This window comes from Medicago sativa, chromosome 1 (genome assembly GCF_051527215.1).
Source record: "Medicago sativa cultivar Bolivia chromosome 1, Bolivia_mono, whole genome shotgun sequence".
Lineage (NCBI taxonomy): Eukaryota > Viridiplantae > Streptophyta > Magnoliopsida > Fabales > Fabaceae > Medicago > Medicago sativa.
This window is the reverse complement of record NC_140749.1, coordinates 34,598,190-34,742,368: the sequence shown is the minus strand read 5'-3', so window position 1 is coordinate 34,742,368 and position 144,179 is coordinate 34,598,190. Positions and strand designations below refer to the sequence as shown.

At 36.4% G+C, this 144,179-nt stretch overlaps 5 protein-coding genes, 2 long non-coding RNA genes and 2 pseudogenes across 10 annotated transcripts; 5 read left to right on the top strand and 4 right to left on the bottom strand.

The window, feature by feature from the left end:
• The first annotated feature begins 24,296 nt into the window (after positions 1–24,296).
• LOC146954562 (uncharacterized) lies at positions 24,297–25,423 on the top strand (annotated as a pseudogene).
• Positions 25,424–28,015: 2,592 nt separating this feature from the next.
• LOC146954561 (uncharacterized) lies at positions 28,016–30,693 on the top strand. Its single transcript, XM_085745040.1, is given in 6 exon segments — positions 28,016–28,164; positions 28,270–28,543; positions 28,650–28,774; positions 28,864–29,155; positions 29,228–29,531; positions 30,641–30,693. Coding segments are annotated over 6 exon segments (1,197 nt in total).
• Positions 30,694–46,779: 16,086 nt separating this feature from the next.
• Positions 46,780–51,090, top strand: LOC146954560 (uncharacterized; annotated as a pseudogene).
• A 9,078-nt stretch (positions 51,091–60,168) lies between these two features.
• On the bottom strand, positions 60,169–90,891 carry LOC146954557 (calcium-dependent protein kinase 17-like). 2 transcript variants are annotated; one of them, XM_085717128.1, is made up of 3 exons: positions 90,765–90,891; positions 90,423–90,647; positions 60,169–60,471 (listed from the first exon to the last, which is right to left on the bottom strand). In XM_085717128.1, the coding sequence occupies exons 1-3, from the start codon at positions 90,771–90,773 to the stop codon at positions 60,349–60,351; spliced, it is 357 nt and encodes a 118-aa protein (XP_085573254.1). In that variant the 5' UTR covers positions 90,774–90,891; the 3' UTR covers positions 60,169–60,348. The 2 variants fall into 2 exon arrangements, with proteins under 2 accessions (XP_085573254.1, XP_085573259.1); XM_085717133.1 differs by lacking the exon at positions 60,169–60,471 and adding an exon at positions 68,121–68,423.
• Positions 76,014–79,433, bottom strand: LOC146954559 (uncharacterized). The gene has a single exon (XM_085717117.1). The coding sequence runs from the start codon at positions 77,591–77,593 to the stop codon at positions 76,181–76,183; it is 1,413 nt and encodes a 470-aa protein (XP_085573243.1). The 5' UTR covers positions 77,594–79,433; the 3' UTR covers positions 76,014–76,180.
• LOC146954558 (uncharacterized) lies at positions 85,165–88,361 on the bottom strand. Its single transcript, XM_085717126.1, has one exon. The coding sequence runs from the start codon at positions 86,742–86,744 to the stop codon at positions 85,332–85,334; it is 1,413 nt and encodes a 470-aa protein (XP_085573252.1). The 5' UTR covers positions 86,745–88,361; the 3' UTR covers positions 85,165–85,331.
• Positions 90,892–108,224: 17,333 nt separating the features above from the next.
• LOC146954556 (uncharacterized) lies at positions 108,225–109,909 on the top strand. Its single transcript, XR_015014041.1, has 2 exons — positions 108,225–108,296; positions 109,613–109,909. It is a non-coding gene; the product is annotated as an uncharacterized LOC146954556 (long non-coding RNA).
• A 15,020-nt stretch (positions 109,910–124,929) lies between these two features.
• On the bottom strand, positions 124,930–126,568 carry LOC146954555 (uncharacterized). The gene has a single exon (XM_085717105.1). It carries the CDS (start codon positions 126,472–126,474, stop codon positions 124,930–124,932), a length of 1,545 nt encoding a protein of 514 aa, XP_085573231.1. The 5' UTR covers positions 126,475–126,568.
• A 6,991-nt stretch (positions 126,569–133,559) lies between these two features.
• On the top strand, positions 133,560–141,361 carry LOC146954554 (uncharacterized). 3 transcript variants are annotated; one of them, XR_015014029.1, is made up of 5 exons: positions 133,565–133,754; positions 133,924–133,994; positions 135,310–135,373; positions 139,678–139,748; positions 141,065–141,361. It is a non-coding gene; the product is annotated as an uncharacterized LOC146954554 (long non-coding RNA). The 3 variants fall into 3 exon arrangements; XR_015014027.1 differs by lacking the exons at positions 139,678–139,748; positions 141,065–141,361 and having other exon boundaries at positions 133,560–133,754; positions 135,310–135,606; XR_015014032.1 differs by lacking the exons at positions 133,565–133,754; positions 133,924–133,994; positions 135,310–135,373 and adding an exon at positions 139,189–139,508.
• Positions 141,362–144,179: the final 2,818 nt, after the last annotated feature.

The window sequence follows — 144,179 nt, the reverse complement described above, 5'->3', positions numbered from 1 at the left end:
TACCGCTAACCCAAATAGCGTACCTGACTATGTATACCCCCACCCATACCGAATTCTTCAAGAGTTGTGAACCACATATCGAAACGAAATACGAACTATGTAACTAAATATATATGAAAATTTACAAATTTTAATCAATGAATTGAGCGAAACTACAAGAACTCCATAATTTTACCTAGTTGTATCCAAAATGATTGTGAAAATAGTCAATGTTGCCTGAGAGTAATTTTTATGTTACAACTTTATGTTTCCTCTCCTTTTCACTAAAAGATACTTGTATGAGATGTGAAGTATATATTAAAGTAAGGTGCTGATAATTGGGTCACATAAGGAGAATAATAGTGTGAGCCACACTTCAATCGTTACACAGACCATTGGCATTCATTCAAGGGAATCGTAAGATCTCAAATAATTTGGGACCAAAACTAGAGGCAGGACGACGAGGCACATGGCCTAATGGCTGGCTCATTGCCATAGGAGGAGTGGTGGGTATGCAAGTCCTGCAGTAGCCAAAGAACATCCAATTTATGTGTTAAAGATTCAGAAAAGGCATAACACAAGCCATGCACTATAAAGAATTTGCTAAAAGATTCAGCAAGACATAGCATAAACTACCTCAATTGAGTGCCCTGTTATGGTCCAAGATCCTCCAATCTAGTCAAAAAAGTAATGTTTTTGTCAGGAATGGATGGCACAAACCAGGGTCGGCGCAATGCATTTGTAGGCCTAAAGTCAATTTTATGTAGAGGCCTTCTAAGTGCGTTGACAAAAAAAAAACATAAAAATTATGAACACTAAATGTGTAACTTTAATCGTGGCATGTCGAACACTAGATATGAACATTGCTCTCAGTTAGAGTTGGAACATTGATTCGTCAGGTTGTGAGTTTAACTCCTTCCGTTATGCTCAACCCCATTAGTGCCAGAACTTATTTAAAGAAAAATTTAGTTTAATCAATACTATGTGTTGAAAATAATATTTAATATAGACATTGTCTACCGTTAAAGCTTGAAATATCAAAGTAATATTGAATTCCAATATAAATTTAAATTTCTTACATTTGCACATTTGGTTGCACACAACCTGTTTTAATATATTACCATCAACTAGCATCATGTTAATTGAAATATGAAATAAAATGATTCAAATATGTGTGAATCTATCTGACTCTGCATCATCTAGTCTAGGATATGGCAGCACACCAGTTTTCTTTTCTAGAAGACAATCTGAAGACAAGAAAAAACCAAAAAAAGAAGGTTATTCTACTTAAGAATAAAATCAGATGACACTATCAAACCGTTTCTTTGTTCTAAATAAAAAATACAAACTGAGGTAGGAGAAGATTTGCACATCTTAGTAAGGTAGTTTAGCAGTCCCACATCAAAAGTGTGGAAACAACACATACAAGTATCTACTTATAAAACTACAATGTAGACCACTTGATTTCATACATAATGGAATCATTAGTTATTATTCGGTTTTGTAGACTTAGAAAATTTTAACTTGATTTAAGTGGATGCATTTTTTATGCCTCTTATTTTCTAGTCATTTAAAATGTTCTGGGTCTGCAATAGCCGACTAATAACATGGATGAATTTTTGAAAGTATAATTTTTGTTTGTTAAGTAGTTTAGTGCATAGAATTCACTAATTTTTAAGGTGAATAAGTAGAGTGTTTGGGTTTGAATGCATTGTCTCTACGAGCTATGCTCATGATTTTTAATTCGGTATAATATTTTGTTCTTACAATTGTTTTTTTATTAATCTGGTTTGATGTATTATTTTAAAGAAATTTAGTGGATATTAGATTATTTTTAAAGAAAATTAGCGGATTGTTTTTTATCCATCCATATTATTCATTTTGGCGTCTTGTTAATTTCACCTCAAAACCACAACTTCTCTTTCATCCACTACTTCTCTCTCGTATCTCTAAGGGTGGTACCAAGATGGTATGTCACCTAAGGATGTCAACCTATCACCACTATTTACATTATATTATAGGAACTCATTTTCAACATCCATAAAGCTCAAATTGAGGTGTTTCTACTGTAACTATAATAGATTGGTGGGTAAAGATGTAAACGCTTAAGTGCAAGAAAAAAAAAATTATACTTTCAATTTAAGTGAATGCGGTATTGTATGACAATTTAAATGTCACTGCAGTCATTATATATAAAATTATTTAAAATAAAGGATATCCCAACCTAAGGATTTGACAACATCACACCTGAAATAATGGTTTGAAACAATTAACATGGTTAAAACCAACGGCCAAATATTAGAATCAAGTGTTCATGTATTCATAAACTTCTTTATTAAGAATTATACAAAAAATGCACATATTCTAGAGTAATTACAATTATTTACCTTATAAACAAAAAAAAAAAAAAATATGTTGGAACAAAATGTGTTTAACAATAAACCTTAAAGAGTTTTGATGATAACAAGGTATTAAAAATTGTAAATTGGATTAGCTAATATTTGTTCAAGTGTACAGGACCATAATTATAAAGTTACATCATCATTGGTTCTGAATGAGCAAATAAAGAGCTATGGAAACAACAAAAATTTGAAGCTTGGACGCTCCTGAAGGCAACTTGCTCCTAAAGAAAAAGCGCTCCTGAAGTCAAGCTGCTCCTGAAGAAATAGCGCTCCTGAAGTAAGCTGCTCCTGAAGAATAGTGCTCCTGAAGACAAGAGGTCCAGAAGTCACATCATCAGAAGCTGCATCATCAGAAGCTGCAGAAGTCATCTCATCAGAAGCTGCATCATCAGAAGCTGCCTCATCAGAAGCCATTTCACCAGAAGCTGAATATCAACTGGATTTGCAAAGAATCAAGAATTGAAGAATCATCAATGCAAAAGCTGTCTATTGGATTCGAAAACACAAACAAAGGATTAGTGGAGTTTGCAACGGTCATTTCAAAGGTGTTTGAAGGCATGTGTTTGCAATTTGGACGAAAGCGTTGACATTGTACTTTGTACGAATTGTACAACCACGTTCTCCACTACTCTGTTTTGTGTCTGCACTTCAAGACAAGAAAACAGCTCCAGAATACGGTCTCGCCTGCATAGATGTTCCTTTGGATAAGGAATGGATTTCAAATTGGTTCTTCATAGGACAACAACCAAATCAGGCAAAAGATCATTGGTGAAAGATCAAGCTTCAACAACGACTCTTTGGTGTGCTGGCAATTTCACAACGTCTCTTTCACACCTCTATATAAAGGAGTGAAGACCTAGAGAATTGGTAATGCAAGAACGCTGAACGAAAGACTCACAAAGATTTTCACAAGTACCAAACCTCTGCTGAAATTGTTCTGCATTCGCTTAGAATTTCTGTGTCTCAAAGTCATATCTTAGAAATTCTTAAGTCCATTGAGTCTGTATCTGATTTGTATTGTGAGCACCTCTGATTGTATATCAAGTGTTCAACCTTAAACAATTTTCTGTGTAATTTTGTTTAGTTAGGAAGTCTCTTGCAGTTGTGCTTGAGCAGGAAGTCTCTTGATTGTGTTCTTGAGCAAAGGAAGTCTCTTGCTTGTGTGCTTGAGCATTGGAAGTCTCTTGCTTGTGTGCTTGAGCATTTGTAATCAGATATTACTCATAGTGAAATCTCCTTGGAAGTGCAAGGGGGACTGGACTACTTCCGGATTGTGGAAGGAACCAGTATAATTGCTTTGTGTCGTTCTTCTTCTCTCTCTCTGATTTATTCCGCTGCATTTAGATTCTGATTATCACTTCAGAAGCTGTCTCACTTAGCTTCTGATCAGTGTGTTCAGTTTTTAGGAGAAACGAAGAATTTTCCAAAAACACAATTCAACCCCCCTTCTTGTGTTTTTTCTCACCTTCAATTGGTATCTAGAGCCTTGGTCTGTTGTGTATCACTTAACCGTGCAACAGTCAAAGATCTGAGAAAAACATGACTACTCCTCCTCCTGATGGTGATACTAGCTATAAAAATGTCTCACATGATTATAGTGATAGTAAGAAAACCAGTGTTGGAAAAATTCCAAAGTTCAATGGAGATGCTGAAGAGTTCTCTTGGTGGAAGACCAATTTTTACAGTTACATCATGAGCCTAGATGAAGAATTGTGGGATATTCTGGAAGACGGCGTTGGTAGTTTAGTCCTTGATGAAGAAGGAGCTGCTGTGGATAGAAAGAAACATACTCCAGAACTGAGGAAACTTTACAAGAAGCATCATATTATCAGAGGAGCTCTTGTCACTGCCATACCCAAAGCAGAATACATGAAGATGAGTGACAAATCCACTGCTAAAGCTATGTTTGCTTCTCTCTGTTCAAATTATGAAGGGAGCAAGAAGGTCAAAGAAGCAAAGGCTCTCCTGCTTGTACATCAGTATGAGTTATTCAAAATGAAGGATGATGAAACTATTGAGGAGATGTACTCAAGGTTTCAAACCTTAGTTTCTGGTCTACAGATTCTAAAGAAGAGCTATGTTGCTTCTGATCATGTAAGCAAGATACTCAGAAGCTTACCTGCCAGATGGAGACCAAAAGTGACTGCCATTGAGGAAGCTAAAGATTTAAACACTTTAAGTGTCGAAGATCTTGTTAGTTCTCTCAAAGTTCATGAGTTAAGTCTTAATGAACATGAGTCTACTAAGAAGAGTAAATCAATAGCTCTTCCATCCAAAGGCAAGTCATCAAAAGCTCTCAAAGTGGTTGAATCTGAAGAGGAAGAACAGTCAAGTTCAGATTCTGAACCAGATGCTGCAGAAATGGCCATGCTCTCAAACAGACTTCAATATCTGGCCAAGAAGAACAGAAAGTTTCTCTCCAGAAGGGGTAACTCCAGAAGCTCAAGGAAAGAAGATCAGAAGGGATGCTTCAACTGTAAGAAGCCAGGTCACTTCATTGCTGAATGCCCTGATCTTCAAAGAGAAAAGTCAAAGGACAAGTCAAAGAGGTCTACCTTCAAACCAAGCAAACTCAAGAAGCAGATTAAGCAGAGTTTAATGGCAACCTGGGATGATTTGGGTAGTGAATCTGGATCTGATAAAGAGGAAGCTGATGAAGATGCAAAGGTAGCTGTTGGGTTGGTAGCAACAGCAACTTCAGAAGCTGGATCAGATTCAGACTCAGAAGATGAAAATGAGGTATATTCCAAAATTCCTAGAGATGAACTTGTTGAGTCACTTAAAGAACTTCTTACACATTTTGAAGTAAGAACCAATGAGTTGAAGGATTTAAAAGAAAAATATGCTGATTTGGTACAACAGCAAAAATCAACTCTATTGGATCTGAAAGCTTCTGAACAGGGACTTAGGGGCTTTGACTTCATGTGTAAAACATATGAAGACCAGCTCAGGTTCTTATGTCAGAAGCTACAAGAAAAGTGTAATGAAAAACCTTTAAGTAATCATGAAATTGCTCTTGAAGACTTCATTATATCTGGCATTGACAGAAGCAGAGTGGCTTCTATGATTTATAGCATTTACAAGAACAATGGCAGAGGAATTGGTTTTCCAGAAGTGAAACTGGAGAAAACCAATCTAAAGTCTTGTTGTGAATGCATCAAGGAAGGTCTGAAAACATTCTTTGTACCAGAAGGGGCTGAGTTGGAAACTGTTGTTCAATCAGAACCTGAAGCTTCCAGTTTTAAGGCTAAGATTACTTCAAAGCCAAAGAACTCTAAGTCAAAGGCTATGATCAAATCTGATTCCAAAACTTCAAAGGTTAGGATCCTGAAAAGATCAGAACCTATTCCTCAGAGTCTGGTGAAACCAAAATCTGGGGTTCTGAAGTCTAAGTTTCAGAAGAAGACAGTTGCTGCTTCTGAAGTACCAAAACCTAAGGTGATGGTTAATCAGAAGCAACCCAACTCACAGCACAAGGTACAAGAAGTGAAGAGTAAAGCCTTAAGTACTAACCTTCCAGGACCCATAGAACAATGGGTACCTAAATCTAAAAATGTCAATGATGCAGGTATGTCTAAGAGCAGTGCCAAAGCAAAGATCATGGTACCTAGACAGCGGTTGCTCAAGACACATGACAGGAGACAAGTCCATGTTCCTCAGCCTAACAATGAAAGAGGGAGGAAATGTGAAATTTGGAGGCAACCAGTCAGGCAGGATCATAGGTACAGGAACTATTGGTAATTCCTCTACCTCAATTAATAATGTATGGTTGGTAGATGGTCTTGAACATAACCTTTTGAGCATAAGTCAATTTTGTGATAATGGTTATGATGTGCTTTTTGAAAAACCCAACTGTACAGTAATCAACAAGAAAGACAAATCCATTGTGTTCAAGGGAAAGAGAGTTGACAATGTCTATAAAATCAATTTTTCTGAACTGGCTGATCAGAAGGTGATCTGCCTACTATCAGTGAATGATAAGAAATGGATGTGGCACAGAAGGTTGGGACATGCTAACTGGAGGTTAATCTCTAAGCTTAGTAAGTTACAACTTGTGAAAGGGCTACCAGACATTGACTATCATTCAGATGCACTTTGTGGTGCATGTCAGAGAGGGAAAATTGTGAAATCATCTTTTAAAACCAAAGACATTGTCTCAACCTCAAGACCTTTAGAATTACTCCATATTGATTTATTTGGACCAGTAAGTACTGCATCCTTATATGGAAGTAGATATGGATTAGTCATTGTTGATGATTACAGCAGATGGACTTGGGTGAAATTCATAAAGAGTAAAGATGTTGCGTGTGATGTATTCAGTAGCTTCTGCACTCAAATTCAATCTGAAAAAGAATCAAAAATTTTGAAAGTCAGAAGTGATCATGGTGGAGAATTTGAAAATGAGCCATTTGAAGCTTTTTGTGAAAAACATGGAATTTTCCATGAATTCTCTTCTCCTAGAACACCACAACAAAACGGAGTTGTAGAGAGAAAGAATAGAACTTTACAAGAAATGGCCAGAACCATGATTCATGAAAACCATTTACCAAAACATTTTTGGGCAGAAGCAGTGAATACAGCATGCTATGTTCAAAACAGGATCTATATTAGACCTATTTTGGAGAAAACAGCATATGAACTCTTTAAAGGAAGAAAACCCAATATCTCTTACTTTCATCAATTTGGATGTACTTGTTACATTCTGAACAACAAGCTCTACCTAAAGAAATTTGATGCCAAGGCCCAAAGAGGAATCTTTTTAGGTTACTCTGAAAGGTCAAAGGCATACAGAGTGTATAATTCAGAAACACTCTGTGTTGAAGAATCTATGCACGTTAAATTTGATGACAAGGAGCTTGAAGATAAAACTTCAAAGCAGGGTGAAAGTTTTGCAGAGATACAGGTTCCTGAAGCTACTCCAGAACCTGATCAGATAGCTGAGTCTGAAGATAGTCCAGAAGCTGAACCCACATCAGAAGCGCAAGATGAAACTGCTTCTGATAAAGCACAAGATGGCTCACATCAAGAAGATCCTCCCAGAAACACATTCAAACACAAGTCTTCACATCCTGAGGAGCTAATCATTGGAAACAAAGATAGTCCAAGAAGAACAAGATCACATTTCAGACAAGAAGAGTCAATGATTGGACTAATCTCAATGATTGAACCTACAACAGTTGATGAAGCACTCTCAGATGATGGATGGATCCTAGCTATGCAAGAAGAGTTGAATCAATTTCAAAGAAATGATGTGTGGGATCTGGTACCCAAACCTCAGCACAAGAACATTATTGGAACAAAATGGGTATTCAGAAACAAGCTGAATGAGCAAGGTGAAGTAACAAGAAACAAAGCCAGACTTGTTGCACAAGGGTATAGTCAACAAGAAGGCATTGATTACACTGAAACGTTTGCTCCAGTTGCAAGATTGGAAGCAATCAGGTTACTTCTTTCCTATGCAGTTTATCATGGCATAATATTATATCAGATGGATGTCAAGAGTGCATTTCTCAATGGTGTCATAGAAGAAGAAGTGTATGTTAAGCAACCTCCTGGATTTGAGGATATTAAATATCCTGACCATGTTTTTAAATTGAAGAAATCACTATATGGCTTGAAACAAGCTCCCAGAGCTTGGTATGATAGACTAAGTAATTTCTTAATCAAAAATGATTTTAAGAGAGGACAGGTTGACACTACACTCTTCAGAAGGACCCTTGGGAAAGATATTCTTGTTGTGCAAATATATGTTGATGATATAATATTTGGTTCTACTAATGCATCTCTTTGCAAGGAATTTTCTGAGTTAATGCAGGATGAATTTGAAATGAGCATGATGGGAGAGCTGAAGTTCTTCCTTGGCATTCAAATCAATCAATGCAAAGATGGAGTCTATGTTCATCAATCAAAGTACACAAAGGAGCTTCTGAAGAAGTTCAAACTTGAAGATTGTAAAGTGATGAACACTCCAATGCATCCTACGTGCAACCTGAGCAAAGAAGATGAAGGAGCTAAAGTAGATCAGAAGCTGTATAGAGGTATGATTGGTTCTTTGTTATACCTCACTGCATCTAGGCCAGATATTTTATTCAGTGTATGCTTGTGTGCAAGATTCCAATCAGATCCTAGAGAATCTCATATGACTGCTGTCAAGAGAATCTTCAGGTATTTGAAGGGAACAACTAATCTTGGACTCCTTTATAGGAAATCCTTAGATTATAAGCTAATTGGATTCTGTGATGCTGATTATGCTGGTGATAGGATTGAAAGAAAATCAACCAGTGGCAATTGTCAATTTCTGGGTGATAATCTTATATCCTGGGCTAGCAAAAGACAAACAACTATTGCTATGTCTACAGCAGAAGCAGAATACATTTCAGCTGCAAGTTGTTGTACACAACTACTTTGGATGAAACATCAGTTGGAAGATTATCAGATAACTGCTAACAGTATTCCCATTTATTGTGATAATACTGCTGCTATTTGTTTGTCTAAAAATCCAATTTTGCATTCAAGAGCTAAGCACATTGAAATCAAACACCATTTTATCAGAGATTATGTTCAAAAAGGAATTTTAGATATACAATTCATTGATACTGAAAATCAATGGGCTGATATATTTACTAAGCCTTTAACTGTTGAAAGATTTGATTTTATTAAGAAAAATTTGAACATGCACTTCGTGTCTGATTAAATGTTTGCTTGCTCCTGAATAGGATTTTAGGTTCTGAAGTTAGTTCAGAAGCAGTAGTCCATCAGAAGCTCTTTATTGAGGTTCTGAGGAAAACTCGCTTCTGATGATGACATCAGCATCTGAAGTCCAGAAGCTGGATTTGTTGCTTCTGAATAGTTGGATTAGTGGAAACGTTAGGAGTTACTTTTTAAAGTAACTTCTGGCCCACTAACTTGGTAGTTACTCTGTGAACTTCTTACGTGGCCTGTATGTGTTGGTGTATAACTAAAAGGGCAATGATGATTTAAAAGCTTTGAAAGTACTTTTCACGCGCCCCCAATTTTGTCATTAATGTTATGTTTGTTTGTCTCTTTTGAATTGCAATCGTTTTACTTTTAACACTTTGTCAATTCACACACTACTCACTCACAACAAACACATTTGCTCTCAAACCGTTTGCGAAGTAAGCGCATTCTCTCAACCTTAGAACCCTAAAAATCTTCATCTTCTTCAAATCTTCGTCAATCATCAAATGGCATCATCAAGCTCGCAACGAAAAGATTCAGTATCTACTTCAAGAATGGTCCCTGAATATGACTACAGAGGAAGAAGCATGAAATTGGAAGAATGGGATTTGCAAGTTCAGATAGAGAATCCAGTGGACTTTGATTCTCTGAATTTTCATGGGTGTTCTATCAGAAGCTACTATGAAGAGCAAGGACTCATGGATTATTTCAGAATGTTGAATGGACCAACATATGAAGCTCTGGTTAGACACTTCTGGGTAAGAGCAAAATTTTACAACAAAGCGGCATCTTTATCTGAGGAAAGTCAAATGGTGCTAATGTATCCTGAATTAGAAGGGAAAACAAGAGAAGAAATGGGTCTTGCGCCATTTGTTGAAGATGAAATCAGGTCGAGCATCTGTGGTATTCCAATAAGAATTGCACAATGGCACATAGAGTATGTTCTCAAGGCTGCAGCCTCTGGATACTACTCTGGAATTGATCTTTCAGATGCTGCTGAAAAACGCATTTGGAAAAAGCAAGCCAACTTGGTGATTTACAATTCTGAGAAGGAGAAGAAGTATGCTGAATTGAGTATGGAAACCAAGATGCTTCTGAAGATTCAGAATGAGACCCTGTTTCCAAGTGGTGACTGTGTGAAACCAAATCTAGCTCAGAAGGTCCTTCTCCGGCACTTCATCAAGAAGGAAAAGGTGAATGTGCCCAAATACGTGTTCAAGTACTTGGTAGAATGTTTGAAGCAGAGTCAGCTACTGGATAAACCCTGGGTTCCTTATGGAAGACTCCTCTCAGAGATATTCTATCAAGGAAGTATCTTGAACAGTCTCAGTCAATCTCAAGGCTTCACAGATCAGCTACTTGACACAAAAACTGGAAAATTCATTAATGCTCATACTCTATTGAATATGAAGCTAATCAGTGAAGTCACCAAACTTCAAACTGATTTAAGTGAATCACTTGTTATGTCTGATCTTATGAAGGACTTTCCACCCATCTGCAAGAAGGATCCCATTGAAGTGCAATTGTACTATATCAAGGAACATTTTGAGGCAACCAATGAGAGAATCAGATTGGAAGATATTCCAGAGGAAATGTATGGTGGTGCTCTGCCACGAGCCAAAGGCAGAAAGTCAAAAAGGAAGATGACTGCAGAGCAATATCTAGAGGTTGAACAACCTACTAAAAAAGTTGCTGCTGACAAGCTCAATATTGGAAGTTCATCAGTACCTTCTATTGAAGAAGCCATTGAAGACATGGACTCCAGGATGATCATGGGTGTTGACATTTCTCTTGATCAACCTGCTATACCAAAGAGGAAGAGAAAGCCAGCCTTGAGGAGAACCAAGGATTTTCCTCATATCACCTTAAGAGCTCAAGCTGCTTCTGATTTGAAGTTAAAAGAGTTACAAGAGAAGAAAGCAGCCGCTGAAAAAGTTCTGGAAATTGCTGCTGAGCTACGAGAGTCTGTAGTTTCAGAAGCCAAGCAACTGTTGCAGGTGTCCAGTGAATCTGCTAAAGAGGATTCTGATCCTGAACCAGAAAAGGTAATTAATATATCTTCAGATTCCGCATCCGCATCATTATCAGATTCTGATGATTCTGATGATGATGTACCCTTAGCTCAACTTTTTCAAAAACCAGTAAAAAGCCAATCAACATCAACCAAAACCAACGATAAGCCCTCTTCGTCAACTTCTTATGAACCAGTTGGCCACATAGTTAATGAGAAGTTAGCTGAACTGGCTGTGCAAAGAGAAAGAGTCATTGATTCTATCTTTCGCCTTAACCCTCAACCCCTTTGCATTCAACCTCTCAACATGATTCCTCCTGAAAATGTTGAGTCCACCTCAGAAAAAGCCTCTGAAACAACTCCAGAAGCAGCTGCTTCTGAAAATGTTGTTTCAGAAAACCCTCATCAACAAACACCTGAACCACATAAACCCACAACACCCCCACAATCACCAACAGCTACCATTGACCCCCAACTCAACACTCAAACATCAACTTCACCACAACAACCACCATCTGAAACTGAATTTCAACCTTTACCTGAACACTCTCCTGAACCAACTCCCATGGATGTTGACATCTCTCTAGTCAATGTTCAAGCCTCAACCTCCACCACACACATTGATTCTGACCAGCCCTCATCTTCTAACACACAAACACACCTTACCATTCCAGTTCCTAACCCTATTCAAGACTTAGAAATCAGTGATTCTGATCTTGAAATCCTTGAACATCCACCCACAAACATCCTGGAATCTGGATATATCAATTCTGAGCTTCAGACAATCCTTAGTCAATTGCTTAATCTTGTGGATCAACGAAGGACAATTGATCTCACAAGTGCATATGAAGACTCCTGGGCATCACTTCAGAACCGGGCAACTGAGCTAATTGAAAGCTTAAGGGCTAAGTGCATCAGAAGCAAGGAAGCTTCTGTCAGGAAGTTAATGGAGCATCTGAATCAGAGTCTCAGAATAAGAAGTTCTACACTGCTCCTGGCAAACCAGCCTTTCTTTTTAGAAACGGATTACTTGACCAGAGAAGCAAGGTTGTGTAAGCTTCTGAAGAAACAGATGGCACAGCAGCAGCAAGAAGCTAAGAAAAGGGAACAGGCTCTTCTCCAGAGGCAACAACAGCTTGAAGAACTGTTGCAGAAGAAGATTGAAGAAATGGAGGAGATGAAGAAACAACATCAAACCAACACTTAGTTGCACACCCTTGTGTTTTTCTTTTTGTTTGTTGTTTGTTTTGAATTCCTAGTCCTTGCTTCTGAAACCATTCTGTTTTAATTCTCTTTGCTTCTGAATGCTTACTGATTCTGACTGTTTAGCTGCTTCTGACAATTGAATATACATGATTTTTGCTCTGATTTATTTAGTTCATTACTTAGTATACTCTCTCACGTTTGAGTTTTTCTCATATCTTTTTGTATTTTGTGCTTAGATTTTTTTTTTTAATTTTTTTTGATAATGACAAAAGGGGGAGTATATGTGACAAGTATTTAAAGGCTCTGAGCCCCATTAATGGCATTTGAAATTTTTGAAAAACTTCTATCTTTTTACCTTATTGGTATAAGCTATGAATGAACGAAGGAGTATCAAAATTCAAGTAAAGTTAATTGAACCATTCTTCTTATCTATAAGTAAATTCTTTCATTGATTCAGTTTCGCTTTTAAGCTCTGATAATAATTATTGCGCGCAAAATGAATTTAATTAACCTGGATAGAACTTAGGGGGAGCTTACAAACCTCACCTTAAAGACTATCAGACTCAGGGGGAGTTTGAGCTTACAAACCTCAGATTCTGAGCTTACAAACCTCAGAACCCCAAAGTCAACTTGTTAATTAGATTAACAACAATTGATCAATTTTAAATACTTTTGTTTGTCATCATCAAAAAGGGGGAGATTGTTGGAACAAAATGTGTTTAACAATAAACCTTAAAGAGTTTTGATGATAACAAGGTATTAAAAATTGTAAATTGGATTAGCTAATATTTGTTCAAGTGTACAGGACCATAATTATAAAGTTACATCATCATTGGTTCTGAATGAGCAAATAAAGAGCTATGGAAACAACAAAAATTTGAAGCTTGGACGCTCCTGAAGGCAACTTGCTCCTAAAGAAAAAGCGCTCCTGAAGTCAAGCTGCTCCTGAAGAAATAGCGCTCCTGAAGTAAGCTGCTCCTGAAGAATAGTGCTCCTGAAGACAAGAGGTCCAGAAGTCACATCATCAGAAGCTGCATCATCAGAAGCTGCAGAAGTCATCTCATCAGAAGCTGCATCATCAGAAGCTGCCTCATCATAAGCCATTTCACCAGAAGCTGAATATCAACTGGATTTGCAAAGAATCAAGAATTGAAGAATCATCAATGCAAAAGCTGTCTATTGGATTCGAAAACACAAACAAAGGATTAGTGGAGTTTGCAACGGTCATTTCAAAGGTGTTTGAAGGCATGTGTTTGCAATTTGGACGAAAGCGTTGACATTGTACTTTGTACGAATTGTACAACCACGTTCTCCACTACTCTGTTTTGTGTCTGCACTTCAAGACAAGAAAACAGCTCCAGAATACGGTCTCGCCTGCATAGATGTTCCTTTGGATAAGGAATGGATTTCAAATTGGTTCTTCATAGGACAACAACCAAATCAGGCAAAAGATCATTGGTGAAAGATCAAGCTTCAACAACGACTCTTTGGTGTGCTGGCAATTTCACAACGTCTCTTTCACACCTCTATATAAAGGAGTGAAGACCTAGAGAATTGGTAATGCAAGAACGCTGAACGAAAGACTCACAAAGATTTTCACAAGTACCAAACCTCTGCTGAAATTGTTCTGCATTCGCTTAGAATTTCTGTTTCTTAAAGTCATATCTTAGAAATTCTTAAGTCCATTGAGTCTGTATCTGATTTGTATTGTGAGCACCTCTGATTGTATATCAAGTGTTCAACCTTAAACAATTTTCTGTGTAATTTTGTTTAGTTAGGAAGTCTCTTGCAGTTGTGCTTGAGCAGGAAGTCTCTTGATTGTGTTCTTGAGCAAAGGAAGTCTCTTGCTTGTGTGCTTGAGCATTGGAAGTCTCTTGCTTGTGTGCTTGAGCATTTGTAATCAGATATTACTCATAGTGAAATCTCCTTGGAAGTGCAAGGGGGACTGGACTACTTCCGGATTGTGGAAGGAACCAGTATAATTGCTTTGTGTCGTTCTTCTTCTCTCTCTCTGATTTATTCCGCTGCATTTAGATTCTGATTATCACTTCAGAAGCTGTCTCACTTAGCTTCTGATCAGTGTGTTCAGTTTTTAGGAGAAACGAAGAATTTTCCAAAAACACAATTCAACCCCCCTTCTTGTGTTTTTTCTCACCTTCAAAATATACGCGCGATCTGAGTCTAGTTCCAATGTAGATTTGGGAAGATCTGGCTATGGACGTCATCACAAGCATGCCACTTTCACATGGCTTTATTGTCAATTTTGTAGTTATTGACCGTTTGTTGAAATATGCACATTTCACGGATTTGAAGTCTTATTATACTAGCTCTCAAGTTGCGGTTGCTAAATCCTTCATGCATTCTGCGGAGAAATTTCATGGTATTCCTCAAAGCATCATTGTCGATCTTGACAAGGTGTTTGCAAATCGTTTTATGTAACAACTTTTTTAGTTAAGCGGCAGAACTTTGGCCATCGGCACCTCTTATCATCCTCAAACGGATGGTTAGTCAAAAGCGCTTGAAAAATATTTAGAATTATACTTATGTTGCTTCACATGGTTGGACACCAAGTCCTTGTCTCGGCTGTTGTCATGGGCCTAATATTGGTATAATACGTCGTTCTAGAGTAGTACTTCTATGACACCGTTCAACGATGCCTACGGAAGGGACCCCACGAGTCTTACCCGTTATGTACCAATGCCTTGAGCATCCCCAAACCTGCAGCTGTTGTTGACTAAGAGAGACAAAATCCTGCAGCAACTCAAGTTGAACCTGTCTAAAGCTCAAGCCTTCATGAAGAAATTTGCTGATAAGAGAAGGTGGCTGTTGGAGCTGAAAAGAGAAGGTGGCTGTTGGAATTTTAGATTGGTGAATGGTCCTTGTTAAGCTCCAACCTTATCGCCAACATTCGGTCTCACTCTGAAAGAATCACAAATTGGGTCTTAAGTAATTTGAGCATTTTCCTGTTGTGGTTAGGATTGAATGTGTGGCTTATTAGCTTCAATTGCGTTCGGGTGCTAAGATAAACCTTGTTTCTCAAGTGTCTCTTATCAAACCTTGTAAGGGTGATCATTCTATTCCCTACTATCTATCATTACCACTGCTGCAGCAGAATGAACATGGACCACTGTCCATGCCTTTACGGATTTTGCAGCATCGCACAGTCCCTAGCATTAATGGTGGTTGATCAAGCAAGTCCTTGTGAAGTATGATGGACTCACGATGGCCAAGGGAAAACTGGTGGACATTGCAAGCTGATTATCAATCTCGTAATTGGAAGGTTATGTGACGTATGCAAACGGTAATGTACACAAAAAGCCGAATATTGTTATGTTGCAAGGACAGATGGCAGAAAATCTGAATGATCCGGAAAGGAGAGCAAATAGAAGGCCAAGAGAGTAGATGCATATGAGATAGTTAGGCAATGATTGGTTTATCTCACTTTCTCTCCCTCTGCAACTCCAGCCATATAATCGTGGCATCGCCACTAATATCTTGTTACTTTTAATATTTTAGAAAATTCAATTGTAAGGACTGATATTAATAATTATTAATACTAACAAGGTATGTGTTTTTGGATAACAAACTTGTCTTTGTAAGAGTCGTAAACTTATATCTTTATTATATATTATATATGTTGAATTCTTCAAAATAAAATAACATAAGTTGAACTAAGTTTGTGTATGTTGGTTGCAAATGCCATAGTTTACTGTTATATGAAAACATAAGTTGAATTCTTGTATGCAATTGCAGCCATAGTTTGTTTTAAAAAAAAAAAAATGCAGAAGTCAAAATGCATGTGGAGAAGATAGTGTCCAAAATTATTTGAGAAAATAGTGTCAGCTACATTAAAGTAAGGTCAGGATATTTGGGTCACATAAGGAGAAGAATAGTGCCAGCTACACACTTTATTCAAAGTTAAAGATTAATTAGCACTTGGCAGCAATACAGGAATCTAAAGAAATCATTACCTCAACTTGATTTCCAATTGTTGTTTGGAGCGATTAAAGAGGAAGGAAAAGGCATGTATGTAGCATTCCATTATGTTAGTTGAGAAGTCTCACATTGAAAGTTTATAAACAATATGCAGAAACATGTACCTATAAATGAGGACCGTGTATCCCGTTGATTGCACACATTGTTTATCACATATTAGTGGACCCATGTTTTACATTGGAGTTGTCCCGTGAATTCTAGTAGCATATCGCTAGTAATTGTTGGGCGACATTGTTGGAGATTCTATGTGGATGCAATTTTTTATTGTCATTTGTTTCACGTTGAACTGCCGTCAATCTTGCCCAATAATGACATAATATATCAAACAATTTTAAATTATTACAATTTTAAATCATTACAATTTACCATTTTTCAAATGATTAATATTTGTCGTGACAGATTGGAAGAATTAGTAACTTCAGGGACGAATATTCAAATGACCTATATTTGCTGGGACGAAAGACATATTTAAATCTAATTTTAATGTCTTGATTTACTTCACATAGAATCACCCTTCATAAAAAATGTTAACTTATTTTTATGAGAATGTTTTAGTACTCCTCTGTCATAGGGTCTTATTATGTGTAGTTTTTATTTACAATCGTTAGTTTAAAATATTTATCCATCCATATAATTATTGTTCCAACAATATTTCTTAATTGAGAAGATTTACGTTTTAAAATTAAATATGGGTGTTTTTGTAAATAAATCATTAATGTATATAGAATTTTTGTAAACGATATATTTCGGGACAAAAAATTGATTGTAAATAGTCTTATAGTGAGTCATGAATGAAGTAATATCTTTCAAACCCAATTAGAGTTAAGGCATTTAACTAATATAATTCTTTACTTTGTTTAGAAAAAAATGACATGATTTAAATGGAGATAAGTTGCACGTAAAGTTACATTATCTCCATCTTTAAATATAAGACTCCCTTGAGTAAATCATAAAAATTAAGCAAGTTGATTGTGATATTAAATTGTTAGCTAACATTATACAAATTAAACTCACAATCTGTGATTATACAAATGCATATAATATCAACAATTAATTTTTTTTCATAAATAGTTGATATTCCTCACTTTACTCTCTCTTACTCTTTAAGATGATGAGTCAAACAGTTTAGAAAAACCAGATACCAGCTACACAACTCTCTAGTGTAACACTACATGCCTCAACATGTATTTCAATTAATTTGGACCAATCACATTTCTAAGATTTTTTTTATTCATTTGCCCTTATATTTGAAAAATAGCGATCTATTAATAAAATAAGAATTTATATCATGGTTGTCTTTTACATTGATTTCATTTTTATAATTAATTATTGTCATCTATTGATTACATAAGATGAGGTTATGAGCAAAACAAGGTTTTGAATTATATAATCCAAAAATCCATATAAAGTGGTTCGTATTATATAATCCGAGCAAAAGGGTATTTTGCAAGGAAAAAAACAGGGCGTGCAAAAAGTAAGTTTTCAATAAAACAGACTTTTTGGATATGACCATTTGGTGATCAATCAATACACTATCATTTGTTCACAACAAGACCTCTATTTAATCTTTAAAACATTCTCATAATTACAAAAATCCATTTAAACAAAAACACAAACAAAATAGCTGAACGGCCAAATTGGCCTCCACTGACTTGTGCTAATGCACAACATGAACTTTCAAAGGAAAAAAAAAATCTAAATGCTGACGATGAATACTACAATTTTAATGCCTCCTTGAAACGAATGCTGAAGTTATTTTCTAGACCTTTCTTACCAACCATGGGAAGATTTCCTTTCTGCATCATAGCTGCAAACTCGTTATAATCTATGCGCCCGTCCTGCATAAGATAAAGCACGGTTGATATTAATCATGTATGTAATTAAGAAAGCATCAGATTTTGAGTATAAGGTGTTCAATATTTTAGCAGAAACATTGAATATTAAACATTACTTTCTTTTACTGTTCTTGTTCATTACAATGGAAACATTTATATCACTTACTTTATCTGATGGGCGATATGGCTAAAGTAGGGGGGACAACCCACAACACAAAAGCTAGCTAGCTTTTGGGGTTGAGTTAAGCCTTATTTGGATAAACCCTTAACTAACTGTGTTGAAATTTGAGGCCTAACTCATCCTTACAAAACCGGCTTGTAAGCGAGTGCCTCCTTTTTATAAACTATTATCAAGAGTCATATCTAACCGATGTTGGACTAAATCCACCCCCACAAAGCCAACACAAGGCAAGCCAACACGAGGCAACTAGGAGCATATCGGAATTTAGGCGGAATTACCAACACACCCCCTTACGCTCGGGGTGGGATTTCCAACAAATTGTTTATAGCATAAGCGCTTGTCGTATAAGTGCTTTTTGTGTGTTACCTATTTCTAAAACAAAAGATAAATTAAGTCAAACTGTTCTCATATAAGTTGTATGCTATTTTCATAAGCTATCCTGGAGAGCTTACAAAAATAAGTTGAGAACAGTTTATAAACATGTCATAAATTGTTTCCATAAGTTCTACCAAACAGTTTATTTTAGTAGATAAGCTCAAATAAGTCAATCCGTACACACTCCTAGTTTTAAGCCCAAATTCTAAGACTTGCCATGATAGCAGAAACATTTCTTCAAAATAAGTTGGAGCAATGATGAGTTGATGCCTCACTCGGTAAATATTTTAACTCAAACCATATATTTGAATGAATATGGGAACCACTGTCAACCACAATGAATTTCTTTGGTTTTAGTCCCTGCAAATATGTCTCGTTTTGGTTTTAGTCCCTGTAAAAAAAATTGTTTTTGGTCCCTGCAAAATTTGTTTTTGGTCCCTGCAAAATTTTTAAAACTACAAAATGGGTTCAGTCATCATGTGTCACGTATGCAAATCATCACAAAAATGGGGTCAGGGACTATTTTAAAAAACAAAAAAATTTGCAGGGACCAAAAACAAATTTTTTTTTACAAGGACTAAAACCAAAACGAGACATATTTGCAGGGAGTAAAACCATATTTTAGCCTATGTCTGTAGTAGTTATGATTTGTTATTCAATTACTAATTGGAGCGATTAAAGAGGAAGGAAGAGATAAGTATTCCATTTCGGTAGTTCAGAAGTCTAACATCGAAAGTTTGTGCAAACATAAACAAACATGTACCTATAAAAAGAAGGGTGTGTGCCAAACTTTAAAACACATTCGGTGACCCATGTTTTATACTTGAGTTGTCCCATGAGTTCTAGTATTATATCACTTGTCAATGTTGGACGACATTGTTGGAGATTCTATGTTGATACATTTTCCATTATTTTGATTTCTTGGTCATATAGAATCTACTTCAATGTCATTGCCTAACAATGACAGGAATATATTAAAACCAATTTAAATCTTTACAAAAAAAAACTATGTGCATAATGTAATATCTTCATGAACAATGCCAACTCATTTTTATGAATTTATCCAACAAAAGAGTGAATGTTGAATTTAAAAAAAAAAAAAAAAGTGTTCCAAAATCATAGGGTCTTATTATGTGTATTTTTTGTTTTGATATAAGAATGTCCTTGGATTGAAGATAAATTTTCGTTAGTTTAAAATATTTATCCATCTATATAATTATTTCTCCAACAATTTTTCTTAAGAGAGAAGATTCATTTAGTTTATAAATAAATTAATGTATATGAAATTTTGTAAAGGATCTATTTAGGAACAAAGAATTGATTGTAAAATATTATTCAAAATCAATTTTGCCATACTTTAAATTAATGGCACTCGAGAATGGATGGAGCAAACTCCTCCAAGATCAATCAATGCATTGGTATTTGCTCAACAAGAAATGATACATTGTGTAAAAAAAGTGTAAATATTATTCATAAAGTGTGATTCTATTCATGAATGAAGCATATAATATTATAAATTCTTCAAATTTGAACAGAAACGGATTAAAGTTCTAATCATAAATAAAAAAACCACATTAGTAAAAATATCAAATAAATCAAAACTCGGATCAGTGGCAGTAAATTTTTCTGGTTCATTTATACTCATCGATTGATTGTATTAAGAGAATGTTGGGATGCATTTGATTTGTAAATAATGAAGACAGTTCAAGAGACCGAACGAAACAAGAGGATGCAACACATGAAGAAAAAAAAAAATTAAAATGATATTCAATTATTCAAAGACAAGTTTTTATCTCACACACGCAATAGGTATCTATTTTTTGGGTACTTGGTATGATTCCAAATCCAAATCCAATATGTGTGAATTTATCTGACTCTGCATCATCTAGTCTAGGATATGGCAACACACCAGTTATCTTTTTTAGAAGACAACTGAAAGCTATTCTACTTACGAATAGCATCATATGACACTTTCAAATTGTCCCTTTTTTCTAGATTGAAAATATAAACTGAAGTTAGAAAAATTGCACATCCTAGTAAGGAGAACTGAGAAGTCATGTACACCATTTCAGTAGTTTAGCAGTCCCACATCGAAAGTGTGGAAACAACACATAGGAGTATCTACCTATAAAACTACCATGTTGAGCAATCAATTCAGACATGCTGGAATCGTTAGTTATTGTTCGGTTTTGTAAACTTGGAAATTTTAACTTGATTAGTTATTGTTCGGTTTTGTAAACTTGGAAATTTTAACTTGATTTAAGTTGATGCATTTTGTTATGCCTCTAGTCATTTAAAATTTTCCGATTTGCATAATCCGACTAATAACATGGATGATTTTCTAGTTTAGCCTGATTTGGTCGGTCTAATATTAGACATGCCCATTTAATTTATTTTATACTTTTATTGTTAATTATTTCATTTTTTGGTTCAGTATAATATTTTATTTTTACAGTTTTTTTATTAGTTTGATTGGATTGGATTATTTAAAAAAAATTAGTAGATATTTGAGTATTTTAAAGTAATTTAGTGGATTGTAATGGATAAATGAACTTTTTTTTATCTATGCAAACTATCCATTTTGTCACCCCTAATTGATATAGACTTCGGTCATGTTGATGACTTTTTCTCAAATGGCTAGTTACTTGGGGGATCTTTATTTCTCTTGAATTTAATTACCTAAATGGTGAAATCATTTACCAAATTAAGCTCACAGATCAACTGCACATTATGTCATCAAGCAATTTGACTAATACTCCCTCCGGTCACTACAAAGTCAAATTGAGTGAACCTAAAAAGTCAACTTTTGCTTATAATAGTGACAGGGAGTAAGCTTCAACCATGCAAACATGAAATCCAAATTGTTAGTTGATACTTGATACTCCTAAAATTCAATTCAAGCAAAGAATTAATTGGCCAAACCAATTAACTCAAGCCAAATGTTTCATTGCCTCTTCAATTTATTTACAATTGACATTTTGGTTATGATGCCTGATGTAAATCAGTTTTGCTCATCTTCTGAGTGCAATGATTCAAGTATTTTCTAAATATCAAAATGCAAATAAGTGATAGCTTTTGCGAAAAAAAGAACTTGCTGCTTAGACACAACCATTCATTGTATAATTACAAAGTTACTTCAATGATCTTCTAATAAATTCTCTCAAAAATAGTAATCAGGCAATTTTACAATTTGAAATAGTAGTCAGACAATTGTGTGCAGTATGCAATCAAATTCAAGTAATCAAAGTATTTCTTGAAGATTATCATAAGGACCATAACTCAACCAAAACCATGATGAAGATTATCGACATAATTTGTGTTTTAAGCTGGTATTTTGTGTCTAATTGATGTATGTTTATCTTGAACCATTAATGTATTTCTAAATCATGTAATCAAAGTATTTCAATCTTGTCTTGAACTATTAATGTAATGTACTTCTGTTTCTGTATTGACCATTTGAACATATCACAATTGAACATGTTAGTTTGTTTGAATTGGTTTCAACATACAACCAATTCAACAAAATTCAACAGGTTTTTTTATACGGAGTTCTTCAATTATATAATAGAACTTCATTCATTGATATGTCATAATATGGAGTTCTTTCATTACATAATATGCCAGAAAAGTCATTACATAAAACTAGATTATAAACCATAAAATATGGAACATAGCCATGACAGGTAACAACCTAATTATGAAACTTAGCAAATACATGATTTAAGAACAATAGTCTTAATGTTCCAAATAATGTTCTGTTCCTCTAGCTAATAGCCTTATGTCAACATGTTCCTGCGAGTACGTTTTAAGACAATGTCAAGATGTAAAAATGATGAATTATCAAATGCAACATGATGTATAAAATTAGTCTCCTTGTTTTAATCTATTTAGAGTCAGTGAAGCTTATTAGAGCAGTCTCTGCACACCCCGGAACAACGAGTTTAATACAACTATGCAGATCCGATTTAATACAACTTGCATGTCAAAATTATTTTTTCCTCATGCCATTCATCAATCCATTTTTTAGTTTGTTGCACAATACACTTATGTCTCCTCATGTTGGACTTTGGTGAGGCTAAGAATGCAAATAAACTGAGATCAAATCTACGAGGGTGCATTATTAGAATCAATATGTAATATCAAACTTCTAAAAGTAGTTTTCGTATTCTCTGTTGCAAGTGTGCTGACTCCATTTGTGATATCTATCCAAACCCCATAGTGCTATAAATTTAACCAAAAACATGATATAGGAGAATGATATATGACTAACTTCATTAGATTAGAACGAAGTTAAATAAAAATGGATTTAAACGAGTTTTTAGTCGTATAAAAATTTTAAATTTTGTTTTTAACAAAAGAATTGTATAAATGTTGTATCAGCGAGATAAGTGATTAAATGCTTATGAAATATGATGAAGCAAGGTTGACCATCATCTATACAAAATCATGATACCTTTCAAATATGTTTGAAGCATCAACATCACAATAATCATACTTGACAAAAATAAAAATGAAGATATCTTGAGCCTGGTCTAAAATTTAATAACTAGTTAAAATAAACCTGGAAAATTAATGGTCATTGTTGAAAAGGGGATAAGTTCAAAATCAGTTTTATTTTTTATAGAAAAAACTATATTAAAAAATTCCAATATGATTTCTCAATGAAACTCTTTCTTCTATCATTTAATATAAACTTTAATATCATATGGCTGGCTGCAATGGCTGTTTGGAGTGATCAAAGAGGACGGAAGAGACATGTATGTATTCCATTATTATGGTAGTTAAGAAGTTGTCCCACATCGAAAGTGTGTAAAAAAACATATACAAACATGTACCTATAAAACAGAAACTGCGTATACCTTTGTTAAACACACATTCAGGAACCCATGTTTGATAGTTGAGTTGTCCCATGAGTTCTAATGATATATTACTGGTCAATGTTGGGCGACATTGTTGGAGATTCTATGTGGATACATTTTTTAATGTCTTGATTTCTTTGTCATATTGTATCTCCTTCAATGTTGTAGTCTAACAATGACAAAATATATTATAAAATAAATTATGTGCATAATGTAATATCTTCATGAACAATGCTAACTCTTTTTTATGAGTTTATCCAATAAAAGAGTGAATGTTAAATTAAAATATATATATTTTGTTGCTTTAAGTGCTTCTTCTTCCTACTTCCCAACATGCGATTTGCGGTTGCGACGGCTTCGATTGAAAAGAAATTGAATTAACAAACACAGCTACTTTTGCGATTATTTGCAATTGCTTCTGCAATTTGTTGCTGAGTTTTCATTACCGAAAGTCACCGCTTACATTCTGCGTTTTGCTTCTCGACCTGCGACTCCCTTACATGAAATCGTTTTGCGATTAAAGTAAGCACCGCTGCGATTTGCTATTCAATTGCTTTTTCTGCCATACTGCTTCTGTGATTTGCGATATCAATAAAATTAACAATCCACTCTTCTGTGATGTGCGATTAACAAACGTAAGTGACTGAGCGTTACTGGTTTTCTGCAATTGGTTCCAATTGCTGAAGGTTTTCTCTCCTTTGTTGTGAGAGCTTTTGTGTTTCTCTTCTTGTAAGAGTTTGTGGTGCGGGTAAAATGACAGAAGTGAGTTTGGAAGACTTATCATTAAGTGACGATGAAGGACTGAGTTTTGACATTGAGGAGGAAGAGAGTTCTAAACATGATCCTCGCCTATGTTTGGTCGGTCGTTTTCTTGTCAATCGTCCTATTCGACTTAAGGAGATGAAGATACAGATGTCTGAGGTGTGGCGACCGGTGAAGGGGGTGGCGATGAAGGAAGCCCAACCAGGACTATTCTTGTTCCAAATCTTTCACAAACTGGATATGGAGGAGGTACTGAAAGGCGGTCCGTGGACATATGACAACCATTCTTTGGTTTTGGAAAAGTTGCGAATAGGGGTGCCGTTGAAGGATATACAGTTGAATTACATGAATCTTTGGGTTAGGGTTTTCAATTTGCCAACTGGTATGATGAAGGAGAAAGTCGGAATGGGGCTAGGAAACTATATTGGAGAGTTTTTGGAGTATGATGGAAATAACAATTCTAGCTTCTGGCGTGAGTACATGAGGTTGAAGGTGAGGTTTGATATAAGACAGCCATTGAAGATAGGGAAGAAGATCAAGGCAAATGGGGGAGAATGGTGTGTGGTGAATTTCAAGTATGAGAAGTTAGGAACCTTCTACTTTGTGTGTGGGGTGCTAGGACATAGTGAGAATAAGTGTGAGGTTAGGTTCTCTCAGCCAGATGTTACGATTCCAAAACGGTGGTCAAACACTATTAGGGCAAATCCATGGAAGCCAAGGGGAAGCCGTCATCACAGTGGTTGTGGGAAGATGGGGGTTCTAAGGCTGATGTGGTAAAGGAGGGAGGGAGAAGAGCCGAAACAGATGGACAGTCTGAGTCCAGTAGGCAGCAAGCATCTCCGACTTCTGTGGAGAGAGTGACCATGTGTCAGGTTCTAGCGGGTAAGCAAAATGGTTCTACGCTTATGTCAGGTGGGGCCATCATTGGTGTGAAGGAGTTAAGGAATGCAAATGCTCCTTTATTGACTTTTACTAAAAATATAAGCTCGGGTACATCTTGTTCAGTCATTTCCTCAACTACTGATAACCAAAATCAGGTGCACAGTACTAGTGAGAAGGAAAATAATGCAGACATGGAATATCAGTTTCAGAGAAAACGTATGCAAGAGGAAAAATAACCTGTCGAGGATTCCACAAATCAGACAAACCAGCATTTTTTATCGGCACGTCCTGGCAGCCAGGACTGCCGGGACCAATGATTATTTTGAGTTGGAACTGTCGGGGATTGGGCAGCCTGAGTGCAGTTCCAAATCTATGAAACCTGGCCCGGGGACACAAACCAGACATTCTTTTCCACTCTGAAACGTTGGCTAATACACGAAGCATGGAAAATATCCGTGTCATGTTGGGATATGACTCATGCTTAGCAGTTGATGTGGAAGGCAGGAGTGGTGGGCTTGCAGTGTTTTGGAAAGATGATTCTAATTGTCGTGTTTTAAATTACTCTCGAAATTTCATTAATATGATTGTGGAGGATAAAGAAGCTGGTGATTGGAGATTAACTTGTTATTATGGCTTTCCTGAACGTGCTCGTCGTTGTGATGCTTGGGATTTACTTCGGGAGTTGTGGGATATGGCATCTCTTCCGTGGTGTATCATTGGGGACTTTAATGACTTGTTGTCTCAACAAGATAAGGTTGGTATTCATCCTCATCCTAATTGGTTGTGTATGGGTTTCCGTGAAGCAGTTGATGATTGTGCCTTATCCGATATTAAATTTCATGGTCACCCATTTACGTGGATCAAGAGTCCGGGTACTAATCGAGTGCTAGAAGAAAGATTGGATATGGCTATGGGAAACTCTGAATGGCTGCAACGTTTTCCAGAAGTCAAACTTACAAACTTGCATACTTCTCACTCAGATCACACTCCAATACTTCTTGATACTTTTCCTACGGTTCGTCAGAGGTATAATTATTCTTTTAAATTTGAAAACAGTTGGCTCTTAGAGAAAGATATTGAGGAGGTGGTGGTGGATGGTTGGGGTGGGACTATGGGGTTGGAGCTCAGTGATAGAGTTGTGAATTGTTCTACAAAGTTGCAGAGCTGGGGTAGGAGGAAGAGAGTTCGGTTTAAAGATGAAATAAACCTATGTGTTCGTATTTTAAAGGATCTTCATGCCCAACCAAATAGTATGATGCATACGCAATACGTTGCAACGCGCGAGAAGCATGCTCGACTACTTGTACAGGAGGAGGCCTTTTGGAAGCAAAGAGCGAAAATGCACTGGTTGAAGGAAGGGGATATGAATACTAAGTTCTTCCATACATCAGCGATAGTGCGCGGCAAAGTGAAGAAGGTCAGTAAGCTTTGCACGGATGATGGGAGGATGGCTACGTCACAAGAAGATATGTGTAACGTGGCTCAAGGTTATTTTGAGCAATTATTTTCTGCGAATGCAGGAGTCCATGAACCGGTGCTGGATTTGATGAGCCAGTGTGTTTCGATGGATGACAATATAATGCTTACATCACCTATTACAAAGGAAGAATTGCGTCATGCCCTTTTTCAGATGCAACCGAACAAGTCCCCGGGTCCAGATGGCTTTAACCCGACATTTTATCAGAGATTCTGGCATGTGTGTGGTGATGATATTTTTCAGGCAGTGGTTACTTGGTTGGATCGTGGTTACTTTCCCTCAAACCTTACAGAAACAAATATTTGTTTGATCCCGAAGTGCGACGACCCGGATAATATGAAGGATCTCAGACCTATATCTCTTTGTAATGTGTTGTATAAGATGGTGTCAAAGTTGCTCGCCAATCGACTGAAACGATGTTTGGATAAATGTGTGTCAGAGGAGCAGTCAACGTTTGTCGAGGGCCACTCTTTATTGGACAACGCGTTAATAGCTACTGAGATAATTCACTCAATGAAGAGGAAGACGAAGGGATGGAGAGGGGAATTGGCTCTCAAGATTGATATTAGCAAGGCTTATGATAAGGTGGATTGGGGGTTTCTTCGTGGTGTGCTTATGCGAATGGGGTTCAGTGAGAAATATATCCAGTGGATGATGATGTGTGTTAGTTCTATTACTTATTCGGTGCTTATGAACTTTGACAAGGTGGGGCCTATTGTACCCGGCCGAGGGTTGCGCCAAGGTGACCCATTATCTCCATATTTATTCATATTGGTTGCCGAGGGCCTCTCGACTCTAATACATAAGGCAGTTAACAGAGGTGATATTCATGGGGTACAAGTATGTCGCGGCGCACCAGTGGTGTCCCATCTATTGTTTGCGGACGATTGTTCCTTGTTTTGCAGGGCCAATGTGGTGGAAGCACAACCTTTACTCGATATTCTTAAAACTTATGAGACAGCGTCTGGACAAGAAATTAACTTATCAATGTCTAAAGTGTTTTTCAGTCGCAATATGAATGGGGCGGCGCAGGAGGATTTGTCACGCATTATTGGTGTCCGACATGTGATGGGTACCGGAAAGTATTTGGGTTTACCTTCGACGATTGGTCGAGATAAGAGGTCCGTTTTTTCTTTTATTAAGGATCGTATTTGGAAATGAATAAATGCATGGAGGGGATGAGCATTATCGAAGGCGGACAAGGAAGTTATGATCAAATCTGTGTTACAATCTATTCCTTCTTACATAATGAGTATTTATCTTCTGCCGAATTAAAATTCTAGATGATATTGAGAAGATGATCAATGCATTTTGGTGGGGAGGAAGGAGTAACAACCGAGGGATTAAATGGATGGCATGGGAACGCATGGCATGCCCCAAAGAATTTGGTGGAATGGGGTTTCGGAATTTCAAAGCTTTTAATCTCGCTATGGTTGCTAAGCAAGGATGGAGCTTTCTGTCTAAACCTGAATCACTGGTTGCTAGAGTCTTTAAATCGAGGTACTTTCCCCATTCTTCTTTTTCAGGTGCTAAACTCGGATATAACCCGAGCTTTACTTGGAGGAGTATTTGGAATTCGCGTCAGTTACTTTTATATGGATGTAGATGGACAATTGGAACTGGGCAGCAGGTCAGCGTGATGAATGATCCATGGGTTCGAGGTACTCATGGAAACTGGATTCAATCCCCACAAGGTTGTGGTGTCCATAGTTTGCGTGTGTCTGATTTGATAATTGACGAGGAACGGGTTTGGGATATTGATAAGCTTGAATCTTTGTTTCCAGATAGTATGGTGCAAGCTATTCTCGACACACCACTATTTGCGGAAGTTCATAATGATAGAATAGCGTGGATGATGGAAAGTAGTGGGAGGTATACTGTTAAGACTAGTTATAAACTGGCTATGATGGAGTTGTTACATACTGAACGATTTCATGTTGAAGGAGAATGGCATAGAATCTGGAAGGTGAACTCCCCTCATAAAGCACGTAATTTGTTATGAAGGATCTGCAGGGGGTGTGTTCCGACGCGTCTCCGACTACAATCACGACATGTACAATCTGAGGTGTTATGTCCGTGGTGTGATACGACTGTTGAGGATGATTGGCATGCTTTTGTGGGTTGTACAGTGGCGCGTGAGAGTTGGTATTGGGCAGGGCTTTCGACTGTGCTGCAATCACGAGTTGGCACTGCAAGTAGTTTGGCAGATTTTATTTTTGACATATGTTGTTCCGAAAATCGAGACGCTGCTGGTCGGGTGGCTTTACTTCTTTGGCAAATTTGGGCTGCACGTAATGACGTCATTTGGAATGATGCTCATCACACTTCAACAAGCATTGGGAGGACAGCACTAGATGCGTGGTAGCAATGGCAGGAGGTTCATAAATAACCCTCATCATCGGTTGTGCAACACGGGCAGAATATAGTGCAAGCTAACAACTCAGTTTGGGAGAAACCGCGTGAGACGTGGTTAAAGTGCAATGTGGATGCCGTGTTTCATGACCGTCAACATATTACATCATTCGCGTGTTGTGTTAGAGACTCCCGTGGGCAATTCATTCAGGCTCAAACGAAATGGCAACGAGCAAATATGACAGTTTTGGAGGGGGAGGCGGTAGCCTTACTCGATGCCATTCACTTTGCTGTTGGGAACAGATGGGACCGGGTTGTCTTCGAGTCCGACTCAGCTACTCTAGTGCAAGCACTATCGTCTCCGGGCCATGGTGATTCGGAATTTTATGCTATTGTTTCTAGTATTATTTTTCAGTTATCTTTACATTCCAACTTCGAGGTGAAGTTTGTTAGGAGACGAGCGAACATGGTTGCTCATAGCTTAGCTAGGGCGGCCTGTTCATGGGCTAGTCACCGTATCTTTGATTATTATCCTTCTTGTATTGAACATTGGTTGATTAATGATAATAGTTAACTTTGTTTTGGTCAAAATATATATATATATATATATATATATATATATATATATATATATATATATGTTCCAATATCATAGGATCTTATTATGTGTAATTTTTTTGTTTTGTTAGCAAAGTGTCCTTGGATTGAAGATAAATTTTTATTAGTTTAAAATATTGATCCATCTATATAATTATTTCTCCAACAATTTTTTAAGGGAGAAGATTCATTTAATTTATAAATAAATTAATGTATATGAAATTTTGTAAAGGATCTATTTTGGGAAAAAGAATTGATTCTAAAGAGATAGTTAGTCACCTATGAAGTAATAACTTTCCAATCTAATTAGAGTTAAGGCTTTTTTTATATAAGGTTAATTATGTTTTAGGTCCCTATAAATAGGCGTGTTTCCAACATTAATCCCTACTTAAATTTTATTAAATTTTTAGTCCCCAACGTTTTTTTCGTTAGGAAAATAGGTCTTCGCTGTTAATTGCTGCTGATTGAGCAAACGGTGAATCATACATGAATGCCACATCTGACTTTTTTTTGTTGGGTTAACTATGTTTTTAGTCCCTATAAAATTGAGGCATTTTTTTTGTTTAGTCCTTACTTAATTTTAATAGTTATTTTAGTCCTTACAGAAATACTATGCACTCAGTATTAGATGCTTTTATATATTCATTTGCCCTTATGTTAATTTGTTGGATATGTGTTTGAACTTTGAAGCTCTACTTTAGTGAAGTCATATTTCATTTGTCTTAGATGCTTCTTTTGTCTTGTGTCCTTGACTTTTGGGTGGATTACTTTTTCCTTGCAATTTTAATTTATTCTTCTTTGTCCTTTTTGCCCAATCAATTTGATGACAAGTATTTTTCCAGTACATGTTTAAGTTGTGGGAATAAGAAAATAACAAATATTATTATGATAAGAATAGGACAGAGGTTAATGAGATCCATCTTCAAGTGTTCATTTCAATAAGGAGGTGAAAACTCATATGAGGATTGTCCTTCATGGTAAAGAGAAGCTTCTGTTTTGACAGTTATTAATTTTATTGTATCATTAGGTATGACAATGCCATATATTGGAAATTTCGTCTTCACTAAGGTCCGTCCTTAGTCACCTAATTGCAACAATTGGATTATCTTCATTGCAACCTCCAACACGTTCATTGTGTTGGGGTTGAAGGGGTGAATTTAGTCTCACATTGCTTAGAGATATGGCTTTTGTAGTGTTTATAAAGCATGGGAATCTCTCACTTTGCAATTTGATTTTATAGGGATAAATTTGGTCCAGTTTTAAATCGAAGACTTTTATTTTTATGTCCCAATCGAAAGTTTAGAAAAGGTCTATTTCCTCTAACTCTTTATTCACTTTAATTAATACTTTTTTTATTTTATTTCATTCTTAGATATATTTATGTGCAGGCTGAAAATTAGAGTACAAGAGTTCATTTTATCATTATAGTTGTTTAAAGCCCTTAAGGTTGGGACTTGGAGTAATGTCGATAACACCATTTCGGTTGATTCATTTTGTCACAAACCATTCAGTAAAACAGACTTATGTTGTGACGGAGGCAAAAGGATATAACAATTGCTAAGAAAGTTTGATTGTCCAGTTTCAAGGTAATGAAGAGTTGAAACTTGACACATTCAGAGAGGCATATCTTTCAAGTCCAAGAAAATATTGTCTAGGATGATTGAAGAATCGGCATTTCATTGATATTTATTTAGTGACATATAGTTTACGGCCATATGAAAAATATAAGTTGAATTCTTGTATGCAAATATGCAATTGCAGCCATAGCTAGTTTTGAGAAAATAAGAGTCACACAATTCGGTGGAAGCGCAAATAGGTTCGCAAGTACCAGTTCATGAAAATTCGTCATGAAAATCACTTAAGAAAGAACTGACGAACCAATCACTAAACTAAAATTAAAACAATTGAAACTATATTATATGGCTGGCACATTTTTGATCATCAAATGCACAAGATCAAATATGAACTAAAATTAAAACAATTGAAACTATATTTAATCTTGTTCATTTGATAACTAAAAATGTGTCATCAATATAATTGCAGCCATATGTGTGACTCTGTTGAATATGCTCCTCCTTTATTTATAACATAGTTTCCATTCCATTTTTCTTAAATATCTGATGTGGGACTATTAGTATATCTCAATGTTTTCAATACCTCTGTATTATGGTTTAAATCCCTCTCATAGTGCTTATAATCTACATGGGCAGGTTCTGCAAATTCATAACTCCATTTCTGTCGTGTACAAAAGGCAAATGGCATCATTCATTCTTCTTGCAAGCATGATTTGTTGACCCTTGAAGAACTGGCAGCATCAGAGTTCTGGTTAAAGAGATCATAATATGTTGACCCTTGGGCAATAGAGTTATGAATTAAACCAACCTTAAACTAACCCTCACAACCCGAGTTTTGGTTAAAGAGAAGCTTTCAAAGAGTGCCGATCACCGCAAACCAAAATAGCATACCCGACTATGTATAAACCCACACATGCCGAATTCTTCAAGAGTTGCAAACCGCGTCCCCAAATTTGTACCACGTACCGAAGCGAAATACGAACCGTTGCTTAAATGTATATGAAAATTTACAAATTTTAATCAATTAATTGAAAGAAACTACAAGAACTCCAGAACTTTATCCAAAACTACTGTATCCAAAATTGGGTCAAATAAGGAGAAGAATAGTGGCAGCTACCCACTTTATTCAAAGTGAAAGATTAATTAGCATTTAACAGCAAATGTATTGATTTCTGCTCGACACACTTCAATCTTTACACAAACCATTAATGGCATTCATTCACAAGAATCATAAGATATATACATAGATGTGTAAAGTTGCTGATTCTATTCAAAATCATGATACCTTCCAAATATATTTGAAGCATCAACATCAAAATAATCATACTTGACTAAAATAAAAATTGAGATTTTTTAAGCCTGGTCTAAAATTTGATAACTAAATAATGACATGGTATTGTAAAGCTGGAAAATGACCATTGTTGAAAAGGTGTAAGTTCAAAATCAGTTTTCTTTTTTTATAAAATAAATAAATCCGATATGAATCTTATGACTTCTCATTCAAACTATTTCTTCTATCATCATTTAATAAAAACTTAACGTTAATATCATATGGCTGGAATAGTCATGATTTATTATCCAATGGATGTTTGGAGCGATTAAAGAGGAAGGAAGAGGTATAAGTGTATTCCATTACTGTAGTTCAACAAAAGTCCCACATCGAAAGTGTGTAGACAATATAGACATAGATGTACCTTATAAAAGAGTATTGTGCATTACCATTGTTAACAGCACATTCGGGGACCCAAGCTTTATAGTTGAGTTGTCCCATGAATATTTGTAGTATATACTCGTCATTGTTTAGGGGAGTTACTTTTCCCACCCTATGCCTTTCCTTGTGTGCCCTATTTTTTTCCCAAAATACCCTTCGTCCGGATTATCTATTCCGAACCAGTTCCGGAATACATATTCCGGATTTATTCGTGTAGTTTGACACCATTCACCCTGATGGTTGATGATACCAGTTATAAAAATAGTGGTCCGGATTATATAATCCGAAACGTTAGAGATATTTCGGATTATATAATCCGAAACATGTAAATCACCCCGTTGAAAGTCAACAAAAGGGGGGGGGGTGAACGACAGTTCCGGATTATATAATCCGGAAAGCGTTAAATATGTCCGGGGTTTATAATCCGGAGTGCATCAGTTCAGAGGCAGAAGTCATCTGTTTTGGCTGAGCCTCTGTTTTAGAGCAAATTCAGTCAATGTTTTTGGCCTTTGACCATACGCAAACCAGAAAATCAAATTATAACATCAAAATTAACAACATAATATAATTTTTAAACTTTAATAAAATATCAAAATTATCCAAATGGTACATAACATAATTATCCAAAATATTCAAACAATAAAATTACATAAAATTATCAGTCCCTAATAACTACACCTCTGCTACCACCGTTGCCACCACCTCTGCCACCACCTCTGCCACCACCCCTGCCACCCTCAGTAGCTTTCCGACGACGGTAAACTTTGGCATCATGCACCTCTCTCAAGGCATCCTCCAAATGCTGCCATTCCTCACTCCCTTTCGGCACCAGACCGCTTCTCATCACAGCATAGATGTGGTCTCTGATGCGGCTCATCCTACCGCTAAGCTGTAAGTACGCAAGGTCTCCATCATCTTGAGCAGCTCGGGCATCAAGGACCTCACGCTCTGGTGGCTGTGGCACCGGTACCGGCATGTCTGTAAGAATCATGCGTGGATGAGACACCTGGTAAAACCAGTCGATGTATCCATCTGCTACCTCCACACCATGAACTACAACCTGTCCCAACTCCTGAGGTGTCAGCGCATAATCAAGTGCACGCTGAAATCGGTTTGTGATCTCCGCCAAGTTAACATCAACAGGTGCACTCTGAACAGGATGTCTCGGTATGGTCTGAACCCACCCAAACTGGCGAAGCACCCTCTCCGGCAGGTATCTCACCATGCGCTCTCCGCATCTCAGCCATCCAGAGTAAAGGCTGACCCGCTCAAATGGACGTGTCTGACGGTGCTCTCCATATGGAGCCATGACAACCCTCGTCAAATCCAGCGCATCTAGATAGCTCTTGTACTGGTCCACTGTGCCTAAACCATGCAGTGGCACAAAAAGCATCGCGCGTGGATACAAATTCTCCACATATCCCTCCTAGACATCCATGCTGGCCATACCTATGAAGTGATGAAACACCCAAGCCTGCACCAAAGACATCCACATATAAATATACAAACCATATACACTTAAATTAAAAAAAAAATAAAACATAGTTCTTAATTTATACCTGCAGCAAACTCAGGTATCCTGCCACCTGACTGGTGTTCCAACGTGCAGCATTGTTGAGCTCCTTATACAACTGAGTTAGTGCCGCAGCTCCGCACGAAAAACCAGCACAAATATCAAGGTCTCTGAAGTACTTCAGGTAGACAACATGGACATTCCACTGGCTTTTGTCACTGAAGATCGTGATGCTCACAGAGTACAGCAAATATATGCGGACAGCCTGGTCCCGCAACCTCTCCACCTCCTCAGTCACACCATACTCCTCCACCAAATCCCTCTGCTCCTTCAACCGCTCCTTGAATATCCTCTCCAAGTAGTTAAATCTGCAATGTGCACCTTTGGTCTTCTCGATCTCTTTGAGTGCATCACCCATATCAGACCCCAAGTACTCCACCATCCATTCCACTGCCTCGTCCCGTGTTATGGACCCGTGGGATAGGAGCATGCCGTCAATGGGGATATGCAGCAAAGCGGCCACATCATCAAGTGTGACCGTCATCTCCCCAAACGGAAGGTGGAAGCTGGAAGTCTCCTCGTGCCACCTCTCCACGAAAGCACATATCAGCCCATGATCAATAATCGTGTAGCTCGTATCCTGGAGCCAACCAAGGCCTGTGCGACGCAATCTGCTCTCCCACCACCGTGCAGCCATGATAGGTCTGGTATCATCATCATGCATCGCCTCCATCTTCTTTCCGTTGTTGATGCATTTTAATTTTCCACGCCACTGCATATATTTAAAATTAATAAAGTGAGTTTAAACAGTACATAAACAGGCAGTTCCAAATATAAATCTTATATAAGGTGAGTTTAACAGTGCATACCACGCCATCAGCCACCTTCCTGGCCACGTGCACATGATACCCCCACATCAGGTCAGTCTGGTGTGGGCCACCGGGATAGTCCTGTAGTGGCTCAGGGTCCACCACCTTCTCCTTCTTCTTTCGCCTTTGTTGTGGCTCGGCATCTTCCATCTCCTGGTCCATACCCTGTAGCTCCTCCTCAAGCTCCTGCTCCTCCATATGCTGCAATTCCACATCAGCATCAGCCTGCTCCTGCTCCTACTCCATATACTGTTGATGCTCGACATCAGGCTCGACGTCAGCATGGCGTCCTCTACCACCCCGACGCCTCGGACGAAGACCACCTTCCTCCTGCATCCGTCGAGAACGCTCTCTCCTATGGGAAGCATGCCCTGCCTCTCTTACGCGTCGGGTATTTGATGTTGAATCTTCTGTAACATTCAAATTAGGGTAATCAACAATAACAATCAAACAGCACAAAACAGAAACAAAACAACGTTCTGGGTTACTCCGGATTTCGTAATCCGGAGAAGCAACAACCTAGTCCGGAAAACGAAATCGGGATTTCATTCGAACGAAATTCAAAAAAAAAAAATACGAACTAATTGAACTTGCTTGTGTAGAGAAATCGAACTTACCTTCCATGATGCTTGACAAGGGTTGAAATGCGGTGTTTTTGAGCAAGAAAACTCCAAATTTGGTCAAGATTTTTGGTGTCCGGATTTTGGGATAATGTAGAGAGAGAGAGAGAGAGAGAGAGAGAGAGAGAGAGAGAGAGAGAGAGAGAAGTGAAACTGTAAAACTGTAAAAATGGGGGGTGAAGTTCCTTTTATACCTCGCAACTGTCCGGATTATATAATCCGGAGGTTTTACCTATATTTCGGATTACATAATCCAGAGGGTATGTTTGTAGTTTGCGTAGGGCGCGCGAGGAGGCCATAGGGTGGGAAAAGTAATACTCATTGTTTAGACGATAGTATTGGAGATTTTAAGTGGATTCATTTTTTGAATGCCTTAATTGCATCATCACATAAAATCTTCTTCAACTATTGTTGCCGAGTAATGATGGTGTATAATAAAATCATTTATAAATCATTATAAATAAAAACTTTATACTGTCTCTGCGAGTTTAGCTCAGTTGGTAGAGACATTGCATAACTTATGCAGGGTCTGGACCCCACTTTTTTACATTTAATTGTGTGAGTTTTAGTCACTATGCTACTAGACAAAAAAAAACTTTATAGCAAAGAAAATGTTAAACATACTCTCTTTCACACAATTAATTAATTTTCAATTTTGTGAGAAGTGAGGTATTAAAAAGAGAGTGTTCTATTATTCCTCCATATTCAGAGACACAAATGGATAAGACCTAAACAATTGTAACAATTGAAGATAATTTTTTGTTAGTTTTACATATTTATCCATCTATTTAAGTATTTTTTAGTTTTACATATTTATCCATCTATTTAAGTATTTTTTTTTCAACAATTTTTTTCTGTTGAAAGAAAATGCATTTGTGTTTTAAATTTAAAGGGTCTTGCTAACAAGTGTCCTGTTACGGATTCAAAAATATAAATAATTGATAAGTTTTATGTAGAAAAAATTACTTTTTAAAGTTTTAATACATTGAATGTATCATTCTTAAGACAAAGTTTCTTTTTAAACTTCTAAACAAGTGTCTTGAGGCACTTTTTAGCATATCCCAAATTTAAATATGGGTGTTTTTGTAAACAAATAGTTAGTGTTTTTGAAATTATATTGAGGGGTATTTATTTAGGGACAAAGTATTGATTCTAAAGAATCTTATAGTAAATCGCGGATGAAGTAGTATCTTTACAACCCAATTAGAGGTAACGCTTTTATTTAATATAATTCTTTGTTTTGTTAAAAAAAATGACATGATTTAAATGAAGACGGTTGCACAAAAAGTGCTACACTACCTCCGTTTTTAAACATAAAACCCCCTTAAATAAATCACAAAAATTAAACTAACTGGCTGTCGTATTAAATCGTTAACAAACATCATACAAATTACAGTCACGACCTGTGATTTATTATACACATACATATAATATCAATGATTGGTTTATATGTTAATAAGTGGCGGAGCTACTGCTACATATGCTCTTCCTGTGTCGGCATGTGCCTCCACTAATAATTTAATTCTAGTATATAATTAATGGTGTTAAGCCTACTTCATGCCCCTATTAGTTAGTAAAAAAAAACTAATATTATCAAAGTAAAATTAGTCAAATTACTTAATATCTCAATTATTGATAAATTGATCAATTAATCATAATAGGGTTAAATACGTTTTTGGTCCTTATAAAATTGAAAACTTATAAGTTTAATCCTTACTTAATTTTAATAGCTTTTTTAGTCCTAACAAAAAAAATTACTTATAATTTTAGTCCCTGTTAAAAATTATCCTTAAGCTCTTAAATTTTTCAACGATTTTTTTGAGACAAGTTTAGAACACTATGAAAGGTTTATTTACTAAAATTTAGAATTTTCTAACATGAAACGAATTAAATATGAATTTTTTAAAACGACAAAAGTTAAAGATAAAAGGTAACAAAATCTGGATGTAGAAATCAAATTTTGCGATAATTTTTTGCGGAGGAACTTTTAGAAATGTTCTAAACACGTCTGCAAATAATTGTTCAAAAAATTAAGAGTTTAAGCATAAATTAAATAAATTTGATTTGAGTAGGGACTAATACTCAGTGCAGGAAAAAAATAGGGACTAAAAGAACTATTAAAATTAAGTAAGGACTAAACTTAAAAGGTCTCAATTTTATAAGGACTAAAAACATATTTAACCCATCATAATATATATTCTCCGCGAATTTAACTCAATTGGTAGGGATGTTGCATAATATTTGTTGGGGGCGGTGTTCAAACCTCAGACAACCCACTTTTCCACATTTAAAATTCATAATATATATTTCTTGTGTTACGAGTGATTCATTTGTAATAAAATTTTGTTTCAAATTAAATGATCATTTCAATTTTTAATGCAATCTTATTTACTTTTTCTAATTGTACACTAATAATTGCACTATTCTCAAGTATGGGTGGAAATATGTCAGACCGGCCTACAACCTAACCTACATCATGTCAGGCCGGACTTTTTTGTTTAATAGAGAAGGCCAAAACTTTTTTAGAACCCTTTTACCTAAAAAAGGTCAAGCTACAACCAGAGAAAATGTCTCTTAGGCCTACATGACCAACCTATTAAGTACATACAAATAACATGTAATGTCGAGCTCATACTCGCCTATTCCACTTTGTATTTATATAACCGTAAATATGTTAATATTTGATAAGAGTAATTTTGTAAAAATATTATTATTTCTCTTTTATTTATATATTATTGTAAGGTGCTTATTTTACTTTCATCTTAAACAATCTCAAATAATATGTATTTATTTTTCTTTTTGGTAAAATAACATTTTTAGTATTATAGTATATGAATATTGCCACCACAATCTAAATTTTGTTACTAGTTAATATTTATGATCACTTTACTCTCTTACCCTATGTGATGACTTAAAAACTTTAGAAGAACCAGATAACTGGTCCAGAGTATTACCTTACATGTCCCGACATGTATTTCAATTAATTTGGACCAATCACATTTTAAGATTTTTTTGTTCACTTGTCTTAATTTTAAGGGTTGTGTTAACCAGTGCCCCCGGGGCACTAGTTAAGAAAGTTAAAAATAGATTTTTTTTTATTAAAGACAACAACTTTTTGACTTTTCTAAAGTGAAACATTCCACTTTTCATCATTTCCCAATGCAAAGTTTCCATATTAATCTCCTTATCTAGTGTCGCGACACTAGTTAACATTTCCCTTATATCTAGTGTCGCGACACTAGTTAACATTTCCCTTATTTTAGTTAATTTTCTCGACATATGTGTGTTTGAACCTCTACTTTAGTGGAGTCATATTTCATCTGTCTTAAAGCATCCATATTAAGAGGGTCTTAAACATTTACGACTCAGTACCTATTATGTACCCCTATTGAGGAGAATTTTTTTTGGGATTCTATAAGACCCAGGATCTCAAGAAAGCATCTCATTCTTAAGTGAGACCTACAATATTTTCCATTAAATTAATCATTCTTGCACACATTTTTTTAGTAATAAGTGAGACACATACTTTTTTAATATTAAAAATGCTTAGATATATAACTTGTTCATGTAAGTTCACGCATGTTTTGTTTTCGTCCATGTATGTTTTTTTGCTCTAAAACAAACCCTAATGTTTTGATTTTCGTCCCTCATGTCAGCATCTATTACAAAAACACTGATGTGTTAAAAGGCGGCGACATGGGTTGTTTGACGTGGCAAAACAGGCTTATGTGTCCTTCCAAACAAGATTACATAGACCAAAACCAAAAACGAAAAGTTAAAGAGAGACGAAATTAAAAATCACAAATTTACAATATATGAATTACAAACCCTTGTTGTTTCCATCTTCTTCTTCTCTTTGTTTGTCCTCTTCCTCTCTCTGTCATATTCTTCTTGCATGAACTTGTACATTATTTCTTTGCATTCGATTGTTGTAACTCATTATGTTTCATTTGCGGACAGCAACAATACAAAATTGGAACCAAAGTGACACTTCCAACATTGTTACAACAACAACAACAACGCCTTATCCCACTAAGTGGGGTCGGCTACATGGATCAAATGCCGCCATAATGTTCTATCAAAGACCATATTTGGATCCAACTCATTGACCTCTAAATCTTTTCTAATGGTTTCTCTAATAGTTTTCTTAGGTCTTCCTCTACCTCTTTTAACCTGACTCTCCTCCATTTGATCTACTCTTCTTACCACGGCGTCTACGGGTCTTCTCTCTACATGTCCAAACCATCTAAGCCTATTTTCTACCAACTTTTCTACTATAGGTGCTACCCCCACTCTCTCTCTAATGATGTCATTCCTAATCCTATCATGTCTAGTCTTACCACTCATCCAACGCAACATCCTCATCTCCGCTACGCTTACTTTACTCTCGTGTTGGCTCTTAACCGCCCAACACTCCGTACCATACAACATTGCCGGTCTGACTGCTGTCCGATAGAACTTTCCTTTCAGCTTAAGTGGTACTTTCTTATCGCACAAAACACCTGAGGCTCTTCTCCATTTCAACCACCCAGCTTGAATACGATGATGTACATCAGCTTCTATTTCTCCGTCATTTTGTACTATGGACCCAAGATATCTAAACCGTGTAACTTGGGGTATGATATGATCTCCAACTTTCACCTCTAAGGTAGACCCACTTCTCCTTTTACTGAAGTTACATTCCATATATTCCGTCTTGTTTCTACTCAGGCGGAAACCGTACGCTTCTAAGGCTTGCCTCCAAGTCTCTAGCCTCCCGTTTAACTCCTCCCTCGACTCACCAAGCAAGACTACATCATCTGCAAAAAGCATACATCTCGGTGCTAACTCTTGGATGTGTTCCGTCAGTACATCCAAAACTAAAGTAAAAAGATAAGGACTTAGGGTTGACCCTTGGTGCAGTCCTATTGTTATGGGAAAATCTCCGGTATCCCCATCCTGCGTCCTCACACTAGTCGAAGCCCCCTCATACATATCCTGGATAGCTCTAATATAGGCAATCCTCACCCCTTTCTTCTCCAGGGCTTTCCACAAAATCTCTCTAGGTACTCTATCATACGCCTTCTCCAAATCAATGAAAACTAAGTGCAAGTCTTTTTTATCCGTCCGATATCGCTCCATCACGCGTCGAAGTAAGTAGATCGCTTCCATAGTCGACCTCCCAGGCATAAAACCAAATTGGTTATCCGTAACGTGAGTCTCTTTTCTTAGTCTTCGCTCAATTACCCTTTCCCATAACTTCATGGTATGACTCATTAGCTTAATTCCCCTATAATTCGCGCAATCTTGTATATCCCCCTTGTTCTTATAGATTGGAATTAAGGTGCTTCTTCTCCACTCGTCCGGCATTTTCTTCGTCCTCATAATCTCGTTGAAAAGTTTTGTGAGCCACCCAATTCCTCTATCGCCAAGACTTTTCCACACTTCGATAGGTATGTTGTCCGGCCCAACTGCCTTGCCATTAGTCATCCTTTTCAACGCTTCTTTCACCTCGTGCTCCTGAATCCGACGATAATAGTTATAGTTTCGGTCCTCCTCTCTGATGTCTAACCTGTTAGAGTCTGGTAAGATCTCATATCCTTCGTTAAATAAGTTGTGGAAATACTTCTTCCATCTATCCTTAATATCTCTCTCTTGCACCAAAACTATACCCTCTTCATCCTTAATACACTTCACTTGGTCCAGGTCTCTTGTCTTTCGTTCTCGTCCCTTCGCAAGCTTGTATATAGATTTCTCCCCCTCCTTGGTACCTAAAGATTGGTATAATCCTTCAAATGCTTGAGTTCTCGCTTCGCTCACCGCCTTCTTAGCCTCTTTCCTAGCTATCTTATATTTATCCCAAGTTTCGGCATTTTTACACTTAGACCAATCTCTAAAACAATCTCTCTTGATCCGAACTTTACTCTGAACACTGTCATTCCACCACCAAGATTCTTTACCCCTAGGTCCAAAACCTCTAGATTCTCCCAATGTCTCTTTTGCCACCTTCTTAATCTCATGAGCCATCCTCTCCCACATATCATTAGCGCTTCCATGTGGTTGCCTCAAACCTCCCTCTAATATCTTGTGTTGGAATATCCTTTGTTTGTCACCCTTTAAATGCCACCACTTGATTCGCGGAGCCCCGCTACGGTCTCTTCTCTTTGCCCTCCTCTTAACCCTTACATCCATCACCATTACTCTATGTTGGGTAGTTAAGCCCTCTCCCGGTATGACTTTACAGTCTAAACAGATCTTCCTGTCTGTTTTCCTAATGAGAAAGAAATCGATCTGAGAACAAGAGGCCCCACTCTTGTAAGTGATGAGATGCTCCTCTCTTTTCCTAAAACACGTATTTGCTATTGTAAGATCAAAAGCCGATGAAAAATCTAAGATGGAATTTCCCTCCGCATTTACCTCCCCGAGACCATACCCCCCATGCACGCCCTCGAAACCTCTCGAAACCCTCCCTACATGCCCATTCAAATCCCCTCCTAGAAAAATCTTTTCTCCTAATGGAATATCCTGAATTAATCCTTCTAGCTCCTCCCAAAACTTTACTTTAAGGTGTTCTTCTAGTCCTACCTGAGGTGCATAAGCGCTAATTACGTTAAAGGTGTCTTGTTCCACTACACACTTTAAGGCTATAATCCGATCTCCTATCCTTTTAACATCCACAATATCTTTCTTCCACTCCTTATCCACAATGATGCCTACCCCATTTCTCGATCTAACTTCGCCCGTGTACCAAAGCTTAAATCCTGAACTATCTAATTCTCTCGCCTTTTTCCCCACCCACTTAGTTTCTTGTAGGCACATAAAGTTAATCCTCCTCCTAGTCATAGTGTCTACTACTTCCATAGATTTACCCGTAAGAGTACCTATATTCCAAGTTCCAAAACGAATCCTACTCTCATGAACTAGCTTCTTTACCCGCACCCGTTCACGAAGATGTGGGAACCCTTGCTTATTTTTCACTACATCCAGGCGGCGATGCAGCGGCCCTTGCTCATTTGACACTGTACTCGAGCCATACAGCGCGTTGCTTCCGGGCAACGACCTAGCATTCACACTATTTCGTATTTGGTCCATGTCATAGAGATTCGACAAAGTTTTACGTTGGCTGTCGAGGCCTAACACAACCCTCTCCATTTCACCAAAAAAATTAGTTGAATACCAAAACCATAAATTGTGCATTGAAAACTAGCTATGTTTTCAAACACTATGCAGAGGAAGAATAAGAGAATGGAAAACCTCAAAGGCTAATGGCAAGAAAACATAACTTAAACCACCATAAGATTAAAACAAACCAGTTACATGATGCATCTGAGATTAGAAATTTGTGCAAGATTTGTACACGTGGGACCCATTTAAGTATCTTAAAACGGGTTCTCCATTGTGGTTGCTCTAATGCTTCTTTTGTTTTGCGTCCTTGAATTTTTGGTAAATTAATTTCTCCTTGCAATTTTATTCTTTTGTCCTTTTTTTTCCAATCAATTTGATGACAAGTATTTTCCTAATACACGTTTTTGTTGCCAGCCTAAGGATTTGACAACATTACTTCTGAAAAAAGTGTTTGAAACAACTAACATGGTTAAAACCAATGGCCAAAAATTGGAATCAAGTGCTCAAGTATTCATAAACTTCTTTATTAATAAGTTACAAACATAAAATTCACATATTCTAGGGTAATTACAATTATTTACCTTTAAAAAAGAAAAAATTATACACCCGCACATCGCGCCGGTCCAAGACTAGTTCCAATGTAGATTTGGGAAGATGTGGCTATGGACGTCATCACAAGCATGCCACTTTCACATGGCTTTATTGTCAATTTTTGTTATTGATCGTTTGTTGAAATATGCACATTTCACGGATTTGAAGTCTTATTATACTAGCTCTCAGGTTGCGGTTGTTGAACCCTTCATGCATTCTGCGGTGAAATTTCATGGTATTCCTCAAAGCATCATTGTCGATTGTGACAAGATGTTTGCAAGTCGTTTTTTGTAACAACTTTTTTAGTTAAGCGGCACAACTCTGACCATAGGCACCTCTTATCATCCTCAAATGGATGGTTAGTCAAAAGCGCGTGAAAAATATTTAGAATTATACTTATGTTGCTTCACATGGTCGGACACCAAGTCCTTGTCTCGGCTGTTGTCTTGGGCCTAATATTGGTATAATACGTCGTTATAGAGTAGTATTTCTATGACACCGTTCGACGATGCCTACGGAAGGGACCCCACTGGTCTTACCCGTTATGTACCAATGCCTTGAACCCCCCAAACCTGCAATTGTTGTTGACTTAGAGAGATACAATTCTGCAGCAACTCAAGCTGAACCTGTCCAAAGTTCACGTCTTCATGAATAAATTTACTGATAAGAATTTTACATTGGAGAATGAATCATAGTTTGGGTCTTAAGTAATTTGGGCCTTATCCTGTTGTGGTCAGGATTGGATGTGTGGCTTACTAACTTCAATTGCGTTCGAGTGCTAAGATAAAACCTGTTTTTCATGTGTCTCTTCTTAAACCTTGTAAGCATGATCTTTCTATTGGCTATCTATCATTACCCCGGCTGCAGCAAAATGAACATGGACCACTGTCCGTGCCTTTACGGATTTTGCAACATCGCACAGTCCCTAGAACCGGTCGATTGATCAAGCCAGTCCTTTTGCAGTGTGATGGACTCACGAAGGCAGAGGCTACATGGGACAACAGATTGACATTACAATTTACAAGCTGATTATCCATCTCTTAATGGGAAAGGTAATGTTATGTTGCAAAGAAGATGGCAGCAGATCCGAATGATCCGGAAAGGAGAGCAAGTAGAAGGCCAAGAGATAGCTTGTCAATGATTGGTATCTCACTTGCTCTCCAGCCGTCTAATAATGGCTTCGCCTTTGATTGTGATCCTTCAGTTCCACTATTACTCATTGTTTTCCACTAACTTCTCATTGTCACTAGTGAGTTCTTCAAATCCGGCTCTGCTGATGCTAACCTCTGCAACATTACAGACAAGAACAATTTAAAGGACTGATATTAATAATTATTAATACTAACAAGGACTGATATTAATAATTATTTAAAGGAGTTATATCTTTATCATAAGTTGAATTCTTCAAAAAAAAAAAATAACATAAGATGAACTAAGTTTGTGTATTTCAGTTGCAAGAAGGAATTGAAGCAAATGTGATAGTTTACTATTATATGAAAAACATAAGTTGAATTCTTGTATGCAATTTTGCAGCCATAGTTTGTTTTGAGAAAATAAAAGAGTCACAAAATTCGGTGGAAGCGCAAATAGGTTCCCATGAAATTTGTCTTGAAATTCACTTAAGTAAGAACTGACGAACTAATCACTTGGTGACAGAAAAATTGTGCCATCAATACAAATGCAAAGGTGACTCTTTCACTGTGAGTATATGAAATAATATGCTCCTCCATAGTTTCCTTTCCATTTTTCTTAAATATGTGATGTGAGACTATTTGTATATCTCAATATTTTCAATACCTCTGTATTCCAATTATATTTCCTCGAGTCCCTCTCATAGTGCTTATAATCTACATGGGCAGGTTCTGCAAATTCATACCTCATTTTCTCTCGTCTACAAAAGGCAAATGGCATCATTCATGCTTCTTGCAACCATAATTTGTTGACCCTTGGGCTTGAGGGAGATAGAGTTATGAATTAAACCAACCTTAAATTAACCCTCACAACCCGAGTTTTTGTTAAAGAGGAGCTCTCATAGCGTATCCACCTAACGTAAACCCAAATAGCGTACCCGACTATATATACCCCCACACATACTGAATTCTTCGAGAGTTACGAACCACACGTACCCAAATTCGTTCCACGTACCGAAGCGAAATACAAACCGTGTGACTAAATGTATATGAAAATTTACGAATTTTAATCAATGAATTGAAATAAACTACAAGAAGTCTGAATATTATCTAGTTGTATCCAAAATTAAGGAGAAGAATAGTGAAAGATTAATTAGCACTTAACAACAAATGTATTGATTTGTGCAGGCCTCCACCATATGAATTCTCTGATGTGTAGACTACAATAAAACGTTGACCATTGTCTATACAAAATCATGATACCTTTCAACTATATTTGAACATCAACATCACAATAATAATACTTGACAAAAATAAAAAATTGAGATTTTTTAAGCCTGGTCTAAAATTTGATAACTAGTTAATGAATTGGTATTGTAAAGCTGGAAAATGACCATTGTTGAAAAGGGTTTAAGTTCAAAATCAATTTTCAATTCTGATATGAAACTTATGATTTCTCATTCAAACTATTTCTTCTATCATCATTTAATAAAAACTTAACATTAATATCATATGGCGGCAATAGTAATGATTTGCTATCAAATGTAGTTCGCAAGTCCCACATCGAAAGTGGGTAGACAACATGGACATACATGTACCTATAAAATAGGAATGTATACTATTGTTTAAACTCATATTCTAGGACCCATGTTTAACGCTGGAGTTGTCCTGTGAATTTTAGTGGTATATGGTCATTGTTCGGTGATATGGTTTGGAGCTATTCTAAATCAATGCATATTTTAATGCCTTTTGGGGTTTAGAATTGCTTCCACTGATATCAGCTGAATAATGACAACATATATTTAAACAGTTTAAATAAATAGAAATATTTGCATGTTGTATGTCTTTATTATAAATGTGAAATGTTAAGCATACTTACTTTATAACCCTATGAACTTGGGTTATTTCTACAAATTATTTATTTCTAATTTTTTTTAAGGGAAATGTTAACCAATGCCCTCGGGGCACTGGTTAAAGAAATATAAATATAAAAGGAAATATTGTATTGGAAATTGTGCGTTCTACACAAGGGGTACACCTCCATCCTCTTCCTCATGAATTTACTTTATTGGAATATCCGAGGTATTGGCAATTTTGACTCTAAAATTGCTTTACGTAATTTATCTTTGTCTCATTCTCCTGGTATTATTTTTATTGCGGAGCCTATGATTCTTTTTGATGATGTTCCTTTGTGGTACTGGCATAGTATTGGTGTTTCAAATTATTGTTTGAATGTTAGAGGAAATTTGCAGCCGAATTTATGGGCACTTTGGGGCAAGGTCACTCTCCCTACGGTTTTGTTTGTGTCGGATCAATGCATAGTCTTACAAGTGTCTTGTCAAAATTCTCTTGTATATATTGCTGCGGTTTATGCTAGTAATTTTTATTTGAAGCGTCGGCAACTTTGGGCAGACTTGTCTCATCTCCAAGGGCGCTTTCCCGGTCCTTGGTTATTTATTGGTGACTTTAATGCGGTGTTGGGTGCTCATGAGAAGCGTGGTCGTCGGCCTCCTCCATCTTTATCTTGTCTGGATTTTCTGAATTGGTCTAATGCAAATTTATTAAATCATCTCAGCACGTTGGGTACTTTTTATACTTGGTCCAATGGCAGGCTTGGTTCGGAAAATGTGGCACTTCGCCTTGATAGGGCTATCTGTAATGTGGAATGGATTAATTTTTGGCGCAGAACGTCTTGTTCGGCCTTAGTGAGGCATCAATCGGATCATCATCCTCTCTTATTGACGGCTGAGTTGTCTACAGCACATAGTGGCGGCACTTTTAAATTTTTTAAAACTTGGACTTCCCATGCTGATTGTCGTAGGCTTCTTGTTGAGAATTGGACAATGAGGTTCCGGGGGCATGGTATGTCTCGGCTACAGGCCAAGCTCAAGCACATGAAAAATATTTATTCTCATTGGAACCGTACGGTCTTCGGTGACGTTGACAGACAAGTTCGTTTGGCAGTGGATGAAGTGAATAGAATTCAACAAATTATTGACACTGATGGTTTTTCGCACCAGCTTTATATGCAAGATATTGAGGCTCAATTTATTCTAACCAAAGCTTTGCATTATCAAGAGGAGCTTTGGAAGGAAAAAGCTAGAAACCAGCGGTTTATACATGGGGATAGAAATACAGCTTATTTTCACAGAGTAGCAAGAATCCGGGCTTCAAAGAATTCTATTTCTTTTTTGCAAGATGGTGACAGAATGCTTACTGACCCTGAGGACATTGAGGTACACGTGGTTAATTATTTCAAGTCCATTTTTACTGTTCCTAATAACTGTACGCAGAATAATTTGATTGAGGAGACTATCCCATCGATGGTATCGGATGATGATAACCAGCAGCTGATGCGTGTTCCTCAATTTGAGGAGATTAGGAATGCGGTGTTTTCCCTTAACGGGGATGGTGCCCCGGGTCCTGATGGGTTTGGAGGACTTTTCTATCAGACCTATTGGGACATTGTTGGTACGGATTTAATCCAGTCGGTTCAGGAGTTTTTTATTACTGATGCTCTTCCTGCAAATATTAATAACAATTTGATTGTGCTTATTCCAAAGGTGCCAGGGCCGAGAGTGATCGGAGACTATCGCCCTATTGCTCTAGCCAATTTTCAGTTTAAAGTTATCACTAAAATCCTTGCAGACAGATTGGCACCCATTGCTATGCGGATTGTTTCAACTGAGCAACGTGGGTTTATTCGGGATCGTAATATTTATGAATGTGTGATTATTGCATAGGAAGCTATTAATTTACTTGACAAGCATCAATATGGAGGTAATGTAGCTTTAAAGGTCGATATTGCGAAGGCTTTTGACACTTTAGACTGGAATTTTTTGCTTAATGTTCTTAGGGCCTTCGGTTTTGCTGAGACTTTTGTGAATTGGATTCTAGCTATATTGAATTCAGCTCGGCTGTCTGTGTTGGTTAATGGTAAGGCTGTGGGTTTCTTCTCTTGCACTAGAGGGGTTCGACAAGGGGATCCATTATCTCCTCTCTTATTCTGCTTGGCCGAAGATGTCTTGAGTAGGTCCATCTCTTTGGCGGTAGCATCAAGGAGGCTGCATCCTATGGCTTATTGCCGTGGGGTTTCTCTTCCTACGCACATATTATATGCTGATGATGTTATGATTTTTTGTACAGGAACTAAGCGTAATATTCGTGTGCTTCTAAATATTTTCCATAGATATTCTGAGGTGTCCGGACAAATTATTAATAATGCTAAAAGCCGATTGTACACTGGTGCTATGAATTCAACGCGTGCTCAGATGATTTCAGACATGTTAGGTTTCACTGTGGGACACGTTCCTTTCCTGTATTTGGGGTGTCCAATTTTTCAAGGCAAGCCAAAAGTTGTTCCCTTTCAAATGATTGCCGACAGGATAAAGACTAAGCTTTCTTCATGGAAGGGTTCCCTTCTTTCTATCATGGGACGAGTTCAGCTGGTTAAATCTATTATCCATGGAATGTTACTCTACTCTTTTCATGTTTATATGTGGCCACGTCGTCTGCTTCGATTCTTGGACACCTGGATTAAAAATTTTATCTGGAGCGGAGATGTTCTTTCTAGGAAGTTATGCACGGTTTCTTGGAAGTGTATCAGTCGACCATGGGCGGAAGGTGGGTTAGATTTGAAGCCGACAAGTTTAATTAATGAAGCGGCAATGTTAGAATTAGCATGGAAGCTTATCTCCACAGACTCGCAATGGGCATACATCATGAAGCGTAGATTTTTTTCCAATGGTAAACCTCTTAACCACTATTTTAAATCTTCTGTTTGGTCTGGTATTAAAACTCACATAGGTACGGTGCTTGATAACTCTTTGTGGATTGTGGGCACGGGTGAGAATATTTCTCTATGGAATGACAATTGGCTTGGTACCTCTCTTGTTGGTTTATTTAATGTTGATCCTTTCTTTCATGCTGGTTTCACTAGTAAAGTGTCGGATATTATTGTTGATGGAGGGTGGAATTTGCCACCATCTCTTATGACTGCGGTTGTGACTGACAAGCTTCCTTCAATTTCTTTACCTTGTGATCCTCTACCGGACACTTTTGTTTGGTCACACTCCGCTGATGGTAAATTGTCTTTGAAATTGGCGATTGATTTTCTGAAGCCGACAGCTCCAAAGTTGCCTTGGGCGGATCTGATTTGGAAGGGGTGCATTCCCCCTTCTCACTCCTTTACTTTTTGGCGATTATTGCATGGTAAAATGCCTACGGATGAAAATCTTAGAGCGCGGGGCTGTGTAATTGTTTCAGCTTGTTGCTTTTGCTTGCAAATGGATGAAATGTCTGAACATCTATTTCTTCAGTGCCCTTTTGCAACTGATCTCTGGTCTTGGCTTGGTGGTAAACTTAATTGTTCCATAGACTGTACTTCAGCTCTCTCTCTTCTGTCTTGCCTTCCTGCTCATTGTTCTTCGCAGACAGCTGATATTTTCCTAGCATCAGTTATACATACGGTGCATACTATTTGGCTTGCTAGAAATAGCATGCGGTTCTCTTCGCAAGTTACAACCTTTTATTCTGCCAAGGTTCGCATTCATTCCTGGGTGGCTTTATCTGGTAATACCTCAACTGGAAAATGTTTGCCATCTGACTCTCAGCTTTTGGATGTTTTTTCGGTTGATGCTCATTGTCGTACCGTAAAAGAAATCATCCCGGTGTTGTGGAAAGCTCCCTCTTCTCCATGGCTGAAGGTTAACACTGATGGTTCCGTCATTGCTGGGCATGCAGCTTGTGGAGGTCTTTTTCGGGACTCTAGGGGCTCTTTTCTTGGCGCCTTCTGTTGTAACATTGGGGAGGCATCGGTTTATTATTCCGAAGTTCTTGCTATCATTTTAGCCATGGAGCATGCTTCTGCTCATGGGTGGCGACAGTTATGGTTGGAGAGTGATTCCACTAGTGCTTTGCTAATTTTTTCTAATCCTTCATTAGTGCCAGTTATGCTTCGAAACAGATGGCATAATGCCCGTAGTTTGGGTATTCAGGTTATTTCTTCTCACATTTTTCGTGAAGGTAATTGTTGTGCGGATAGGTTAGCAAATATGGGTCATTTTTTGCAGGGATCTGTTTGGTTAGATGTATTACCTGCTGCGTTGTATCTTGATTTCTTTCGGGAAAGGGTAGGCTTACCTAATTACAGATTTCCTTAGGGATTTGTAGTCTGCTGTTTGTATTGTTTCTTTATTTTCTGAGGGTTTTGGCCTAGTCCCCCCTCTTCTTGTACAGTTTTTACTTTTTTTTAATAAAATGTTAGAGTTTGGCGGCATAGGATGGAGGTTTCCCGGGGTGCCAACCTAGTTGGGATGTCGGTGTTTCCTCTTGATGCTTGTCCAATCTCCTCGCTTAGCAAAAAAAAAAAAATTGTGCGTTCTACTTTTTCAAAGTTAAAAAAATGTTTTTTTCAAACTTTTTTTTCTACTTTTAGTTCCTTAACTAGTGCTCTGGGGGCACCGGTTAACAAGATCCTTTTTTTAATGAAAGTATATTTATTAAAGATAGAGATGTCAAATCAAATTGGTCACTCCGGCCACCTCGCTCTGGTAGGCCAGCTCGTATAAATTGATCAAAATGGGTCAACTCACTTGATTTGTGGGCCATCAAAATTGAGCTCAACCTAATTCGTAGTGGGCTACACGGTCCAAAAATTTGTTCATTAATATTCTCACTTGATTGGTTCATTGAATTATTATAAGTTGATATATATCCATAAATTTCCATAACATATGTTCATAAAAGGAATTTGTTTACCGTTCACCATAGTGTTATACCCTAATTTTGGACCTAAAAATATTTGTCCAATTCTTCTTTTCTTGCATTATAAGTCATTTGATATGTCTTTGATCAATTGCATCTTTCTCTGCATTTTATTTCAATATTATTTGCAAAATTCACGTAAAAGGGTATTTTAGTCATTTCCTGCATTCAATTCATTTTAATCTTTGAAAATTGTTTGAGTCTTTTAAATTGGTTTGTATAAGCCCTTGTTTCAATCTCATGTCAGAATTCATTCCAAAAAATATCAGTTGAATCATTTTTTTTAGTCAGTTTAGCCCCTAGGGGCATTTTAGTCATTTATCATGTTAAAATTTCTTTCAATCTTTAAAAATTTGTTTGGGTCTTGTCAAATAGTATGAATAAGTTTTCATTTCAATTCTATGTCAAAATCCATTTTAAAATTGCATTTGAAGTCGTTTTGAGTCAGTTTTGCCCCTAGGGGCATTTTAGTCTTTTCATGTGTTAAAACCCTGTTTAAATTCTAAAATTTGTCTCTGAGTCTTTTAATTTGTTTGAATAAGCTCTTGCTTTAATCCCCTGTTAAAAATCATTTTAAAATTGCATTTGAGTCGTTTTTAGTCGTTTTAAGCCCTAGGGGCGTTTTGGTCATTTCACATAATATCTCTGATTCGTTTTAATCTGCTTTGTTGTTTTTAATCGTCTCGCTTTACGTTAATTTTCAATTTACTTTTTCCATTCAATTTTAGTTTAATTTTCATTTTTAGTCCGCGCACTTTTGTTATTTACGTTTTAATCCCTTTTAAGTGTGTTAGAGTCCAAGTGCCATGTGTCCAAATGTTATTGGTTCTTAAAAGTTTGTTACAAGTCAAGTGCCACATGTCTCTATCCTATTGGTCCAAGGTCAATGACTTAGCCTATATAAGTCAAAGTCTTAGTCAAAATTAGATAATTCAATGATTATTTCACAAAATACCAAAAAATCACAAAAATCTTTTTTCTCTCTTTTCCCTCTTTTCTTCCATCACGTAACCGTTTTCCACCACGACCATAACCTCTCACCACCACATCAACCACCCTAACAACCTTTTCCTCCACCACTCCTCCTCCCTAACAAACCATTCCACCACCACAACAACCTCTTTCTTCCCATTTCACCACCAATCCTCACGTATTCATCATCATTCCATCAATATCCATCATCATCAACCTCCAATCCATTGATTCACTCACAACAAATCTTCATGGAAACGGAGTCAAGTTCGTAGAAAAGAAGAAACCGAATTCGAAACCGTCACCGGAAGATCACAGTAGCATCGGATCCATTCAACAACGGCGAATTCGAACAAGATCGAAGCGGAGCAACACAGAATCGCAGCAAGGCGTGTGAATCAAAGGGAATTGAAGCAGATCAGAACGCAACCGCACGGTACCGAAACGGATTAGCAAAGATTGAACCACGGCGAGGAATTCCAACACTGAGACGTTGAACGAGGTAAACGCATCATCTTCACCTTCCTATACGTTCTTGATTTCGTCCTTGCAACGAAAAATTCCGAATCAAAAGCTGGACCTGTGCTTCTCCTTTCCTCATCTTCGCATCCAGTTTCTAAATTAGGATGGAGAGGATTTCGAATTTGTTGTTTTCCTTTCAAAAGAGGCTTTGTTTTTTCCGGCCACCACACCGGAAGCGCTGGTTGGCCGGAAGTATCACTGGATTTTGAGGATTGGGAAATCAGAGAAGCAAGGGTGTCGCAAGGAAGAAGAAGGAGATGGAACCATTTCTTTTCTTTGTCTGTGCTCACGTGTTTGTATTTTAATCTCATACAAGCCATTGGATCTATCCATAACCCGTTTCATGCTCCATGACCCTACCCGTTTTTGTACTTTAGACTGGGCCTGGGCTTGCTTTATCTATTTACTTTGTTTCTTGCAATGTTTTTTACTCTTTTAACACCACTTAATGCTGTTTACACCCGTGTTCTTACTAAAAATCCCTTGAAAAAATTCCTAAAAAATTCTATGTGTTCTTGATTGTTTTCTTGACAATTTTTTGTGTGTTTTATGTGTTAAGTCTTGGTTAAAAAATAGGTAGTATTTTCTTGTTAAGAGTTTACCATTGTTTGTTAAAAATTGTGAAATTTACATGTTTTTTTTGTGGTTAAAAATTCTCTAAAAACTCCAAAAATTTTCATACATATTTCTTAATAGTTTTGTGGTATTTTTGGGATAATTGTTGCATGTTAAAATTGATAAAAATATATGTGGAGTTTTCTTGTGATTTTATGTTACTTTTTGATAGTTTCTTGTGAAAATTTTGCATGATCTTGGCCCTTAATCTTGAGTGTTTGATGTGGAACCTTGTTATATGAATTTTATGAAAATTGTGACTTTGAATCCATGAAATTGGTGCTGTTTGTGAATATGTCATTAATGCCTTGTGTTCCAAGTTTTGTTTGTGAATAAATAATGTGAAATTTGCCTAATTTTTGTCTTAAATGCTTGGTAGTGTATATTCCTTTAATCCTCTTTGTGAAATTTGAATTGAAATTCTTTGGAAACCCTTTGAAGTATGAGGATTATAGGTCATATTCAAGCCTCGCATTGGTGATGATTTTTAGGCCTATTTCACATTTGTCTTTGCTTGTTTTTCTTATGTTAATTTTCTTACTTTTGTTATGATAGCTTTGACTTGCTTTATATCTTGTGCTACTAACCATTTGTTCATTGTTTCATATTCATCATAAGCATCTTCATTTCATCTCATATTCATCTCTATTTTCTTTCTTGCACCTTAATTTGTACCGAAGTTAGAATGTAACACTTAGGAATTCTTGTAATATTTTACTTTTATGCACTTTTAGCTTTCTTGGCAAAGAGGCCATAGAATGTATCTAGGGTATGATGTAAAGGACAATGGACTCTAATGATGTACACCGACACAAGCACCGACACATGCACACACATCACTAAGTAGCTAGAATATGCATGTTTAGATGTATGTTTAGGATTGTATGTTTAGATGAATGCCTAGGACTTATACTTAGAGAAAAACCAATTTTCCAAACAAATGTGAACAACTTCACTCAAATCTTTCACAATAAACCTTGGGGTCCAAAACCCCATTGAATTTTCCTTTTGTTTTCTTAATCAAAAATCCAATGAAAGGAATCCTACTTTGACCATATTTTGCAATTCACTAATTCAACCTCACTATTTTCCAATCTCATGCCCTTGAGGCCTCTTTCTATTCTTCAAACTCCATTTTCAAACTTAAAATCAACCAACAAAAACAAAAACATTTTTTGAAAGAGAACTACGGTGGATTTGATCCCTTAAACGGGTACGTAGGCAAGGAACAAAATTCCTTCAATTCAAATAAAATAAAAATTCAAACACATTCTTCTCCCTCCAATTCTTCACTTAGAACATTCTTATGTTTAAATAACATTTCAAAATAGCATTTAAAAATAAAGCGCGCGCGTAGAAATTAAAGACGGTTCCTATAGGTTACTATAGTCGTTATGGGTGCCTAACACCTTCCCGTAGCGAAAACAACTCCCGGACCTCGATTCTCAAGGGTTTTGCTTACTTTTTCCCTTCCCAAGAAAAAATAAGATATCACCGGTTTAAAAAGGTTCAAACGTAATCAATGTTTGACACCCGAAAACCAAGATAAAACACATAGTCATGGATGAAAATGTAAGCTTTCATCTCTCCCAAAATTACATCCATTAATCACAAGTAAATCATAAATCGAACCTAAAGATTGTTGGAACTTGTGTTGAGGGTCTGCTGCAATAACTTGATCAAGAAGATGATGAAGATGAATACGATGAAGTGTGCACATAAATTCCAAAGATTGTTGTATATCTTGATTGTTTGGGAAGAGGCTGCTGCACTTGAAACCTGAAAAGTTTAATTGTTATGCATGTAAACTCAAAGCGTATGGGGTTGCCATACTAACCTTTAGGTTCGATTCGCCCCCACCAATAACTGTATATTGGATGCAATAAGGAATGACCGGCGAATCCCCTTCAGGATACTATGAGTTCCTTGACGTGTATTGCACAACCACACCAAACGTATCTCCTAACAATATTTTACAGATTTATGGTTCCAGCAATTCACTCATGCATTAGAGAATTGATGGATGATTTAGAGTAAGAGAATGAGGGAGAATTATGTTGTTAATGCAACAAAATTCTGTCCAAAATTGTGTGTTGTTTTTCTTATGTATCCAACTAATGCCCAAATGTCAAGCATTTATAGTGCATTATATGACTCTTAACATGAGAGAAGACACCCTTTTGACTTGAATCAATGCTATGATTCATTAAGCACCCATTTGCCAAAGGTTACGATCATATACACTTGAATCAATGTTATGGTTCATTAAGCACCCTTTTGCCAAATGTTATAACCATATACATTTGAATCAATGTCATGGTTCATTATCTATCAATAAATAATAATGTTCCAATGTATATGAATGATTCCCATGAAGAGTTACAACTTTTGGTTCTAAAGTGATTCCATTATTTTGGAAATCACCAACAATCCCCCACCATTTTCAAAATACTAAATCACATAAATCCGGAAATTCCATGCCTTCAGATAATGGTATCTCGCGATTTGAACCATTACTTAGTAAGTTAAGTTTTCGCTCATTCCCAAATAGTATGGTAGGCAAGCTTTGAACCAACTATTCATTAGAACAAGTGTGCATAACTTACACATAGAATCTCAGTACCATTGATAAAGAGACTTGTAAGATGACACATTAAGAAGGCCTTGTGTCATATATCCCTTTTCATGAGAATTTAAGAGTCAAACCCTTGAACTCCATGAAGCGGCCAAACTTCATTCTCACATAGGTAGACTATATCGGGAATGCCCCATAAGTATGCATTCCAGCAAATGTATGCTATATGTCCATTAAGAGGAAAACCTCATCCTACCCTTTTTCTTCTTATGGTCCAAGTACTTTTACCCCTTGGGATGTATCTATTGTCAAGTACTTCAATCACTCTAATAGTGTACTTTCACCATTGAACCCAAGACTTGATGCTACTCAAGTGTGGGTTGAGTTTCCACCATTGGTGATCAATTAGATTTGGGTTTGTACCAAATCCCTAATAATGTCTTCAATTTATTCAACATCATTTCCAAAGACATCATTCCTTGTCAATCATTTCGTCAAATAATTGCAAGATTTTCTTTTAACTTTTATAAACTTTGAATATTCAATTCTTCACATAGATTTTGTATTCTCATAGCTATGTCTATGGATCAACTTATATACTTTTGATAGTATTCATCAACTATCATCAAACCATGACACTTTTGTCAATTGAGTATATTGTAATAATAGACAAACTTTTATATCATTACACCTTTGCTATTAATTTATTTAACATGCATTTCAATTCAAACTTCAACTTTTATTTTATATCTGGCCAAGATATATCATACATTGAATGCATTAAACATACATAGCAAAATAAAACTTGATCATAAAAGAATGTCTTAACCAAATTTTACTTCATAAGATGGGTTTAAACATGTAAGTCATATACTCCACATAAATTAAATATAACACACATTTTGATTTTAGTTATCATATAACTAATACACATAAATTCATTGTGTTAAATTCAAGTTTATGTTTAAATATATTCAATGCTAAATTTCAATAAACAATCACATAGAAAAATAAACAATGAACCAAAATCATTAATATTCTCTATGACTTTCTTCCATGAACATATATCAACTTATAATAATTCAAAACATACCCAAATTATTTTAATATCATGATAAACAAGAAATTAACCATTACTTTTCATATTATCATGTACATATAATATCAACACAATATTAATGATAATAATTTCTTACACAAAGTAAATAATATCATTAAAGCAACCACTTGATATTTTGACAATTTATCTACACTACTTTCATAAATAAAATAGTGTTTAAACAGTCTTAACATATTACTATACTCATCAAAATTCATATACTTGAACAATTTCTAAATCATGTATATATATGTCACCACATGTTAAATCTAACATATTCATATTTGCTTAGATACTATACACATGCATTTAGAACACCAAATATTTCATAATAGGTAATCACTTAAATGCACATTATCTCATGTTCAAATTAACATCAAACAAATTTCAAACAATAAATTTCATACATATCAAAATTTATCATGCATATATTATCTATTATCACATGTAAATTTAACATAAACACATCACATATGAAATATTTATCCATAAATTTCCATAACATATGTTCATAAAAGGAATTTGTTTACCGTTCACCGTAGTCATGGATGAAAATGTAAGCTTTCATCTCTCCCAAAATTACATCCATTAATCACAAGTAAATCATAAATCGAACCTAAAGATTGTTGGAACTTGTGTTGAGGGTCTGCTGCAATAACTTGATCAAGAAGATGATGAAGATGAATACGATGAAGTGTGCACATAAATTCCAAAGATTGTTGTATATCTTGATTGTTTGGGAAGAGGTTGCTGCACTTGAAACCTGAAAAGTTTAATTGTTATGCATGTAAACTCAAAGCGTATGGGGTTGCCATACTAACCTTTAGGTTCGATTCGCCCCCACCAATAACTGTATATTGGATGCAATAAGGAATGACCGGCGAATCCCCTTCAGGATACTATGAGTTCCTTGACGTGTATTGCACAACCACACCAAACGAATCTCCTAACAATATTTTACAGATTTATGGTTCCAGCAATTCACTCATGCATTAGAGAATTGATGGATGATTTAGAGTAAGAGAATGAGGGAGAATTATGTTGTTAATGCAACAAAATTCTGTCCAAAATTGTGTGTTGTTTTTCTTATGTATCCAACTAATGCCCAAATGCCAAGCATTTATAGTGCATTATATGACTCTTAACATGAGAGAAGACACCCTTTTGACTTGAATCAATGCTATGATTCATTAAGCACCCATTTGCCAAAGGTTACGATCATATACACTTGAATCAATGTTATGGTTCATTAAGCACCCTTTTGCCAAATGTTATAACCATATACATTTGAATCAATGTCATGGTTCATTATCTATCAATAAATAATAATGTTCCAATGTATATGAATGATTCCCATGAAGAGTTACAACTTTTGGTTCTAAAGTGATTCCATTATTTTGGAAATCACCAACACAATATACACAAACATGCACCTATAAAAGAGGACCGTGTATACCGTTGTTTGCACACATTGTTTATCACATATTAGCGGACCCATGTTTTACATTGGAGTTGTCCCATGAATTCTAGTAGTATGTTGCTAGTCATTGTTGGGCGACATTGTTGGAGATTTTATGTGGATGCAATTTTTTATTGTCATTTGTTTCACGTTGAACTTCCATAAATCTTGTCCAATAATGGCGGAATATATCAAACAATTTTAAAGCTTTACAATTTTAATGTCTTGATTTGCTTCACATAGAATCACCCTTCATGTGTGATTTTAATTTTGTAATCGTTAGTTTAAAATATTTATCCATCCATATGATTATTGTTCCAACAATATTTCTTAATTGAGAAGATTTACGTTTTAAAATTAAATATGGGTGTTTTTGTAAATAAATCATTAATGTATATGGAATTTTTGTAAACATTTAGGGACAAAAAATTTATTGTAAATAGTCTTATAGTGAGTCATGAGTGAAGTAATATCTTTCAAACCCAATTAGAGTTAAGGCATTTAACTAATATAATTCTTTACTTTGTTTAAAAAATATGACATGATTTAATAATTCTTTACTTTGTTTAAAAAAATGACATGATTTAAATGGAGATAAGTTGCACCTAAAATGTTACATTATCTCCGTCTTTAAATATAAGACCCCCTTGAGTAAATCATAAAAATTAAGGAAGTTGGTTGTGGTATTAAATTGTTAACAACATTATACAAATTAAAGTCACAATCTGTGATTATACACATGCATATAATATCAACAATTGATTTTTTTCATAAATAGTTGATATTTCTCACTTTACTCTTACTCTTTAAGATGAGGAAATCACTTTAGAAGAACAAAATATCATCTTTAAGATGAGTCAAACACTTTAGAAGAACCGGATACCAGATACCAGCTACACAGGTGACTAGTATAACCCTACATGTCCCAACATGTCTTTCAATTAATTTGAACCAATCACATTTCTACGAATTTTTTATTCATTTGCCCTAATCTGAAAATCCATATAAAGGGGTTCGTATTATATAATCCGAGCAAATGGTATTTTGGAAGAGAAAAAAATAGGACGTGCAAAAAACATACAAGACGAAAAAAGTAAGTCTTCAATAAAACAGACTTATGATGTGATGGAGGCAAAAGGATATGACCATTTGGGACTATTTGGCTACCTATATGTCTATCACCATTTTGTCTACCGCTACGACTACCATCAATCACTACTTTGATCACCGCCGATCATCACTTCAACAACCATCTATAGCCACATCTGATGACTACACTTTCTGATGTAACTTTTGAATTAAAAAAAAAACTTAAATTTATACTATGTTTCTTCAGAGGTAGTGTGATTCACAGGTCAGAGAAACCATGAGTATTGTCCAAAGTCTTCTTAATAGTTAATTTGTTCCTTTCTCGAATAAAGCTCAATCCACTATCATTTGTCCACAACAACATCTCTATTTAATCTTTAAAACATTCTCATAATTACAAAAATCCATTTAATCTAAGCACAAACAAAATAGCTGAAAGGCCAAACTGGCCTCCACTGACTTGTGCTAATGCACAAAATCTTGAACTTTCAAAAGAAAGAAAAAAATCTGAATGGTGAGAATGAATACTACAATTTTAAAGCCTCCTTGAAACGAATGCTGAAGTTATTTTCTAGACCTTTCTTACCAACCATGGGAAGATTTCCTTTCTGCATCATAGCTGCAAACTCGTTATAATCTATGCGCCCGTCCTGCACAAAATAATGTGTGGTTGATATTAATCATAAATGTGAAGAAAAGTATCCAATTTTTGCTTTATGGTGTTCAATTTTTTAGCAGAAACATTGAATATAAGACACCAAATTCTTTTACGGTTCTTGTTTATTACAATGGAAACATCTATATCACTTATTGTTAAAGATCTCGCTTTATCTGATGGGTGATATAGTTACAAGTGGGGGACAACCCATAACGCTAAGTGATTGTCATATAAGTACTTATAACACCTGCTTATAACTTCAAGTCATTGTCATATACGTGCTTATGTATTATCTACTTCTAAAACAAAAGATAGAATAAAGTCAAGCTACATACTATTTTCATAAGCTATCCTGAAGAGCTTACAAAAATAAGCTGAAAACAGTTCATAAGCATGTCATAAATTGTTTCCATAAGCTCTCCCAAACAATGTCACGAGTGTTTATGTCAGTAGATAGACTCAAATAATTAATCCAAGACTTGTCATGGTGGAGGAATCATACCTGCCTATTCCACTTATAACCGTAAATATGTTAATATTTGATAAGAGTAATTTTGTAAAAGTATTATTATTTCTCTTTTATTTATATATTATTGTAAGGTGTTTATTTTACTTTCATCTTAAACAATCTCAAATAATATGTATTTATTTTTCTTATTGGTAAAATAACATTTTTAGTATTATAGTATATGAATATTGCCTCCACAATCTAAAATTTCTAGCTCCTCCACTAATGTTAATAGGTAATATTTCTGATCACTTTACTCTCTTATTCTATGAGATGATTTAAACACTTTAGAAGATCCAGATAACTGATCCATAGTATTACCTTACATGTCCCGACATGTATTTCAATTAATTTGGACCAATCACATTTTAAGATTTTTTTTTCGTTCACTTGCCTTTATTTTAATTAATTTGCTCGACATATGTGTGTTTGAACCTCTACTTTAGTGGAGTCATATTTCATTCTTTAAGCATTCATATTAGGAGGGTCTTAAACATTAATGAACCCCTATTGGGGAGAATTTTTTTTGGGATCCTATAAGACCGAGGATCTCAAGAAAGCATCTCATTTTTAAGTGAGACCTACAATATTTTCCATTAAATTAACCATTCTTGCACACACTTTTTTACTGACATGTGAGACACATACTCTTTTAATATTAAAAAGGCTTAGATAGGTATCTTGTTCCCGAAAGTTCGCGCATTTTTTGTTTTCGTCCCTTTATTATTTTTGTTCTAAAACAAACTCTAATGTTTTGATTTTCGTCCCTCATGTCTACATCTGTTACAAAAGCACTTATGTGTCTAACGGCGGTGACATGGTGTTGTTTGAAGTTGCAAAACTGGATATGTGTCCTTCCAGACAAGATTACAGGGACCAAAAAAAATTACATAGAGACGAAATTAAAACAAACGAGTTACATTATGCATCTGAGATTAGAAATTTGTGTAAGATTTGTACACGTGGGACCCATTTAAGTATCTTAAAACGGGTTCTCCATTGTGATTGCTCTAATGCTTCTTTTGTATTGCGTCATTGAATTTTGGGTACGTTAATTTCTCCTTGCAATTTTATTCTTCTGTCCTTTTTTTGACAATCAAATTGATGACAAGTATTTTCCTAATACACGTTTTTGTTGCCAGCCTAAGGATTTGACAACATTACTTCTGAAAAAATGGTTTGAAACAACTAACATGGTTAAAACCAATGGCCAAAAATTGGAATAAGTGTTCAAGTATTCATAAACTTAACCCACTTGGGTTGGCCTAGTGGTATTGGCTTGAGACCTGGGAGTGAGCATACTCCCAGGTAAGACCTCGAGGAGGAGCCTCCTCGAGGTCTTAGGCTCGATTCTCTCTGGTGATAATTTGGGTGGGCTAATTTAGCCTCTTCAAAAAAAAAAGTATTCATAAACTTCTTTATTAACAAGTCACAGACATAAAATGCACATATTCTATAGTAATTACAATTATTTACCTTTTAAACAAAAAAAAAAAAGAATTATACACCCGCGCATCGCGCGGGTCCGAAACTAGTTCGAATGTAGAATTGGGAAGACGTGGCTATGGACGTCATCACAAGCATGCCACTTTCACATGACTTTATTGTCAATTTTTTTGTTATTGACAGTTTGTTGAAATATGCACATTTCACGGATTTGAAGTCTTATTATACTAGCTCTCAGGTTGCGGTTGTTGAATCCTTCATGCATTTTGCGGTGAACTTTCATGGTATTCCTCAAAGCATCATTGTCGATCGTGACAAGGTGTTTGCAAGTCGTTTTTTGTAACAAGCTTTTTAGTTAAGCGGCCCAACTTTGGCCATGGGTACCTCTTATCGTCCTCAAACGGATGGTTAGTCAAAAGCGCTTGAAAAATATTTAGAATTATACTTATGTTGCTTCACATGGTTGGACACCAAGTCCTTGTCTCGGCTGTTGTCTTGGGCCTGATATTGGTATAATACGTTGTTCTAGAGTAGTATTTCTATGACACCACTCAACGATGCCTATGGAAGGGACCCCACTGGTCTTACCCGTTATGTACCAATGCCTTGAACGCCCGCAAACCTGCATCTGTTGTTGACTAAGAGAGACAAAATCCTGCAGCAACTCAAGTTGATCCTGTCTAAAGCTCAAGCCTTCATGAAGAAATTTACAGATAAGAGAATGCGGCTGTTGGAATTTTAGATCGGTGAATGTTCCTTGTTACGCTCCAACCTTATCGTCAACATTCGGTCATATCAGTTGCAAGAAGGAATTGAGCAAATGCGATAGTTTACTGTTATATGACAGTTGCAAGAAGGAATTGAGCAAATGCGATAGTTTACTGTTATATGAAGAACATAAGTTGAATTCTTGTATGCAATTGCAGCCATATTTTGTTTTACGAAAAAATGCACTAAGTTAAAATGTATATGAAGATTTACAAATTTCAATATATGAATTGAAAGAAACTACGAGAACTCCAGAATTTTATCATCCAGTTGCCTAAGAGTAATTTATACTTTGCACATCGAAAGTGTGCAAAAAACATAGACAAACATGTACTTATAAAACAGAACTGTGTATTCCTTTGTTAAACACACATTCAGGGACCCATGTTTAATAGTTGAGTTGTCCCATAAGTTTTAGTAGTATATCAATTGTCAATGTTGGGTGACATTGTTGGAGATTTTATGTGGATGCATGTCTTGATTTCTTGATCATGTAGAATCGCCTCCAAGGTCGCAACCAACAATGACAAAATATGATATAACTAATTTAAATTATTACAAAAAAAACCTTGTGCATGATGTAATATCTTTATGAACAACGCTAACTCATTTTTATGAGTTTATTAGAGTGAATGTTGAATTAAAAAAAAAGTGTTCCAATATCATAGGGTCTTATTATGTGTATGTTTTTGTTTTGTTAGCAAATGCCCTTGGATTGAAGATAAATTTCCATTAGTTTAAAATATTTATCCATCTATATAATATTTCTCCAACAATTTTTCTTACAGAGAAGATTCATTTAGTTTATAAATAAATTAATGTATATGAAATTTTGTAAAGGATCTATTTAGGGACAAAGAATTGTTTGTAAAGAGATAGTTAGTCACGAATAAAGTAATATCTTTCCAATCCAATTAGAGTTATAGAGCATGAGCAACCCTAACATAACATCCTTCAAGGAAGAAAAAAAACTACACCTTTACAATCCGGTTTTGTAAGGAAAAGTTGGGTCTAATATAAAATCTAAGACCTTATCCATATATTATGAGCAATGTAATATGCATCTTGTTGTAGTTAACGTGATTATGGATCTAAATTACCTTTCTTTCAAAATATATGATCCAAAATATATCCCAAACAAAAGTTTAGAGAAAGTCTATTTCCTCTAACTTATTCTCTTTCATTAAAGTTTTTTATTTTATTTCATAGGACCCTCCAAACCTACAACTGTGAGAGAGACACAATCCTGCAGCTGCATGAAGAAATTTTCTGATAACAAAAGGCGGTTGTTGGAATTTTAGATTGTCTAATGGTCCACATTCGGTCTCAGTCCGAAAGAATCATAAATTGGTTCTGAAGTAATTTTGGCCTTTTCCTGTTGTGGTCAAGATTGGATGGGTGGCTTACCAGCTTCAATTCCGTTCGAGTGCTAAGATAAAACCTGTTTTTCGGCAGCAGAATGAGAAGGTGATCATTTATTCCCTATTTGTCATCACCCCTACTGCAGCAAAATGAACATGGACAACTGTTCGTGCCTTTACGCATTTTGCAGCATCGCACAGTCGGTTGATCAAGAAAGTCCTTGTGAAGTATGATGGACTCATGATGGCCAAGGCTACATGGGAAGACTGGCTGACATTACAAGTTCATGCGCAAATAGGTTCTCAAGTACTTTTGAGAACCAGTTCATGAAAATTCGTCATGAAATTCACTTAAGCAAGAACTGACGAACCAGTCACTGAAATAAAATTAAAACAATTAAAACTGTAATTGAACTTATTCACTTGGTGACAAAAAAATGTGCCATCAATCACTTGATGCCTACGGAAGGGACCCCACTGGTCTTACTCGATATGTACCAATGCCTTGAACGCCCCCAAACATGCAACTGTTGTTGACTAAGAGAGAAATTCCTGCAGCAACTCAAGTTGAACATGTCTAAAGCTCAAGCCTTCGTGGAGAAATTTGCTGATAAGAGAAGGCGGCTGTTGGAATTTTAGATTGGTGAATGGTCCTTGTTAAGCTCCAACCTATTGTCAACATTTGGTCATAAATGCACTAAATTAAAATGTATATGAAAATTTACAAATTTCAATCTATGAATTGAAAGAAACTATGAGAACTCCAGAATTTTATCATCTAGTTGCCTAAGAGTAATTTATACTTTACAACTTTATGTTTCCTCTTCTCACTATAAGATACTTGGATGGCATGTGAAGGCTACATTAAAATAAGGTGAGGATAATTTGGTCACATAAGGAGAAGAATAGTGTCAGCTACACTCTTTATTCAAAGTGAAAGATTAATTAGCATATGGAGATTTCTTAAGCCTGGTCTAATACTTAGAAAACTAGTTAATGAAAATGGCCATCGTAAAAATGGGGGAAAATTCAAAATCAGTTTTCTGTTTTATAAAAAAACTAAATTAAAATTAAAATTTCCCGATATGAAACTTATGATTTCTAAATGAAAACTGTTTCTTTTATCATTTAATAAAAACTAGAACGTTAATATCATATGACTGGCTGCAATAGTTACGATTTGTTATCCAATGACTGTTTGGAGCGATTAAAGAGGAAGGAAGTGGTAGTTCAGAAGTTGTCCCACATCGAAAGTGTGTAAACAACATAGACACACATGTATCTATAAAAGAGGGGGTGTACCATGTTTCATAACACATTCAGGGACCCATGTTTTATAGTTGAGTTGTCCCATGAATTCTAGTGGTATATCACACTGGCCATTGTTGGGCGATATTGTTGGAGATTCTATGTGAATACATTCATTAATCATTAATGTCTTGATAATTTTGTCACATAGATTCTTGATCAGAATCGTCGTCAATAATGACAGAATATATTAAAACCATTTTAAATCATTGCAAAAAAAAAAGTGTTCCAATACTCCTTTTACTCTATCATATGGTCTTATTATTTGTAATTTTTTGTAGGCTTAATTGCACTTTTGCCCCCTATATTTTTCCAATTGTGCGATTTTGCACCCCATTGTTTCAAACGAGTGATTTTGCACCTTATATTTTGCCAATTGTGCGATTTTGTACCCCATTGTTTCAAACGAGCGATTTTGCACCCCATAGTTTTCCCCCTTTCTGATTTTGCACCCCAAAAAATCATAAAAATATTCATTTTTTTCCAAAACATTTAAAAAATCGAAAAAAATTTAAAAAATCAAAAAATATAATCAAATTTTTTTAAAAAATTCTGGAATTTAATTTTCAAAATACAAAAAAAGTAAATTTTCAAAATTTTAAAAAAAGGTCAGATTTTTTTTAAAAAATTCTGGAAAAAAATTTAATTTTTAAAAATCTGGATACAAATTTTAAAAAAAGGTCAGATTTTTTTTAAATTTACTTTTTTGTATCCAGATTTTTAAAAGGTCATATTTTTTTTCCAAATTTACAAATATACAAAATTTACTTTTTGAAAATTTACAAATTTTAAATTTAATTTTTAAAAATCCATATTTTTTTGTATTTTGAAAATTAAATTTTAAAAAAATCTGACCTTTTTTTAAAATTTGTATCCTGATTTTTAAAAATTAATTTTTTTTCCAGAATTTTTTTAAAAAAATCTGTCCTTTTTTTAAAATTTGTATCCAGATTTTTAAAGATAAAATTTTTTTCCAGAATTTTTTTAAAAAAAATCTGACTTTTTTTTAAAATCTAGAAATATGATTTTTTTTCTGATTTTAAAAACAATTACTATATTTTCTGATTTTTTTCTAATTTTTTAAATTTTTTGGAAAAAAATTGAATATTTTTATGATTTTTTGGGGTGCAAAATCAGAAAGGGGGGAAAACTATGGGGTGCAAAATCGCTCGTTTGAAACAATGGGGTGCAAAATCGCACAATTGGCAAAATATAGGGTGCAAAATCGCTCGTTTGAAACAATGGGGTGCAAAATCGCACAATTGACAAAATATAGGGGACAAAAGTGCAATTAAGCCTTTTTTGTATTGTTAGCAAAGTGCCATTGAATTGAGAGTAAAATGAGGAATATCAACTAAAAGGTTTATTTGTTTTTAACTTGCTTAATTTTTTTTTTATTTACTCAAGGGGTCTTATTTGTATTTTTCCTCTATCATATGGTCTTTTTATTCACTCATATAATATTAACTCAATTAATATGGACAAATCACATTTCAAGGTTTTTTTAATTCATATGCCTTTATTTTCAATCAATTTGATGACAAATATTTTCCTAATACATGTTTTAGTTGAGAATAAGAAAATAACAAATACTTATGATAAGAATATGACAGAGGTTAACGAGATCCCTCTTCAAATATCCATTTCAATAAGGAGGTGAAAACTCATATGAGGGTGTCCTTCATGGTCAAGAAATGTTTCTGTTTCGTCTTCAATATGAGGTTGGGACTTGGAGTAATGTTGGGACTTGGAGTAATGTCGATAACCGAACTTCTGAGCCCACATCCGCATACAAACTCTGCCTTGCATATTGAGCAAATCTTTGTCCCAAACCATTCAATAAAACAGACTTATGATGTGAAAAAGATGTGACCATCTGGGACGATATGGCCACCTATCTGCCTTTCACCATTTTGTCCACCACTACAACCACCGTCAATCACTACTTTGATCTCCATTCTCCACTTAGACAGCCGTCTATAGCCACATCCGACCATAGCTTTCAACCACTACCATTAATATTTAAATATTTTTTATAATATAACTTCTGAATAAAAAAAATAAAATAAAAACTTAAATTTCTTTGGATATTGTGTTTCATCAGAGGTAGTGTGATTCACAGGTCAGAGAAACCATGAGTATTGTCAAAATAGCCTTCTTAATAGTTGCCCGACTATAGTTCACGCGACGTGCTTGCAAGTTTATGGTGTCAATTTGTTCCTTTCTCGAATAAACATCACTCCACTATCATTTGTCCACAACAACACCTCTATTTAATCTTTAAAACATTCTCATAATTACAAAAATCCATTTAAACTAAACACAAACAAAATAGCAGAAAGGCCAAACTGGCCTCCACTGACTTGTGCTAATGCACAAAATCTTGAACTTTCAAAAGAAAAAAAAAAATCTGAATGGTGAGAATGAATACTACAATTTTAAAGCCTCCTTGAAACGAATGCTGAAGTTATTTTCTAGACCTTTCTTACCAACCATGGGAAGATTTCCTTTCTGCATCATTGCTGCAAACTCGTTATAATCTATGCGCCCGTCCTGCATAAGATAAAGCACGGTTGATACTAATCATACATGTAATTAAGAAAGCATCCGATTTTGACTATAAGGTGTTCAATATTTTAGTAGAAACATTGAATATTAAACATTACGTTCTTTTACTGTTCATTACAATGGAAACATCTATATCACTTACTTTATCTGATAGGCGATACGGCTAAAGTAGTGGTTATAAGTGCTTTTGGGGTTGAGTTAACCCTTATTTGGATAAACCCTTAATCAATTGTTTATAGCATAAGCACTTGTCATATAAGTGCTTGTGTATAGTATTTCTAAAACAAAAGATAAAATAAAGTTAAACTGTTCTCATATAAATTATATGCTATTTTCAAAAGTTATCCTAGAGAGCTTACAAAAATAAGTTGAGAACAGTTTATAAACATGTCAGAAATTGTTTTCATAAGTTCCCCCAAACAGTTTATGTTAGTAAATAAGCTCAAATAAGTCAATCCGTACACACTCCTAGTTCTAAGCCCACTTGATGCCTCACTTGGTAATTATTTTAACTCAAACCATATATTTGAATGAATATCAGAACCACTGTCAACCACGATGAATTTCTATTAATGAAGAACTTAGATGTAAGGAGAAAAAATTTGTATCAAGAAATTTAAATACAATTCTATTGAACTATATAGTCCTAACACTTCAATTTGAAAGTGTGGCCGGCGTCCGACAAATGTCTTTGTCTGACACAAACACAACACCGATACATGTGGTTAGGTTCAATCACTTCCACTTTCTCAAATAATTATGGTGTCTATGTGTCGCGTCATTTTTCGGAGATCAAGGCTATTTGATTAGCTTTTTTGACTCACTAAATTTATTTCACGACTGAACATTTAATTTTTAAGAAAAGGGGAAAAAAGTTCAAACACCCCACATTTGAAAAGATTTAGGGTTCGGGGGTTAGTTACATAAAGGGAAGGTGTTAGCACCCTTTATGTCCGTAGTACTCTACGGGAACCTTTTAGTTTTATTTAAATAATGTGCTATAACTTGCTTATTTTTGAAAAAAGAATTTTAAGTGATTAAAAAAAGGAGGACCTAATTATCTACATTTTATTGATTTGGAAGGACGAGTGTCCTCTGCCTACGTACCCGTGAGGGATCAAAACCTCGTAGTTCGGGGTAGAAACTGACGTTTGATTGGTTGTGTATTTTTTATTAGTTTGAAAAAAGGTTTTAAAAATGGAAAAGCCAAATGGCAAAATGAATTTGTTTGTGTTTTTTATATTAGGGAAAAATGGACTCAAAATAAATTAGATTGTTTGATATTTGATTAAGAAAAGAAAATAAAAAAAGACGGTCACTTGATTTAGGATCAAGGTTTATTTAAGAAAATATTTTTGTGTGATTTTTGAATATTTGCATGTTTTTGTTGTTTTTGAATAATAGCTATACTGAAAATAACGCTAACGGAGCAGAAAAGTAAAGCGTATGTACTTTATGGTGGCGTGGGACCACCACGAGGACCTTTAACCTAATCTACCAAGCATAAAAGTAAACATACACCCACTCACACACACATGCACCTAAGCTATTACAAAAAAACCTATTAATACATTCTACGGTCTGTGATAAAAATAAATAAATTACATTAAGGCCTATTTACATTCTAAATTATGTGTAAGAAACGAAAATAAATATGCATGAATTATTTACATCAAACCTATGTGTACATTCTAAATTCCATATGATAATAAATGACACAAAATAAATATGTATGCAATAGATAAATGAATGGTTTTTACATATGCAGCCTAATCTAATAAATATAAGAATAGTAAAATGCAAAAGAAATTAAAAATGCGAGAGAAATTAAAATGCATGAATAAAATAAAAAATGATGCAGAAAGGGGTGCAGACAGTAAGCATGGGAGTGTGAAAATGAAACAAATGAAGCTGGGCTTAGGAAACAGGCTGGGGCGGGTTACACCGGTTCGATCAGAGCCGTCAGATCAGGATCCGACAGCCTAAGGGAATGAGGGTGCATGGCAGCACCTACACTAACGTGCACGCAATCAAAAGGACCTATAAACATGTGATAACACACGTTTCTGCTCACTTCCCTTGGTCTTTCTCCCACTTCCCTTTACAAATCAAAGAAACACTCTCTTCTCTCTCCTCATGTATTCAAGAACACGAAGGTGTTCTTCCTTATTTTTTATATTTTTTTTGTGTTTCCAATCTATCCCCCTACCCTTTTCTAAACCGATTTCTTCTTCTCTTTCTTTTGATTTCGTCTTCTACTCTCTCACCTCTATTTAATTTCTAGCCTTAAAGTTCCCTAAATCCCTACACAAACCTAAATCTAAAAAAAACAAATAGATACAAAAAAGAAAATTATACCTTTCCCTTCACTGTTTCTTCTTGAATCGGTGGTTTGCGCTGCTGTTGACGTTGGTTCTCGATTTGTGCTTCTGGGTTCTTCGAGATCACCTTGAGTCTGTCGAGTCTTGTCTGCGTGACTGTGTTGATGACGTCTTTGCGTACTTTGATTCGTCCTTGCCGTCCTTGATCCGACAATGTTTGGTTTGGTCGTGTTCAAGTGTTGTCGTGTTCGTGATACTGATGTCGTGATGTAAGAGGTTGATTGCGTGAATGGTTAGTCCACTGACTGGTGTTGCGACAAGCTTGGTTTGGTTACGGCGGTTTGAATCTGCGTCTGCTGTGTATATGTGTTGTCTGTATGCAGGTGCAATGTCCGGATTGGAAGTTGAGGGTTTGGAATCGGTTATGGCTTTGAGAATGAATTTGTTTTGAGTTGTTGTTGGTTAGCCGATTGGGTTTACGGATTAAAAATTGCTATGATGAGTGCGATGGGATTGTTAGGTGTTCTGTGAATTGTTTTTTTTGCGTTGTTGATGAGTAAATTGCAGGTTTTGGTAAATTTGTGTTGGCTGCAGGTTTATGTCGAAATCGGCCGATGATTTGTGCGTTGAAATTTTTGGCCTCCCTTTCTGTGTGTTTGCAACTTCAGTTTTATAGTGCAGGAATTGATTTCAGGGTTTGTTGAAAAGATGCAGAAAACTTGCTTAGGATTAGGAGGAGATGAGGAACGCGTATGCTGGAGTTGGATGGATGAACGTGACAGGCTGTTGCTTGCATCAGGACCTTTTTTGGACTTTTGGACAAAAACAAATAAATAATAATAATAATAAAAGGATAATGACTAGAAATGACGTGGTGAGATTAAAAGTGAATGATAAGAATAAAAAAAGAAAGATGAAGATTAGAAAACAAAAATTAGAATTAACTTAAAATTTTAAATAACGATAGAAATTAAAATAAAAATTAAAGAAATAGAAAAATGAGAGAAAAAAAGAATTGAATAAAATAAAAAAAAAAAGAGTTAGAGTTTAATTAATTAAAAAAAGGAATTAAAATAAAAGATGGAAACGAAAATTAAATTAGATAAATGAGTGAAGAGGGCCCGACTCGAAACAAAAAATGAGGTATTTTAAAATACCTCTCTGCCGAATTTTTGATTGAAAAATCAGAGATTGATCAGTGTCAAAAGACACATGTCGGTGTATGAATGTACGCTCCTTAGGTCAAAAATTGGGGTATGACAGATGCCCCTATTTAAGTTTCTTCGTCCGGAGATTTGAAGATGAAATCTTCGATTCGATCGGACTGAAGGGACTTAAATACAAAGTACACCAATTTTGGACCTAAGATGCTATGAATGATTGTGAAATGCTTGTATGAATGCAGGACGACAAAGTTGACTTAACTGAGACGAGAAACAACGACGGGATACCCAAATTCATTGAAGAAAAAGGGATCCGACTCCGCTAGGGGGAATGTAGTTTCACTGGGGAAAGATTGTCTACTACCGTATTGGTTTGGTATGATAGCTTAATGAAGACGAGACTCTTAGCGACATCTCTAGAACAGCTAACGCTGTGGAGGACACTGCTAGAATTGAAATTGATATTGAAATTGATTAGTGACATTACTGGAACAGCTCACGCTGGGGATGACACCATTGAAATTGAAATTGAAATTGATTGAAATTGAAATTGAAATGGAAATTGATTAGTGACATCACTAGAACAGCTAACGCTGGGGATGACACTTTTGAACTTGAAATCGAAATTAATTGAAATTGAAATTGAAATGGAAATTGATTAGTGACATCACTAGAACAGCCAACGCTGGGGATGACACTATTGAACTTGAAATTGAAATTTGAAATTGATTAGTGACATCACTGGAACAGCTAACGCTGAGGATGACACTATTGAAATTGAAATTGAAATTGATTGAAATTGAAATTGAAATTGAAATAGAAATTGATTAGCGACATCACTAAAACAGCTAACGCTGGGGATGACACTTTTGAACTTGAAATTGAAATTGATTGAAATTGAAATTGAAATGGAAATTGATTAGTGACATCACTAGAACAGCCAACGTTGGGGATGACACTATTGAACTTGAAATTGAAATTTGAAATTGATTAGTGACATCACTGGAACAGCTAACGCTGAGGATGACACTTTTGGACTTGAAATTGAAATTGAAATTGAAATTGAAATTGAAATTGATTAGTGACATCACTGGAACAGCTAACGCTGGGGATGACACTATTGAAATTGAAATTGAAATTGAAATTGAAATTGAAATGGAAATTGATTAGTGACATCACTAGAACAGCCAACGCTGGGGATGACACTATTGAAATTGAAATTGAAATTGATTGGCGACGTTGTGATAAATGCGACCATGTATGAACGATGTTGTGTATGAATGAAGGTAATAATGTGTGAATGTGTGAATGGATATAATGAGTGTATAGACTGGATTGTGCTAGATGAATTTGATGAAACGAGACAAGGCAGGTAAGATGGGAAGCGGATTGACATCACAGTACATACACTCGGCAAACTTCATTGGAGATGATATTATTGCGAACAAAATCGAGCCATTGACGGGGTGGAGTCTGGCACAAGGTAGCAATTGATGCCCCTGGGGATAAAGCTCATTGTTGACCAAAAATCTGGGAGAAGTCGCCATTTGTAAACCAACACAGAATGCTCTTCCAATGACCTACCTTAGTCGTCGTGCCTTTTCTTGATTTGTTCGTTTCTTTTATTTTTTTTTTGAATCCCTAACTTTTGCCTGGATCGCCCTTTCGGGTTTTCAATCCACCGGGAATATATTCCTTTTTTGTGCCCCTAATTTTTGCCTGGACCGCCCTTTCGGGTTTTCAGTCCACCGGGACGCTCTCTATTGCCTAAGTCGCCTTTTCAGGTTTTCGACTTGGCGAGCTCGTTTTTTTTTTTTTTTGAAAGCTTCCCACAGTGTTTAGCCATGCTTGTTCAATAGGGCTTAACCGCCTTTGAGGAGAATGTTGATGCGCCCTTCCTTTACTTTCGAGTCCTACAATGCACTTATTTGTTTATGCTTTCAAGAGACGTGAAAAAGTTTTATGAATTTTGCTTCAGAATATTATCATCAAAGAAATAGAAAGAAGTTTTGGAAAAAATGAAATAAATGAGAATTCCAAGTAAAGGGCACAGGCTCAAATTTTGATGAATTGAGTGGTGACCTGCCAATGGCATGGCTCCACGGATCTTTGAAGAATTTGGAAAATGGTAAATATATGGGAAGGTACATTGAACACAATAACAGTTATACTCCCTGACAACTTTGAATGTCCCAGTTCCGAGTCTTTGATCTGCAGATGCTTCGAATCAGAGGTCTTTTGATAGCTGGATGCCCCAAGTGGATGGTGCTTGACTGGATGCGACCTTGAATTGCCCCCGTTCTGAGTCTTAGATTTGTAGATACTTAAATTGGAGGTTCTTTGATAGCAGATATGCCCCAAGTGGATGGTGCTGACTGATGCAGTTACTTTGTCTTTTTATCCTTAACTTTTGCATAGATCGCCCTTTTGGGGTTTTCAATCTATCAGGATAATCATTTTTGTTCATGTCTCTAATTTTTGCCTGGACCGCCCTTTCGGGTTTTCAGTCCACCGAGACGCTCATTTTTGCCTAAGCCGCTTTTTCTGGTTTGCGACTTATCGAGCTTCTATTTTTTGACAGAGTATTTCTTGACTGCACCGGTATTCATAGGACGTGCGAGTTTGTCATCACCCATAGTTGTAAAAGTTTTTGCACATGAACCTTCATAATTAGGCATCCACTTGCCCCTGGAGTCTGGTTGGAAAGTAGTACAAAGTTCCGTTCTTGAAATTCATGGGGACGAACCTTTTTGTTAGAAGTTTGTTTTAAACCTCTTTTGATATATTTGTACAAGGCCGTCATGCGTTTAAACTCGATCAAGCTTGGACTTTAGCAGAACTCCTATTGACGGGACTTCAACCTCCACGGGAAGCACGACCTCCATGTTGCATATCGGGGAAGGAGGGGGGTTGCCCCTGTTGAAATGTGTACTGAAGTACGATATCTGAGCAGAGCGAATGGTAGCACCTCGGGCCAGTCTTTGTCAATGAATGCCATCTTCTGGACAATCTTCTTGATATTTTGTTTGCAGCTTTGACGGCTAAGATGCCCCAGTATGTGAGAGATCTCGTCGGGAATCTCTTAATCCTTCCCTTCTTCAGCTTCGGACACAGGGAACTCAAAGTCGGAAGAGAGTACATGGTTAATGTGTTCAACGGGTTTATTAATGCATGATTTGATTATTGATTTTGACAAGTGTAAATTATGATTATGCAGATATTTGAGAATGATTATATTTTTTGGTTTTTTGTATTACCATTTTTCCAGAACAAAGCACAAAATAAAAACAAAGTCGGGATCAAAACGACCTTTTTATTAATGATGAAAATGCTTAAAGCAAAAGCCCTACACCAGTTCACTTTCGTCTCGGGCAGAACGAAAGGGTTTTTTTTGAAAAGCAGCAAACAACAAACCAACGCATTATTTGAACAGATAAGTAGTAGAAGGAACATCAAAAACGACCCAAATGTGGCTTGCAAGTCCGAATTCAATCTTCGAAGAGCAATATATTGGCTTCAATCAGCTTCTGGACTTCAATCTTCAAAGATAAACAATGCTCAATGTCATGGCCGGGTGCTCCTTGATGAAAGGCACAGGAGAGGTCAGGTTGATACCCAACCGGCAACTCGTTGGGCACTCGAGGAGGCTTTTTAGTTTTGACAAGGTTCTTCATTAGCAAGATGGGAAGCAGCTCCGCATACGTCATTGGGATTGGGTCAAACTGCATCTTTGGAGCCTGTTGTCGAGGCTGTTGTTGATGTTGGCGTTCGGGCCTTTGCTGGAACTGCGGCTGATTTTGCGAAGCTACCAGTGAAACCACCAGCGTGCTCAGTCTCTCTGAATCGGCCTGGAGTGTTGTGATCTCTTGTTCAGACTGATATGTTCACTCTTTTTGTGTGCACGAGTGTTGTAGGTGCGAGTTGGCTTTGGACGAGGACAGTCGGACCACTTTGTGAAACGGGTTGACCCTTTTATGGAAAAGAAATCTTGTGAGACTCGGAAACGAGACTATGATATGCAAAATGATGCATGATGCTTATGCAAAAATAGACACCCTTTTTTTTTTTATCGAAGGACTTATAAAAGCAAATTTGTAAACATCATAGTTGAAAAATTCATTGAGCAATTAAAGTATTATAAGATAATTCCCTTCTAACAAAACTGAGCCAAGGGATAGACTCCAAAGTTCATCACAAAAGCTAGAAAATAACATAAAGTGGTGAAACATCTGGGAAACTCTTGAGTTCTTGTAGTAGACTACTCCTCGAAATCTTGGTGCGTCCCTGCGAAGAAATCCATGCACTCCTTCTTGCTGATAAATTGTGCAAGTCTCGCACTTTGAGCTTGGATCTGAGCGTTTTTCTCGATCAATTGTCGCTCTTTGTTGAGGAGCTCATGCTTGAGTTGCAGTATTTCCACATCTTTATCCCCTACTTCAGACATAGCTTCCTCGTACTTCCTTTTCCAAGTGGTACACACACGGTTTAAGTCAGCCATTTTCTCTTGGTACTTTTCTTGGGTACTAAGGGGTAGGGGTAAAGGTATTGTTGGAGTGGTTGAGGACAAGTACCTCGGTATAGAGTACGGCATCATATACTCAGCAGCTCTATCGATTACCCATTGGGTATAGGTTTCATAAGTGAGGTCTGACTTGTCCCCTAATTGATTGCTGTTTTTCCTGCGGATGGTACGCCAAGCTTTCACGAACTGGTCTCTCATACCTTTGCTATCGGTGAGGTTAAGATAGAATGTGCCCTCTAGTGCAATGTTGCAAGGCTTTTCTTTCAGAGGATACCCGAACTGTCGTCTAGCTAGGATAGGGTTGTAGCTGATTCCCCCATGAATACCGAGGAGAGGCACATTACCGAAGTCTCCACACGAGTCAATGATGGTTCCGGTATCGTAAGCTGGGTTGTACCAAACTACGTCGGATGGATGGAGGGACATGATTTTCTCTGAGTATATAGCTTTGTCTTTGGAGAGGTAGAATTGAGGTAGGTGTGAGATGTACCACCTATAGAGTAAAGGTGCACAACAAAGGATGGTTCCACCCTGCTTATCGGTTCTATGGTGGATGGAGTGGTAAGTATCAGCAAGGAGAGTAGGGACAGGGTTTTTGGTGAGGAAAATTTGGATGGCATTAGCATCGACAAAACCATTAACGTTGGGGAAAAGCACAAGGCCATAGATGAGCAAGGCCAGGATGGACTCGAAAGCAAGAGTATTCTTTGATGCAGCAAAAATGTTGGCTTTACTGATTAGAAATTTGGAAGTTAGCCCCTGGATTTTCTCTTTCCCTTTGGTAGTGAGGTTATCAGTTATGTCGGATATCTTGAGGTGAAGGGCTTTTGCAATATCTGATGCCTTAGGGGCCCCCTCGAGACCACTGAAAGGTACTATATCAAGTATGGGTAGACCGACCAAACAGGAATATTCTTCAAGGGTGGGGACAAGCTGGTAGTCCGGGAAGGTGAAGCAGTGGAGGAGAGGATCATAGAATTGGACCAAAGTTTTGAGGATCCCTTCGTCGAACTTTGTGTTGAGAATCTTGAGCAACTTCCCATGGTGAGACTGAAAACCTGCTGGATTAGTGATGACATCTCCTAAACTCCTCAAGCTTTCCAGATCTTGACTTTGGAAGCTATACTTCTTAATACTCCTAGTAGTCATATCTACAACGTTTACAACAAAAACTTGTTTAAGTCCTTCGATATTTTTTTAATGAGAAAAAGTTTTCATGAATGCATGTATGCATGATTTATGCTAACACAAACGGTGAAAACATGGTGAGGTTAAGTCCACATGTTGGAGTCAAGGGTAACAACGCCATTTGGTAAGGACTATGGTTTCATTTGCACTTGTAACAAAGGTTCTACCAAGTTCCCAAATTACAACTACCCTTATGAATATATCGGTGTATAGGAATGCTCCTAGTCCAATATAATCCACAAGGAAGTCTAGTTTGAGTGTAGTATCGCGTGACAACTAAAGTCAAGAATGCTCTTGGTTTAGCCACCGCACTACGTCCTAAAAAGGCCAAGATGGGTTAAGGGTTACTAAGGTCCACGGCTTCGACGGACACTCACATTGAAAGTAATAACGTCGACATGAATGCTCATGACAACAAGAGTACTACCTTCCGCGAGGCCTCCACCGAGTAGGGTTATCACATGTGCACATGGTCCAAGAGTGCTCTTGGTATGACACTATGATTATACCCCGTCCTATCTTATATTTCTCTCAAGTCCGGGTTAGGACTTATCTCACCACTCACGTTAAAAGAAGGGAGAAAGAAGGAGAAGGGAGAACATATATATACAGGTATTTCCATCTTTTATTTTTTTGATTTTTTTAAGCAAGTTATAGCACAAAAATTTAAATAAGACCAAGTTAGGCTCAACCCTCTTAGGGGGGTCCCCAGTGAAGTCGCCATTTCTGTCGCGTCATTTTTCGGAGATCAAGGCTATTTGATTAGCTTTTTTGACTCACTAAATTTATTTCACGACTGAACATTTAATTTTTAAGAAAAGGGGAAAAAAGTTCAAACACCCCACATTTGAAAAGATTTAGGGTTCGGGGGTTAGTTACATAAAGGGAAGGTGTTAGCACCCTTTATGTCCGTAGTACTCTACGGGAACCTTTTAGTTTTATTTAAATAATGTGCTATAACTTGCTTATTTTTGAAAAAAGAATTTTAAGTGATTAAAAAAAGGAGGACCTAATTATCTACATTTTATTGATTTGGAAGGACGAGTGTCCTCTGCCTACGTACCCGTGAGGGATCAAAACCTCGTAGTTCGGGGTAGAAACTGACGTTTGATTGGTTGTGTATTTTTTATTAGTTTGAAAAAAGGTTTTAAAAATGGAAAAGCCAAATGGCAAAATGAATTTGTTTGTGTTTTTTATATTAGGGAAAAATGGACTCAAAATAAATTAGATTGTTTGATATTTGATTAAGAAAAGAAAATAAAAAAAGACGGTCACTTGATTTAGGATCAAGGTTTATTTAAGAAAATATTTTTGTGTGATTTTTGAATATTTGCATGTTTTTGTTGTTTTTGAATAATAGCTATACTGAAAATAACGCTAACGGAGCAGAAAAGTAAAGCGTATGTACTTTATGGTGGCGTGGGACCACCACGAGGACCTTTAACCTAATCTACCAAGCATAAAAGTAAACATACACCCACTCACACACACATGCACCTAAGCTATTACAAAAAAACCTATTAATACATTCTACGGTCTGTGATAAAAATAAATAAATTACATTAAGGCCTATTTACATTCTAAATTATGTGTAAGAAACGAAAATAAATATGCATGAATTATTTACATCAAACCTATGTGTACATTCTAAATTCCATATGATAATAAATGACACAAAATAAATATGTATGCAATAGATAAATGAATGGTTTTTACATATGCAGCCTAATCTAATAAATATAAGAATAGTAAAATGCAAAAGAAATTAAAAATGCGAGAGAAATTAAAATGCATGAATAAAATAAAAAATGATGCAGAAAGGGGTGCAGACAGTAAGCATGGGAGTGTGAAAATGAAACAAATGAAGCTGGGCTTAGGAAACAGGCTGGGGCGGGTTACACCGGTTCGATCAGAGCCGTCAGATCAGGATCCGACAGCCTAAGGGAATGAGGGTGCATGGCAGCACCTACACTAACGTGCACGCAATCAAAAGGACCTATAAACATGTGATAACACACGTTTCTGCTCACTTCCCTTGGTCTTTCTCCCACTTCCCTTTACAAATCAAAGAAACACTCTCTTCTCTCTCCTCATGTATTCAAGAACACGAAGGTGTTCTTCCTTATTTTTTATATTTTTTTTGTGTTTCCAATCTATCCCCCTACCCTTTTCTAAACCGATTTCTTCTTCTCTTTCTTTTGATTTCGTCTTCTACTCTCTCACCTCTATTTAATTTCTAGCCTTAAAGTTCCCTAAATCCCTACACAAACCTAAATCTAAAAAAAACAAATAGATACAAAAAAGAAAATTATACCTTTCCCTTCACTGTTTCTTCTTGAATCGGTGGTTTGCGCTGCTGTTGACGTTGGTTCTCGATTTGTGCTTCTGGGTTCTTCGAGATCACCTTGAGTCTGTCGAGTCTTGTCTGCGTGACTGTGTTGATGACGTCTTTGCGTACTTTGATTCGTCCTTGCCGTCCTTGATCCGACAATGTTTGGTTTGGTCGTGTTCAAGTGTTGTCGTGTTCGTGATACTGATGTCGTGATGTAAGAGGTTGATTGCGTGAATGGTTAGTCCACTGACTGGTGTTGCGACAAGCTTGGTTTGGTTACGGCGGTTTGAATCTGCGTCTGCTGTGTATATGTGTTGTCTGTATGCAGGTGCAATGTCCGGATTGGAAGTTGAGGGTTTGGAATCGGTTATGGCTTTGAGAATGAATTTGTTTTGAGTTGTTGTTGGTTAGCCGATTGGGTTTACGGATTAAAAATTGCTATGATGAGTGCGATGGGATTGTTAGGTGTTCTGTGAATTGTTTTTTTTGCGTTGTTGATGAGTAAATTGCAGGTTTTGGTAAATTTGTGTTGGCTGCAGGTTTATGTCGAAATCGGCCGATGATTTGTGCGTTGAAATTTTTGGCCTCCCTTTCTGTGTGTTTGCAACTTCAGTTTTATAGTGCAGGAATTGATTTCAGGGTTTGTTGAAAAGATGCAGAAAACTTGCTTAGGATTAGGAGGAGATGAGGAACGCGTATGCTGGAGTTGGATGGATGAACGTGACAGGCTGTTGCTTGCATCAGGACCTTTTTTGGACTTTTGGACAAAAACAAATAAATAATAATAATAATAAAAGGATAATGACTAGAAATGACGTGGTGAGATTAAAAGTGAATGATAAGAATAAAAAAAGAAAGATGAAGATTAGAAAACAAAAATTAGAATTAACTTAAAATTTTAAATAACGATAGAAATTAAAATAAAAATTAAAGAAATAGAAAAATGAGAGAAAAAAAGAATTGAATAAAATAAAAAAAAAAAGAGTTAGAGTTTAATTAATTAAAAAAAGGAATTAAAATAAAAGATGGAAACGAAAATTAAATTAGATAAATGAGTGAAGAGGGCCCGACTCGAAACAAAAAATGAGGTATTTTAAAATACCTCTCTGCCGAATTTTTGATTGAAAAATCAGAGATTGATCAGTGTCAAAAGACACATGTCGGTGTATGAATGTACGCTCCTTAGGTCAAAAATTGGGGTATGACAGATGCCCCTATTTAAGTTTCTTCGTCCGGAGATTTGAAGATGAAATCTTCGATTCGATCGGACTGAAGGGACTTAAATACAAAGTACACCAATTTTGGACCTAAGATGCTATGAATGATTGTGAAATGCTTGTATGAATGCAGGACGACAAAGTTGACTTAACTGAGACGAGAAACAACAACGGGATACCCAAATTCATTGAAGAAAAAGGGATCCGACTCCGCTAGGGGGAATGTAGTTTCACTGGGGAAAGATTGTCTACTACCGTATTGGTTTGGTATGATAGCTTAATGAAGACGAGACTCTTAGCGACATCTCTAGAACAGCTAACGCTGTGGAGGACACTGCTAGAATTGAAATTGATATTGAAATTGATTAGTGACATTACTGGAACAGCTCACGCTGGGGATGACACCATTGAAATTGAAATTGAAATTGATTGAAATTGAAATTGAAATGGAAATTGATTAGTGACATCACTAGAACAGCTAACGCTGGGGATGACACTTTTGAACTTGAAATCGAAATTAATTGAAATTGAAATTGAAATGGAAATTGATTAGTGACATCACTAGAACAGCCAACGCTGGGGATGACACTATTGAACTTGAAATTGAAATTTGAAATTGATTAGTGACATCACTGGAACAGCTAACGCTGAGGATGACACTATTGAAATTGAAATTGAAATTGATTGAAATTGAAATTGAAATTGAAATAGAAATTGATTAGCGACATCACTAAAACAGCTAACGCTGGGGATGACACTTTTGAACTTGAAATTGAAATTGATTGAAATTGAAATTGAAATGGAAATTGATTAGTGACATCACTAGAACAGCCAACGTTGGGGATGACACTATTGAACTTGAAATTGAAATTTGAAATTGATTAGTGACATCACTGGAACAGCTAACGCTGAGGATGACACTTTTGGACTTGAAATTGAAATTGAAATTGAAATTGAAATAGAAATTGATTAGTGACATCACTGGAACAGCTAACGCTGGGGATGACACTATTGAAATTGAAATTGAAATTGAAATTGAAATTGAAATGGAAATTGATTAGTGACATCACTAGAACAGCCAACGCTGGGGATGACACTATTGAAATTGAAATTGAAATTGATTGGCGACGTTGTGATAAATGCGACCATGTATGAACGATGTTGTGTATGAATGAAGGTAATAATGTGTGAATGTGTGAATGGATATAATGAGTGTATAGACTGGATTGTGCTAGATGAATTTGATGAAACGAGACAAGGCAGGTAAGATGGGAAGCGGATTGACATCACAGTACATACACTCGGCAAACTTCATTGGAGATGATATTATTGCGAACAAAATCGAGCCATTGACGGGGTGGAGTCTGGCACAAGGTAGCAATTGATGCCCCTGGGGATAAAGCTCATTGTTGACCAAAAATCTGGGAGAAGTCGCCATTTGTAAACCAACACAGAATGCTCTTCCAATGACCTACCTTAGTCGTCGTGCCTTTTCTTGATTTGTTCGTTTCTTTTATTTTTTTTTTGAATCCCTAACTTTTGCCTGGATCGCCCTTTCGGGTTTTCAATCCACCGGGAATATATTCCTTTTTTGTGCCCCTAATTTTTGCCTGGACCGCCCTTTCGGGTTTTCAGTCCACCGGGACGCTCTCTATTGCCTAAGTCGCCTTTTCAGGTTTTCGACTTGGCGAGCTCGTTTTTTTTTTTTTTTTGAAAGCTTCCCACAGTGTTTAGCCATGCTTGTTCAATAGGGCTTAACCGCCTTTGAGGAGAATGTTGATGCGCCCTTCCTTTACTTTCGAGTCCTACAATGCACTTATTTGTTTATGCTTTCAAGAGACGTGAAAAAGTTTTATGAATTTTGCTTCAGAATATTATCATCAAAGAAATAGAAAGAAGTTTTGGAAAAAATGAAATAAATGAGAATTCCAAGTAAAGGGCACAGGCTCAAATTTTGATGAATTGAGTGGTGACCTGCCAATGGCATGGCTCCACGGATCTTTGAAGAATTTGGAAAATGGTAAATATATGGGAAGGTACATTGAACACAATAACAGTTATACTCCCTGACAACTTTGAATGTCCCAGTTCCGAGTCTTTGATCTGCAGATGCTTCGAATCAGAGGTCTTTTGATAGCTGGATGCCCCAAGTGGATGGTGCTTGACTGGATGCGACCTTGAATTGCCCCCGTTCTGAGTCTTAGATTTGTAGATACTTAAATTGGAGGTTCTTTGATAGCAGATATGCCCCAAGTGGATGGTGCTGACTGATGCAGTTACTTTGTCTTTTTATCCTTAACTTTTGCATAGATCGCCCTTTTGGGGTTTTCAATCTATCAGGATAATCATTTTTGTTCATGTCTCTAATTTTTGCCTGGACCGCCCTTTCGGGTTTTCAGTCCACCGAGACGCTCATTTTTGCCTAAGCCGCTTTTTCTGGTTTGCGACTTATCGAGCTTCTATTTTTTGACAGAGTATTTCTTGACTGCACCGGTATTCATAGGACGTGCGAGTTTGTCATCACCCATAGTTGTAAAAGTTTTTGCACATGAACCTTCATAATTAGGCATCCACTTGCCCCTGGAGTCTGGTTGGAAAGTAGTACAAAGTTCCGTTCTTGAAATTCATGGGGACGAACCTTTTTGTTAGAAGTTTGTTTTAAACCTCTTTTGATATATTTGTACAAGGCCGTCATGCGTTTAAACTCGATCAAGCTTGGACTTTAGCAGAACTCCTATTGACGGGACTTCAACCTCCACGGGAAGCACGACCTCCATGTTGCATATCGGGGAAGGAGGGGGGTTGCCCCTGTTGAAATGTGTACTGAAGTACGATATCTGAGCAGAGCGAATGGTAGCACCTCGGGCCAGTCTTTGTCAATGAATGCCATCTTCTGGACAATCTTCTTGATATTTTGTTTGCAGCTTTGACGGCTAAGATGCCCCAGTATGTGAGAGATCTCGTCGGGAATCTCTTAATCCTTCCCTTCTTCAGCTTCGGACACAGGGAACTCAAAGTCGGAAGAGAGTACATGGTTAATGTGTTCAACGGGTTTATTAATGCATGATTTGATTATTGATTTTGACAAGTGTAAATTATGATTATGCAGATATTTGAGAATGATTATATTTTTTGGTTTTTTGTATTACCATTTTTCCAGAACAAAGCACAAAATAAAAACAAAGTCGGGATCAAAACGACCTTTTTATTAATGATGAAAATGCTTAAAGCAAAAGCCCTACACCAGTTCACTTTCGTCTCGGGCAGAACGAAAGGGTTTTTTTTGAAAAGCAGCAAACAACAAACCAACGCATTATTTGAACAGATAAGTAGTAGAAGGAACATCAAAAACGACCCAAATGTGGCTTGCAAGTCCGAATTCAATCTTCGAAGAGCAATATATTGGCTTCAATCAGCTTCTGGACTTCAATCTTCAAAGATAAACAATGCTCAATGTCATGGCCGGGTGCTCCTTGATGAAAGGCACAGGAGAGGTCAGGTTGATACCCAACCGGCAACTCGTTGGGCACTCGAGGAGGCTTTTTAGTTTTGACAAGGTTCTTCATTAGCAAGATGGGAAGCAGCTCCGCATACGTCATTGGGATTGGGTCAAACTGCATCTTTGGAGCCTGTTGTCGAGGCTGTTGTTGATGTTGGCGTTCGGGCCTTTGCTGGAACTGCGGCTGATTTTGCGAAGCTACCAGTGAAACCACCAGCGTGCTCAGTCTCTCTGAATCGGCCTGGAGTGTTGTGATCTCTTGTTCAGACTGATATGTTCACTCTTTTTGTGTGCACGAGTGTTGTAGGTGCGAGTTGGCTTTGGACGAGGACAGTCGGACCACTTTGTGAAACGGGTTGACCCTTTTATGGAAAAGAAATCTTGTGAGACTCGGAAACGAGACTATGATATGCAAAATGATGCATGATGCTTATGCAAAAATAGACACCCTTTTTTTTTTTATCGAAGGACTTATAAAAGCAAATTTGTAAACATCATAGTTGAAAAATTCATTGAGCAATTAAAGTATTATAAGATAATTCCCTTCTAACAAAACTGAGCCAAGGGATAGACTCCAAAGTTCATCACAAAAGCTAGAAAATAACATAAAGTGGTGAAACATCTGGGAAACTCTTGAGTTCTTGTAGTAGACTACTCCTCGAAATCTTGGTGCGTCCCTGCGAAGAAATCCATGCACTCCTTCTTGCTGATAAATTGTGCAAGTCTCGCACTTTGAGCTTGGATCTGAGCGTTTTTCTCGATCAATTGTCGCTCTTTGTTGAGGAGCTCATGCTTGAGTTGCAGTATTTCCACATCTTTATCCCCTACTTCAGACATAGCTTCCTCGTACTTCCTTTTCCAAGTGGTACACACACGGTTTAAGTCAGCCATTTTCTCTTGGTACTTTTCTTGGGTACTAAGGGGTAGGGGTAAAGGTATTGTTGGAGTGGTTGAGGACAAGTACCTCGGTATAGAGTACGGCATCATATACTCAGCAGCTCTATCGATTACCCATTGGGTATAGGTTTCATAAGTGAGGTCTGACTTGTCCCCTAATTGATTGCTGTTTTTCCTGCGGATGGTACGCCAAGCTTTCACGAACTGGTCTCTCATACCTTTGCTATCGGTGAGGTTAAGATAGAATGTGCCCTCTAGTGCAATGTTGCAAGGCTTTTCTTTCAGAGGATACCCGAACTGTCGTCTAGCTAGGATAGGGTTGTAGCTGATTCCCCCATGAATACCGAGGAGAGGCACATTACCGAAGTCTCCACACGAGTCAATGATGGTTCCGGTATCGTAAGCTGGGTTGTACCAAACTACGTCGGATGGATGGAGGGACATGATTTTCTCTGAGTATATAGCTTTGTCTTTGGAGAGGTAGAATTGAGGTAGGTGTGAGATGTACCACCTATAGAGTAAAGGTGCACAACAAAGGATGGTTCCACCCTGCTTATCGGTTCTATGGTGGATGGAGTGGTAAGTATCAGCAAGGAGAGTAGGGACAGGGTTTTTGGTGAGGAAAATTTGGATGGCATTAGCATCGACAAAACCATTAACGTTGGGGAAAAGCACAAGGCCATAGATGAGCAAGGCCAGGATGGACTCGAAAGCAAGAGTATTCTTTGATGCAGCAAAAATGTTGGCTTTACTGATTAGAAATTTGGAAGTTAGCCCCTGGATTTTCTCTTTCCCTTTGGTAGTGAGGTTATCAGTTATGTCGGATATCTTGAGGTGAAGGGCTTTTGCAATATCTGATGCCTTAGGGGCCCCCTCGAGACCACTGAAAGGTACTATATCAAGTATGGGTAGACCGACCAAACAGGAATATTCTTCAAGGGTGGGGACAAGCTGGTAGTCCGGGAAGGTGAAGCAGTGGAGGAGAGGATCATAGAATTGGACCAAAGTTTTGAGGATCCCTTCGTCGAACTTTGTGTTGAGAATCTTGAGCAACTTCCCATGGTGAGACTGAAAACCTGCTGGATTAGTGATGACATCTCCTAAACTCCTCAAGCTTTCCAGATCTTGACTTTGGAAGCTATACTTCTTAATACTCCTAGTAGTCATATCTACAACGTTTACAACAAAAACTTGTTTAAGTCCTTCGATATTTTTTTAATGAGAAAAAGTTTTCATGAATGCATGTATGCATGATTTATGCTAACACAAACGGTGAAAACATGGTGAGGTTAAGTCCACATGTTGGAGTCAAGGGTAACAACGCCATTTGGTAAGGACTATGGTTTCATTTGCACTTGTAACAAAGGTTCTACCAAGTTCCCAAATTACAACTACCCTTATGAATATATCGGTGTATAGGAATGCTCCTAGTCCAATATAATCCACAAGGAAGTCTAGTTTGAGTGTAGTATCGCGTGACAACTAAAGTCAAGAATGCTCTTGGTTTAGCCACCGCACTACGTCCTAAAAAGGCCAAGATGGGTTAAGGGTTACTAAGGTCCACGGCTTCGACGGACACTCACATTGAAAGTAATAACGTCGACATGAATGCTCATGACAACAAGAGTACTACCTTCCGCGAGGCCTCCACCGAGTAGGGTTATCACATGTGCACATGGTCCAAGAGTGCTCTTGGTATGACACTATGATTATACCCCGTCCTATCTTATATTTCTCTCAAGTCCGGGTTAGGACTTATCTCACCACTCACGTTAAAAGAAGGGAGAAAGAAGGAGAAGGGAGAACATATATATACAGGTATTTCCATCTTTTATTTTTTTGATTTTTTTAAGCAAGTTATAGCACAAAAATTTAAATAAGACCAAGTTAGGCTCAACCCTCTTAGGGGGGTCCCCAGTGAAGTCGCCATTTCTGTCGCGTCATTTTTCGGAGATCAAGGCTATTTGATTAGCTTTTTTGACTCACTAAATTTATTTCACGACTGAACATTTAATTTTTAAGAAAAGGGGAAAAAAGTTCAAACACCCCACATTTGAAAAGATTTAGGGTTCGGGGGTTAGTTACATAAAGGGAAGGTGTTAGCACCCTTTATGTCCGTAGTACTCTACGGGAACCTTTTAGTTTTATTTAAATAATGTGCTATAACTTGCTTATTTTTGAAAAAAGAATTTTAAGTGATTAAAAAAAGGAGGACCTAATTATCTACATTTTATTGATTTGGAAGGACGAGTGTCCTCTGCCTACGTACCCGTGAGGGATCAAAACCTCGTAGTTCGGGGTAGAAACTGACGTTTGATTGGTTGTGTATTTTTTATTAGTTTGAAAAAAGGTTTTAAAAATGGAAAAGCCAAATGGCAAAATGAATTTGTTTGTGTTTTTTATATTAGGGAAAAATGGACTCAAAATAAATTAGATTGTTTGATATTTGATTAAGAAAAGAAAATAAAAAAAGACGGTCACTTGATTTAGGATCAAGGTTTATTTAAGAAAATATTTTTGTGTGATTTTTGAATATTTGCATGTTTTTGTTGTTTTTGAATAATAGCTATACTGAAAATAACGCTAACGGAGCAGAAAAGTAAAGCGTATGTACTTTATGGTGGCGTGGGACCACCACGAGGACCTTTAACCTAATCTACCAAGCATAAAAGTAAACATACACCCACTCACACACACATGCACCTAAGCTATTACAAAAAAACCTATTAATACATTCTACGGTCTGTGATAAAAATAAATAAATTACATTAAGGCCTATTTACATTCTAAATTATGTGTAAGAAACGAAAATAAATATGCATGAATTATTTACATCAAACCTATGTGTACATTCTAAATTCCATATGATAATAAATGACACAAAATAAATATGTATGCAATAGATAAATGAATGGTTTTTACATATGCAGCCTAATCTAATAAATATAAGAATAGTAAAATGCAAAAGAAATTAAAAATGCGAGAGAAATTAAAATGCATGAATAAAATAAAAAATGATGCAGAAAGGGGTGCAGACAGTAAGCATGGGAGTGTGAAAATGAAACAAATGAAGCTGGGCTTAGGAAACAGGCTGGGGCGGGTTACACCGGTTCGATCAGAGCCGTCAGATCAGGATCCGACAGCCTAAGGGAATGAGGGTGCATGGCAGCACCTACACTAACGTGCACGCAATCAAAAGGACCTATAAACATGTGATAACACACGTTTCTGCTCACTTCCCTTGGTCTTTCTCCCACTTCCCTTTACAAATCAAAGAAACACTCTCTTCTCTCTCCTCATGTATTCAAGAACACGAAGGTGTTCTTCCTTATTTTTTATATTTTTTTTGTGTTTCCAATCTATCCCCCTACCCTTTTCTAAACCGATTTCTTCTTCTCTTTCTTTTGATTTCGTCTTCTACTCTCTCACCTCTATTTAATTTCTAGCCTTAAAGTTCCCTAAATCCCTACACAAACCTAAATCTAAAAAAAACAAATAGATACAAAAAAGAAAATTATACCTTTCCCTTCACTGTTTCTTCTTGAATCGGTGGTTTGCGCTGCTGTTGACGTTGGTTCTCGATTTGTGCTTCTGGGTTCTTCGAGATCACCTTGAGTCTGTCGAGTCTTGTCTGCGTGACTGTGTTGATGACGTCTTTGCGTACTTTGATTCGTCCTTGCCGTCCTTGATCCGACAATGTTTGGTTTGGTCGTGTTCAAGTGTTGTCGTGTTCGTGATACTGATGTCGTGATGTAAGAGGTTGATTGCGTGAATGGTTAGTCCACTGACTGGTGTTGCGACAAGCTTGGTTTGGTTACGGCGGTTTGAATCTGCGTCTGCTGTGTATATGTGTTGTCTGTATGCAGGTGCAATGTCCGGATTGGAAGTTGAGGGTTTGGAATCGGTTATGGCTTTGAGAATGAATTTGTTTTGAGTTGTTGTTGGTTAGCCGATTGGGTTTACGGATTAAAAATTGCTATGATGAGTGCGATGGGATTGTTAGGTGTTCTGTGAATTGTTTTTTTTGCGTTGTTGATGAGTAAATTGCAGGTTTTGGTAAATTTGTGTTGGCTGCAGGTTTATGTCGAAATCGGCCGATGATTTGTGCGTTGAAATTTTTGGCCTCCCTTTCTGTGTGTTTGCAACTTCAGTTTTATAGTGCAGGAATTGATTTCAGGGTTTGTTGAAAAGATGCAGAAAACTTGCTTAGGATTAGGAGGAGATGAGGAACGCGTATGCTGGAGTTGGATGGATGAACGTGACAGGCTGTTGCTTGCATCAGGACCTTTTTTGGACTTTTGGACAAAAACAAATAAATAATAATAATAATAAAAGGATAATGACTAGAAATGACGTGGTGAGATTAAAAGTGAATGATAAGAATAAAAAAAGAAAGATGAAGATTAGAAAACAAAAATTAGAATTAACTTAAAATTTTAAATAACGATAGAAATTAAAATAAAAATTAAAGAAATAGAAAAATGAGAGAAAAAAAGAATTGAATAAAATAAAAAAAAAAAGAGTTAGAGTTTAATTAATTAAAAAAAGGAATTAAAATAAAAGATGGAAACGAAAATTAAATTAGATAAATGAGTGAAGAGGGCCCGACTCGAAACAAAAAATGAGGTATTTTAAAATACCTCTCTGCCGAAATTTTGATTGAAAAATCAGAGATTGATCAGTGTCAAAAGACACATGTCGGTGTATGAATGTACGCTCCTTAGGTCAAAAATTGGGGTATGACACTATGTGTCAGTGTTAGTGTTGTAATGTGTCAGTGTTAGTGTCGTAAACTACAGATATCGAAGAGAAGGATGACAAAGTCAACAAGTTAAGACCACTTACATTATCTTCATCGATTTCTTTGATTATCTCTTCCAAACGAACATCTTTACTTCCAAACTCATCGCAAGCTTGTTGAAGTTCTTCTTGAGTAATATAGCCACTTCCATCTTTATCAAAATAAGAAAAGGCTGCAAATAAATGATCTTCTCTTTCAATCTTGTTAAGATGCAATGTTGCCGCAATAAACTCACCATAATCAATCGTCCCACTGTTATCTACATCAGCCTACAATTTCCAGGTATAGTGATATGTTAGAGATTTGGGTTAGCATGTTAAATAGAACACATTAACTTATCATTTGTTTCTTTCTACTTTATAACGAGTTCTTTAAAAGATACTTACCGCTTGCATTAAATCATAAATTCCAGACTCCTTAAGATTAGCACCAACTTTTTTCAAACAAACTTAAGTTCTTCAAAAGTGATTTGGCCACTGTTATCTGTGTCTATCATCTTGAACATTTCTTTTAATCTTGGCCAACGTTGATATCCTATGGCGGCAATAGTTATGATTTGTTATCCAATGACTATTTGGAGTGATTAAAGAGGAAGGAAGGCATGTATGTATTCCATTACAGTAGTTCAGAAGTCCCACATCGAAAGTTTGTAAACAACATAAACAAACATGTACCTATAAAAGAGGGGTGTGTGCCATACTTCAAAACACATTCGGTGACCCATGTTTTATACTTGAGTTGTCCCATGAGTTCTATTAGTATATAATTTGTCAATGGTTGACGACGTTGTTGGAGATTCTATATAGATGCATCTTTTAATGTCTTGATTTCTTGGTCATATAGAATCTCCTTCAACGTCGTTATCTAACAATGACAAAATATATTAAAATCAATTTAAATCCTTACAAAAAAAGTAATTTAATCTGTTATTCAATAACTCTAGGACAAGTTTTTGTCTCACACATGCAGTATATATCTATTTTTTGGGTACTCGGTATCCAACCAAATGAACAATTAATCTGGAGAACCGATCCCACCGTCTATCAATGGAGGGTTCAATTGAAGTAATAGCAAAGTCATATATGAACTAGCAGAGAAATTGTTGACGGGTTCAATTGAAGTAATAGCAAAGTCATATATGAACTAGCAGAGAAATTGTTGACAGGTTCAATTGAAGTAATAGCAAAGTCATATATGAACTAGCAGAGAAATTGTTGACATTTGAAGAGGATTCAAATCTAAGACTTAGAGACACCTTATCATAAACAATTTAAAGTAAAAATGATTCCAATACGTGTAAATCTATCTGACTCTGGCATCATCTAGTATAGGATATGGCAGCACACTAGTTTTCTATTTTAGAAGCGTGTGTACAATTTCTGTAATTATTGCCATCCCTAATTGAAATAGGCTTCAGTCATGTTGATAATTTGTTCTCATACTTGGAGATCTTTATTTCTCTTGAATTTAATTTCCGAAATTGTGAAATCATTTACCAAATCAAGTTCACATGATCAACTGAACTTTATGTATCTGTTCTATCTTGGTTTTTCGGGTGTCAAACATTGATTAAGTTTGAACCTTTTTAACCTTTGATATCTCATTTTTTCTTGGGAAGGGAAAAATAAAAAACCCTTGAGAATCGAGGTCCGGGAGTTGTTTTCGTCATGGGAAGGTGTTAGGCACCCATGACGACTATAGTATCCTATAGGAACCGTCTTTACTTTCTATGCGTGCGCTTTATTTTTAAATGCTATTTGAAAGTGTTATCTACACCTAAGGGTTTGCTAGGTTAAGAATTGGAGGGAGAAGAATGTGTTTGAATTTTTGCTTTATTGGAATTGGAGAAGTTTTGACTTCTTGCCTACATACCCTTTTAAGGGATCAAAATCCATGTAGTTCTCTTCCAAAAAATGTTTTTGTTTTTGTTGGTTGATTTCAATTTTGAAAATGGAATTTTGAAGAATAAGAGAGAGGGGCCTCAAGGGCGTAAGATTTGGAAAATGTGAGGTGGAATTAATTATTTTGCAAAAAGGTCTAAGTATGATTAAAGTTCATTAAGGTTTTTTGTTTAAGAAAATAAAGGGGAAATTCAATGGGATTTTGATCCCAAGGTTTCTTCGGAAAATTATTTGAGTGAAGTTGTTCATGTTTTTTGGAAAAGAGAATTTTTCTAAGTATCGTGATTCCTAAGCATACATCTAAAGCATACATTCCCTAAACATTCATCTAAAGTATCCATGTGATGTGTGTGCATGTGTCGGTGCTTGTGTCGGTGTACATCATTAGAGTCCATTGTCCATTACATAGGCCCTAGTTTACATGCTATGGTCTTGCAAGAATTTAAATTGCATAAAATAAAGTACAAAAAAAAAACCCTAGGTTATACATGCTAAGTCTTGGCAAAATTTAAAGTGCAAGAAACAAAAGCTAAGAATATAAGATGGAGGATGATATGCTTATGGATGAATGAAACATGAAATGAAAGGGTTAGTAGCATAAGGCATAATAGGAATTGAAATAGAAGCAAGTAAAATAGCATAGTAAAGTAATGAAACTTGGCAAAAAAGTAACAGGTTCTTAGCACACAAAAGTGGTAAAATGTGCCTAAACTTTGTCATAAAATTCACATAAACATAAGGCCTATAATTTTCATGCCATGACAATTTTCAAAGTGTTTTATTTCAACTATGACATGAAAGTTATAAGACAATATCAAACCAAGAATTATGACACATTTCAAGCACATTTCACACTTTATTTTCACATAGAAATATTCACATAACTTGTAAAACAAGAAACTAACAAATCAAACCTCAAAACAGTAAAGAATAGCACCAAATCAGAGGCATACACATTGTAAATTCCCATATCAAGGATCAATAGATCATAGTGAGATTTTAGGATCAAGAACATGCAAAAATTTCACAAAAAATTAACAAAAAGTAACACAAATCACAAGAAAATTACACATATATTTTTATCAATTTTTAACATGCCAAAATATCATAAGAAACAAGTTTCAAGTGTCCAGAAATAATTGCAAGGAAGTTCACAAAATTTTTTAGGAGTTTTTACCAAGATTTTTAACAAAAATGAAAAAGAATTGAATTAACAAAGGACACATTATTTCCTCATATCTTTGATCAAGGCTTAACATGTAAACATATCAAGATCCATCAAAAATATCAAGAAAATAATTGATCAATTTTTAGGAGCTTTTTATCAAAGTTTTTGAACACGTAGGGGTGCAATTATCAAAAGATAATGTGAAAATAGCAAGAAATCAAAGAAAGAACGCAGGGAACACAAACCAAAGCCCAAGCCCAAACCAGAAGGTCCAGGATCCAACTCAGGATGCTCAGGGACCGTTGGATTGATCCAAATGGATCAAACCTAAATCCAACGATGGAGAATGCACAGGGATGGACCGGTGTTAGACCGGTCCGGTTTAGTTGTCTATAAAAGCCTATGTGTACCGGTTCATTTCATTTCACACTTCTCTTTCTCTCTCTAAGCCTAAACCTAGAGAGAGAGGCTCTCCCTTCTCTCTTCTTCTCCGTTCACCTTCCCTGCCGGTTTCTGGAATGAAACGGCCGGAGAAGATGAAGATTCATCGGAATCTTCATCAACTCCGCCGTGAATTCCAGATTCCGGCGAGTCCTAAGCTCCGATCTACATGGATCTAAACCCTAAACTACCCTATTTTTCACACTGATTACGAATATGAACTCTGATTTGGAAAATAAACGGTGAAACGTTGTAGATCTACATGTTAAGATTCGGTTTTAACATTTTCTAATCTTTTTCAAAGTCTTTTGAAGGAACAAGTTCTGAGACTTGTTTATCCACTTCGATTCACCGTTTATTTGTTCTTACGAACCTTCGTTGAGCTTTTGCGATGAAAAAGAGAAGGTTCTTTGTGATTACCTGAGTTTAAACGGAGATTTGAGCGAGAAGATGAAGGAAAACTTCGTGAATCTCCTCTGAGCCTTTGGTAAGTGATTTGTTGTTGTTGAAAACCGAAAATAAATCGGTGAAGTTCTTCTTCTTCTTCTCTGGTTTGGTTCTTCGTCTTCGATTCCTCTTCTTCTCAATTTCGATCCCTTCGTGATCGTGCTTGAGTCTGTTACTTTCAGTGATGGATTCGCACTAGAATTGCGAAGGAAAAGGTTCGATGATGAAGATTCAATGGTGAATTTCTGAGAACTTCATGAAATTTGCATCAATTTGATTCAATTTGTGGTTCTGGAAAAGTTAGGGTTTGGATTTGGGGATGAATGTTCTTGGTGTTCTTGAAAACGGTTAGGATTTTTGATCTGTTTTTCTGGAAAAATGGAAAATGGAAATGTGTTTGTAATGATTTGGCTCGTAATGAGTGGTGATTGGTACTGTGCATTGATGAGTTGGCTTGTATTTATAGGCCAAGTGTGACATCTGAACCAATGAGCTTGTGACATGTGTACTTGGACTAAAATGGCTCGGCCTTGGACCTGAAATTCTGACTTGGGACCTTTCTGCAATTATTGAAACTAAAGGACTGGACTGCAAAATAAAAAACTAAAGGACTAAAATGCAATTAACAGAAATTGAAGGACTTAAAAAAAGAAAAAATAACAAAAAGGACTAAAATGAAAATAAAAGAAAAATAGGGACTAAAATGAAAATAATAATAAAATTAGAATAAAATTGGTAAAATGAAAAAAAACGTAAAGTGAAACAATTAAAAAACAAAAAAGGGACTAAAATGAACCAACTACAAAATGAGGTACTCTAAAGTAACCTCTCTCTGTCAAAATTTCAAGTGAAATGACCAAAATGCCCTTGGAGACTAAACTGACTCAAAATGACTCAAATGCAATTTTTGAAATGGATTTTAACATGGAATTGAAACAAGGATTTATACAAACCAATTGAAAAGACTCAGAGACAATTTTGAAGGATTAAAATGAGTTTGAATGCAGGAAATGACTAAAATACTCTTTTTCATGATTTTTGCAAATGAAGTTGAAATAAAATGCAGAGAAATGTGCAATTGACCAGAGAAAATCTCAAATGACTTGATATGCAAGAAAAACCTTTTGAATGGCTTTAGATGCAAGAAAACATAGACAAATACACAGTTGAAAAGATTTTTAAAGTAAAATTGAAAGATAAAGCAGGGTAAAATATCAGTGTAAAACAATAGCAAGATGACAATCTTATAAAAGGTCAAAGACCATATCAGAGATGAAAAACATTTTGAGCAAGTATTTTTAGGTCCAAAATTAGGGTATAACAGTATCAAAGGGTGAAATCTTTACCAAATTAAGCTCTCATGTCATCAAGCAGTTTGACTAAAAAGACTGAATCTTGATACTTCATTAACATACAATATACAGCTTGATACTTGACACAACCCTTCATTGTAAAATTACAAAGTTACTTTAATGATCTTCTAATAAATTCTACCAAAAATAGTAGTCAGACAATTATACAATCTAAAATATCTAATAACAACCTATGAAGCATGCACTTTGACACGGACACCGCGACACGACACGGACACCGCGACACCACTAATGTAAAAAATATAGGACACCGACACCGTTACATATATGTTAATTTATTTAAAGACGACCTAAAATGAAAACTAAAATACATATATAAACATCTAACTTGAGCAATTTATGTCATTAGAAAAAGTTCTACAATAAGATATGTATTTGACCTTTATTAATTCATCTACCGTCAAAAATGATATAATCAACTATAATGTCTATAATCCATAATTGATCAACATTTCTCAAAAGATATGTAACTCTTGTACATCTATGGTGTGCGGAAGCAAGAGAGAAAAAAAAATTGTTTTAGATATTTGTCTGGGTTATCCGACACGGCTCGTAAGAGTGTTACACAGGTGTCGGACACCGATCGTAGGAGTGACAAAGTAAAGAAAAAAACAATTATTTAGGACACCGGTTCGACACGTGTCGTACGGGTGTCATAGGAGTGTCGGACACCGACGCATGTCGGACACCGCGACACGCCTAATCCTAGAGGTGTCCGTGCTTCATATACAACTATAACAGTAAGATCAAAGAGCTGGACAATCCATTTTTTAGCAACAACTCAAATAATTTGGGACCAGGACGACGAGGCATTGGTGTATGGTATAATGGCTGGCCAGTCGTTGACGGGGACAGACTAGGAATGTTCGTATATAGAGAAGTAAAAACTCAAATCCAGAAAATAAACCTTAATATTCTACAGGTTATAATATCAACAATATATTGTATGTTAATGAATGTTATCATGTTTAAACTATAACCATCGACTGTTATCTAGTACAATCCCATATGAATGATTCGAAACACAAAATCTAAGAAAGATAAATTAATGTCTAAAGAAGCTTAAACTTTGGTAAGGCTAAGAATGAAAATAAACTGAGATTAAATATGTGATATCAACTTTCAAAAGTAGTTTTGGTATTCTCTGTTGCAAGTGTGCTGACTCCATTTGTGATACTTAAAAATAGTACAAAAACTAACAAACCTTGTAGACGTTGTGATATCTATCCACCATAGTTCTATAAATTTAACCAAAAACATGTTATAGGAGAATGATATATGACTAACTTCATTAGATTCGAACCAAGTAAAATAATAATGGTTTAAATAAGTTTTTAGTCCTATAAAAATTTCAAATTTTGTTTTTAACAAAATAATTGTAAATGTTGTATCAACGAGATAAGTGATTGAGTGGTATGAGACTACGTTGAAGCCATTTCTTAAAATATGAAATATGATGACGCAACATTGACCTTTATCTATACAAAATCATGCTACCTTTTAAATATATTTGAAGCATCAACATCACAATAGTCATACTTGACAAAAATAAAATTGCAGATTGCTTATTCCTGGTCAAAAATTTGATAACTAGTGAACGATCAACTCAACGGATACCAATTGGATCTTTCTTTGGAGGCATCCCTTTTTGTTTGGGAGAATGAGTTACTGACGGAATTACTAGAAGATTTGGAGATGGTTTCTTAGCCGTTTGAAGGTGCCGGCGTTCCAAAAGCGTGCCTCTTACGGTAATGAGGAGGTGTTCAGCGGTTTCAGCAGTAACAAGTTTGAGGCTGGGGTATGTTGTTTATATTGCGGTGACCTGTGCTGGTTTTGTGCAGTTTTGCATATGGCAGCCTCATTATTTTGTTTCGGTGCTGATCTTTTTTTTGTTTTCCTGCTGTTTACGTTGTTAGTTGCAGTTGTTTTCCACCTCTGTGTAGTGTTTAGTGTGTTTTTGGTGGTATTGGGGTTTCTGTTTATATCTGAGCCCTTTGTAATTCTGTGTTTTCTAGCCGCGAGTTTTTGTGTGCTTCTTGCACACACTCGTCGTGAATCAAATTTGCCGTTTCTAAAAAAGAAAATGGTATAGTAAAGTTGAAAAATGGCCATTGTTGAAAAGGGAATAAGTTCAAAATCAGTTTTCTTTTCTATAAAAAAAAAAAAAAAGCTAAATGAAAAAATTCCAATATAAAACTTATGGTTTCTCAATGAAACTCTTTCGTCTAACATTTAATATAAACATTAACAGTAGTATCATATGGCTGGCTAATAGTTATGATTTGTTATCCAATGGCTGTTTGGAGTGATTAAAGAGGAAGGAAGATGCATGTATCATGTATTCCATTACAGAAGTTCAGAAGTTGTCTACAGTCACTATAATAGAATGGTGGGTAAAGATGTAAAAGCTTAATAGCAAGCTAAGTAAATTATGGTGGGTCTGACTCCAAGTCCTGGTCTCGGCTGTTGTCTTGGGCCGAGGATTGGTATAATATGTCGTTCCAGAGTAGTATTTTTATGGCCCCTTTCAAGGATGCCTATGGAAGGGACCCCACTAGTCTTACCCGTTATGTACCATGCCTTGGACCCCCCAAACCTGCAACTGTGGTTGATTGAGAGAGACGCAATCATGCAGCAACTCAAATTGAACCTGTCCAAAACTCAAGCTTTCATGGAGAAATTTACTGATATGAGAAGGCGGTTGTTAAAATTTTAGATTGGCGAATGGTTCTGTTAAGCTCCAACCTTATCGCCAACATTCGGTCTCACTCCGAAAGAATCATAAATTGGGTCTTAAGTAATTTGGGATTTTTCATGCGGTAGTCAGGATTGGATGTTTTTCATGTGTCTCTTCACAAACCTTGTAAGGGTGATCATTTTATTCCCTATTTTTAATTAGCCCTGCTGCAGCAGAATGAACATGGACGATTGTTTGTGCCTTTACACATTTTCCAATGTGATGGACTCACGAAGGCCGAGGCTACATGGGAAGACTGGCTGACATTACAAGTTGATTATGCATCTCTTAATGGGGAAGGTAATGTGACGTATGCAAACGGTACAAAAAGCCAAATTCTGTTATGTTGCAAGGACTGATGGCAGCAGATCCGAATAATCCGAAAAGGAGAGCAAGTATAAGGCCATGAGAGTTGATGCATTATTCAAAGTGCTAGGTCTTTGATCATTATTGAATGCTAGATATGCAAGTCCTGCAGTAGCCGAAGAACAACCAATTTATATGTTAAAGATTCAGAAAAGGCATAACACAAGCCATGGACTGTAAGGAATTTGCATAAAAGATTCAGCAATACATAACATAAACTACCTCAATTGAGTGCCCTGTTATAGTCAAACAAGTAACGTTTTTGTCAGGAATGGATGGCGGAAACTAGGGTCGGCGCAACGCATTTGTACAAGAACTTTTTTAAAGAAAAATTTAGTTTAATCAATACTATGTGTTGAAAATAATATTTAATATAGACATTGTTTACTATTAAACCTTGAAATATCAAAGTAATATTGAATTCCAACACAAATTTAAATTTCTTACATTTGAACATTTGGTTGCACACAACCTGTTTTATTATATTACCATCAACTAGCATCATGTTAATAGAAATATGAAGTAAAACGATTCAAGTATGTGTGAATCTATCTGACTGGCATCATCTAGTCTAGGACATTATGACATAATGACTTAAAAGAAAAAACCAAAAAAAAGAAGGCTATTCTACTTAAGAATACAATCAGATGACACTATCAAACCGTTGCTTTGTTCTAAATAGAAAATACAAATTGAAGTAGGGAGAAGATTTGCACATCTTAGTAAGGTAGATTAGCAGTCCCACATCAAAAGTGTGGAAACAACACATAGGAATATCTACCTATAAAACTACAATGTCGACCACTTGATTTCATACATGTTGGAATCATTAGTTATTATTCGGTTTTGTAAACTTAGAAAATTTTAACTTGATTTAAGTTGATGCATTTTTGTATGCCTCCTATTTTCTAGTCATTTAAAATTTTCTGGGTCTGCAATAGCCGACTAATAACATGGATGAATTTTTGAAAGTATAATTTTTGTTTGTTAAGTAGTCTAGTGCATAGAATTCACTAATTTTTAAGGTGAATAAATGGAGTGTTTGGGTTTGAACCCAACCCTACATATAATAATGCATTGTCTCTGCGAGCTATGCTCATAAGAAATTTAGTGGATATTGGGATTATTTTTAAAGAAAATTAGCGGATTGTTTTTTATCCATTCAGATTATTCATTTTGGCATCTTGTTAATTTCACCTCAAAACCACAACTTCTCTTTCATCCACTACTTCTCTCTCATATCTCTAAGGGTGGTACCAAGATGATATGTCACCTAAGGATGTCAACCTATCACCACTATTTACATTATATTATAGGAAATCATTTTCAACATCCATAAAGCTCAAATTGAGGTGTTTCTACTGTAACTATAATATATATTGGTGGGTAAAGATGTAAACGCTTAAGTGCAAGAAAAAAAAATTATACTTGTGAATGCGGTATTGTTTGACAATTTAAATGTCACTGCAGTCATTATATATAAAATTATTTAAAATAAAGGATATCCCAACCTAAGGATTTGACAACATCACACCTGAAATAATGGTTTGAAACAATTAACGTGGTTAAAACCAACGGCCAAAAATTAGAAAAGTGTTCAAGTATTCATAAACTTCTTTATTAAGAATTATACAAAAATGCACATATTCTAGAGTAATTACAATTATTTACCTTATAAACAAAAAAAAAAAAAATACGCGCGATCTGAGTCTAGTTCCAAAGTAGATTTGGGAAGATGTGGCTATGGACGTCATCACAAGCATGCCACTTTCACATGGCTTTATTGTCAATTTTGTAGTTATTGACTGGTTGTTGAAATATGCACATTTCACTGATTTGAAGTCTTATTATAATAGCTCTCAGGTTGCGGTTGCTGAATCCTTCATGCATTCTGCGGAGAAATTTCATGGTATTCCTCAAAGCATCATTGTCGATCATGACAACGTGTTTACAAATCGTTTTATGTAACAACTTTTTTAGTTAAGCGCGGCACAACTTTGGACATCGGCACCTCTTATCATCCTCGAACAGATGGTTAGTCAAAAGTGCTTGAAAAATATTTAGAATTATACTTATCTTGCTTCACATGGTTGGACACCAAGTCCTTGTCTCGGCTGTTGTGTTGGGCCTAATATTGGTATAATACGTTGTTCTAGAGTAGTATTTCTATGACACCATTCAACGATGCCTACGGAAGGGACCCCACTGGTCTTACCCGTTATGTACCAGTGCCTTTAACCTGCAACTGTTGTTGACTAAGAGAGACAAAATCCTACAGCAACTCAAGTTGAACCTGTCTAAAGCTCAAGCCTTCATGAAGAAATTTGCTGATAAGAGAAGGCGGCTGTTGAAATTTTAGATTGGTGAATGGTCCTTGTTAAGCTCCAACCTTATCGCCAACATTCATGCAGTGTCACTCTGAAAGAATCATAAATTGGGTCTTAAGTAATTTGAGCATTTTCCTTGGATGTGTGGCTTATTAGCTTCAATTGCGTTCAGGTGCTAAGATAAACCTTGTTTCTCAAGTGTCTCTTATCAAACCTTGTAAGGGAGATCATTTTATTCCCTATCTATCATTAGTATTACCACTGCTGCAGCAGAATGAACATGGACCACTGTCCATGCCTTTACGGATTTTGCAGCATCGCACAGTCCCTATCAACGGTCGGTTGATCAAGCAAATCCTTATGCACTGGTTGACATTACAAGCTGATTCTCCATCTCTTAATAGGCATTGATTGGTTTATCTCACTTTCTCTCCCTCTGCAACTCCAGCCATATAATCGTGGCATCGCCTCTTATTGTGAATCATATCTTGTTACTTTTAATATTTTAGAAAATTCAATTGTAAGGACTGATATTAATAATTATTAATACTAACAAGGAATGTGTTTTTGGATAACAAATTTGTCTTTGTAAGAGTCGTAAACTTATATCTTTATTATATATTATATATGTTGAATTCTTCAAAATAAAATAACATAAGTTGAACTAAGTTTGTGTATGTTGGTTGCAAATGCCATAGTTTACTGTTATATGAAAACATAAGTTGAATTCTTGTATGCAATTGCAGCCATAGTTTGTTTTAAAAAAAAAATGTAGAAGTCAAAATGCATATGGAGAAGATAGTGTCCAAAATTATTTGAGAAAATAGTGTCAGCTACATTAAAGTAAGGTCAGGATAATTGGGTCACATAAGGAGAAGAATAGTGCCAGCTACACATGAATTGATTGTAAATAGTCTTATAGTGAGTCATGAATGAAGTAATTTCTTTCAAACCCAATTAGAGTTAAGACATTTAACTAATATAATTCTTTACTTTGTTTAAAAAAAATGACATGATTTAAATGGAGATAAGTTGCACGTAAAATGTTACATGATCTCCGTCTTTAAATATAAGACCCCTTTGAGTAAATCATAAAAATTAAGCAAGCTGGTTGTGATATTAAATTGTTAGCTAACATGTCCACGTGAGCTTAACTCAGTTGGTATGGACAATGCATAATATATGCAAGGTCCGAGGTTCAAACCCCGGCCACCCCCGGCCACCACCAAAAAATTGTTAGCTAACATTATACAAATTAAGCTCACAATCTGTGATTATACACATGCATATTATACACATGCATATAATATCAACAATTGATTTTTTTTCATAAATAGTTGATATTCCTCACTTTACTCTCTTACTCTTTAAGATGATGAGTCAAACAATTTAGAAGAATCAGATGCCATCTTTAAGATGAGCCAATATAACACCCACGACGTGGCTTTCGATATCCCGCCAGTTGGATACGAAAGGTTCCCGTCAGTTGGAACGGGCACTATCCGTAAGGATGACCCCACGTTAATAAGAGGAACCGAATCACATCGGAATGAGAGGGATCCGGAGGCCGTGTAGGTATGGGACTACATGGTTGAAGGAAGGCTTATAAGAATTGTTAGGTACTACCCATATCAACAAGATGCATCTTCTTTTCGGTAGCTCATTCCATAAGAACTCCACAGTTAAGTGTGCTTGACTTGGAGTAGTCTTATGATGGTGACCTACCGGGAAGTTTCCCGGTAAGCATGTGAGTGAGGACAAAGCATGCTGAAAAGACTCGTGTTGGTTTGTGGGGTTAGTCGGCAATCCTGAAAAGCAGTCTGAGATGTTACAAATGGTATCAGAGCAGACCTCTCCCAGTACGGTGTGGTTCGGGGACAAACCAGGCGGAAGCTGGTGGGCATGTAACACCCACGACGTGGCTTTCGATATCCCGCCAGTTGGATACGAAAGGTTCCCGTCAGTTGGAACGGGCACTATCCGTAAGGATGACCCCACGTTAATAAGAGGAACCGAATCACATCGGAATGAGAGGGATCCGGAGGCCGTGTAGGTATGGGACTACATGGTTGAAGGAAGGCTTATAAGAATTGTTAGGTACTACCCATATCAGCAAGATGCATCTTCTTTTCGGTAGCTCATTCCATAAGAACTCCACAGTTAAGCGTGCTTGACTTGGAGTAGTCTTATGATGGGTGACCTACCGGGAAGTTTCCCGGTAAGCATGTGAGTGAGGACAAAGCATGCTGAAATGACTCGTGTTGGTTTGTGGGTTAGTCAGCAATCCTGAAAAGCAGTCTGAGATGTTACAGCCAAACACTTTAGAAGAACCAGATACCAGCTACACAACTCTCTAGTATAACCCTACATGTCCCAACATGTATTTCAATTAATTTGGACCAATCACATTTCTAAGATTTTTTTATTCATTTGCCCTTATATTTGAAAAATATTGATCTATCAATAAAATAAGAATTTATATCATGGTTGTCTCTTTACATTGATTTCATTTTTATTATGTCATCAATTGATTACATAAGATGAGGTTATGAGCAAAACAAGGTTTTGGATTATATAATCCGAAAATCCATATAAAGCGGTTCATATTATATAATCCGAGCAAAGTGTATTTTGCAAGAAAAAAAAATAGGGCATGCAAAAAGTAAGTTTTCAATAAAACAGACTTTTTTTTTTTTTTGAAAAAAATAAAACAGACTTTTTGGATATGACCATTTGGGACTATATGATCAATCAATCCACTATCATTTGTTCACAACAAGACCTCTATTTAATCTTTAAAACATTCTCATAATTACAAAAATCCATTTAAACTAAAATACAAACAAAATAGCTGAAAGGCCAAATTGGCCTCCACTGACTTGTGCTAATGCACAACATGAACTTTCAAAGAAAAAGAAAAAGAAAAAAATCTGAATGCTGAGAATGAATACTACAATTTTAATGCCTCCTTGAAACGAATGCTGAAGTTATTTTCTAGACCTTTCTTACCAACCATAGGAAGATTTCCTTTCTGCATCATAGATGCAAATTCGTTATAATCTATGCGCCCGCCCTGCATAAGATAAAGCATCAGATTTTGACTATATTCTTACCAACCATAGGAAGATTTCCTTTCTGCATCATAGATGCAAACTCGTTATAATCTATGCGTCCGCCCTGCATAAGATAAAGCATCAGATTTTGACTATAAGGTGTTCAATATTTTAGCAGAAACATTGAATATTAAACATTACGTTCTTTTACTGTTCATTACAATGGAAACATCTATATCACTTACTTTATCTGATAGGCGATACGGCTAAAGTAGTGGTTATAAGTGCTTTTGGGGTTGAGTTAACCCTTATTTGGATAAACCCTTAATCAATTGTTTATAGCATAAGCACTTGTCATATAAGTGCTTGTGTATTAGTATTTCTAAAACAAAAGATAAAATAAAGTCAAACTGTTCTCATATAAATTATATGCTATTATCAAAAGTTATCCTAGAGAGCTTACAAAAATAAGTTGAGAACGGTTTATAAACATGTCATAAATTGGTTCCATAAGTTCCCCCAAACAGTTTATGTTAGTAGATAAGCTCAAATAAGTCAATACGTACACACTCCTAGTTCTAAGCCCACTTGATGCCTCACTTGGTAATTATTTTAACTCAAACCATATATTTGAATGAATATTAGAACCACTGTCAACCACGATGAATTTCTATTAATGAAGAACTTAGATGTAAGGAGAAAAAATTTGTATCAAGAAATGTAAATACAATTCTATTGAACTATATAGGCCTAACTAGGGATGGGAATAGGCTAGGCCGAGCTAGGCTTTGTAAGGCCTGCCATATTTTTTTAAAGCCTAAGTTTGGCCTGCGGCCTGTCATAGGCCTACTTTTTAGGCTTGAGACTGGTCTTTTGAAAGCCTGATGCGGCCTACAAGCCTGTTTAAAAGTCTATATCTTATGAACATATTTAAATAAGCAATGTGATCCAAGTTTAAATGGACTAGCGAACTAATAGTTCAATTATATTAAACTCTCTCTTGATAATCAACACGAGGTTTTAGGGAATTCGACTATATATTGTATCAAATTTTTATTCTAGTTTATAATAATACATTTATATATGCAAAAAATTAATGTATACTGGTAAAGCTTAAATTATTGAAAAAGTTTACAAATTTATATTTTAATTCAAAATACAAAATATAATATAACAATAAATAATATTATTCATATTACTTAATAGGCCGGCCTAATATGCTTAAGAGGCTTTTTGAAAGGCCTGTGGCCTGGCCTTTTAAGCTAAATAGGCTTAAAAAAAAAAGCTTACGCCTTCTCTATTTAATAAAAAAGATTGGTCTGGCCTGGCCTATTCCCATCCCTAGGCCTAACACTTCAATTTGAAAGTGTGGTCGGCGTCCGACAAATGTCTTTGTCTGACACAGACACAACACCGATACATGTGGTTAGGTTCAATCACTTCCACTTTCTCAAATAATTATGGTGTCTATGTGTCAGTGTTAGTGTCGTAATGTGTTAGTGTCGTAAACTACAAATATTGAAGAGAAGGATGACAAAGTCAACAAGTTAAGACCACTTACATTATCTTCATCGATTTCTTTGATTATCTCTTCCAAACGAACATCTTTAATGCCAAACTCGTCGCTAGCTTGTTGAAGTTCTTCTTGAGTAATATAGCCACTTCCATCTTTATCAAAGTAAGAAAAGGCTGCAAATAGATGATCTTCTCTTTCAATCTTGTTAAGATGCAATGTTGCCGCAGTGAACTCACCATAATCAATTGTCCCACTGTTATCTACATCAGCCTACAATTTCAAGGTATAGTGATATGTTAGAGATTTGAGTTAGCCTGTTTTTTTTTTTTTGAAGAGGCTAAAATGAAATATCATTACCACAACAAATAGGCCCTCCTAGCACAAGGTGTGCTAAGGAAGTAACACCTGAGTACAAACAAGTATCTGAGAAATATTTACAAGGCTAATGCCAACCACCAAAAGACAATAAGAAAGAAAGAAAACCGTTAGCCAATTCCAAGAATAGAGAACGGACTAAGCCACCAACCATGATAATTAAGGGGAAGACTGACGTGTTTCCCCTTCAACCATGTGAACGTGAGTGACTTAATTTTGTCCACCACCTGCGGATTTGAGTTAGCCTGTTAAATAGAACACATTAACTTATCATTTGTTCCTTTCTACTTTATAAGGAGTCCTTTATAAGATACTTACCGCTTGCATTCAATCATAAATTTCAGATTAGCACCAACTTTTTTCAAACCAACTTTAAGTTCTTCAAAAGTGATTTGGCCACTGTTATCTGTATCTATCATCTTGAACATTTCTTTTAATCTTGGCCAACGTTAATATCCTCTGTCTGCAATAGTTATGATTTGTTATCCAATGACTATTTGGAGCGATTAAAGAGGAAGGAAGAGGCATGTATACTCCATTACAGTAGTTCAGAAGTCCCACATCGAAGGTTTGTAAACAACATAGACAACTATGTACCTATAAAAGAAGGGTGTGTGCCATACTTCAAAACACATTCGGTGACCCATGTTTTATACTTGAGTTGTCCCATGAGTTCTATTAGTATATAATTTGTCAATGTTGGGCGATGTTGTTGGAGATTCTATATGCATACATTTTTTAATGTCTTGATTTCTTGTCATTTAGAATCCCTGCAAACATCGTTGTCAACAATGATAAAATATATTAAAATCAATTTAAATCATTACAAAAACTATAATAACTCATTTTTATAAATTTATCCAATAAAAGAGTGAATGTTGAATTAAAAAAAAAAAATGTTCCAATATCATAGGCGCTCTTATTATGTGTATTTTTTGTTTTGTTAGCAAAGTGTCCTTGGATTGATGATAAATTTTCGTTAGTTTAAAATATTTATCTATCTATATAATTATTTCTCAAACAATTTTTCTTAAGGCAGCAGATTCATTTAGTTTATCAATAAATTAATGTATATGAAATTTTGTAAAGGATCAAAAATATTCAAGAGACAGAACAAAACAAGAAGATGGAACACATGACAAAAAAATTTAAACTTTGTTATTCAATAACTCAAGGATAAGTTTTTGTCTCACATGCATTATATATCTATTTTTTGGGTACTTGGTATCCAACCAAATGAACAATTAATCCGGAGAACCGATCCCACGATCCATCAATGGATGGTTCAATTGAAGTAATAGCAAAGTCATGTTTGAACTAGTACAAAAATTGTTGACATTTGGAGATGATTCAAATTGAAACACACCGTTTTAGTAATTGGAAAAAAAAAAAAATTAAATTAAGTTTGAGAAGTATTACTCCCTCCGTCCCAGAATAACTGACCCATTTTCTAAAAAAAAGTATCCCAAAATAACTGACTCATTTCAATTTTCAATACAACTTTCATCATTCCCAATACAATATAACACTAAATAATACTACTTTTATCATTCCCAATACAATATATTTCACTTTCCCCTTTATTTATACACTTTTCTTAATCTGTGTGAAAAACCAAAGTAGGTCAATGAAACCGGGACGGAGGTAGTAATAAAAATAGATATATGTAGAATGTACTAGACCCACACGTGGGAGAAAAAAAAAACATAACACCTAACTTTCCCATTCCTTTCTCCTCTTAACTCTCGTTAGCTCTCTGTCCCTCATTCATCTTCTTCCATTTTTTTTCTCCTTCCTTTCCAAAATCAACCATTTTCATCACCAAATCAATCATCCTTAAGAATAATTGATCATCTAAGTAAAGCAACTTCATATTCAAGCTCTATTGGTAGAATTTTGGGGGGTTAGGGTTTGTGCTTTGAAGTAGGAGGAGAGTACCCATATTGTCAGAGTTGCTCATTGAGACTCTTTGAGGTATATTTATCAACTTACATTTCAATTAGTGCATATTTAGGTATGATTAGTGAGTAAGAAATTAATTTTTAAGATAAGAGTATGTGTTAGAGGAATTTTATGGTTATCTATGGTTACTAAAGTCGTAGAATGGGTTTCTAATTAATGAGGAAATATTATTGATGCTCAGATATGATGCTGGACGCTTCGAATGCTTCTCCAGGGATGGTAGGAGAACACACTAGTTGATTCGTTATAACTGTGAGTTGATAACGATCATTATCACTTATTTTAATTATTGTTATTATCGATATTTTGTTGATTTAATATGTTAAAGTATTTATCAAATTCGAGAACACACCCTTAGAACATTTTTCTCGTCATTGTTATATAATTTCAAAGTCATCAAATTTAATTGTATTCTATTTGGATTTACCTATGACTTACTAAGAAAAAGATTTGAAATTGAGGTTTGGTTGCCTATACTATTGCATGAGTTTTGAGAAATGAGGAAATATGGTTTTGAGATATATGTTCTTGGGATTTTTGATATTAATATGCGATCCATTTCGATTTGGATTTTGAATTGGATTTGAATTTGGATTTACTTATGATTATAAGTAGTAGATTTTCGGTTGAGTTTTGATGATACATATCTTGAAATAAGTTTCGTTATGTTGTGAAATATGGTTTTGGCATTATGTTTTAAGAATGGTGTTTTGAAATTACGGTTATAATGATGACAACCTAGGTGCACCTAGTATGTGATTTCAATTATGTAGAATTACCCCATTAGATGGAGCCGCCCCTATGGAAAGGCCACCATTAGGAGGAGAGGGCTATCAATGCGTGGTAAACTCCCTAATTGAAAATGTTTTACATTTGTTTTGAGTCGAGAAAAAAGAGCTATCCGTTAGATGGAGCCGCCCCTATGGAAAGGCCACCATTAGGAGGAGAGGGCTATCAACGAGATGGAGCTAGTTCTCGATTCACCCATTTTGATTATTTTCACTAAATTGAGTTTACTATACTTTAAAACATTTTTGTTTTGAGTCGAGAGAAAAGAGCTATCCGTTAGATGGAGCCGCCCCTATGGAAAGGCCACCATTAGGAGGAGAGGGCTATCAACGAGATGGAGCTAGTTCTCGATTCACCCATTTGATTATTTTCACGAAAGTTGGATTTTTATACTTTCTTTAAAGTTTATTATTTTGGTATTATTAAATGGAATTTGATTTTATATTCTATTTGGATTTGATTATTTCGATTTCTTTTTCATTATACGCGATTTATATATTTTCTTTAAAGTTGTGGATTTGGGTTCACTTCTCTACGACATTGGAATTTTGATATAGTCTTATTTAGTTTGATAAACTCACAAAGATTTTCAAATTTTCATGGTACACTTGATTGAAAGTTTATTACATTTTTATATGGTTAGTAACTTTGTAAATTACAATTTGGTATGAGAAAAGTAAATAATCGTGCCCTTGTGTGTTTCCCTTCTAGTTGGTGGTGGTTGTTGTCTCTCACTAAGTCCTTGTGACTTACTCTTTCATTTTCTATTTTTTTTTCAGATTTCCAAGCAGCCAAGTAGGAAGCTGCTAGTAGATTTGAAGTTCATCTGTGTCACTCTTGGTGGTAGGTTTCCTTGATGAATGTCTCTTTTGTTTATGTATATGTTGAATCGAGTATCTGCAGCTATTTGGAGTTTAGGAATGTTTTATTCTGAGATGTACAAAGATGTAAATATGTCATTTGAAACTCTGGATGAGAATACAGGTTCATAAACAGAATTAAAATCTTGGCGAATGTTCAAAATACAGAGGATACTCTGTCGAAATTTCAGTGGATATCAATTTATAAATTGTAAATTATAGTTGTCAAGTGTCATCAATAGGCTTGCCGGACTAGGATGTTCTAGTTCGTGCGCCGGTCACGATTGTGAATTTTGGGTCGTGACAAAGTTGGTATCAGAGCTCCGGTTGTAGGTCCTAATAGCTGCAGACGTAGAATGAAAATGAATTTTTGCCTGTAAATCGTGAACCGCGGCACCATTTACTTGCAAAAATCTATTAGCATTCTATGGTAGTGTCACTTGTTGTCCAATCCTGTGATTTCTTTTGGTCTTTGATCGGTCTCACTCTTTTCTCATCTTGTTATATATTCGGTCAATTTTCCTTCATTTAGTGAGGGTGTCACCCATTACCAAGATCTCCACTAGAAGGGAAATTAATTCCTTATGGGTTTATTGCCCAACCTTAAAACCTTAGTTAAAGAGGTCGTCTTTTGGGACATACTCATGGTCGACGTAAATCAAATGATGGAGAATTTGCGTTCATGTCGACGAACGTGGCTTAGTTATAGGAGTAGCTAGTGTTGAAGTGTCAATAGGAAGGCGAAGATTGCTATAGGTATTACAACAACTTGTTTGGGGGTTGCTGTTGGAAAGCAATAGGTTAATCTAAGACAAATACATCATGACAGTTGTAAGAAGTTGGTTGAGAAGCAGCCGACAAATCCACCCACATGGACTTAAACCATTACCTTTTCTAAGCTTGGTGTGTGAGGATCCGCTGCAAGTCATTGACGATGTCGAGAGGTTATGAAGGGCATTAGGATGCTCAAATATAAGGAATAGGGAGTTCACATATATATTGTTTTTAAAGTACGAGAGGGAACAATGTAAACCCGGCATAAACTGAAAATTGTTTATGACACTAAACCAATATACGGAGGAGCTTATAAAAGAATGAAGAATAACCTTATTGTTACGGGTAATCCATACACGTTGGGCATAGGGGCATTTGTAGGAGATATACAACCTTTAGTTAACTCACAGTCACAGACACAAGAATACATAAATATCATTTAAATTTTGTTAGTTTGTTTGGTGAAAAAGAAGATAAGAAAGTGTTTTATCTTGGTTTTCGGGTGTCAAACATTGATTACGTTTGAACCTTTTAAACCGGTGATATCTTATTTTTTCTTGGGAAGGGAAAAAGTAAGCAAAACCCTTGAGAATCGAGGTCCGGGAGTTGTTTTCGCTACGGGAAGGTGTTAGGCACCCATAACGACTATAGTAACCTATAGGAACCGTCTTTAATTTCTACGCGCGCGCTTTATTTTTAAATGCTATTTTGAAAGATGATATTAGACCTAAGAATTTTCTAAGTGAAGAATTGGAGGGAGAAGAATGTTTTTGGATTTTTATTTTAGTTGAATTGAAGGAATTTTGTTCCTTGCCTACGTACCCGTTTAAGGGATCAAATCCACCGTAGTTCTCTCTCAAAAATGTTTTTGTTTTTGTTGGTTGATTTTAAGTTTGGAAATGGATTTTGAAGAATAGAAAGGGGCCTCAAGGGCATGAGATTAGGAAATAGTGAGGTTGGATTAGTGAATTGCAAAAGAAGTCAAAGTTTGATTATTTTTCATTGAAGTTTGATTAAGAAAATGGAAAAGAAAATACAATGGGATATTGGATCCCAAGGTTTATTTGGAAAAGATTTGAGTGAAGTTGTTCACATTTGTTTGGAAAATTGGTTTTTTCTAAGTATAAACCCTAGGCATACATCTAAACATACAATCCTAAACATACATCTAAACATGCATATTCTAGCTATATAGTGATGTGTGTGCATGTGTCAGTGCTTGTGTCGGTGTACATCATTAGAGTCCATTGTCCTTTACATCATACCCTAAATACATTCTATGGCCTCTTTGCCAAGAAATTAAAATTGCATGAAGGTAAAATATTACAAAACCTCTAAGTATTTACATTTTAAACTTGGCATGAAATTGTAACTTAAAATGCAAGAAATTAGATGAAGAAGAAGATGAAGTGGGAATGCTTATGATGAATATGAAACATGAAATGGAAAGGTTAGTAGCATAGAGCAATATCAAAGGAAATAAAGCAAGAGAAGTACTAGGACATAAAGGATAGAAAATAAAGGCAAAAGAGTGCAAATATAGCTAAAATTTATTCATAAAATGCAAGAACCAAGTGACCTATAATTCTCACATTCCAATTACATTTTAAAAGGTTTATAATAAAGTCTTGGAAGGGAAATTAAGGCTACACGATTTTCTTGGCATTTTAAAACAAACTTTGAACATACTTGCATTATTTAACTATTCAACTAACTTGCAAGCTAAGTAACTAATCAAAATTCATACTCATGCACTAATATCAAACACAAACAGTAGCTAAATCCTATGGAATCAAAAGGTATAGGTCACCAACATTCATCAAGCAATTTGGATTGAAATCAAATGAATTTTCATTTATTTTTTAGCATAAAATGTCACAAAGCATTGGGAAAATTAACCACACCATGCTCACCAATTTTTTTATGTAAAATCAACACTAGAAGGTCACATAATTGTCAAAAAACACTCATGAATTTCTTTGGAATTTTTTAAAGAGTTTTGATCACAAGAACATGTAAAATTTTCACAAGATTTAACAAATGTAATAAACTATTGAAAAAAAAAAATGCTACATATTTTTTTATCCAAATTCAACACATAATAACATCACAAGAAGATCAAGAAACTAGTCAAAAACACATGAAAAAATACTTGGAATTTTTAGCAAATTTTTTGAGCATAAAGGTGTGCAAATAGCAAGAAACAGTGGCAAGAATAGCAAAAAAAACAAGGGAACACGCAGGGAACTAAGCCCAAACCCAAGCCCAAGGGATGAACGGATCCTGGATCCTCAGGGAGTTCAGGGACCGTTGGATTGATCCAGATGGATCAACCCTAGATCCAACGGTCAGGGGAGCGAACCAGCTGAACCAGACCGGTTCAAAGGCTTATATAAAGGCCAGGTGACCGGTCTAATTCATTTCACACTTCTCATTCTCTCTCTTCACTCGTTCTTCTCTCTTCTCTCTCTAAAACCCTAACCTAGCCGGAAACTGGGGAGGACGGCGGAGAACGGCGGAGGAAGATGAAGATTCATCGGAATCTTCATCTTCTCCGACGACCTGATGCTACTTTTTCAAACTTTTTACACAGAAACGTTCGTCTTCCTCCCCTGTTTACGGATCCACGGTTATTTTTATGAAATTATGATGAAAACGAAGTAGATCGGACTTTGAACTTACGGTTTCTAGGGTTTTCAAACTTTTTCTAATCTTCTTGAAACTAAACCCCTATCTAACCTATTTTCTTCGCTGATGATGATTATAAACTTGGATTCATGAAATAAACGGTGAATCTTGAAGAATTTACATTTTAGGGTTTCGGTTTCAATTCTTTCTTGAATCTTTTCGAAGTTTTTGCTTCGATTCACCGTTTATTTATGCTTACAAGCCTTCGATGATGATTTGACATGAAAAACGAGAAGGTTTTGAGGTTTTACCTGGAGATTCGAATGAGAAGATGAAGAAAATCTTCGTGAATCTTCTATGAGTTTCTGGTAGGTGATTTGTTGCTACGAACTGAAAAATGTACCGGTAAATTTCCTCTTCTTCTTCTCTGATTTGAATCCTTCTTCAATTCCTCTTCTTCTCCACTGTGATCGTATAAGTTCTTCGAACTTGTGCTTGAATTGCAGTGGTTTGAGTTCAGTGATGATGATTCAGCTTCGAATCTCTGAGAACTCTCACCAATTCATCGGAATTGTGTTGAATTTTGGCTTTGAGAACTTAGGGTTTGTGATTGTTCTTCTGTGTTCTTGATTGATCCTGATTTTGGATCGTAACTGAATAGAGAGAGAATGTGAAATCTGTTTGTGATGTGGCACTGAACTTTGCTGAGTTGTTTCGTTCTCTTTGGGACTGTGATGATTGGGCCTTTATATAGGTGACATGTGTTCATGATAGCCAATGTGTGCTTGCCACCTGTCTGGACTTGTAACTAATTCGGCCTCTGCTGAATTTAGGACTTGAGGGCTTTTCTGCAATTGTTGAAAATTCATGGACCAATCTGCAAATAACTAAAAATGGACTAAAAATAAACTGGACAAAAGGACTTCATTGCAATTGACCTAAAATGGAAGTTTGACTTAGAAGGACTAAAACCTAAATTCTTAAAAGAAATAAAAAGGTGAAAAGGGACTAAAGTGCAATTTTTAGGAATTTAGGACTAAAAAATAAAATAAAATGAATTAAAATTGGTAATTGGAAAATAACGTAAAGTGAAACAATTAAAATTGACAAAACGGACTAAAACGAACCAATGGCCTAAATGAGGTACTTTAAAGTAACCTCTCTTTGCCGAAATTTCGTGTGAAATGACCAAAATGCCCCTGGGGCTAAAACGACTGAAAATGACTCAGATGCAAACTTAAAATGGATTTTTAACAGAGAAATGAAACAAAGGCTTATACAAGCAAAATTAAAAGACTCAGAGACAATTTTTAGGATTTAAACAGTGACTTGACACTTGAAATGACCAAAAAGCCCCTAGGGGCAAAATTGACTCAAAATGGCTTCAAATGCAATTTTAAAAATGGATTTTGACATAGAATGATACAGAGACTTATTCACACTACTTGAAAGGACTTCAAACAAAATTTTGAAAGACTGAGAGACACTTGACATAGGAAATGACTAAAATGCCCCTGCATGTGAATTTTGCAAATAAAATTGAAATAAAATGCAGAGAAAGATGCAACTGATCAGAGATAGTTCAAATAGCTTGTAATGCAAGAAAAGAAGAATTGGACTAGTATTTTTAGGTCCAAAATTAGGGTATAACAGCTGCCCCTATTTAAGTTTCTTTGTCCGGAGAGTCAAGAGACGAAGTCTTAGAGTTGACGGGACGAAGATACTTAAATATTAACATTTGCACTGTTTTTGGACATAAAAATACGCTTTCAGATTTTCTGAAACATGAGTGTTATGCAACACTTTGATTATGAATGCATGACAAACGACTGGAGTCTATGGAACCTGTCATGTTACTGGGGATTCAGGTAGACACTGACAGGGTAGACAAACCAGGGATAGAAAATAAGGTACAAGCTGCTCTTTGGGTCGAACTAGTCACTTGACCAAGGAATACAAAACAAGAGATAGGTGCAAGCTGTTCTTGGGATTGAACTTGGCGCTTGACCGGAAACATAGACAAGAGAGAGGTGCAAGCTGTTCTTGGGATTGAACTTGGCACTTGACCGGAAACATAGACATATAGGCAGATACAAGCGGTTCTTTGGATCGAACTTGACACTTGGTTGAAGATACAAACAGATAGGCAGACACAAACTGTTCTTTGGATTGAACTGGCTGTTTGGTTGGAGCTATAGACAAAAGGGTTGATACAAGCTGTTTCTTTGGATCGAACTTGCTTGTTGGGTTATCACCACATCATGTGGGAGAGTGCAGACTGTTCTCTTAGATCGAACTTGTCGTTTGACTGATAACAAAGCGTAAGCTAGGTACAAACTGTTCTTCAGATTGAACTTGCCGTCTGACTGATAACAAAGCATGAGCTGGGTACAAACCGTTCTTCAAATCGAACTTGCCGTTTGACCAATAACAAAGCATAAGCTGGGTACAAACTGTTCTATCGAACTTGCCGTTTGTCCGGAAGCACAGGTATACAAGCAGGTACAAGTGGTTCTTTTTTTGGATCGAACCTGGCACTTGACCAGTAAAAAGATACAAATTGAAAGTCTGGTTTAACAAGATACCAATTGAGGGTAAATTGTCATTGACCTGATTTGCAAATAGACATGACCATTTTTGTTGGCCCAAGAGTAAATTGAGAGTAAATTGACATTGATTTGAACTGAATTGAAAGTTGAAATTGACATTGACATTGACATTGGCTTGGAAATTGAAATTGACATTTGACATTCGACATTTGACATTGACATTGACGTTTGACATTTGACATTTGACGTTGATATTGGCGTTGGATATTGACAGTGACATTGGATTGGAAATTGAGATTGACATTGGAATTGGAATTGAAATTGGAAATTGACATTGGAATTGGATTGAATTTGGAATTTGACATTGGAATTGGATTGAAATTGGAATTTGACATTGGAATTGGATTGAAATTGGAATTTGACATTGGAATTGGAATTGGAGATTGACATTGAAATTGGAATTGGAGATTGACATTGGAATTGGAATTGGAGATTGACATTGTTATTGAGGTTGAGATTGCTTTGAATTTGACAATTGAAATTGAGTTGAATTTGACAGTTTGACATTGAAATTGAGATTGGAATTGACATTGGAGATTGGAAATTGCTTCGAATTTGACAGTTGACATGATTGGAATTGAAGTTGGAGAGTGGAAACTTGCATTGAATTTGGCAGTTGAAAGTTGGATATGCAACATGTATGTATGGTATAGCAAGATTATTGGATGTATGAGCACATAAAATGCATGATTATGCATGTATGAATGCTTGAAATGCATGATTGATTGGCAGTTTGACGGAGAAGTTTCACAAAGGCAGACGAAACATTGGAAGATTGGGCAGGTAGTGGCTCGTGCTGCAACATATTCACAGGGGAAAAAACTCTTTTGGAGAGACCGTCGTCGGGAGACGTATCGAAACCATGGCTGAGGGCAATAAAACTTGTAAAGGAGGGACCCTTGGAAAGTCCTTGGATACAGGTCGCCGTTGCTAGGCGTGTCAGTGCTGGGTAAATATTGGATGTTCGCATCTGTGGTCAATGCTTTTTTAATATTCCATTCTTTCATTTTTCATTTTCAAACCCCACTTTTGCCTGAACCGCCCTTTCGGGTTTTCGATTCACCGGGGAATAGGTTCTTTGCATTGCCCCATTTTTGCCTGAATTGCCTTCATAGGTTGTCAATCAGCGGGGTGCTCTTTATTTGTATTCTTTTCATTTTTCATTTTCATTCTGTTTTTTCATTCTTGCCATTGACCACAGATCATCCTGGGGAGTAACCTGCTTGCAACATGTATTGAAATAGACATTGACATTCATTCATTCATGCATGTTTCATTGAAATGTACTTTATTGCTCAGGTTTGCTTTCAAAATAGACAGAAAAAGATTTTTCAATTTTCAAAAATGTTTGTTTCAGACATTAACATTATCAAAATAGACAGAAAATGTTTTGCATATAGCATTGAAAGTAGAAAGAAAAATAGAGTTTCAAACAATAGAAAGGCTCAAATTGATGTAGAAGAGTGAAAGTCAGCCAAAGGCATGGCTTCACGGATTTACAAAGCTTGGAAAATGGTAATTTTATTGGTTGGTGATACATTGAACACGATGACCGCTACATTTCATACAAATTTTGAATTCGCAAGTACAGAAGCCTCTGATGAAGATAACCATTGACAGTTGCAGATGCCCCAAGGAGTGATGGTGATTTGCCAGATATAGTTACTCGTCTTTTATTGTCAACCTCATTTTTGCATGAACTGCCCTTTCGGGTTTTCGGCTCATCGAGGCGCTCATTCTTGCCTGAGTTGCGTACAATCTCAGCGAGCTTCTTCATATTCATTTTTTTTGTCCCTAATTTTGCCTGGATCGCCCTTTCGGGTTTTCGATCCACCGGGAAGCGCATTTTTGCCTAGGCCGCCCTTTCGGGTTTTCGACCTACCACGCTGTTCTTTTCTTTTTAGACAAAGTATTTCTTGACTATATCGGCATTAACAGGATTTGGAAGCTCAACACCATCCATGTGTGTAAGAATCAAAGCACCACCAGAGAAGGCCTTCTTGACAACATAAGGACCTTCATAGTTAGGTGTCCACTTGCCCCTTGGGTCGGGTTGCTGACTTATCCTTCGTTTCAATACAAGTTCGCCTTCCTTGAATTCTCGAGGTCGGACTTTCTTGTCAAAAGCATTCTTCATTCGCACTTGATACAACTGTCCATGAGCCATAGCATCCATACGTTTCTCTTCAATCAGATTCAATTGATCATAACGACTTTGACACCATTCAGCCTCAGTTAATTTTGCTTCCATGATTACTCGAAGAGATGGAATCTCCACTTCCAGAGGGAGAACTGCTTCCATACCATATACAAGAGAGAAAGGAGTTGCCCCGGTTGAACTGCGCACTGTAGTACGGTAACCATGCAAGGCAAACGGTAGCATTTCATGCCAGTCTTTGTAAGTAGTGACCATCTTCTGAACAATCTTCTTGATGTTCTTGTTAGCGGCCTCAACTGCACCATTCATCTGAGGTCTGTAAGGAGAAGAGTTGTGATGTTCAATCTTGAATTCTTCACACAAATCTTGCATCATGCTATTGTTCAGATTAGAACCATTGTCAGTGATAATTTTGTTGGGAACACCATATCGACAGATGATGTTATTCTTGATAAACTTGACAACCACTTGCTTGGTCACATTTGCATAGGAAGCAGCTTCAACCCACTTGGTGAAATAATCAATTGCCACTAGAATGAAACGATGTCCATTGGAAGCCTTTGGTTCAATTCTTCCGATCATGTCAATGCCCCACATAGAGAAAGGCCATGGGGAAGAGATAACATTGAGGGCATGTGGAGGCACATGAATCTTGTCAGCATAGACTTGACATTTGTGGCATCTTTTGGCATGTCTGTTGCAGTCACGCTCCATAGTTATCCAGTAATAGCCGGCTCTTAACAGTTTTCTTGACATGGCGTGACCCGAAGCATGGGTCCCAAAGGTACCATCATGTACATCATGCATCAACTTCTCAGCTTCTTGCTTGTCAACACATCTCAACAAGACCATGTCATAGTTCCTCTTGTATAGGATTTCTCCGTCCAGAAGGAATTTGCTAGCCCATCGTCTCAAAGTCTTTTTATCCCTGTTGGAAGCACCAGGTGGATATTCACGATTCTGCAAGAATTGTTTGATGTTGTAATACCAAGGCTTTTTGTCATTCACATCTTCATTAGCTTGATCTGGCATATTTTCAATAGTAAACACGTGAGCGGGTCTATCAAGACGCTGCACTTTGATTACAGGCACATCATTCCAATGGTTCACCCGAAACATGGAAGACAGAGTAGCAACAGCGTCAGCCATCTGGTTTTCATCCCGAGGGATATGATGCAGCTCAACCTTTGTAAAGTACGTCAACAGACGTCTTGCATAATCACGGTACGGGATCAGCTTCTCATGATGAGTCTCCCATTCACCCTTTATCTGATTAATAACAAGTGCAGAATCTCCATAGATGTCAAGGTGTTTGATTCTCAGGTCAAGGGCTTCTTCAATGCCCAAGATGCATGCTTCATATTCAGCTATGTTGTTTGTGCAGTCAAAGGTTATTCGAGCGGTGAAAGGAATGTGGTGCCCCTGCGGAGTCACAATGATAGCTCCAATTCCTTTACCGTAAGCATTAACAGCACCATCAAACACCAATCCCCATTTGCTGTTGGGGTCCGGCCCTTCATTGATCAGTGGTTCTTCACAGTCTTTTGCTTTCAGATACATAATCTCTTCATCAGGGAAATCAAACTTAATTGGCTGGTAATCATCAAGAGGTTGACAAGCAAGATGCTCAGCAAGGACGCTTCCTTTGATTGCTTTCTGAGCTTTGTACACAATATCATATTCAGACAACAACATTTGCCAACGTGCAATCTTTCCAGTAACAGCAGGCTTTTCAAAGATGTACTTGATTGGATCCATTCGGGATATCAACCAAGTGGTATGATTCACCATATAATGACGCAGGCGTTTGGCAGCCCAAGCTAAAGCACAACAAGTCTTTTCAAGCATCGTATACCGAGTCTCACAGTCGGTGAACTTCTTGCTCAGATAGTAGATAGCATGCTCTTTCTTACCAGTCTCATCTTGCTGACCGAGAACACATCCCACTGAATCATCTAACACTGACAGATACATAATCAAAGGCCTTCCTTCCACTGGTGGGACAAGGATAGGTGGTTCCAACAGGTATTCTTTAATGCTATCAAAAGCTTCCTGACATTCATCATTCCATACAACAGGCTGATTCTTTCTGAGCAATTTGAAAATTGGACCACAAGTAGTAGTCATGTGAGATATGAATCTTGAAATGTAATTCAGACGTCCGAGGAAACCTCTGACTTGCTTCTCAGTTTGAGGGGCCGGCATTTCTCTGATGGCTCGGACTTTGTCAGGATCAACTTCAATGCCTCTCTGGCTGACAATGAAGCCTAGCAACTTTCCGGATCGTACACCGAATGTGCACTTGTTAGGATTCAACCGCAGCTTGTACTTTCTCAGTCTTTCAAACATCTTTTTCAGATACACAACATGTTGCTCTTCATCACTTGACTTCACAATCATATCATCCACATATACTTCAATCTCTTTGTGAATCATATCATGAAACAGAGTGGTCATACCCCTTTGATAGGTAGCACCAGCATTTATCAAGCCGAATGGCATCACTTTATAACAGAATGTTCCCCACGGAGTAATGAAGGACGTCTTTTCTCTATCTTCAGGTGACATTCGTATCTGGTTATAGCCAGAGAAACCATCCATGAAGGAGAATACTTTGGATTGAGCAGTACTGTCAACAAGCACATCAATATGAGGCAATGGGAAGTTATCTTTTGGACTAGCTTTATTCAGATCTCTGTAATCCACGCACATTCGAACTTTCCCATCTTTCTTTGGTACTGGTACGATGTTGGCAATCCACTCAGGATATTCAGCTGTCATGAGGAAGCCCGCATCAATTTGCTTCTGCACTTCAGCCTTGATCTTAAGAGCCATGTCTGGACGAGACCTTCTCAATTTCTGTTTGACAGGAGGACATTCAGGTCTTGTCGGTATCCGATGTTCCACAATCTTGGGATCTAGACCCGGCATATCTTCATAGGACCATGCAAAGACATCTGGATAATCATGGAGAAGCTGAATGATTTTCTTTTTCACCTCTGGCTCAAGTGCAGCACCAATCTTGATCTCTCGCTTATTCTCTTCAGTACCCAGGTTGATGAGTTCAATCTCTTCCTGGTGAGGCTGAATGGCTCTTCTTTCTTGCTCAAGCAGTCGAGTGATCTCATACGGTATCTCTTCATCATTATCATCCTCATCTTCAGCTTCATATAAAGGGAATTCAAAATTTGGAGGAACCATAGGGTCACTGTGTTCAACGGGTTTATTATGGTTCAATCTGCATAATATGATTGGGATGATTTTAGAAAAAGTTTTTCATGCAGATTTTTGAAATTAATTAGAAAATAACAAATGTTTTGGTTTTTTCTGGCATTACCATTATTTCCAAGAAAAAAGGCACTAAAAAAAAGTAAAAACAAAGAGTCGTGAGAAAAACGACAACTTTTATTGACAACGGCAATGCCGAAACAAACACGCCCTTACAAAGATATCACTTTCGCCTTGGGCAGAGCGAAAGGATTGTTATTTTGAAAACAAGAAACATGAGCAACAAAACACATTACATGGAAGCATGCATGACTAAAGGAACATCAATGGCTTCCCAATTTCTCACAGTGCCTCCTGGTATAACAAATGCAGGCACGTGGCTTCCTTCAGCAGCATCTTCAGTAATAGCATTGATGAACCCAGCACTGTAGAAGGTTCCCTTTGAAACAGCAGATGTCGGGGAGAATCTAAGGCCCTCTTTACGCTTGTTTTCCAGAATCTGAATCACTTTGCCCCAGCCAGCAGCTTGCCCTGCTTGAACAGCCTTCTGGGCGTCCTTGAGTGAAGCCATGCTAGCACCAGCCCTCCGGGGCTCTGCACCCTCGACAGTCAAGCCTTGGAATGACGTCCCTTCTGCGGACCCTGCTTCAACACAAGAGAAAGATGACACTTGGCTAACCAGATATGCTTCCTCACCATATACGGTGACAACCTTACCGTTTCTCATGAACTTGAGCTTCTGATGCAAAGTGGATGTGACTGCTCCAGCGTCGTGGATCCATGGTCTTCCGAGGAGACAGCTGTAAGAGGCATTGATATCCATGACTTGGAAGGTTATTTGGAATGTCTCGGGTCCAACGGTAATTGGCAAGTCCACTTCCCCGAGAACATCCTTGCGGGATCCATCAAAAGCTTTAACCAGATAACTGCTACCCCTCAGAGAAATTCCATGATGGCTCAATTGCCTTAGCGTGGATTCGGGCATTACATTCAGAGATGATCCAGTGTCTACCAATACGTTGGATATCCGGTCAGATCCACAATGTACTGAAATATGTAGAGCCAAGTTGTGGCGTTTCCCTGCTTCGGGGAGCTCATCGTCACCGAACCCCAAGTTGTTGCAGGCAGTAATATTACTCACTATCCCATCAAACTGATCCACAGAGACCTCGTGGTCAACATAAGCTTGCTCGAGTATCTTCATTAACACTTTCCTATGAGCCTCAGAGCTCATGAGCAGAGACAGGATGGATATCTTTGAAGGAGTTTGTAGCAGCTGGTCAACAATCTTATAGTCACTTTTCTTGATAAGCCTCAGGATTTCGTCCAGATTGGACTCTTCAATGGATTGTCCTGCTGGGCCGGTGTTCTTGTCAACAGGAGGGGCAACTGGTGGAGTTATTGTGGCAATAGGTGTCACCACTTTCTTCTGAAACAAGGGTGGACGGACTTTCCCACTTCTCAGAGCTGTAACTTCACTGGCAACATTATCAACTGTAGCTGGGGATACGAGAGGCACCTCTACTCCGTTCCCAATCATGGTTGCATTGTATTTGTAGGGAATTGCTTTGGTAGAGGTATAAGATACCGGACCAGGTAGCCTGATCACCAAAGGCTCAACATTCTTTACCTGAGATACACTTTCAACAGGAGAGTTATGGAACACTGGCACAATCACACATACATCACTGGCAATCAAGTACTTGTCATCCATCAGGCTCTGGATATCATTTTGCACAACACAACAGCCCATAGGATTCTGTAGACATTCTGAACAAGAATCATGATCATGTTTGAACAGAGAAGCCTGGCAAAGTTTGACATGTAATGGCACCAATGGAGTAACGACATTGCGGACATCCAACATGGGATCCTTTTGAGGAACGGGAACCCTTTCAAAGGCCTCAATCATATTGACAGCAGCATGGTTTGGAAGCGGGTTGTCAAGGACATGAGGAACGCTATTCTCAAAAGTCAACCGTCCTTTTTCTATCAGATCTTTCACAATATATTTCAGAGCAAAACAACCTTCAACATCATGGCCTTGAGCACCCTGATGGAATTCACATGTTAGGTCCTGACGGAACCTGGGAGGCAATGGATTAGGCGGAGGCCTGCCTGGTCTAGTGACGCAGTGTCCCTTAGCAAGTAGAGTTGGGAGCAGCTCACCATAAAGCATTGGTATTGTTGGAAAAGAAGGTTTGGGTCGGGGACCCTGTTGTTGCTGCCGTTGCTGTTGAGCAGGAGGCTGTTGTTGCACTTGCTGAGGGATGGCATTGACGGGCATTGGTGGTTGACCCGGTGGTAGAGGATATTGCTGATAAAATGGTGGGAAGAAAGGGTGTTGAGCGTATTGCATGTAGTGATAAGGCAGAGGTAATTGTGTGGCAGCTGCAGATGGGTTACCAGACACCATCCCTACGTCAGATTCTTTCCTCTTGTGGTGACCATTACCATACTTCTTTGGTGCACTGTTTGAAGATTCACCCTTCTCAAGGACAATAATACCATCTCGGACAGCCTCTTCTAGGCGAGTTCCCATTGTAACCATATCAGAGAAGTTATTTGGGGCAGAGACTATCATTCTCTCCTTATATTCCTTCTTCAGAGTCTTCAGGAACGTCTGCGTTAATTCTTCCTCATCAAGTCGAGGAGAAACACGGGCAGCTGCCCCTCTCCACCTCTGAGCGTATTCGCGGAAGGTCTCATCTGATTTCTGAGATAGGGCTTTAAGAGAGTCCCTGTTTGGCCTCAGACGGGTGTTGAACTCATATTGACCTTCGAAAGCAGCAGCGAGTTCCTCAAAGGTATGGATGTTATCTTTGCTCAGACTAGTGTACCAATCTGTTGCATCATCTGTCAAGCTACTCTGGAAGCAGTGGATCATCAGTGCGTCATTGTCGGCATAGTTAGCCATCTTTCTGACATACCGGATAACATGGTTATGTGGGCAAGAAGTCCCATTGTACTTGTCAAATTCTGGCTCTTTGAATTTCTTAGGAACCTCAAATCGGGATACCAAGCATAGATCACGAGCTTTAGTAGGAGCACCATTGTTTCCTCGGCTAGCCTTGACCTCACGGAGTTCTCCAGCCAACTCCCTTAACTGTCTCTTCATAGCTTCCATTGCGGGATCTTGTCCACGCGGAGTGTCAACATCAATCACCTGTTGCACAGTGTGTACAATAGGGTCGGTAACAACAGTAGTTACTTGAGGCATAGCAGTAGACACAGGAATCTGTCCTTGACCAGCAAAACCAGAGACACCAGCAGCAGTATTAGGAGAATAGTAAGCTGAGAGACCATAAGGACGGCCGTTGGGCATAACAAAACGAGCATCAGTAGCCACAGTAGATAGTGGGATAGAGGGAATCACCTCAGCAGTAACTGGAACAGAAGTGGCTGGTTGTTCCTGTGCAGCCATCATAGCGGACATAGCGTCATGAGCCTTAGCCAAGTCTTCTTTCATAGCAGCCAATTCGGCACGGAGCTGAGCATTCTCTTTTTCAAAGTTAGCCATTATCCTTCTCTTGTGAAATCTTGTCTGATGAATTCTATCTGGTTGGTAGACTTTGCGAACACGAGCCACCTTTCAGACTGCGGCGGACAAAACCAGGAGGCAATGAGCACGAGAGAAGTTTTTTGTGGTCGATGAATGCATATGATGCATGAAATGTGTTGATGTATATGCAAAAAGACTCTTTTTAGGTTATCGAAGGGTTTTAGACAAATTATGAACTCGTAAACATTAACGTAAACGGGAAACAAACAACAACATGTAGTTTTACAAGACAATTTTAACATAAACAAAAGGAAATAACAACAGGAAATGGAAATCCTCAAGCATAGGAAGTGGAAGCGTCGTCCTCGGACTCATAGCTGCAGTATCGTGCGTAGAAGTCACGGGCACTCCTAGCCCTCTTGGAGTCCCTCATAAGCAACCTATCTTTCTCTTCGATCTCTCTCCTAGCCTTAGCTAACTCTTTCTTCAGTGTCAAGACCTCATGAGTCTGCTGCTCACCTTTTCCATCCAAAGTCATGATCAAGTTCTCAGCCTCATAGTATCTAGCCCTCCACTGATGCTTCTCCCGACTCTCCATAGCTAGATGCTCCTGATACATCTCCTGGGTAGGTGGGAGTAGAGGCAAAGGCATGGTAGGAATAGATGCAGACACATATCTCATAGAGGGGTAAGGCATACCAATCTCCTCAGCTTGGTTTATCACCCACTGTGTATAGGCCTCATGAGCAATACCGGACCTTACGCCCATATGCTTCACCTCTTTCTTCCGAAGCTTAGTCCAAGCTTCCATGAAATCCTCTCTTATGCCTGTGGGAGCATTGGAGTAGTGAAAGAAGTAAGGAGTTGTAGCAAGATTGATGGGTTTATCTTTCATCGGGAAACCAAATTGTCGCAAAGCAAGCTCCGGGTTGTAGTTGATTCCACCCCGGGTACCAAGAAGAGGTACATTAAGAAACTTTCCACCACCAAAGATGATTTCCTTGACCCTAGAAGCGGGAGTGAGCCAAACCACTTCATTAGGAGTGAGAGCCATAATCCTCTGTGAAATAGACCAATTCCTCGGATTGTCGTGGAAAGACTGCGGAAGGTGCGAAATAAACCACCTATAGAGGAGAGGCACACAACAAAGAATATATCCACGACCTTTGGCGGAACGATCGTGGATAGCATGGTATGTGTCAGCTAGCAAAGTAGGAACCGGATTCTTGGAGTGGAAGATCATAATAGCATTCATGTCCACGAAGCCATCAAGATTCGGAAAGAGAATAAGCCCATAGATGAGAAGTGCAAGAATAGCCTCGAGAGTGTCCTGACAAGTGGTATTGAGGTTGGCCTTCCCAAGAAGATACTCTGAAGTGAACCCTCGGATGTGTGCCTTAGTGACAAGATTCTTGGAGACATCGGTGGTCTTGAGATAGAGATCTTTAGCAATAACCAATGGAGGAAGAGGATTTTCAGGTCCTGAGAAAGGTACCCCCTTAGCAATAGATAAACCCATCAAGGAAGAATAAGCCTCTAGAGTAGGCACCAACTGAAAGTCTGGGAAAGTAAAGCACCGATACCCCGGATCATAGAATTGCACTAGAGTGTGCACAAGCTTCTCATCCACATTAGTATGGAGAATAGGAAGTAAAGCCCCGTAACGGCGTCGGAAACCAGTCGGATCCTCAATCTTGAGTGCCAAATCCCTCAAACTAGCCAAATCCACTTCCTTGAACTTGTAGGATTTAGTCATCTTCATCCCTACAATGTTTACAAATTCAACTTGTCTAAGCCCTTCGATAACAATGCATGACAAAAGTTTATGCATGTATGCATGTATGCATGAATGCATGATTATGTTCAAGTTCGGAGAAAACATGGTGGGTTTGAAGTTCAAAGTCGAGGAGTCATGGGTGGACACGGTGTCCGGTGAAACTAGGGCTTTAGGATAATAGTAACCGGGTTCTAAAAAGGTTCCCAAGTTGCAACCGCTCCGGCGTATCTCATGGTGTCACGAGTCAACACTCGCTCCATGATTATACGTGGAAGGTCTAACTTGAGTGTAGTATCGCGTGACGACTAAAACTCGAGACAACACCCGGTTTAGCCTCCGCACTACATCCTAGAAAATGGCCATGGATGGGTTTGGTTATCTACGGTTCATAGCGTCATAGAACAATTAGAGGCAAAGTGCCTAAACGCGACAACTCGCGCCGACAACATCACCCCCAAAATGCCTCAGCTATGTGGGATTGATCGCATAATCCAAAACACGAGGCAACCCCCGGAATGAATTGTCAATTATATCCCTCCTAAATCCTAAGTTCACTCAGCCCGGGTGCAGGACTTTTGATATTCTCACCCCACACGTTTGCAAGAAATTAAACATTTATTCACATAGGAAAGCAAGTAAAAGAAGCAAGTAAAAATACAAGCGCAAACGTGGAAATAAAAACTAGGCGTAACTCTCGAATCTCCCCAGTGAAGTCGCCAGCTGTTTTATCTTGGTTTTCGGGTGTCAAACATTGATTACGTTTGAACCTTTTAAACCGGTGATATCTTATTTTTTCTTGGGAAGGGAAAAAGTAAGCAAAACCCTTGAGAATCGAGGTCCGGGAGTTGTTTTCGCTACGGGAAGGTGTTAGGCACCCATAACGACTATAGTAACCTATAGGAACCGTCTTTAATTTCTACGCGCGCGCTTTATTTTTAAATGCTATTTTGAAAGATGATATTAGACCTAAGAATTTTCTAAGTGAAGAATTGGAGGGAGAAGAATGTTTTTGGATTTTTATTTTAGTTGAATTGAAGGAATTTTGTTCCTTGCCTACGTACCCGTTTAAGGGATCAAATCCACCGTAGTTCTCTCTCAAAAATGTTTTTGTTTTTGTTGGTTGATTTTAAGTTTGAAAATGGATTTTGAAGAATAGAAAGGGGCCTCAAGGGCATGAGATTAGGAAATAGTGAGGTTGGATTAGTGAATTGCAAAAGAAGTCAAAGTTTGATTATTTTTCATTGAAGTTTGATTAAGAAAATGGAAAAGAAAATACAATGGGATATTGGATCCCAAGGTTTATTTGGAAAAGATTTGAGTGAAGTTGTTCACATTTGTTTGGAAAATTGGTTTTTTCTAAGTATAAACCCTAGGCATACATCTAAACATACAATCCTAAACATACATCTAAACATGCATATTCTAGCTATATAGTGATGTGTGTGCATGTGTCAGTGCTTGTGTCGATGTACATCATTAGAGTCCATTGTCCTTTACATCATACCCTAAATACATTCTATGGCCTCTTTGCCAAGAAATTAAAATTGCATGAAGGTAAAATATTACAAAACCTCTAAGTATTTACATTTTAAACTTGGCATGAAATTGTAACTTAAAATGCAAGAAATTAGATGAAGAAGAAGATGAAGTGGGAATGCTTATGATGAATATGAAACATGAAATGGAAAGGTTAGTAGCATAGAGCAATATCAAAGGAAATAAAGCAAGAGAAGTACTAGGACATAAAGGATAGAAAATAAAGGCAAAAGAGTGCAAATATAGCTAAAATTTATTCATAAAATGCAAGAACCAAGTGACCTATAATTCTCACATTCCAATTACATTTTAAAAGGTTTATAATAAAGTCTTGGAAGGGAAATTAAGGCTACACGATTTTCTTGGCATTTTAAAACAAACTTTGAACATACTTGCATTATTTAACTATTCAACTAACTTGCAAGCTAAGTAACTAATCAAAATTCATACTCATGCACTAATATCAAACACAAACAGTAGCTAAATCCTATGGAATCAAAAGGTATAGGTCACCAACATTCATCAAGCAATTTGGATTGAAATCAAATGAATTTTCATTTATTTTTTAGCATAAAATGTCACAAAGCATTGGGAAAATTAACCACACCATGCTCACCAATTTTTTTATGTAAAATCAACACTAGAAGGTCACATAATTGTCAAAAAACACTCATGAATTTCTTTGGAATTTTTTAAAGAGTTTTGATCACAAGAACATGTAAAATTTTCACAAGATTTAACAAATGTAATAAACTATTGAAAAAAAAAATGCTACATATTTTTTTATCCAAATTCAACACATAATAACATCACAAGAAGATCAAGAAACTAGTCAAAAACACATGAAAAAATACTTGGAATTTTTAGCAAATTTTTTGAGCATAAAGGTGTGCAAATAGCAAGAAACAGTGGCAAGAATAGCAAAAAAAAACAAGGGAACACGCAGGGAACTAAGCCCAAACCCAAGCCCAAGGGATGAACGGATCCTGGATCCTCAGGGAGTTCAGGGACCGTTGGATTGATCCAGATGGATCAACCCTAGATCCAACGGTCAGGGGAGCGAACCAGCTGAACCAGACCGGTTCAAAGGCTTATATAAAGGCCAGGTGACCGGTCTAATTCATTTCACACTTCTCATTCTCTCTCTTCACTCGTTCTTCTCTCTTCTCTCTCTAAAACCCTAACCTAGCCGGAAACTGGGGAGGACGGCGGAGAACGGCGGAGGAAGATGAAGATTCATCGGAATCTTCATCTTCTCCGACGACCTGATGCTACTTTTTCAAACTTTTTACACAGAAACGTTCGTCTTCCTCCCCTGTTTACGGATCCACGGTTATTTTTATGAAATTATGATGAAAACGAAGTAGATCGGACTTTGAACTTACGGTTTCTAGGGTTTTCAAACTTTTTCTAATCTTCTTGAAACTAAACCCCTATCTAACCTATTTTCTTCGCTGATGATGATTATAAACTTGGATTCATGAAATAAACGGTGAATCTTGAAGAATTTACATTTTAGGGTTTCGGTTTCAATTCTTTCTTGAATCTTTTCGAAGTTTTTGCTTCGATTCACCGTTTATTTATGCTTACAAGCCTTCGATGATGATTTGACATGAAAAACGAGAAGGTTTTGAGGTTTTACCTGGAGATTCGAATGAGAAGACGAAGAAAATCTTCGTGAATCTTCTTTGAGTTTCTGGTAGGTGATTTGTTGCTACGAACTGAAAAATGTACCGGTAAATTTCCTCTTCTTCTTCTCTGATTTGAATCCTTCTTCAATTCCTCTTCTTCTCCACTGTGATCGTATAAGTTCTTCGAACTTGTGCTTGAATTGCAGTGGTTTGAGTTCAGTGATGATGATTCAGCTTCGAATCTCTGAGAACTCTCACCAATTCATCGGAATTGTGTTGAATTTTGGCTTTGAGAACTTAGGGTTTGTGATTGTTCTTCTGTGTTCTTGATTGATCCTGATTTTGGATCGTAACTGAATAGAGAGAGAATGTGAAATCTGTTTGTGATGTGGCACTGAACTTTGCTGAGTTGTTTCGTTCTCTTTGGGACTGTGATGATTGGGCCTTTATATAGGTGACATGTGTTCATGATAGCCAATGTGTGCTTGCCACCTGTCTGGACTTGTAACTAATTCGGCCTCTGCTGAATTTAGGACTTGAGGGCTTTTCTGCAATTGTTGAAAATTCATGGACCAATCTGCAAATAACTAAAAAAGGACTAAAAATAAACTGGACAAAAGGACTTCATTGCAATTGACCTAAAATGGAAGTTTGACTTAGAAGGACTAAAACCTAAATTCTTAAAAGAAATAAAAAGGTGAAAAGGGACTAAAGTGCAATTTTTAGGAATTTAGGACTAAAAAATAAAATAAAATGAATTAAAATTGGTAATTGGAAAATAACGTAAAGTGAAACAATTAAAATTGACAAAACGGACTAAAACGAACCAATGGCCTAAATGAGGTACTTTAAAGTAACCTCTCTTTGCCGAAATTTCGTGTGAAATGACCAAAATGCCCCTGGGGCTAAAACGACTGAAAATGACTCAGATGCAAACTTAAAATGGATTTTTAACAGAGAAATGAAACAAAGGCTTATACAAGCTAAATTAAAAGACTCAGAGACAATTTTTAGGATTTAAACAGTGACTTGACACTTGAAATGACCAAAATGCCCCTAGGGGCAAAATTGACTCAAAATGGCTTCAAATGCAATTTTAAAAATGGATTTTGACATAGAATGATACAGAGACTTATTCACACTACTTGAAAGGACTTCAAACAAAATTTTGAAAGACTGAGAGACACTTGACATAGGAAATGACTAAAATGCCCCTGCATGTGAATTTTGCAAATAAAATTGAAATAAAATGCAGAGAAAGATGCAACTGATCAGAGATAGTTCAAATAGCTTGTAATGCAAGAAAAGAAGAATTGGACTAGTATTTTTAGGTCCAAAATTAGGGTATAACAGAAAGTAAGAAACCTGGTGGTTTCATCAAATCAGGAAGGTGAAAGTGAAGTGGAAGTAAGGGATGGTTGTAGTGGACAAACCTTCGTAGATTCGATTATGGGGCATGTAGATAATCAACTTTTCCTTAGAGTAATTTTGGTTCTACATTGGTTGATTTGAATCTGAAAATTGTTTTAAAGATGGTAAAGTATTGTTTTAATATGGTCAAGTAGGTCAAAAAAAAAAGGGGATCGTTCTTGGCAGTTACGACACATCCATTAGCTAGTCTTGTATGAACACCGATAGCTTTAGCATAGATTTTTGATAGGATTTGAGTATGAATCGGTTGTCTGTCCAGTGAGCCACCTTAGCCTAGTACTAGGTAGTGAAAGTTGAGATATTGGGTAATCACTTTTATCCTTTTAAGGAAAAACCTGGTTAGGTACCATATTATTTAACCTCAGGTTTAGGAGCTAACAAGGTAATGAAAAGAGGTGGTCAAGGATAATTGGTTTCGATTATGGATATATAAGTGAGTAATGAAGAACAATAATTGTTCAAGAGTGTGAGTTCCTAATATTTTTCCTGAAGAATTTTCTAGATTCTCTCATGATAAGAAAATTAAGTTTTTTATAGACTTGGTTCCCAACACTCAATGACATCCATACTTTTTGATCAAATAGTTAGCAAAACTTTAGGTGTTAAGGGAGAAGCTACATGATTTTCTCAGTAAGAGATTTATTCGCTCAAATATTTTTTTTTCCCGTAGGGAACCCTGATATTGTTTGTAAGGAAGAAAGATAGATACATGTGATTATGTGTAGTTTACAAACAAGTGAATAGAGTGATAGTTAGAAATAAATGTCATTTACTCTGCATTGACGAGTTGTTTGACCGACTGCAAGGACCTATGAGTTTTTCCTAGATTGATTTGCTGTCTAGGTGCCACCAGTTGAAAATTAAGAGGGATCTTATGCCAGTGACAACTCTTTACGCATGCTGCGACCATTATGAAATTTTGGTTATTCCTTTTGGGTTTACTAATACTCCAACATCTTTTATGGTTTTGATGAATTGGGTTTTAAACTGTTCTTGGATCAATTTGTGATATTGTTCACTGATGACATTCTTAGTTATTCTAAGAGTAAAGAAAGACACAACCCACACTATCCTACATATGATTAGAATGCAGCAACAATGATTTTAGCTCATAAGATTTGGAGGTATTACCTATATAGAGAGACTTGTGAGAGTTATACCCGACCATATTAGTCTTAAGTATACTTTTCGGCAACGTGATTTACATTTTAGGAGAAAGAAATTGGACGAAGCTCAGATTGTGATTACGCGATCTTAAATCTCCCCCAGAAAGGCTATTGTTGTTGTAGAAACTTTGAATAAGAAATTCATGAACAGTCTAGATAGCATAAATGAAGAGGCTTATAGTTAAAGGATTTCAAGAACCGAGGAAAATGGAATTAAAATTAAGTTTGACCATTCAAAAACATTATTATCCACTTTCAAATTAGTTCCACCTTAGTGGAGGATGTCAAAAAGGCTTAAGGTTAAAGGTCGAACTTGGTGAATATGATAGGTAATGTGATAAAAAGTAAATTTATAAAATTCTTAGTTGATTTTGATGACGTTTTGTGAGCAAGACTTAGTTTACTGCTCTGTTTTGGAAGTCTTTCAAATTTGAATTGGAAGCCTGTTTGACTCTCAGTAGAACCTTCATCCTAAGAATGATTCTTAATTAGTGAAAGTTATACACATCCTAGAGGATATTCTTCGTACTTTGTTCTTGAATTTTGAGGAATTTAGGATTGATATTTATCTAAGATGGAATTTGGATATAACAATAGTTACCAATCTAGTGCTTAGATGTTACCATGGAGGCTTTGTATTGTAGGCAGTGTAATTATTATATAGGCTGGTTAGAAGCTTGAAGAAATTGATTTAAGATGTTATTTCAAAGGTTAAATTGATCAAAGATAGTTAAGTAATAACTTAGAGCAGGCAAAGGACTTAGGTCGACAAGAGGTGCTTCCTTTCTATTCACAGTTGGAGAACATTTATTTTTACAAGCATCATTATTGAAAGGAGTTTGCGGTGTAGTAGAACGACAAGATAAGATCAAAGTTCTCTGGGACGTTTAAGATTGTAGCTTATAGTGGGGTACTTCCACCGGATCTCTCAAGTGTTTGTCGTGTCTTTCATATATCTATGCTTTAGAAGTACCTTTATACCTTTCTCATGTGGGTATTATGAAGATGTGCAGTTAGACAAGAAGTGCCTCTATAGTAGATAAGGAAGTGAGACGTTTACGCTCAAAAGATATTGTTTCGGTGAAGGTTCTTTGGAAAAGACCGTCCGGCGAAGAAATCACTTGGGAACCCGAAGAAGTAATGCGTAAAAGTACCCACAATTATTTGAAAATCAAGGTTAGTAGTATGTATGTGCTAAAAAAAAAAATCGAGGACGAATTTTCTTAAGGGGGGAAGAATGAAACACACCGTTTTAGTAATTGGAAAAAAAAAATTAAATTAAGTTTGAGAAGTATTAATAAAAATAGATATATGTAGAATGTACTAGACCCACACGTGGGAGAAAAAAAAAACATAACACCTAACTTTCCCATTCCTTTCTCCTCTTAACTCTCGTTAGCTCTCTGTCCCTCATTCATCTTCTTCCATTTTTTTTCACCTTCCTTTCCAAAATCAACCATTTTCATCACCAAATCAATCATCCTTAAGAATAATTGATCATCTAAGTAAAGCAACTTCATATTCAAGCTCTATTGGTAGAATTTTGGGGGGTTAGGGTTTGTGCTTTGAAGTAGGAGGAGAGTACCCATATTGTCAGAGTTGCTCATTGAGACTCTTTGAGGTATATTTATCAACTTACATTTCAATTAGTGCATATTTAGGTATGATTAGTGAGTTAGAAATTAATTTTTAAGATAAGAGTATGTGTTAGAGGAATTTTATGGTTATCTATGGTTACTAAAGTCGTAGAATGGGTTTCTAATTAATGAGGAAATATTATTGATGCTCAGATATGACGCTGGACGCTTCGAATGCTTCTCCAGGGATGGTAGGAGAACACACTAGTTGATTCGTTATAACTGTGAGTTGATAACGATCATTATCACTTATTTTAATTATTGTTATTATCGATATTTTGTTGATTTAATATGTTAAAGTATTTATCAAATCGAGAACACACCCTTTGAACATTTTTCTCGTCATTGTTATATAATTTCAAAGTCATCAAATTTAATTGTACTCTATTTGGATTTACCTATGACTTATTAAGAAAAAGATTTGAAATTGAGGTTTGGTTGCCTATACTATTGCATGAGTTTTGAGAAATGAGGAAATATGGTTTTGAGATATATGTTCTTGGGATTTTTGATATTAATATGCGATCCATTTCGATTTGGATTTTGAATTGGATTTGAATTTGGATTTACTTATGATTATAAGTAGTAGATTTTCGGTTGAGTTTTGATGATACATATCTTGAAATAAGTTTCGTTATGTTGTGAAATATGGTTTTGGCATTATGTTTTAAGAATGGTGTTTTGAAATTACGGTTATAATGATGACAACCTAGGTGCACCTAGTATGTGATTTCAATTAGGTAGAATTACCCCATTAGATGGAGCCACCCCTATGGAAAGGCCACCATTAGGAGGAGAGGGCTATCAATGCGTGGTAAACTCCCTAACTGAAAATGTTTTACATTTGTTTTGAGTCGAGAAAAAAGAGCTATCCGTTAGATGGAGCCGCCCCTATGGAAAGGCCACCATTAGGAGGAGAGGGCTATCAACGAGATGGAGCTAGTTCTCGATTCACCCATTTTGATTATTTTCACTAAATTGAGTTTACTATACTTTAAAACATTTTTGTTTTGAGTCGAGAGAAAAGAGCTATCCGTTAGATGGAGCCGCCCCTATGGAAAGGCCACCATTAGGAGGAGAGGGCTATCAACGAGATGGAGCTAGTTCTCGATTCACCCATTTGATTATTTTCACGAAAGTTGGATTTTTATACTTTCTTTAAAGTTTATTATTTTGGTATTATTAAATGGAATTTGATTTTATATTCTATTTGGATTTGATTATTTCGATTTCTTTTTCATTATACGCGATTTATATATTTTCTTTAAAGTTGTGGATTTGGGTTCACTTCTCTACGACATTGGAATTTTGATATAGTCTTATTTAGTTTGATAAACTCACAAAGATTTTCAAATTTTCATGGTACACTTGATTGAAAGTTTATTACATTTTTATATGGTTAGTAACTTTGTAAATTACAATTTGGTATGAGAAAAGTAAATAATCGTGCCCTTGTGTGTTTCCCTTCTAGTTGGTGGTGGTTGTTGTCTCTCACTAAGTCCTTGTGACTTACTCTTTCATTTTCTATTTTTTTTTCAGATTTCCAAGCAGCCAAGTAGGAAGCTGCTAGTAGATTTGAAGTTCATCTGTGTCACTCTTGGTGGTAGGTTTCCTTGATGAATGTCTCTTTTGTTTATGTATATGTTGAATCGAGTATCTGCAGCTATTTGGAGTTTAGGAATGTTTTATTCTGAGATGTACAAAGATGTAAATATGTCATTTGAAACTCTGGATGAGAATACAGGTTCATAAACAGAATTAAAATCTTGGCGAATGTTCAAAATACAGAGGATACTCTGTCGAAATTTCAGTGGATATCAATTTATAAATTGTAAATTATAGTTGTCAAGTGTCATCAATAGGCTTTCCGGACTAGGATGTTCTAGTTCGTGCGCCGGTCACGATTGTGAATTTTGGGTCATGACAAAGTTGGTATCAGAGCTCCGGTTGTAGGTCCTAATAGCTGCAGACGTAGAATGAAAATGGATTTTTGCGTGTAAATCGTGAACCGCGGCACCATTTACTTGCAAAAATCTATTAGCATTCTATGGTAGTGTCACTTGTTGTCCAATCCTGTGATTTCTTTTGGTCTTTGATCGGTCTCACTCTTTTCTCATCTTGTTATATATTCGGTCAATTTTCCTTCATTTAGTGAGGGTGTCACCCATTACCAAGATCTCCACTAGAAGGGAAATTAATTCCTTATGGGTTTATTGCCCAACCTTAAAACCTTAGTTAAAGAGGTCGTCTTTTGGGACATACTCATGGTCGACGTAAATCAAATGATGGAGAATTTGCGTTCATGTCGACGAACGTGGCTTAGTTATAGGAGTAGCTAGTGTTGAAGTGTCAATAGGAAGGCGAAGATTGCTATAGGTATTACAACAACTTGTTTGGGGGTTGCTGTTGGAAAGCAATAGGTTAATCTAAGACAAATACATCATGACAGTTGTAAGAAGTTGGTTGAGAAGCAGCCGACAAATCCACCCACATGGACTTAAACCATTACCTTTTCTAAGCTTGGTGTGTGAGGATCCGCTGCAAGTCATTGACGATGTCGAGAGGTTATGAAGGGCATTAGGATGCTCAAATATAAGGAATAGGGAGTTCACATATATATTGTTTTTAAAGTACGAGAGGGAACAATGTAAACCCGGCATAAACTGAAAATTGTTTATGACACTAAACCAATATACGGAGGAGCTTATAAAAGAATGAAGAATAACCTTATTGTTACGGGTAATCCATACACGTTGGGCATAGGGGCATTTGTAGGAGATATACAACCTTTAGTTAACTCACAGTCACAGACACAAGAATACATAAATATCATTTAAATTTTGTTAGTTTGTTTGGTGAAAAAGAAGATAAGAAAGTAAGAAACCTGGTGGTTTCATCAAATCAGGAAGGTGAAAGTGAAGTGGAAGTAAGGGATGGTTGTAGTGGACAAACCTTCGTAGATTCGATTATGGGGCATGTAGATAATCAACTTTTCCTTAGAGTAATTTTGGTTCTACATTGGTTGATTTGAATCTGAAAATTGTTTTAAAGATGGTAAAGTATTGTTTTAATATGGTCAAGTAGGTCAAAAAAAAAAAGGGGATCGTTCTTGGCAGTTACGACACATCCATTAGCTAGTCTTGTATGAACACCGATAGCTTTAGCATAGATTTTTGATAGGATTTGAGTATGAATCGGTTGTCTGTCCAGTGAGCCACCTTAGCCTAGTACTAGGTAGTGAAAGTTGAGATATTGGGTAATCACTTTTATCCTTTTAAGGAAAAACCTGGTTAGGTACCATATTATTTAACCTCAGGTTTAGGAGCTAACAAGGTAATGAAAATAGGTGGTCAAGGATAATTGGTTTCGATTATGGATATATAAGTGAGTAATGAAGAACAATAATTGTTCAAGAGTGTGAGTTCCTAATATTTTTCCTGAAGAATTTTCTAGATTCTCTCATGATAAGAAAATTAAGTTTTTTATAGACTTGGTTCCCAACACTCAATGACATCCATACTTTTTGATCAAATAGTTAGCAAAACTTTAGGTGTTAAGGGAGAAGCTACATGATTTTCTCAGTAAGAGATTTATTCGCTCAAATATTATTTTTTTTTCCGTAGGGAACCCTGATATTGTTTGTAAGGAAGAAAGATAGATACATGTGATTATGTGTAGTTTACAAACAAGTGAATAGAGTGATAGTTAGAAATAAATGTCATTTACTCTGCATTGACGAGTTGTTTGACCGACTGCAAGGACCTCTGAGTTTTTCCTAGATTGATTTGCTGTCTAGGTGCCACCAGTTGAAAATTAAGAGGGATCTTATGCCAGTGACAACTCTTTACGCATGCTGCGACCATTATGAAATTTTGGTTATTCCTTTTGGGTTTACTAATACTCCAACATCTTTTATGGTTTTGATGAATTGGGTTTTAAACTGTTCTTGGATCAATTTGTGATATTGTTCACTGATGACATTCTTAGTTATTCTAAGAGTAAAGAAAGACACAACCCACACTATCCTACATATGATTAGAATGCAGCAACAATGATTTTAGCTCATAAGATTTGGAGGTATTTCCTATATAGAGAGACTTGTGAGAGTTATACCCGACCATATTAGTCTTAAGTATACTTTTCGGCAACGTGATTTACATTTTAGGAGAAAGAAATTGGACGAAGCTCAGATTGTGATTACGCGATCTTAAATCTCCCCCAGAAAGGCTATTGTTGTTGTAGAAACTTTGAATAAGAAATTCATGAACAGTCTAGATAGCATAAATGAAGAGGCTTATAGTTAAAGGATTTCAAGAACCGAGGAAAATGGAATTAAAATTAAGTTTGACCATTCAAAAACATTATTATCCACTTTCAAATTAGTTCCACCTTAGTGGAGGATGTCAAAAAGGCTTAAGGTTAAAGGTCGAACTTGGTGAATATGATAGGTAATGTGATAAAAAGTAAATTTATAAAATTCTTAGTTGATTTTGATGACGTTTTGTGAGCAAGACTTAGTTTACTGCTCTGTTTTGGAAGTCTTTCAAATTTGAATTGGAAGCCCGTTTGACTCTCAGTAGAACCTTCATCCTAAGAATGATTCTTAATTAGTGAAAGTTATACACATCCTAGAGGATATTCTTCGTACTTTGTTCTTGAATTTTGAGGAATTTAGGATTGATATTTATCTAAGATGGAATTTGGATATAACAATAGTTACCAATCTAGTGCTCAGATGTTACCATGGAGGCTTTGTATTGTAGGCAGTGTAATTATTATATAGGCTGGTTAGAAGCTTGAAGAAATTGATTTAAGATGTTATTTCAAAGGTTAAATTGATCAAAGATAGTTAAGTAATAACTTAGAGCAGGCAAAGGACTTAGGTCGACAAGAGGTGCTTCCTTTCTATTCACAGTTGGAGAACATTTATTTTTACAAGCATCATTATTGAAAGGAGTTTGCGATGTAGTAGAACGACAAGATAAGATCAAAGTTCTCTGGGACGTTTAAGATTGTAGCTTATAGTGGGGTACTTCCACCGGATCTCTCAAGTGTTTGTCGTGTCTTTCATATATCTATGCTTTAGAAGTACCTTTATACCTTTCTCATGTGGGTATTATGAAGATGTGCAGTTAGACAAGAAGTGCCTCTATAGTAGATAAGGAAGTGAGACGTTTACGCTCAAAAGATATTGTTTCGGTGAAGGTTCTTTGGAAAAGACCGTCCGGCGAAGAAATCACTTGGGAACCCGAAGAAGTAATGCGTAAAAGTACCCACATTTATTTGAAAATCAAGGTTAGTAGTATGTATGTGATAAAAAAAAATTCGAGGACGAATTTTCTTAAGGGGGGAAGAATGAAACACACCGTTTTAGTAATTGGAAAAAAAAATTAAATTAAGTTTGAGAAGTATTAATAAAAATAGATATATGTAGAATGTACTAGACCCACACGTGGGAGAAAAAAAAAACATAACACCTAACTTTCCCATTCCTTTCTCCTCTTAACTCTCGTTAGCTCTCTGTCCCTCATTCATCTTCTTCCATTTTTTTTCTCCTTCCTTTCCAAAATCAACGATTTTCATCACCAAATCAATCATCCTTAAGAATAATTGATCATCTAAGTAAAGCAACTTCATATTCAAGCTCTATTGGTAGAATTTTGGGGGGTTAGGGTTTGTGCTTTGAAGTAGGAGGAGAGTACCCATATTGTCAGAGTTGCTCATTGAGACTCTTTGAGGTATATTTATCAACTTACATTTCAATTAGTGCATATTTAGGTATGATTAGTGAGTAAGAAATTAATTTTTAAGATAAGAGTATGTGTTAGAGGAATTTTATGGTTATCTATGGTTACTAAAGTCGTAGAATGGGTTTCTAATTAATGAGGAAATATTATTGATGCTCAGATATGACGCTGGACGCTTCGAATGCTTCTCCAGGGATGGTAGGAGAACACACTAGTTGATTCGTTATAACTGTGAGTTGATAACGATCATTATCACTTATTTTAATTATTGTTATTATCGATATTTTGTTGATTTAATATGTTAAAGTATTTATCAAATTCGAGAACACACCCTTTGAACATTTTTCTCGTCATTGTTATATAATTTCAAAGTCATCAAATTTAATTGTACTCTATTTGGATTTACCTATGACTTATTAAGAAAAAGATTTGAAATTGAGGTTTGGTTGCCTATACTATTGCATGAGTTTTGAGAAATGAGGAAATATGGTTTTGAGATATATGTTCTTGGGATTTTTTATATTAATATGCGATCCATTTCGATTTGGATTTTGAATTGGATTTGAATTTGGATTTACTTATGATTATAAGTAGTAGATTTTCGGTTGAGTTTTGATGATACATATCTTGAAATAAGTTTCGTTATGTTGTGAAATATGGTTTTGGCATTATGTTTTAAGAATGGTGTTTTGAAATTACGGTTATAATGATGACAACCTAGGTGCACCTAGTATGTGATTTCAATTAGGTAGAATTACCCCATTAGATGGAGCCACCCCTATGGAAAGGCCACCATTAGGAGGAGAGGGCTATCAATGCGTGGTAAACTCCCTAACTGAAAATGTTTTACGTTTGTTTTGAGTCGAGAAAAAAGAGCTATCCGTTAGATGGAGCCGCCCCTATGGAAAGGCCACCATTAGGAGGAGAGGGCTATCAACGAGATGGAGCTAGTTCTCGATTCACCCATTTTGATTATTTTCACTAAATTGAGTTTACTATACTTTAAAACATTTTTGTTTTGAGTCGAGAGAAAAGAGCTATCCGTTAGATGGAGCCGCCCCTATGGAAAGGCCACCATTAGGAGGAGAGGGCTATCAACGAGATGGAGCTAGTTCTCGATTCACCCATTTGATTATTTTCACGAAAGTTGGATTTTTATACTTTCTTTAAAGTTTATTATTTTGGTATTATTAAATGGAATTTGATTTTATATTCTATTTGGATTTGATTATTTCGATTTCTTTTTCATTATACGCGATTTATATATTTTCTTTAAAGTTGTGGATTTGGGTTCACTTCTCTACGACATTGGAATTTTGATATAGTCTTATTTAGTTTGATAAACTCACAAAGATTTTCAAATTTTCATGGTACACTTGATTGAAAGTTTATTACATTTTTATATGGTTAGTAACTTTGTAAATTACAATTTGGTATGAGAAAAGTAAATAATCGTGCCCTTGTGTGTTTCCCTTCTAGTTGGTGGTGGTTGTTGTCTCTCACTAAGTCCTTGTGACTTACTCTTTCATTTTCTATTTTTTTTTCAGATTTCCAAGCAGCCAAGTAGGAAGCTGCTAGTAGATTTGAAGTTCATCTGTGTCACTCTTGGTGGTAGGTTTCCTTGATGAATGTCTCTTTTGTTTATGTATATGTTGAATCGAGTATCTGCAGCTATTTGGAGTTTAGGAATGTTTTATTCTGAGATGTACAAAGATGTAAATATGTCATTTGAAACTCTGGATGAGAATACAGGTTCATAAACAGAATTAAAATCTTGGCGAATGTTCAAAATACAGAGGATACTCTGTCGAAATTTCAGTGGATATCAATTTATAAATTGTAAATTATAGTTGTCAAGTGTCATCAATAGGCTTGCCGGACTAGGATGTTCTAGTTCGTGCGCCGGTCACGATTGTGAATTTTGGGTCGTGACACAAATCTAAGACTTAGAGACACATCATCATGAAAAAATTAAAGTAAATGATTCCAATATGTGTTCTGATACTTGGAGATCTTTATTTCTCTTGACTTTAATTTCCCAAATTGTGAATCATTTACTGTTAGGGATATCAGCGCAATGCGGAAGCACAGGATCGATGCAATTGGGAATTAAAGAGAAGTAAAATAACAAGAGAAATAACACACAAGATTTACGTGGAAAACTCCTCAATATGGGCGATCACGAGCAAAGTTCCACTATGTAAAAGAAAAGAGTACAAGTCCTCTTATAGTGATGAGGACAAAGGACAATATTTTCTCATGTATGTAATTAAGAAAGCATCAGATTTTGAGTATAAGGTGTTCAATATTTTAGCTCAAAGCATATATTTGAATGAATATCGGAACCACTGTCAACCACAATGAATTTCTATTCATCAAGGCCTTAGATGTAAGGAGAAAATATTTGTATAAATTAGAAACGTAAATACAACTCTGTTGAACTATATAGCACTAACACTTCAATTTGAAAGTGTGGTCGGCATCCGACAAATGTCATTGTCTGACACAGAACAAGTCACACAACACCGATACATGTGGTTAGGTTCAATCACTTCCACTTTCTCAAATAACTATGGTGTCTATGTGTCAGTAATAGTGTTGTAAACTACAGATATTGAAGACAAGGTAGCTAAAAAGGATAACAAAGTCAAACAATTAAGACCACTTACCTTATCTTCATCGATTTCTTTGATTATCTCTTCTAAGCGAACATCTTTAATGCCAAACTCATCGCAAGCTTGTTGAAGTTCTTCTTGAGTAATATAGCCACTTCCATCTTTATCAAAGTAAGAAAAGGCTGCAAATAGATGATCTTCTCTTTCAATCTTGTTAAGATGCAATGTTGCCGCAATGAACTCACCATAATCAATTGTCCCACTGTTATCTACATCAGCCTACAATTTCAAGGTATAGTGATATGTTAGAGATTTGAGTTAGCCTGTTAAATAGAACACATTAACTTATTGTTGTGAATCTATGATAAATTTTAAATCATAAATTTCCATTCCATTCCATTTGCACATCTTAACTTTCCATTCCATTTGCAAATCATCCACCTTATACTTACCGCTTGCATTAAATCATAAATTTTACACTCCTTAAGATTAGCAACAACTTTAAGTTCTTCAAAAGTTGTTATCTGTATCTATCATCTTGAACATTTCTTTTAATCTTGGCCGACGTTAATGTCATATGTCTGCAGTAGTTATGATTTGTTATTCGGAGCGATTAAAGAGGAAGGAAGAGGTATGTAAGTATTCCATTACGGTAGTTAAGAAGTCTCACATCGAAAGTTTGTAAACAACATAGACAAACATGTACCTATAAAATAAAGGTGTGTGCCATACTTTATAAACATTTGGTGACCCATGTTTTATACTTGAGTTGTCCCATGAGTTCCATTAGTATATAATTTGTCAATGTTGGGTGACATTGTTGGAGATTCTATGTGGATACATTTTTTAATGTCTTGATTTTTTGGTCACGTAGAATCGCCTTCAACGTCGTCATCTCACAATGACAAAATATATCAAAACCAAATTAAATCTTTACAAAAAAAAAAAAAAACTATGTGCATAATGTAATATCTTCATGAATAGTGCTAACTCATTTTTGAGTTTATCAAATAAAAGAGTGAATGTTGAATTAAAAAAAAAATGTTCCAAAATCATAAGGTCTTATTATGTGTAATTTTTCGTTTTGTTAGCAAAATATCCTTAAATTGAAGATAACTTTTCGTTAGTTTAAAATATTTATCCATCTATATAATTATTTCTTCAACAATTTTTCTTAAGAGACAAGATTCATTTAGTTTATAAATAAATTAATCCATATGAAATTTTGTAAAAGACCTATTTAGGAACAAATAATTGATTGTAAAGAGATAGTTAGTCACGGATGATGTAATATATTTCTAATCCAATTACAGTAAAGGCATTTATCTAATATAATTTTTTACTTTGTTTAAAAGAAATGACATGATTTAAATGGAGCAGGTTGCACAAAAAATGTTACACTATCTTTGTCTTTAAATATTAGACGCCGTTTAATAAATCATAAAAATTAAGCAAATTGGTTGTGGTATTAAATTGTTAACAAACATTATATAAATTAAAGTCACGAATCGTGATTTATTATACACATGCATATAATATCAACAGTGAATTTATTCATACATAGTTAATATTTATCACTTTGTTCTCTTACTCTGAGACGAGTTAAACACTTTAGAAGAACCCGGTCCCCGGCTCTCCAATATAACCCGACATAGCCCAACATGTATTTCAATTGCTTTGGACCAATCACATTTCAAGGTTTTTTTATTCATTTGCCCTTATGTTAATTTCCTGGATATGTGTGTTTGAACTTTGAAGCTCTACTTTAGTGAAGTCATATTTCATTTGTCTTAGATGCTTCTTGTGTCTTGTGTCCTTGACTTTTGGGTGGATTACTTTTTCCTTGCAATTTTAATTTATTATTCTTTGTCCTTTTTCCCCAATCAATTTGATGACAAGTATTTTTCTAATACTGGTTTAAGTTGTGGGAATAAGAAAATAACAAATAATATTATGATAAAAATAGGACAGAGGTTAACCAGATCCCTTTTCAAGTGTACATTTCAATAAGAAGGTGAAACTCATACGAGGGTGTTGCAGCCTCTGA

Excerpts from the sequence above, each read along its gene's own strand:
- LOC146954558 (XM_085717126.1), bottom strand. The coding sequence starts at position 86,744 with ATGACTACTAGGAGTATTAAGAAGTATAGCTTCCAAAGTCAAGATCTG.
- LOC146954559 (XM_085717117.1), bottom strand. The coding sequence starts at position 77,593 with ATGACTACTAGGAGTATTAAGAAGTATAGCTTCCAAAGTCAAGATCTG.
- LOC146954557 (XM_085717128.1), bottom strand. Across the intron at positions 60,472-90,422 it reads AAGAAATCGATGAAGATAAT|GACGGGCGCATAGATTATAA; the intron begins GTAAGTGGTCTT and ends TATTTTGTGCAG.
- LOC146954555 (XM_085717105.1), bottom strand. The coding sequence starts at position 126,474 with ATGTTTTCTCCGAACTTGAACATAATCATGCATTCATGCATACATGCA.